Source organism: Physella acuta, unplaced genomic scaffold (assembly GCF_028476545.2).
Source record: "Physella acuta isolate Inbredline_101_S28 unplaced genomic scaffold, ASM2847654v3 ptg000058l, whole genome shotgun sequence".
NCBI lineage: Eukaryota > Metazoa > Mollusca > Gastropoda > Physidae > Physella > Physella acuta.
In genome coordinates, this window is record NW_026731578.1 from 146,604 (window position 1) to 290,782 (window position 144,179).

The following is a 144,179-nucleotide window of genomic DNA, read 5'->3' on the forward strand; positions in this document are numbered from 1 at the left end:
TTAAAATCTCTCCAATCCTCCCTGACAGCAAACATTTTATCCTGACTGCCACCAGCGTCAATGTGGATCCCGAGACAGGAACCACCCCCACCCCACCCCCACCCCCACGCCTACATCTCTCACGGATCTTCAGCCAGTAGCGGCTATCTTTGATTGGCTGGCTAGCGGCGGCCATTTTATGATCACGTGATTAAAAAAGTGGTTGCCGCAAAATGTCCGCTATTTCTAAGTTTGCTATAAATAGCCGAATCCAGTAATCTGCACCGGTGAACGTTTGTGTTGATCCGTCAGTTAGATTTCTAATTCTTTTCTTTCTTTTTTTTAGATCAGGCTGTTTGGTAGGTAACTATTGTCTGCATCCTTAATTCAACTAGTCTTAATAATTGGAACTTTTCAATATTTTAAATTAAAAAAAACGTTCATAGTTATCTTAAAATATCTTTATAGAATTATTCTCAATAGATTCAAAACATATCTTTATTGAATTACTGTCGAAATAGATTAAAAAAATATCTTCATAGATTTATTGTCTAAATAGATTCAAAAAATATCTTTATAGATTTATTGTCGAAATAGATTAAAACAATATCTTTTTAAAATTATTGTCTAAATATATTTTAAAAAATATCTTTATAGAATTATTGTCTAAATAGATTCAAATAAAAATTTTCTTTTAAAACCATCGAGCTTCAGTGAGTGTTACTGTTCTTGTAGCCTTAATTGCCAGTTTTATTGTTCTTGTAGCCTTAATTGCCAGTTTTATTGTTCTTGTAGCCTTAATTGCCAGTTTTATTGTTCTTGTAGCCTTAATTGCCATTTTTATTGTTCTTGTAGCCTTAATTGCCAGTTTTATTGTTCTTGTAGCATTAATTGCCAGTTTTATTGTTCTTGTAGCCTTAATTGCCATTTTTATTGTTCTTGTAGCCTTAATTGCCAGTTTTATTGTTCTTGTAGCCTTAATTGCCAGTTTTATTGTTCTTGTAGCCTTAATTGCCAATTTTATTGTTCTTGTAGACTTAATTGCCAGTTTTATTGTAGCCTTAATTGCCAGTTTTATTGTTCTTGTAGCCTTTGTTGCCAGTTTTATTGTTTTTGTAGCCTTAATTGCCATTTTTATTGTTCTTGTAGACTTAATTGCCATTTTTATTGTTCTTGTAGACTTAATTGCCAAATTTATTGTTCTTGTAGTCTTAATTGCCAGTTTTATTGTTCTTGTAGCCTTAATTGCCAGTTTTATTGCTCTTGTAACCTTAATTGCCGGTTTTATTGTTCTTGTAGCCTTAATTGCCAAATTTATTGTTCTTGTAGCCTTAATTGCCAATTTTATTGTTCTTGTAGCCTTAATTGCCAGTTTTTAAAATCACGAATGGATAAATTAATTTTTTGTGAATAAAAAGTTGAGAAAGTTGAAAGATTGACGCCATCTCCTACAGAAAGTGCCATCAACTTTTGGAACCCCAGAATGGCCAGTGGTACCTCTGATGTCTGGTTGTCTTCTCTTGTTCTCCTCACCTCCATCGTACTTCTGCGGGGCGCCTCAACAGGTACGTCACTACAGGGGAGTAGGGGGTAGGGGTGAGGGATCACGGTCACCTGGGCCGGTGCCACCTTGGCGCGACCCCATTCTATGACTAGAGATCTGTATTTAGAACACATAGAATTGAAATCAATTCAACATCCACTTACATCTAATAGAAGAACGAGCGTATCAATGTGTATGATGATACATTAGATGTGAGTAGATGATACTTTGTCCTAACAAACGGTAAAATAAAGTTAGTTTTAGAAGTTTGCTTTAAAAATAGTTGTATTTAAATATAACAAATAATTAACCGTGAGTGATCTGCCCTAAACTTTCTCGAATATTCTTATATGAAATAACAGGAGATGGCAACTCGGGATATAGACATGATTTTTAATCCATTTTAAATACTTACACTGTTTAAAATAGAATAAAATCTCGTAGAAAAAAGAATTGCACACCAAGTGAACGCCAAATAAAATGTGCATGATAGTTATCAGTAGTTTATAAATTCACATGCGTTTTTTTTTTTGAGAAATCGGAAATAGCGTAAATTACTACTTCCGGTAAACGAATATTACTCAAAATTTGACAAAAGACAGGGAATTAGATATTTTACTTGTACTTGACATTTCATTTATCGGCCTGAAACAGTACTCAAGTTATAGTCTTTTGAAAAATTGAAAGTAGAAAACGTTCCACTTCCGGTTATCGGAAATCGCTGAAAAGTTGATACGGATCTACAAATTTGATATAATACTTATATATAAAATTTCATCAACCTAGCTGTAACGGTACTCGAGTTATCGTGTTTACACACACACACACACACACACACACACACACACACCGACATACAGACAATATTGCAAAACTATGTTTTTCCGACTCAGGGAGGTATAAAACGTCGAGATTTGTGAAAATCTCGATTTTTTTTTTTCACGATTAGAATACTTTCTCTATACTTTGTATACGAGAAAGTAATAACAATTATAAAAGAAACGTATGCACTGAAAATAAGAAAATAAAACACAACCAGAGGCGTAGCGAGGGGGGGGGGGGGGCGGGGGGACATATGTCCCCTGGCGCCGACCTTAGGGGGGGGGGGGTCGCCAAATTGAAAGTTTGAGGGGGGTATAAATGCAAAGTTCGAGGGGGGGTGCAAATCGAAAGTTTGTCCCCGGGCGCCGGGTAGGGTCGCTACGCCTCTGAACACAACTGCTTAATAAAATTTCTGGCAGCTCATAAGATCTCCATATTTTAACAAACAACGCTTTATTTATTTTTCACTTTTACACAAATCGCACTAAATGAAGTTGCCCTAGAATACGACTAAAATATTTGCTTTAATTTTAAAACCCAATCAGTAGCTTAATAGCCCTAATAGATAATTATCTGCTCCCTTCAGAGTCCACGGTCGACTTAGCAAGAATTGAACCAGTGGTGACAGTTCACCGCCGTAAGTTAGCTGATCGATAGGTAGCTAGTATTTAATCGATCATTTAGCTGATAGAAAGATAGTATTTAATCGATCATTTAGCTGATAGAAAGATAGTATTTAATCGATCATTTAGCTGATAGAAAGATAGTATTTAATCGATCATTTAGCTGATAGAAAGATAGTATTTAATCGATCATTTAGCTGATAGAAAGATAGTATTTAATCGATCATTTAGCTGATAGAAAGATAGTATTTAATCGATCATTTAGCTGATAGAAAGATAGTATTTAATCGATAATTTAGCTGATAGAAAGATAGTATTTAATCGATCATTTAGCTGATAGAAAGATAGTATTTAATCGATGATCGATAGATAGCTAGTATTTAATCCTGTTACTTCCCATTTTTAAAATTTAGTTGTTAAATTAATCATACTGTGTGACTAGCCTAATTACTAATTAGATTACAATGTCCATATCCTTACGTTGCCGTTGGAGATGAATGTATTTGAAAAATTAGAATGAAATAACTGCATTAGAAGCGTATCAAAATTAGTTACAAAATTTACTGCAAACTACAAACAATAAATTTAAACAAGCATTGTGAAAGAAAACAAAAGCTTACGATAATATTTACAATGAAATTTGGTTCTACTCAGTTGAGGGCTATTGCATTTCGCAACTGAGCACATCGTAATTCAAATTTTAAAAAAAAATAGATTATATGTTATGTGAGTTATGTCATTGTTAATTAATAAAAAAAAACTAATAAATTTGTTTTGGCGTGCCTAATTAAGTATGGCATAGTTGGTTATTTCCTAGTTGATTTTGCCTAATCGGTTTTCCCTAGTTGGGTTTGCCTAGTTGGTTTTGCCTAGTTGGGTTTGCCTAGTTGGGTTTGCCTAGCTGGTTTTGCCTAGTTTGTGGTAGGGGCGCCGGTAACTAAACAATCGATTTAAATATGCTCGTCTATTTTATTTGAACTATCACTCAGGTAGACTGTTCAATATCACAATACAAGGAATTCAGTCATTTCATTTTAATTAAAACAATAGCTATTAAACAATAACAAAACTTGTGTTGTTTGTTGAGATCGCCTTACACCTAAAAACATAGGTACCAAAACTATAGATTTAGAGTTTTCCTCGCTTTTACTGTAGGATATTGAGCGTATAGAGTGAACTTGAAAATTATGTTTACAGCAATGTTATAATTATGTTGGCTTTTGATAATCCAGCTTTAGTTTTGACATTTTGTGGTGTTATCAATTATAAACTTTAATTGGCTATTTAATCTAGATCATCAGCACTATGTACTGCAATCTTCTTGTTAGTTTTAAAATACTCAGCTTTTGAAAATATTTGCGTTCATGTTTAGTTTTTATTTTGCGCGCGCTTTTATTAATTAAACTTCATTTCGTTATTGTCTTAGCGGTGTCGCGATTTTAGAAAAAATTATGTTTAGTTACCTCAAATATTAATAACAAAAACAAAAGTCTACATTTTTGTTCGAAGGAGAAACAAGAATGCATAGCCAGGTTTTGTGATTTCATATACTTTACTAACATTGACAAAAATTATGATAATCTTTAAACTCTGCTTTGAGATGATCCCAATAATGAAGCGATATTTGTTGACGGGAAATGTGTAAAATATAACACTGATCTCTAACGGCTGACTTTAAAAAGTTAACAGCGATGCCAATCTGACAATAAAATAGAAATACACAATTTAATCTTGTCGCTGTAACGACAGCAGCCTCTCTTCGTTAGAACTACCGTTGGGGTGGGGGAGGGTTACGCTATTAGACTTTTCATCAGTCATGAGTCATCAGTCATGAGTCATCAGTCATGAGTCATCAGTCATGAGTCATCAGTCATGAGTCATCAGTCATGAGTCATCAGTCATCAGTCATCAGTCATCAGTCATCAGTCATCAGTCATCAGTCATGTATTTTGAGTTACACGTCGTTTACAGTGTTTCTTCCAGATTTTTTTTCTCCGGGGGGGGGGGGGGGGGGGCTTGAAATTTTCTTGTGGCGGACTAAAATGTCCGGGGGGGGGGGGGGGGGCGACTACTGTTAAAGTATATATTTTCTATATAAATTCCATATCGTTCGGGGGGGGGGGGCGACTTGATTCGGGAGGTGGGGGGGAGGGGACTAGGCACCCCCACCCCCGAAGAGATGCCTGAAAGAAACTGTGGTCGTTTAGAAGGCCTAGCGACCTTAACCGTATGAAACTGACAATAGTTGGGGTGGTTATGTCAAACAATCTCTAAGGTACATCTCGTCAGCCTAGCTGCTAGAATCATTTCTTTGTTGTATTTCAAGTTAGCGACAGTTTGAATGTAGCAGCTAATCGTTTTTTTTGTGCGTAAGTTGTGTGTGCGTAAGTTGTGAGTGCGTGCGGTCAGCAGCTGATAGATAAGTCGACTGACCACTCGGTCAGTATTTTTGACTTAGGGCTCACGAGAAGCTGTGGTCAGTGTTAGTCACGTGACGTGAGCTTTCGTTAGGTCACGTGACTCGGTTGTTGTATTTTGTTGTTGTGTTAGTGAAGTTTTCCTTGTTAGGGTATTTTTAATTAGTGTTGATATTTTTATTGGTTCGACAGTACTTCAGTAATTGGAACCACATTTTAGTTTCAAGTTTTTTAGTTTTTAATTTTTAAAAGTAGCATTTTATATTGCTAGTTGGGTTTCCATAAAAATACCAGTAAATGCCAGCCGAGTTAATTATTACAAACATCTAATTTGGAAAGTAATAACACAGCTCATTTCGCAATTAATAATCGAAACAAGTCTTTACCAACATCAAATCAAATTGATGTAGAAAAGTAGGGAACAAAAAAATAAACGTCTCGGTCTAAAATACCTCAAGGACAGCAGGTTATCTAACAATAAAGACAAACTAATGAGAAATGTTCTTTTATTATTTTTACCCCCCCCCCCCCCCAATTGCTCCCATACTTTATTCTCAAGCAATTGATGATGACATTTAGTGTCTACCATCCCTTCACAACTAGATTGGTGCTCCTTATATATAATTATATATATATATTATATATATATATATATATATATATATATATATATATATATAATCCCAAAGTGACATGTGTATACTCTTGTCGTTCTGTACATGACACATATATACTACTTTAAATGACAAGTGTATAGTCCTCTAGATGTCATGCGTCTATTCCCTAAATGACAAGTGTATAGTCCTCTAGATGTCTTGCGTCTATTCCCTAAATGACAAGTGTATAGTCCTCTAGATGTCATGCGTCTATTCCCTAAATGACAAGTGTATAGTCCTCTAGATGTCATGCGTCTATTCCCTAAATGACAAGTGTATAGTCCTCTAGATGTCATGCGTCTCTTCCCCAGATGACAAGGACTGGATGTACAACATGATGACGTCACTGAACAAACAGAGGCCTGAGGCACCCAGGGACCAGTACAGTCCACTCTGGGACTACGTCATCCTGGGGGAGGAGCCAACCCGTAACACGCTCGTTGAAGACGGTAAATATGACACGCATGTTATGGTGCTTTGCCCATGTCAATATAAACCACGTTTATGATGATTTATCAGGAAAGTTCCTCTTCCAAACCTGACGGTCTATGAGGCAAGTGAATTAGTGTTCATCTGTTTCTGTGACCTCGGCATATGAAGGAATAGTGTGGTAGCACTATGCCCAGCCGCCTTTACTTTCCCTAAACTGAGTTAGGTACCCATCAGAGTTGGGTGGACTCAGGGACGGTCCACTGACTTGAACCCGGATTCGAACTCGAGACTTACGGGTCAGCAGTCCCTACTGATTGTGGTTTACACATGTAAACATGACAAAAAGCCATTCGTTTAGCACATGTACACACGACTCGTGTGTGTAGTTAGATAAGATGAGCGTTACTACCAAGACAGAGCGATGAATAACTGTGTTCTCAAGAACACAAAAGTTGAACGAATCCACTCCAGCGGAAATCCAGTTAAACGCCCTAAACCTACAATAACTACTTTACTAAACTTTCATTACAGTTAGGTTTATGGTCGATCTATACTTTTTTTCCTGAATTTTTCGTAAACCTGTAAAAAAATTACTGAATATCCCCTCTCCCCTCCCGGCGACCGGGGTAGAAAGATTCTAATAGAACATTGGCTTTGTTATTATATATGCTTATGTGAGCAGTTTCTGCTACTGGCAATGTTGGGTGAACAGTGACAACTGGTCTATTCACACATTATTTTCTTCCAGCAAATTCTGAATGCTTGGTGTGTATGTCACGTGATGGTCTCAACCTTCATGTTGATGAAGAGATCACTGAGTTGTTGTTGTTGTACTGAATTGTGTCGCGGATGGTGTGTCCGTCTCGTTCTGTACGTGTGTCTCTGTGTCTGTACGTGTGTCTCTGTGTCTGTACGTGTGTCTCTGTGTCTGTACGTGTGTCTCTGTGTCTGTACGTGTGTCTCTGTGTCTGTACGTGTGTCTCTGTGTCTGTATATGACAGATAGAAGCGCTCTAAGAAATGTTATATAAGTTGTACTGAAGTGTAATACATCGCTTCATAGTGCCGTTTAAAAAAAAAACTTGATCTATAGTGTAAACATTTCAAACTACTTGCATACCTTATTCATCTTCTTTAGTTACTTTAATGAATGTGGGGGGGGGGGGGGGGGTGGAGACGACATAAAGCTCCTTTAAATAGTCAATTGATGAACGTAAAACACTCATAGAAATGGCCAGAGAGAGAAGAGAGGTACACAAAGCTGAATGCAATGGTAAAATAGTACCACATATTCTTGTAAAATACTTACACCGGAGACCTGTACCACCCCTTTAAAAAGTTCAATAAGTTGAATGAATTTCCCTTTTTGAACCTGATCCACGGGGCAGGTGAAGTAGAATTCACCTGTTTCTGTGTCATCGGCATATGACGTGGAAAAAGGAGGGGGGGGGGAGTTTTAAATAGCCGAATGAGGAAGGCGACAATAACAGTTCTTTAAAGAGTCAAATAAAGGGCCAGTAGAATGTGTTTCAATGGTCAGGGGGGATTTTTGAAACAAGATTTTGTCGTTGACGTGTGAGGTGTCCGCTATAAAACTGAACAGCCGGCCATTTCTGAGCGCAATGGGTCAATATCACCGCGCTAAGCTGTTATCAAACAAGTATCAAAACCTTTATAATGATAAGCCTTTAAATGCACCGAAGATAAGAAAATAAAACTAATTTGCTTTTTATTATTTTTAATAAGAGTGGGGGGCGTGGTTGATTGTCGAGAAACCGCGGTAGGGATGGGGGGAGGGAGTGGGTTACCTGTGGAGCAATCGAGTTAGGGGTGGGGGAGTGGCGTCAAATCCATACTATCTCGTCTAAAATAAAAACAGCTAAAATGGCTTTAAGTCGGACATGGTAAAATCAAAGGCATCACAACATCAACAACACCACAGTCCATCATCACCACCATCCACACCAATACATCAACAACACCACACTTCATCATCACCTCCACCCACACCAACACCAAAACAGCAACAACACCACAGTCTATCATCACCACCATCCACACACAGTCCATCATCACTACCATCCACACCACAACATCAACAACAACACAGTCCATCATCACCACCATTCACACCAAAACAACAACACCACACTTCATCATCACCTCCATCCACATCAAAACATCAACAACACCGCACTTCATCATCACCTCCAACCACACCACAACATCAACAACACCACACTTCATCATCGTGTTTGTCTAAATCTTCCATCCACACACGTGACAACAACATTTGAAAAGTTTCCACTTTCAATGTGAAACTTCAAACAATGACGCGTTAAGGTCAGAGCGTGTTTTGTTTTTTGTCTCTGTCCATTTGACGACTGGATAAAAGCGTATACATTACTGATACACCGTGTAACATTAACATTTCTGATATAATGTAACATCAGAGATGAAAACGCCGACACGATATCAGAAAAAAGGTAGTTTAAAACGACTGTTGCGAATATTAAAAGACCAAACGGCATGAAATATGCATGCCATTAGCGGGCCTGGGTGTGAGTAGAGCCATACAAGATAGTCGCGTGACCACGATAATGGGTGGCTCGTATTCCCAGACTGTAGCCATTTCATGCTGGACAGTAGAGGCGGGGGGGGGGGGAGGTACCTGGGCAGTAGGGTGGGTAGGTACCCTGGGCAGTAGGGTGGGTAGGTACCCTGGGCAGTAGGGAGAGGGGTAGGTCCCCTCCACATAAAAAGGATAGCCGGAGTCTATAGTGCAACCACTTAGACGGCTCATTTACTGAATTTATAATTAGATCAAATCACGGTCAGATATTGTACTCGAATCTAAAACATTTCCACTCACTCCACCGTCACTAAAACATTCCCACCCACTCCACCGTCACTACTCCACCGTCACTAAAACATTTCCACCCACTCCACCGTCACTAAAACACTTCCACCCACTTCACTGTCACTAAAACATTTCCACCCACTCCACTGTCACTAAAACATTTCCACCCACTCCACTGTCACTAAAACATTTCCACCCACTCCACTGTCACTAAAACATTTTCACCCACTCCACTGTCACTAAAACATTTTCACCCACTCCACCGTCACTAAAACACTTCCACCCACTTCACCGTCACTAAAACACTTCCACCCACTCCACCGTCACTAAAACATTTCCACCCACTCCACCTCACTAAAAAATTTCCACCCACTCCACCGTCACTAAAACACTTCCACCCACTCCACCGTCACTAAAACATTTCCACCCACTCCACCGTCACTAAAACATTTCCACCCACTCCACCGTCACTAAAACATTTCCACCCGCTCCACCGTCACTAAAACATTTCCACCCACTCCACCGTCACTAAAAAATGTCCACCCACTCCACTGTCACTAAAACATTTCCACCCACTCCACCGTCACTAAAACATTTCCACCCACTCCACAGTTTAGATCATTCAACAATACCCAACCTTGTGGTTGCATCATTGACTTTTCCCCACCTGAGTCTAACAAATTAATTTGCTATCGGTATATATGTGTGTGTGTAAGAGAGAGGATTTTGTGAGGTTAGATATTTAATCAAAAATATTAAGTTTTGCGTTATACGTTTATAATTTCAAGAAATAAAATCGATTTTATTTTGTTCCGTTATTAGTTGAATTAATCTGTCAAGTCCAAGTTTTAAGTTATAGCCTCAGTCTGAATTACGACTTATGTGACGTCATAAACACAACTCTCTCAAATCAAATGAGCGAGTCGTTTCTAGTTACAGAACATGTAGAACTATCTGGATTAAACACACAGTATTTGTAGAATTATCTGGTCTAAACATACTGTATATGTATAACTATCTTGATTAAAGACACAGAATGTGTATAACTATCTGGATTGCACATACAGTATTTGTAGAACTATCTGGTCTAAACATACATATGTAGGACATAGCCAACAAGCTGCTTATTGAATATCATTTCAGAACAGTTGATAGGTTTTTTTAAATGAGATGAGTGCATACGATAAACTTGTAGCTGTTCTTAGTCTAGATTGTACATTACCAAATGACTGCTCTTTCTGACCAGTCTTAAAACCGATTCACTTATAGAACTAATAGGACTATCTCATATATCCGTGGCGAACCACCTATAAGTAACAATAACCCATCAGTATCTTGTAACGTATGCGTCGTTTAATGAGTTTGTACATTATTTTATTATATATATATATATATATATATATATATATATATATATATATATATATATATATATATATATATATGTGTGTGTGTGTGTGTGTGTATACATGTATAAATAAATAAATATATATATATATATATATATATATATATATATATATATATATATATATATTATATATACATTTTTTTTTAGTTTTCGATTATACTGCTTTGAAGTCTCGACCGTTGAGACTTTTTTTTTAATCTCTGATGATAGGTGGACCAAAAATATGACTATCCAAAACCCCAATGTAGACCATATACGCATTGGTTGTATTTTTATTTTTTAGTTTTTTGTGATGACAACTGATTCAAACATTAACTATTCTAGTAAAAAACAATAACTGAAAGCTATTATGATTTGTAAGAGATAATGTAGGGCTCCGTGTTGCTGCCCTCTCAGCCCTCACTTTGATCCGCCACTGACTTGTCCTCATCTCTGATATGCCGTGAGATTTTGACTAGAATTTATTGTGCCCACACGAGACGAAAGCAGAAAATTATATGTAGATTGTCGTGCTAATGATTGCCTGAAGTTGACCCTTTCCATTGCGTTTTGGTAGAAGTGTGAAATTACGCAGACGTCAAATGTACAGTTTTAATACTTACAGACGTCAAAATATGTTCTGTAAATAAATGTTTGCATTCTAGTTTTAAGTTGCATCGATCCCAGAATAGAGCACGACTGGACTCCATCTACCCAAGGATAAAACACGACTATCCCACTTAACTCAGGATAGAACGCGACTATCCCACTGAACTCAGGGTAGGACGCGACTATCCCATCTATCCCAGGATAAAACTAAACCCTTCCTTTCTCCTCCCAGCACTTAAGCGTCTGTTTCCAGCCACTGGCCAACCAGGAACTGACAGGAAAACTACAACAAAAAGATTTGGTTTTGGTGAGTTGCTCGTCAGCCCTTGTTCATTTACATCATCTACGTGTCTTAACTTCGTCATCTTTATGTCTCAACTACGTCATCTTTATGTCTCAACTGCGTCATTTTTGTCTCAGCTACGTCATCTTCACGTCTTATTTACGTCATCTTAACGTCTCAACTATTTCATATTCATATCTCAACTACGTCATCTTTATGTCTCAACTGCGTCATCTTTATGTCTCAACTGCGTCATCTTTATATCACGTCAGTCATCAAAATATCTCAGCTGATTTATTTACAGAAACTTGTTTTTGCGTAAACGACGTAAAGAATTTATGTCAGTAAAATTTCTCAATCCTTTTTGCAATTTCTTTAAAACCTTCCCCTAATATTTAAAGCTGTCATCTAAAAGATTATAAGACTAAAAAAAAATCAAGTTTTCTCATTTCCATTTTTTTTCTTTCAAAATTGATAATCGACTTAGCAGCGTATTACTGAATTTAACAGAGAACATTACACAGGCAGAGGGATACAATATAAATAGCAAGTAGGAAAAAACTGAAATAGCTTATATTTTACGAAAATTAAAAGAAATCATAAGAAAAAAATATTAAACATTTAAATCAATTCTAAAACAGAGTAGATGTGCCCTGATGACGTCATAAATTCTAGAAATGATTTTGTTCCTAAAATCATACACGGCCGTTGACCTAGAATACATTAGCCGTCAAAAAGCTGCATCCAATCGAATCGTTGCTGGCTATTAGATCAAATGGCCATTTATTTTAAAGTTTAATTAGATGTAGTTAAGTCAGGCTTTTAAAATACTTTTTTTTAGAATATCAACATAGTTGCAGCTTAATTTTTTGAAATTATTTATTTACATCGATAGATGACTAAAACCACTCACATTTTTTATATCTGTGTGAGTGTATGATAGTGCTCTTATCAATGTGTTATTAAAAAAGTGAAATCAATAGGTGTTTTTGCTACCAGACAACATAGATTATACCAGTACCTCACTAAAACTTTAAGTGCTAGAGTTTTATCATACCAGACGACATAGATTATACCAGTACCTCACTAAAACTTTAAGTGCTAGAGTTTTATCATACCAGACGACATAGATTATACCAGTACCTCACTAAAACTTTAAGTGCTAGAGTTTTATCATACCAGACGACATAGATTATACCAGTACCTCACTAAAACTTTAAGTGCTAGAGTTTTATCATACCAGACGACATAGATTATACCAGTACCTCACTAAAACTTTAAGTGCTAGAGTTTTATCATACCAGACGACATAGATTATACCAGTACCTCACTAAAACTTTAAGTGCTAGAGTTTTATCATACCAGACAACATAGATTATACCAGTACCTCACTAAAACTTTAAGTGCTAGAGTTTTATCATACCAGACGACATAGATTATACCAGTACCTAACTAAAACTTTAAGTGCTAGAGTTTTATCATACCAGACGACATAGATTATACCAGTACCTCACTAAAACTTTAAGTGCTAGAGTTTTATCATACCAGACAACATAGATTATACCAGTACCTCACTAAAACTTTAAGTGCTAGAGTTTTATCATACCAGACAACATAGATTATACCAGTACCTCACTAAAACTTTAAGTGCTAGAGTTTTATCATACCAGACGACATAGATTATACCAGTACCTCACTAAAACTTTAAGTGCTAGAGTTTTATCATACCAGACGACATAGATTATACCAGTACCTCACTAAAACTTTAAGTGCTAGAGTTTTATCATACCAGACGACATAGATTATACCAGTACCTCACTAAAACTTTAAGTGCTAGAGTTTTATCATACCAGACGACATAGATTATACCAGTACCTCACTAAAACTTTAAGTGCTAGAGTTTTATCATACCAGACGACATAGATTATACCAGTACCTCACTAAAACTTTAAGTGCTAGAGTTTTATCATACCAGACAACATAGATTATACCAGTACCTCACTAAAACTTTAAGTGCTAGAGTTTTATCATACCAGACGACATAGATTATACCAGTACCTAACTAAAACTTTAAGTGCTAGAGTTTTATCATACCAGACGACATAGATTATACCAGTACCTCACTAAAACTTTAAGTGCTAGAGTTTTATCATACCAGACAACATAGATTATACCAGTACCTCACTAAAACTTTAAGTGCTAGAGTTTTATCATACCAGACAACATAGATTATACCAGTACCTCACTAAAACTTTAAGTGCTAGAGTTTTATCATACCAGACGACATAGATTATACCAGTACCTCACTAAAACTTTAAGTGCTAGAGTTTTATCATACCAGACGACATAGATTATACCAGTACCTCACTAAAACTTTAAGTGCTAGAGTTTTATCATACCAGACGACATAGATTATACCAGTACCTCACTAAAACTTTAAGTGCTAGAGTTTTATCATACCAGACGACATAGATTATACCAGTACCTCACTAAAACTTTAAGTGCTAGAGTTTTATCATACCAGACGACATAGATTATACCAGTACCTCACTAAAACTTTAAGTGCTAGAGTTTTATCATACCAGACGACATAGATTATACCAGTACCTCACTAAAACTTTAAGTGCTAGAGTTTTATCATACCAGACAACATAGATTATACCAGTACCTCACTAAAACTTTAAGTGCTAGAGTTTTATCATACCAGACGACATAGATTATACCAGTACCTAACTAAAACTTTAAGTGCTAGAGTTTTATCATACCAGACGACATACTAGTACCTAACTAAAACTTTAAGTGCTAGAGTTTTATCATACCAGACGACATAGATTATACCAGTACCTCACTAAAACTTTAAGTGCTAGAGTTTTATCATACCAGACGACATAGATTATACCAGTACCTCACTAAAACTTTAAGTGCTAGAGTTTTATCATACCAGACAACATAGATTATACCAGTACCTCACTAAAACTTTAAGTGCTAGAGTTTTATCATACCAGACAACATAGATTATACCAGTACCTCACTAAAACTTTAAGTGCTAGAGTTTTATCATACCAGACGACATAGATTATACCAGTACCTCACTAAAACTTTAAGTGCTAGAGTTTTATCATACCAGACGACATAGATTATACCAGTACCTCACTAAAACTTTAAGTGCTAGAGTTTTATCATACCAGACGACATAGATTATACCAGTACCTCACTAAAACTTTAAGTGCTAGAGTTTTATCATACCAGACAACATAGATTATACCAGTACCTCACTAAAACTTTAAGTGCTAGAGTTTTATCATACCAGACAACATAGATTATACCAGTACCTCACTAAAACTTTAAGTGCTAGAGTTTTATCATACCAGACGACATAGATTATACCAGTACCTCACTAAAACTTTAAGTGCTAGAGTTTTATCATACCAGACAACATAGATTATACCAGTACCTCACTAAAACTTTAAGTGCTAGAGTTTTATCATACCAGACGACATAGATTATACCAGTACCTCACTAAAACTTTAAGTGCTAGAGTTTTATCATACCAGACAACATAGATTATACCAGTACCTCACTAAAACTTTAAGTGCTAGAGTTTTATCATACCAGACGACATAGATTATACCAGTACCTCACTAAAACTTTAAGTGCTAGAGTTTTATCATACCAGACGACATAGATTATACCAGTACCTCACTAAAACTTTAAGTGCTAGAGTTTTATCATACCAGACAACATAGATTATACCAGTACCTCACTAAAACTTTAAGTGCTAGAGTTTTATCATACCAGACGACATAGATTATACCAGTACCTCACTAAAACTTTAAGTGCTAGAGTTTTATCATACCAGACGACATAGATTATACCAGTACCTCACTAAAACTTTAAGTGCTAGAGTTTTATCATACCACACGACATAGATTATACCAGTACCTCACTAAAACTTTAAGTGCTAGAGTTTTATCATACCAGACAACATAGATTATACCAGTACCTCACTAAAACTTTAAGTGCTAGAGTTTTATCATACCAGACAACATAGATTATACCAGTACCTCACTAAAACTTTAAGTGCTAGAGTTTTATCATACCAGACGACATAGATTATACCAGTACCTCACTAAAACTTTAAGTGCTAGAGTTTTATCATACCAGACAACATAGATTATACCAGTACCTCACTAAAACTTTAAGTGCTAGAGTTTTATCATACCAGACAACATAGATTATACCAGTACCTCACTAAAACTTTAAGTGCTAGAGTTTTATCATACCAGACAACATAGATTATACCAGTACCTCACTAAAACTTTAAGTGCTAGAGTTTTATCATACCAGACGACATAGATTATACCAGTACCTCACTAAAACTTTAAGTGCTAGAGTTTTATCATACCAGACAACATAGATTATACCAGTACCTCACTAAAACTTTAAGTGCTAGAGTTTTATCATACCAGACAACATAGATTATACCAGTACCTCACTAAAACTTTAAGTGCTAGAGTTTTATCATACCAGACGACATAGATTATACCAGTACCTCACTAAAACTTTAAGTGCTAGAGTTTTATCATACCAGACAACATAGATTATACCAGTACCTCACTAAAACTTTAAGTGCTAGAGTTTTATCATACCAGACGACATAGATTATACCAGTACCTCACTAAAACTTTAAGTGCTAGAGTTTTATCATACCAGACAACATAGATTATACCAGTACCTCACTAAAACTTTAAGTGCTAGAGTTTTATCATACCAGACAACATAGATTATACCAGTACCTCACTAAAACTTTAAGTGCTAGAGTTTTATCATACCAGACGACATAGATTATACCAGTACCTCACTAAAACTTTAAGTGCTAGAGTTTTATCATACCAGACGACATAGATTATACCAGTACCTAACTAAAACTTTAAGTGCTAGAGTTTTATCATACCAGACGACATAGATTATACCAGTACCTAACTAAAACTTTAAGTGCTAGAGTTTTATCATACCAGACGACATACCAGTACCTAACTAAAACTTTAAGTGCTAGAGTTTTATCATACCAGACGACATACCAGTACCTAACAAAACTTTAAGTGCTAAAGTTTTATCATACCAGACGACATACTAGTACCTAACTAAAACTTTAAGTGCTAGAGTTTTATCATACCAGACGACATAGATTATACCAGTACCTAACTAAAACTTTAAGTGCTAGAGTTTTATCATACCAGACAACATACCAGTACCTAACTAATAAGTGCTAGAGTTTTATCATACCAGACGACATAGATTATACCAGTACCTAACTAAAACTTTAAGTGCTAGAGTTTTATCATACCAAACAACATACTAGTACTTCACAAACAGTGTTTCTTCCAGACTTTTTTCTCCGGGGGGGGGGGGCACTTGAAATTTTCGGGGGGGGGGGCGGTAGATTTTCTTCGGGGGAGGGGGGGCGGACACTGTTAAAAGTATATATTTTCTATATAAATTATATAAATTTCATTTTCATTTCGTTCGGGGGGGGGGGGGGTAAAAAAATATCGGGGGGGGGGGGGGGGGGGCAAAGGGATGCCTGGAAGAAACTCTGTTCACAAAAACTGCCAGACTATTCAAATATTTCATATCACTTTTACGTATGAGCCAGCAGTCTAGAACTAGTCAGTGTTTCTTCCAGACTTTTTTCTCAGGGGGGGGGGGGTGCACTTGATATTTTCGGGGGGGGGGGGGTCAACATTTTCCGGGGGGAGGGGGCGGAAACTAGTAAAACACTAGTAAAAGTATATGTTTACTATATAAATTCCATCTCGTTCGGGGGGGGGGGGGGCGGTAGACTGTCTTCGGGGGGGGGGGGGGGGGTGGGGCCTGGAAGAAACTCTGGAACTAGTCTCTAACGTATGAGCCAGTAATCTAGAACAAGGCTCTATTAGCTAGCAGTCTAGAGCTTGCAGATGATTGACTCTGATAAGATCCAAGAAATATTTTTAAACCTTGGTAATTTTAGTTGCATTACTTACGATATGACATAAAACAATTTCCACTTTTTCAAAGAATTGTCTAGAAAATGTGGAAGAACATAATATCTCCCCCAATATTTAATCCACCACTCCCCTCACACCCCCAATATTTAATCCACCACTTCCCTCTCATCATTCCCCCCCCCAATATTTAATCCACCACTTCCCTCTCATCATTCCCCCCCCCCAATATTTAATCCACCACTTCCCTCTCATCATTCCCCCCCCCAATATTTAATCCACCACTACCCTTACATCACACCACCCCCCCCCCCACCCCCAATATTTAATCCACCACGCCCCTCGCATCACACCTAATCCCCTTGTAATTTAATAACCCACGGCAGCTTAGAACAATGACTCGTTGAATTTATCCCGACAGCAGCGTAGGAGTCACGCTGATTTTTTAAAATTTTGTCTAGGATCCAAAATACTAAAATTATTCCAATCCACATTTTTTTTTTTACTGTCGCTGTCAATCGTCTGCTCCATTCATCAACCAAAGTCGTGTCATCTTTTGTTGTTGTTTTTTTTTTTATCTCATCCAACTTGTTCTGTCATCCTCCCCGCCCCACCCCACCCCTATATAACAAACTGATATATTTTCAGGTGGACTTATATGCTGCAATCACCCGCCTACGTACGTACACTAATTTTGTCTTTCTGTGTCATTTAGTTCTTAAAGCCATGTTTCATTAATAATTTGTATGGAAGTTTGCTTAGTTCTTGTTACCTGTGGCAATGTCGTTTTTCGTTCATTTCTTGTGATTTTCCCACGTTTTCTTTAACTTGCTTTCTCTGTTTGTGTGTTTGTCTTTCCAATCAAATCTTGCGATCGAAATTTCTGGCACTTCCCAGTTAGCTAGCGCGCTGAAATTTTCAGGGAAGCTTTCTTTTGGATGACCATTGAATATTCAATTGTTATTATTACTAAATTGATCAATGGAAACATTTTATTGAGCATTTTAGACCGCTATATAATCTATATATATAATTCTCCTCTGCTAGCCATTAGAAAAAAAACCAGCGACGCGTACCTCGCGCGCAGTGAAGCGAACGATCACATGTCGCCACAGGCTTAGGGGCAGAGAATTTAGCTTGAACCGAGTTTAAACTTACAGGAGGTAGGCCAGTTTGGGGGAGACGATATGGTCGAGTGGTTGGGCACACGATTGCTATCCCACTCGACACGGGTTCAAATCTATGTGTTCTAGTCAGTAACGTATTCAAACAACGAGTTTTTTACGAGTTGTCTTTTTACGAGTTGTCTTTTTACGAGTTGTCTTTTTACGAGTTGTCTTCGTTTACCCAAAAAAAATGAAAAGATAAAATCGATAGCAAGATTTTAATGCAAACAAACAGACAAAGACTAAAAAGTAGAAAATAATAATCATTAAAAAAGTTTTAAAAAACCCACGTTTTCTGATTGAACTAAAAAGTAGAAAATAAATGCTATAGGCCCTACATCACAATAATGCAAGCGATCACTCTACTATAAGCGAGCAAAAACGTGGGGCGCCGTGATTTTCTTACAGTTTCTAATACTGTTGACTCTCTACAAGCTCCCTAATAAAAGTCAATAGTATTATCTAATCAATAGTAATATAACTTTTACTTCGGCGCCCCACGTTTTTGCTCGCTTATAGTAGAGTGATCGCTTGCATTATTGTGATGTAGGGCCTATAGCATTTATTTTCTACTTTTTAGTTCAATCAGAAAACGTGGGTTTTTTAAAACTTTTTTAATGATTATTATTTGTTCTGAATTCTGTTCGGTAATGTTAATGCAAGTCCCTTTTTACTGTGACTTTTGTTCTAAAACTTTTGTTCTGTGACGTTAATTTTGTGACGTTTGTCTCCTGTGAGTTTCCCTTCTCACGCAGACATTTTGAGACTGTCAAACGTGTTAGGTTGGCTTAGGATATTATAAATAAAGGCCCGCTAAAATATTTGCAAATGGCTGCCCACCCACAATGGGATCCAGCACATAATAACCCCCACCCCATTCCCCCCGCCCGTAAACCAAGACAGAATGAAGTACAAAAACTGTGGATTTTAAAATTAATCTTGAACATCATATCGTTCTAGAGAAAACTCGTGCGTCAGACCTCTGTATCTAACACTCGTAAGGCTTTGTGGTGCGTCAGCAGATTCATCAAAACATTCTTAATTTAAAGAAAAGAAAGTAAAATCAAATGCAGTTTTTAATCACTTATCCATGTAGGCCTACCACCTCCTTACCCTTTACTGTTAGGATTATTAATGGTGTCTTTTCCGAGAATAATTATGGTTATCACGTGATGACTAGACGACAGATTAGTGAAACATCACACCCTACTGCCAGTACCCAACAAAAGACATCAGCGACACAAAGACTGCGTGAATATTTCATGAAAGATTTTTTTTACTGTCAGCTCGTCCTAATAAGGTGATAATAAGTACAGTATGGACATGAAAGATTTTTGGGTAGAAAAACGATAAAAGACAAGTTGAATAAATAATACAAGATTCATTTTAAAAAATACAAAAAACTGCTAAATATAACAAACGCAATAACCAAAATTAAACACGCATAACTATCGAAAACAAAACCTCATTGCTCAAATTTAATTCCGAGTTTCTTTCCTATCAGATTTAAAAATACAGCTTACATGTTTCTTCCCACACGAAACCTAAACCTAACCCCACACTACCCACACGAAACCTAAACCTAACACCACACTACCCACACGAAACCTAAACCTAACCCCCACACTACCCACACGAAACCTAAACCTAACACCACACTACCCACACGAAACCTAAACCTAACACCACACGAAACCTAAACCTAACCCCACACGAAACCTAAACCTAACACCACACTACCCACACGAAACCTAAACCTAACCCCCACACTACCCACACGAAACCTAAACCTAACCCCCACACTACCCACACGAAACCTAAACCTAACCCCCACACTACCCACACGAAACCTAAACCTAACCCCACACTACCCACACGAAACCTAAACCTAACACCACACTACCCACACGAAACCTAAACCTAACCACACACGAAACCTAAACCTAACCACACACGAAACCTAAACCTAACCCCACACTACCCACACGAAACCTAAACCTAACACCACACTACCCACACGAAACCTAAACCTAACCCCACACGAAACCTAACACCACACTACCCACACGAAACCTAAACCTAACCACACACGAAACCTAAACCTAACCACACACGAAACCTAAACCTAACCCCACACTACCCACACGAAACCTAAACCTAACACCACACGAAACCTAACACCACACTACCCACACGAAACCTAAACCTAACCACACACGAAACCTAAACCTAACCCCCACACTACCCACACGAAACCTAAACCTAACCCCCACACTACCCACACGAAACCTAAACCTAACACCACACGAAACCTAAACCTAACCACACACGAAACCTAAACCTAACCCCACACTACCCACACGAAACCTAAACCTAACACCACACTACCCACACGAAACCTAAACCTAACCCCACACGAAATCTAAACCTAACACCACACTACCCACACGAAACCCAAACCTAACCACACACGAAACCTAAACCTAACCCCCACACTACGTACACGAAAGCTAAACCTAACCCCAAGAATCAATTGAAATGTTTATAATTATTTTTTGAAAATATGTTGATAACCTATGTCGTGTATGTTGATAGCTTAAGTCGTGTATGTTGATTGACATATTGTATATGTTAATTGACATGTCGTGTGTGTTGATAGACTGTTGTATATGTTGACAAGTCGTATATGTTGATTGACATATTGTATATGTTAATTGACATGTGATTGTTGATATTTCATCTGACAGGAGACCACCCCAAGTGAAACAGACAAAACGTTTTGACCCTGATAGAGCAATAGGTGAGTACAACTTAGAGCAATAGGTGAGTACAACTCTATCAACGTTTTTAACTGGACACTCAAGGTCTTGCACCTGTATGTCCACGTTTTTAAGTGGACACTGGCGGGTCTTGTACCTGTGTGTCCGCGTTTTCAACTGACTTATCTTGTACCTGTATGTCTACGTTTTTAAAAGACGGGTCTTGCACTTGTGTCCATGTTTTTAACAGACGGGTCTTGTAGCTGTATGTCCACGTTTTTAACTGACGGGTCTTGTACCTGTGGGTGGACATTGACTCAAAAGTCTCCAGATGAGATCCACGACACAATTCTGTAGTAAGTACTGAGCCCATACAGGTTTGGTGGGTACCGTACGTTGGGAAAGACAACATCAATTAATAACGTCAGTGATTGGAGACATAGATCAGCTCACACTGGTCAAACGTGTCATTAATGCTGACCTCATCAACTTAATATCCTTAAGATTTTTCAACTCAGGCGTCGCCATGAATGCAAGACTTTAGATTCATGACGCGGCTGACATACACCAATGCCGTATGACGTGATAGTCAGACACGACAGCAACATGAATGTCAGACACGACAGCAACATGAATGTCAGACACGACAGCAACATGAATGTCAGACAGCAACATGACTGCCAGACAGCAACATGAATGTCAGACAGCAACATGAATGTCAGACAGCAACATGACTGCCAGACAGCAACATGAATGTCAGACACGACAGCAACATGAATGTCAGACACGACAGCAACATGAATGTCAGACAGCAACATGACTGCCAGACAGCAACATGAATGTCAGACAGCAACATGAATGTCAGACAGCAACATGACTGCCAGACAGCAACATGAATGTCAGACACGACAGCAACATGGATGTCAGACACGACAGCAACATGAATGTCAGACACGACAGCAACATGAATGTCAGACAACAACATGAATGTCAGACAGCAACATGAATGTCAGACAGCAAATTGAATGTCAGACACGACAGCAACATGAATGTCAGACACGACAGCAACATGAATGTCAGACACGACAGCAACATGAATGTAAGACAGCAACATGACTGCCAGACAGCAACATGAATGTCAGACAGCAACATGAATGTCAGACAGCAACATGACTGCCAGACAGCAACATGAATGTCAGACACGACAGCAACATGGATGTCAGACACGACAGCAACATGAATGTCAGACACGACGGCAACATGAATGTCAGACAACAACATGAATGTCAGACAGCAACATGAATGTCAGACAGCAAATTGAATGTCAGACACGACAGCAACATGAATGTCAGACACGACAGCAACATGAATGTCAGACAGCAACATGAATGTCAGACAGCAACATGAATGTCAGACAGCAACATGAATGTCAGACAGCAACATGAATGTCAGACAGCAACATGAATGTCAGACAGCAACATGAATGTCAGACAGCAACATGAATGTCAGACAGCAACATGAATGTCAGACAGCAACATGAATGTCAGACAGCAACATGAATGTCAGACACGACAGCAACATGAATGTCAGACACGACAGCACCATGAATGTCAGACAACAACATGAATGTCAGACAGCAACATGAATGTCAGACACAACAGCAACATGAATGTCAGACACGACAGCAACATGAATGTCAGACAGCAACATGAATGTCAGACACGACAGCAACATGAATGTCAGACAGCAACATGAATGTCAGACAGCAACATGAATGTCAGACACGACAGCAACGTGAATGTCAGACAGCAACATGAATGTCAGACACAACAGCAACATGAATGTCAGACAGCAACATGACTGCCAGACAGCAACATGAATGTCAGACACGACAGCAACATGAATGTCAGACAGCAACATGACTGCCAGACAGCAACATGAATGTCAGACAGCAACATGAATGTCAGACAGCAACATGAATGCCAGACAGCAACATGAATGTCAGACAGCAACATGAATGTCAGACAGCAACATGAATGTCAGACACGACAGCAACGTGAATGTCAGACAGCAACATGAATGTCAGACAGCAACATGAATGTCAGACACGACAGCAACATGAATGTCAGACACAAGAGCAACGTGAATGTCAGACACGACAGCAACATGAATGTCAGACAGCAACATGAATGTCAGACAGCAACATGAATGTCAGACACGACAGCAACATGAATGTCAGACAACAACATGAATGTCAGACAGCAACATGAATGTCAGACACGACAGCAACATGAATGTCAGACAGCAATATGAATGTCAGACAGCAACATGAATGTCAGACACGACAGCAACATGACTGCCAGACAGCAACATGAATGTCAGACAGCAACATGAATGTCAGACACGACAGCAACATGAATGTCAGACACGACAGCAACATGAATGTCAGACACGACAGCAACATGAATGTCAGACACGACAGCAACATGAATGTCAGACACGACAGCAACATGAATGTCAGACACGACAGCAACATGAATGTCAGACACGACAGCAACATGAATGTCAGACACGACAGCAACATGAATGTCAGACAGCAACATGAATGTCAGACAGCAACATGAATGTCAGACACGACAGCGCCATGAATGTCAGACACGACAGCAACATGAATGTCAGACAGCAACATGAATGTCAGACACGACAGCAACATGAATGTCAGACACGACAGCAACATGAATGTCAGACACGACAGCAACATGAATGTCAGACAGCAACATGAATGTCAGACACGACAGCAACATGAATGTCAGACACGACAGCAACATGAATGTCAGACACGACAGCACCATGAATGTCAGACACGACAGCAACATGAATGTCAGACAGCAACATGAATGTCAGACAGCAACATGAATGTCAGACAGCAACATGAATGTCAGACACGACAGCACCATGAATGTCAGACACGACAGCAACATGAATGTCAGACAGCAACATGAATGTCAGACAGCAACATGAATGTCAGACAGCAACATGAACGTCAGACAGCAACATGAATGTCAGACAACAACATAAATGTCAGACAGCAACATGAATGTTAGACAACAACATGACTGCCAGACAGCAACATGAATGTCAGACAACAACATGACTGCCAGACAGCAACATGAATGTCAGACACGACAGCAACATGAATGTCAGACAGCAACATGAATGTCAGACAGCAACATGAATGTCAGACAGCAACATGAATGTCAGACAGCAACATGAATGTCAGACAGCAACATGAATGTCAGACAGCAACATGAATGTCAGACAACAACATGAATGTCAGACAGCAACATGAATGTCAGACACGACAGCAACATGAATGTCAGACAGCCTGTCCTCCTTAGACGTCATAAACCCTTGATGTGCTCGACAGATATGACGAGACTAAAGAGCATGATCTTGTCCACCATCCTGAGATCTTTTATTGAAGAAGAATCCAACGGGAACCTAGAACCAAGGGAGTCTGAGGCCATAATCAGGTACTAACTTTAACACTTTAATCCTAATCCTTTAACACGTAGCTGTCGTTGATCCTAATCCCTTAACACGTAGCTGGCGTTAACCCTAATCCCTTAATACATAGTTGGCTTTAATCCTAACTCAACTGCCTACATTAACGCTGCTGCTCTATTTGATTCTCCACCCAACTACTGCCTGGTCTAACTTCAACACGTCTGCTCACATTAATCCAACACATCTCCCCTGTTGATATGATGGTTATTCTCATACATCTCTGTCTTTTTCTAATAATACAAGCGGGATACTTTTGTTTGATTCTTCAAACCTTACTTATTTGAACAAAATGGCTTATTTCGATTTTAAAAATTCTAGTTCGGGCCAAGAAAGTGGCGACCCAAACCTTCACGAAGAGAAGCCACTCTGGGAGGAGCCGGCAGATACCAAGGACTCGGCCATGAACAGGCGCGGGGTCAAAAGTAGGTCACCAGCTCTTTTGTTTATGTCATCAACAAACGCGTCACATTTTTGTCTGGCATAAGTAGACTAGCACGGTTGTCCAGCATCCATAGAGTATCCTGTATCCATAGAGTATCCTGTATCCATAAACTATCCATCATCCACGTAAGTTTCTGCTTCTTAACAAACGACAAGGTCCCACAAACACGGCTCTCATTTTTCCCCTGAAATAACTCAAATAATTTAAGCCCGAGGGAATATTAAATACCACATACATGATCATATCTCAATGAATTTTTAATACAGACCCGTTGTACACCACAGCCGTCGTAACTTATCCCCGTCGATGACACCTACAGACCCAACAGGTAGATCTAGCACGGAGCGACGCAGTACAACATAATGGGCCTAGTTAGTTTGTCTTGCGATAAGTTCCTGGCCTATGTCCTACGTAAAAACTTCCCAACTTGCCAGTCTGGCCTTTTTCTTGTTTGGTTTCTTAATAATACAAGGAAAATACACGACGATCTTTATGTTTCTACTGTTGGAGACGCAACAAATTATGAACATAGTCATTTATTGCTTCATCTAACGTGCGAGCCAGTAGAATGTAGACCATTACAAAAACAATCTAGAGACATACGGAGTGTCTGAACTAAACATACCACGACGTCATTCTAGCCTCTGGTGACCTGACCCACTTGTCCAAAAAATAAGATTTAGCATCACGTGACAACTTAATACAACATCGTGTCATATTCCCCTACAGTTTAAATATGTATAGGTCTAGATTCATTTCAGCTGATACAAAAAGTTGATATTTGTCAAACCATTAGCTAATTGTTTCAAGAAATATTACCAAGAGAAATTCTAGATCTGGGATGATGAAGAATTTTCATTCCTTATCTGTTAGTCTATCTGTTAACTGAGTGATAGACTAACATACAACCTGCTTGTACTTACATCAACTTACTTGTACTGTCCTTACATCAACTTACTTGTACTGTCCTTACATCAACTTACTTGTACTGTCCTTACATCAACTTAATGTGCTGTCCTTACATCAACTTGTACTGTCCTTACATCAACTTACTTGTACTGTCCTTACATCAACTTACTTGTACTGTCCTTACATCAACGTGTACTGTCCTTACATCAACTTGTACTGTCCTTACATCAAATTACTTGTACTGTCCTTACATCAAATTACTTGTACTGTCCTTACATCAAATTGTACTGTCCTTACATCAAATTACTTGTACTGTCCTTACATCAAATTACTTGTACTGTCCTTACATCAACTTAATGTGTTGTCCTTACATCAACTTGTACTGTCCTTACATCAACTTACTTGTACTTTCCTTACATCAACTTGTACTGTCCTTACATCAACTTGTACTGTCCTTACATCAAATTACTTGTACTGTCCTTACATCAACTTGTACTGTCCTTACATCAAATTACTTGTACTGTCCTTACATCAAATTGTACTGTCCTTACATCAAATTACTTGTACTGTCCTTACATCAAATTACTTGTACTGTCCTTACATCAAATTACTTGTACTGTCCTTACATCAAATTACTTGTACTGTCCTTACATCAAATTGCTTGTACTGTCCTTACATCAACTTGTACTGTCCTTACATCAACTTGTACTGTTCTTACATCAATTTGTACTGTCCTTACATCAAATTACTTGTACTGTCCTTACATCAACTTGTACTGTCCTTACGTCAACTTGTACTTTTACTATCCTTACATCAACTTACTTGTACTGTCCTTACATCAACTTACATGTACTGTCCTTACATCAACTTACTTCTACGCCTAATGTCAATTCCATAGCAAGAACCATTCTACTATATGCCCTCATGACGAACCACCAGCATAAAATACACTAGCCCCACTGCCCCCATACACAATAGCCACACTGCCCCCATACACACTAGCCACACTGTCCCCATACACACTAGCCACACTGTCCCCATACACACTAGCCCCACTGCCCCCATACACACTAGCCACACTGCCCCCATACACACTAGCCACACTGCCCCCATACACACTAGCCACACTGTCCCCATACACACTAGCCCCACTGCCCCCATACACACTAGCCACACTGTCCCCATACACACTAGCCACACTGCCCCCATACACACTAGCCCCACTGCCCCCATACACACTAGCCACACTACCCCTATACACACTAGCCCCACTGCCCCCATACACACTATCCACACTTCCCCCATACACACTAGCCACACTGTCCCCATACACAATATGTTAATAGCTGGATATTTTCCTGCAGTTGTCAGAGGTGGCATATCTGACGCCAATACGTATGTCTTTATTTCTCACAGCACTTTGCACGCGAACGCTCACACTATTTTGGCCGTCTGCATGTGTTTATCAGGTTTAGATGGGACATATTTAAGCAAACTTTCGCACTATTTTGGCCATCTGCATGTGTTCATCAGGTTTAGCTGGGACATTTTTAATTTAACTAATATTTTTCCCACGATCGTTCAGACTATATTTTTTTTTAATTTTACTTCTATCTGCTTGTGTGTTGGATATAGATTGATATGAATACATTCATGTATTTTATATTAGTTGATTTTTATTGGATGCCTCTGGATTGCACCTATACATATTTGTAGATCTATATGACCTTCCTACATGCGTTAGGTGTCATCTATAGAATACGTCACATCCCTTAAGGACAAGGGGGGGAGGGGTGTGGAGGCGTCGACAATTTTATGAGCGGGTGGGTTCTGAAAGAGTGAAACATTTGAATGTTTAAAATATATTTTTACATTGAATCTTAGCGTCACGTTCTCTTTGTTAAAGACTTTTTGTGAAATTGTATTAAAAATTAATCGATATTCTTTATCTTGATTGGCTCAGCTTACAAATGAGAAGGAAATTTCTGTCTGTATGCTCAAATAAAATGTTAGATTTTTTTAACGAGGGGTGGGGACATTGGGGTACATTATGTTTTTTGAGCAGACTACATTTAGAAAACTGTTGGGATTAAACTAACAATTGAACTTTTTGCCCCTTAGAAACTGCTTGCTGTGAATAAATTCTTATAAATCTGAAATCTTTTAATTTATCAAAACAACAACATTGGTCGCATATCAAAGGGTCAGAATAAACAGTCAGGATTTTAAAATTTAAAATATCCATTATCATTATTTGATGAATTATTTCATTTTGGAATTATTATTTTTAAAGTTAAAGTCAAAATATAAATTTTTAACATTTCACAAGTTTTTTATATTTTAAATTTGTTATTTATTTTGAGATATAATTTTAATAAATTTTAATTCGTACAAGTATTTTTAAAGACAATTAGTAACTTAAGTAGAAGCTATCAGTTTCATCCATTACAGATATGATATGCGAGGAACATTTCCATTTCTTCACAAACCCAGTTAATTGTTACTATCAAAGTTTAAACATAGCAGTAAGAAATATTGGTTTACATTTGACCACAAGTTACAGAACAACTGGTTCACTGACCAACTGAGATTAGACACATTGATCATTCAGTTTATAGTAAATTTTTTTTTTCCATTGCACTTTGCATGTTCAACATCTAGAAAATTTTCAAATAATTTTTTTTTACAAATTTTTTACAAATTTTTAATGCATGCAACTCTTTAGGCTAGTTATTTGATTCAATACTACTTTAAGATTGTTGTAGTTTAAAAAAAAAACTGTAGCCTCTATGTAATTAAATTTACTTATGTTTTAGTGTGTGTGTATATATATATATATATATATATATATATATATATATATATATATGTATATATATATATATATATGTATATATATATATATGTATATATATATATATATATATGTATATATATATATATATATGTATATATATATATGTATATATATATATATATATATATATATATATATATATATATATATATATATATATATATATATATATATATATATATATATATATATATATATATATATATATATATAATCAATGTATTCTGTGTGTGTGTGTGTCTGTCTTTTATGCATTTCATCACATCGCCGTGAAACTTTGGGAAGGTGGTAAGAATACTCGCTGCGAAAAATTTTTTTTTTTAATTCGCAGGGTGGCGCCCCGTCAGGACGCGATTTTTTTTTCTCAATATACGGTATAAAAAAATAAAAGTCGATTGCGGTTTGACACCGTACATCAGATCGCGATCAAACTTTGGGGAAGTGATTAGAACACTCCAGGGAAGGGTTCTGCAAAAAAAAAAAAAAATCTTTTTTTTTTTTAATTTCGCAAGGGCGGTGCCCCGGGAGGGTGCGATTTTTCTCTATATACGATAAATAATAAATAAAAGTCGGATGCGGTTCCAAACTGTTCATCCGTGTGCCATGAAACTTCGGGGAATTGATGAAAATACTCCCGAGAAGGTTTCTGTGAAGGGTGCGATTTACGTCAATACGCAGTTTGGCGTCCAGAGTTCCAGAGCGGCTATGTTAGCGCTTGGCATCCGTTAAGCGTGCGCCCTGCATAGCGGGTAAGGGGTACTACTTTATCAGCGTTAAGACTTCAACAGGCGCAACAGCCGGCGCCCCGTAGATTGCACGACCCGAAGCGCCCCGGGCTACCCTGCGAGCGCAATGGCGCCTACGTTCTTTTTAAACAGTGTGGTAGACAATGGATAAGATGGGCCGTTACAGTCGCTCACTAAATTGAATCAGGCGTGACTGCCGGCGCCCTGGCCTGGTAGGTGCGATTTGGCTGCGAACAAAAATTTCAGTTTCGGACCCTAAAGGCCGCTGAGAGCCCTGTAATACATTTTTTTAATAATCAGAAAAATTAACAAAGGTTAGATTATTAACTGGGTTGTTTCCCTTTGTCGGTAAAAAAAAAGAATCCAAACAATTCAAAAAGCCTACAGTTCTCGAGATAATGAAAATGTACGTAAAAAATTAAGTTTCAGAGGGCAACACAAATCAAAAATAAAAGTTACACTTCTAAAAATAACTTTGTAACGCGGTGAACTCCTTCTGTACAGTTTCGTCACTTTGCGAATGATGCAATTAGCATCTATTTTTAGACGATCCAATCAGAAATTGAAATCGAACTTCTAATAATACACCATTAGTAACGATAACAAATTGCATCAAGCACACTGATGTATATAACATGTCAAATAACAAAAATTCTACGTGTTAAAAAATCCTGTTGATTCGTGACACCTTAGCGAATGACGCAATCTGCATCATTGTTTCAGGATGCTATTTGGCGCTCTGAGTTATCCTGTGAGCACTATGGCGCCTATGTTAGTTTTAAGAGCCAGGGGCCGTATGCGGCGCCTCTGCGGTAGTTTAATCGGTGGGCTCCCGAGAGCGCCCCTCTATGTCCCTGGCACACAGGCCGTCACCGAAGTGTGTTCTACCTCATTATTTCGGTGAGTGATTAACGCACTCTCAAGGTTTTCATGCGATAATGCATAAACCCTTCTTATATATTTCGTCATACTTTCTTTAATACCCGCGGCAACGATCGGGGACGGGTACGCTAGTATAATTTATAAAATTCAATTTCAGTTATGTATGCATGTGGCGGACTGACCCATGATTACAAAGGAATGTAAGAAATAGACTTCATCGTCGTAGTATTATACATCTAAAGTGCTCATCATCTAAATTAATGATTTAAAAAATTAATATTGAAGGTGTTGTAAAACACATTCCAATTTCTAAACTTGAAAAAGTATTTGTCGGCATATCTATTGAACAAAATGAAAGAAAATGTATCACCTTTCACAAATATTCTATGTCTGAAAATTATTTACATTTTAGTCCTTTAGCACTCATTACGTCCCTTGATAAATTAGGAAAACACAATTATTTCCCTTTATAAAACCCATTACTTCGGGGAGGGGGGGGGGGGGGATTTACTTTTTATTACTTTGTTTTGGTATTGGGAAAAAAACATTTACATAATTAGCGGGGATTGATCAAGTGCAATGTTGTGGGTATTTTTAATACTGCCTTTTATTTACGTTATACACTGAACGTACTGTTGACTAAGTATCTATATATATAATTCTCTTCTGGGAGACGCTAGAAAACAAGCTGTAAGCGCGCTCCCTACCACCCCACCCCTACATGGTCTGGTGAGATGTGGTTCACGCTAAATGTTTACAATCATAGAGCAGGTTTAGTGACGGCTATTAGGGCAGATAATTTAGTTTGAAACTATTTTAAACTTAGGGGAGGTAACTAAGAGGAGGCTGCTTTCACGGGGGGGGGGGGGGTGTAGGGTAGGGGTTGGGGGAAAGGAGGGTGGGGGTAGTATCGTTCTTAACGACCCACTGATAGTGTTTTAAAGCAAATATTTTCAGTGGCAGCATTGGTACTGTCAAATTCACAAATTATGAATTACTGAAAAGTAGAAAATAAAACAACTAAATAGCGGCGTATGATATGCCGCGGGTCGGCTCGTTATTTTTAATCAAAGACAGTTGAAGTTAAAACGAAGACATCTTTATTGGGGAACGAGAGTTTCCGCAGGTTTTTATCTGTCTTTTTTTTTGCGCACGAAGGGGAATTCGTTTTTGTCTGGGGTTTTTTTTGCGAATTAAGTGGAATTCGTTTTTGTCTGTCGCACCAAACATGATGAACGTTGTCTTTTTTTTTTTACCTCACCATAGTGCGTACCTTTTTTTAAGCAGACGTTGTAACAGTACATTTACCACGTTCTCGATTGTAAAGGCAAGATCGAAGAAACAATTTCTTTTAATAGCTATGTTTATGTTTTATAGCTTCAAAGTTTCCATCAGATGACATTGCTTTGCTCCGCAATATTTTTTGAACGTCAATAATAGTTTAGAAGCCGCTCCTAAACGTCCTCTATGTTTACTTTTATATTTCCGTTTGCGGATAAGCTAAATTGAATCAGGCGCGTCCTCCGGCGCCCCAGCATGGTGCAATTTGGCGCCCCGGGCAGGACTATGAGCAGTATGCTTTCATGTTTGCATTTAAGTTTGTTTATGTTTGCGTTTATTTGCATTATTATGAGTTATTGTTTGTGTTTAGGGTTGTTTTTATTTGTATTTACTTTTTTTTGCGTTTGTTTTCTTTGTGTTTGCAGTTGGGTTTGTGTTTAGCGTTTGTATTTGTTTTTGTTTGATTTTTTTGTGTGTTTTCTTTAAGTTTGTGGTTCGGTTTGTATTCGTTTTTGTGTTCTTGTTTGTATTTGTGTTTGCGTTGTATTTGCGTTTTTGTGTGTTTGGTTGTGGTTAGGGTTAATTCGAAATGTAATATATTCCCTAAACCTGAACACCAGTGCCGGGTATATGCTGATTACTAAACACACAAGTCATGGTCCTTTACAGATAGGTTTTTCAGAGAGACCAGTGCAGGGCCTGGCCGGCTAGTATATATATATATATATATATATATATATATATATATATATATATATATATATATATATATATATATATATATATATATACATATATATATATACATATATATATATATATACATATATATATATATATACATATATATATATATATACATATATATATATATATACATATATATATATATACATATATATATACATATATATATATACATATATATATACATATATATATACATATATATATACATATATATATACATATATATATACATATATATATACATATATATATATACATATATATATACATATATATATACATATATATATACATATATATATACATATACATATATATATATACATATATAAACTTTTACATATTTTGTGTACATAATTGACTGACTTAATCAACTGACATGACTGCATGTATAATGTATGTATATGTATATTCACAAAACCAGCATTAAAATGATTTACCCTTTTCCCTGCAGTGGTTGATAAAACATTACAGGTGAGATTGTTACTGTAATTAATGTTGAGAATAAAAACATTTTATTATTAATTTTTTTTTAAAAACATTAATGTTTTAACATGACTAACTTTTATAACTTCAAAAATTTAATAATAATGTTTATTCTCTAAGATGTTTGCTAGTTCACAATTTGATTTCTATGACTACAGCTATTGCTGGCTGATATGGCTAATCATGTTTAATCTCCAGCAGGGCCCCAACAGGTTGGAGAAACTGGTGGACATTGGTCAGCAGATGTTAACAAACTCTGACCCACACTCCAAGTGAAACAGCACACAAACACACACACAGGATTAGTTGAAATAAAATTTCTCCAATAGCCTCCTTAATGTGTTGGAACTGTACTGTCATTAGTATTGTCATGTGTGCTGTGTTCACATCTCTCACTGAAACAAATGTATAACATTAGCAGATTTACGTATCACTCAGCACACCAAACTTATAACACTAGCAGATTTATACCTCACTCAGCACACCAAACGTATAACACTGGCAGCTTTATATATCACTCAGCACACCAAAGGTTAACAGATTTATACATCACTCAGCACACCAAAGGTTAACAGATTTATACATCACTCAGCACACCAAATGTATAACACAGAAACAAAAGTAGATTTATACAAATGTTCTTTATTCATCCAGTATACAAATGTTGGTTTCAAGTGGAGAATGGGGCCAGAGCTAACCACAAATGAAATATTTATCTTTTACTAAATGGATTAACTCTCTTCTTAAATGGATCAGCTTAACATTCATAATAAAGCCATGCCTAAAATATTCTTGGCAAATTAAAAAAAAATAATCACTGGAATAATTTAATATTTCTATGGACATCATACATTTTTTAAATACTAAATATGAATAACAAAACTTTGAAAAACCTAACAACTAACATAACTAGTTAGGGTACATGGCTGTATGAGGAGTGTGGCACACAAAAAACTTGGGCTAATGAGTGTGTGAAGTGTGAATACATTGCCTTTTCTTGCTCCACTTTGAAACACAACATCTTTAAACTTAATTATAGAGAATAGAGATTTGACAAGCTCATACATGATAAAACTCAGAGTAAGGCAGACATAAGATTTAGACAATGGTACGTGTGTTGGCATTGGTAGGACTGGAGTCACGTCAGTGTGACTGGAGTCACGTCAGTGTGACTGGAGTCACGTCAGTGTGACTGGAGTCACGTCAGTGTGACTGGAGTCAAGTCAGTGTGACTGGAGTCACGTTAGGATAACTTGCATGTCCCTATAAAAACCCTGGACAGTAATATTAGGATAACTTGCATGTCCCTATAAAAACCCTGGACAGTTATATTAGGATAACTTGCATGTCCCTATAAAAACCCTGGACAGTAATATTAGGATAACTTGCATGTCCCTATAAAAACCCTGGACAGTAATATTAGGATAACTTGCATGTCCCTATAAAAACCCTGGACAGTAATATTAGGATAACTTGCATGTCCCTATAAAAACCCTGGACAGTAATGTTAGGATAACTAGCATTTCCCTATAAAAACCCTGGAGACAGTCATGTTAGGATAACTAGCAGGTCCCTATAAAAATCCTGAAGACAGTTTTGTTGAATCAAACATCCTGGAGTGTCAGTGGATCAGATATTGACTGACTTAATCAACTGACATGACTGCAGTCAGCTTGAGTTATGACTGAGATCACACTAAATCAACAGTACTGAGGTGTACCAACACAGTACCATATCCAGACATGTGCTAACAAACATGACGTGATATGTGCTAACAAAAAAAAACTCTAAAAACCCCTGTATCCTGTCTACCATGTCAAGTCTCAACAATAAAATCTAGTCCCACATTGTGCTTCACAAGGCCACCATGTTCTGCTCATTAAATAACAAAATATGTTCTGGTCAGCTCTCAATATTTACAGTGCATTTAATTCTTTGTCTCCCTAACATGTATTCAAAAGTAATGTACATGAATTATTAAAACGTTTTTATGTAAATCAAGTTATAAAAATAAATATTGCTTTCCCTCAGCTTTAAGTCCTAACAGTTCAGCTCAAATCATGAGGTGACTGAACAGAGAACTTCAGCTCAAATCATGAGGTGACTGGACAGAGAAGTTCAGCTCAAATCATGATGTGACTGGACACAGAAGTTCAGCTCAAATCATGAGGTGACTGAACAGAGAAGTTCAGGTCAAGTCATGAGGTGACTGAACAGAGAAGTTCAGGTCAAATCATGAGGTGACTGAACAGAGAAGTTCAGCTCAAATCATGAGGTGACTGGACAGAGTTGTACCAGTTCAGCTAAAATCATGAGATGACTGAACAGAGAAGTTCAGCTCAAATCATGAGGTGACTGAGCTGAACATGTCATGCAATACAGTGCAGGGTCAATTAGTGCAAGAAATCAAATCATGCGTTAACTTCCATTAGGTTTAAGAGAGAGAAAAATTTTAAAGTGTACCCCAATCAAAATACATGATCATAGAAATTAGAGATTTTTTTTTTTTTAAAAAAAAGGTGTTTTTAAAAAGTGTAGTGTTAAGCATATGTTGAAAGGCCATTTAAAGAACTAGCATAAGAGCTATGAGGTTGTGATGAAAGACGAAACAGTAGCCATTACACAGTTATATCTCACCACTAGCTAGAACAGAGCCTCAATGGTATTCACAGAGAGAGGATACATCTGCATTGTTCATGGACTACTACACTCATTTACATAGTTCATACATTTATAATATATTCACTGTATATTGGATGATTAGTAATTTAGTAGGGCTAATAGTAGGATGTTACACAATAAAACTTACAGCAGGTTAATGCTGCATCACAAGTTAGGTGAAGTTACATTCATGAAGCTAGCACTCAGCCTAAACTAGTTGTATTCTTAAACATTGATAGATTCAGGCAATCTTAAATCCAACTGGCTTATAAACAGCCATGCTGTTGATAGATTCAGGCAATTTTAAATCCAACTGGCTTATAAACAGCCATGCTGTTGATAGATTCAGGCAATTTTAAATCCAACTGGCTTATAAACAGCCATGCTGTTGATAGATTCAGGCAATTTTAAATCCAACTGGCTTATAAACAGCCATGCTGTTGATAGATTCAGGCAATTTTAAATCCAACTGGCTTATAAACAGCCATGCTGTTGATAGATTCAGGCAATTTTAAATCCAACTGGCTTATAAACAGCCATGCTGTTGATAGATTCAGGCAATTTTAAATCCAACTGGCTTATAAACAGCCATGCTGTTGATAGATTCAGGCAATTTTAAATCCAACTGGCTTATAGACAGCCATGCTTAAGGCCACGCTGGATGTGTGTGGAATGTGTGAAGTGTTGGATGGAAAGAAGAAAAGCCTATCAGAAAGTCTGTACCAGCTACAGCTGTTAACAGTGCTCTAGAGAGATTGAAGCTGCTCTTGCTGTGTGAAGGAATGTTAATTCATGGCAAATCTGCTATGTGCGCTCATCTTGACTGTGTTAAGAAGCATCTGATAAGTATCAGCTCTACAAAGATATGTCTTGATTAAAGATTCAATGATATGACATGAACAAAAGGTTGCCTCCATGGCATACATTTAGCACACTTTACATCAATATTCAAAGACAATATAAAAACTCAATGCCCCCCCCCCCCCCCAATTGACAACCATTCACACTAGAAAACAGCAAAATCACATGAACTAACCATTCACACCAGAAAACAGCAAAATCACATGAATTAACCATACACACCAGAAAATAGTAAGATCACATGATTTAACCTTTAACCATTCATTCAGAAATAGCACATCAGATGACTTAAACCATTCATAACAAAAAGTGTTTACCCTTTAACACATGGCATAAAAATTCTTGATGTTACATTTTGCATTTTAAATAATTTAAAATAATCTTTTAAACAATAAAGTAACCAAATTATAAACAACTCTATAGGTCTTGATAGACAATTTTCACAACATTGAGAAAGCAAACAAATCTATAAAATAGTGTAAACTGCATAAAAGGTTTTTAAAATATTGTAAAAAGCATTAGTAAACTAAAATTTTCAAGGATTAGCATTGGTGAAGTATGATTTGAACAAGGCATCTTTAAAATGTGTAAATAAAACAAGATGACTCACAACCCAGAGAAAACCTGTACAAGAGCTCAACTATCTATTGCCTTTGTTAGCCATGTATGTACAGCATAAAGAAACTCCTAGCAGATGGAGGCAGTCTGATTCAGATCTGATTGTGAAACTCATTTCAAATATTCTCATACAAACTTTGACAGATGATAAAAACTTTTGGATAAAAATTCAAACAGATAAAAATATCGGGGTAAAAATTCTGAGGGATGATAAAACTATTATCTCTAAGATGGAGGTTTATACAATGTTAATTTAATTGGATTAGTTGGGCACAGGAGAACAAAGCTAGAATTTAATCTTGATTAAAATCAATAAGGGGAGATTAATCTCGGAAATTAAAACCTATCAAAAAGCAAGCAAAAGCTATTAAAAACTGAACAATTTATTTCTCTGAATATTTGTTCATTTAGATATGGTATACTGAACTGAGACTATAAATAGAACACAACCATTTACGTTTTTAAAAAATGAGAAGCAAGTGAAAATAGTGTCATTGAAACACCAGTTGACACCATGGTGGTGTATGAAGGGGCAGCTGACACCATTAGTGTATGAAAGGACAGCTAACACCATATGATGCTGGCGTATGAAGGGGATGTGTATGGGTAAGTATGGACTATCTTACAATGAGGAACTCTGATAAATGCATTCTGTGAGAGTCTAGTTGTCAACCACTGGACACAAGACACCTGTAGACAGGGCCTGTACAGGCAGGGACAGGCTCTAATGTGGCGCACCTGACATCTTCCACTTTTAGCTGAGTTTACTAAGAATCATTTTAAAAGCTGACTGTGCAACTATTTCATAAAGCAGGCAGTCCTGTCAGTCTTGATGCAGGATTTCTTGTTTCAACAGCTGTAAGGATGCAATCTACTGCTTCCCTCTGCCATAGATTAGCATTCTGTGAATGTTTAAGTAATGAAGTGATGTCGTCTCAATCACTTGCATTATTTGTAAACATTTCTGACATTCCCATTAACAAGCAGGCATATCATTAGTGTTCAGCCATCAAGGACTCATCTTGTTTTTACTTAAAGGATCTTACTTCACAGATCCTGTGACTCTATGGACATGTACAGTGTGTAACCCTGCCTAGCAGAGGTGATGAGGCTTACAGCTCTGTCATGAGAGTGACCTTGCGCTCGACCTTCTTGTCGGACACCATCCAGGGAGAAATGTGAGAGTTGCTTGTGTTGTGAGCGCTGTCACTCCTTGACCGGTCTATTGTGATCACATGACTGACAGCTGTCATCTTGGCAGTAGATGACGTTCTTCTTGTCACAGGTTCTGTTCTTGTGAAAGATGTTTCCTACAGGTCAAAAGTAAAAAATTGTGTTCTTGTGAAAGATGTTTCCTACAGGTCAAAAGTAAAAAATTGTGTTCTTGTGAAAGATGTTTCCTACAGGTCAAAAGTAAAAAATTGTGTTCTTGTGAAAGATGTTTCCTACAGTTACAGTTTAAAAGTAAAAAATTGTGTTCTTGTGAAAGATGTTTCCTACATGTCAAAAGTTAAAAAATGTCCTCTTGTGAAAGATGTTTCCTACAGTTCAAAAGTAAAAAATTAACATGGAGTTATTTTGGTTTAGCTCTGTTTAAGCCTGTGTTTGTGTTGCTAGTTTTAAAAGGTGTGAGACTGGTTCTAAACACACCTGATGGCTAATGTAGTAAGACTGATTTCAAATTGATACATCTAAATAAAGGAGCATGTTTTTACAGAGGGTTTGTAAAGATCACCAGACTAGCAAGCTATTGTAAGCTTTACACAAAGATGAGATCACATTTGGACAAAGCAGTTGGCAATAAGCCAGTGATCCAACTACAGACATAAACAAATAGAACATATTATCAATAAGAGAAGCAAGCATGAGCGTTCCAACTAAGAGCTTGAGTAGAACAAGAAGAAGAAACTGTAAGGCCTGATGTGTGTGATGAGAATACTGTAGAATACTGAAAGATCTTGGCCACCAGACTGGTCCTACACCACAGCCAGGTTCACATGCAACATCATGCTGTTATTGTCACCTACAACATCCACATTAGTTCTGATACTTTTAATACTAGCTATACATTACAACATCAGATTTAAGACCATTTCTCATGGCCAGCACTTCACTAGAAGTAAGAAGTTTAAAATTGTCTCCCAAAAGCAAAAACAAAAAGATAATGAATGATGAGTAAGTTTAGGTGAACAAAATTGTTTTGATGAAGCTAATCCAATAACCAAGTCTATAATAAGCCATTTTCATTTAGGTGAGAAAAACTAAGTTTAAACAAACAATTTTATAATTAAAACCTCGCTAGGGAAATTAATTGTTTGACATGAGTTGTATTTTATCCACGTGTTGATGAAACAAATGGGCTTGGTAAAAAAAAAAACAAATCTCAATATAAATGCAAGAAGAACATGGCTTAGATAAACATTAACTTATGGCTGACTTCAGCAAGGCTATGGTTACAAACTTACAGTCATTAAGATAGTCAGATAGAATGATAATCACCACAAATTATATAAATATAAATTACATTGAAAAATATTAATTCATGCAAAAAGTGAATGTGACAATAGCGATATGTATAAAACATGCATAAAAGTACAAAACTGATGTTAACATGCACAGAATTGAAGACGTGTGAAAATGTAGAGAATGTGAGAGAAAGTGTGAATGAGTTTATAATGTGTGAGTGATACAAGGGGACAACAAACTGAGAAAGTGTTAGTCTCAAGCCATTGACTGCTGTGTTATCTAGTCAATACATAAAGCATGCAGTCCCTACAAGCCAAGCATGGCTGATGCTAGTAGAAAGCACCATAGCAAAGTTACATTGATTAGTTGGAGACATTAGATGCTGGGGAACTTACTACAACGGTCACTTTACTGCTGGCCTTTTTCTCACTGGACGAGCTGCTCGCCTGACCACTCTCTTCCTTTGGTGTGGGGGAGGGCGGTGGAGGTGGTGGGCGGGACTTTTTTAAACTCAGGTAAGGTTTAGCTGGTGGTTCTGAGGGAGTTTCTGACACCTTGGGTTTTGTGTCTGTGGCAGGTGGTAAAATCCCCCCTGATGAGTAGAACCTTGGTGCAGGGGTGGGGCCCACACTCTTCCTGTTGGCCTCACCCTCAGTGCTGGGGGTCACTTCTTTACCAGCAGGTGCGGGGGTGGGGCCGGTAGTCTTGGCTTCACTCTCAAGGTTGGTAGACTTGGTCAGTTCTTTAGGAGCAGGAGGAGCATCTTCTTCTTCTTCATCATCAGACAGGAATGGGTTGAGAGATTTTCTCTTAGGTTCTGTTTCTTTGTCTGGCTTCAGAAATGGATTAGTCTGGTTTTTCTCAGCCTTGAGCCGCAGGGAGTTGGACTTGGCTGAACTGAGCGGGGGCGGGTTGGAGGGGCGCTCAGGTAAAAATGGATTCAGTGAAACCTTCACAGGGGCACTTTTACGCTCAGCTGTGTTTTCATTTTTGTCCTGTTCATTCTTGGTGTGGTCAGCCTTATGAGCCGTGCTGGAGGAGTCCGAGGGGCGGGGTGGTGGATTAGGTCGAGTCAGTGTGATAACAGGCTTGTCTGACGTCGGGCTAGTACCATCAACATTAACTTTAGATTTGCGGGACGTGGGTGGGGACGGGGCTGGGGATGGTGCAGGAGATGGCGGAGCCCCTGGAGGGGATGAAGGCTGTTGAGGAGTGTCATCCTTTGTGTGGGACAATGTACAGGGCAGAAGTGAGATGGGGAAAGAAAAGAAAAATAAAATAAGTTGGTGACTTGACACCTACAACTGTTGGATACATTTCAGTGACACAAAAACTTTAATGTTCACTAACAATAGATTTCAGAAAACTAAGAACATCATAACCAAAACATTCATTAAATTACAACGTAGAAAGCATATAATATCTACTGAAGAAAATGTGTACAAAAACAATTGATATTTTAAAATTTGGAGGAGTGGGATACATTCATAGGCAACACAGGAAAAATATTTTCATTTCAGGACAGATGTTTAGATATGGAGTCAACAATCATATAAACAGTAATACTTTTATACCTAGCCTTTATCAGGCTTTAGTTAGTCAACTATCACATAAACAGTAATACTTTTATACCTAACTTTTACTCATGTTTTAGTTATTAAACATAAACATTTGAAGATTTCAGCAAAAAATCCACCACTCCCCAGGTTAACACTTGGCCAAGTTAATTTTGTGGTAGATACTGCAGTTAAAGGGATGCAATAAAGCTAGGTAAAGTAGGGGAAGCAATTATGGGGATGATAACCAATGACATTTAGTGAGCTCAAATTGAAATGAGTACAACAGCTAAAGGCTAAGCAAAATGTGAACACATAGACTACAGAAGAATACTGCCCCAAGATTAGAGAAGCTTGAATCAAACCCAAGCAAAAATTGCTGTGGTTAGCAGTCTAAAAGGTAATATCATTGGGGATCATTTTTTAAAAGAATTCTTTATAGTGTTGAAATTAGTACTGAATGCACTTATGTTAAGTAGTTTATTGTAATTTTCTTTGATTTTTATTTCTTTATTGTATGAAAAATTGAGCATTTAGGTATTTTTAAAATATGAATCATAAAAGGGAATCATTATAAACAATTTATAAACTAGATTAAAACTTATTTCATTGACTGAGTGTAAGAGGCAGAATTTGAAGCATACTTTCTAATATTGTGGGATGCTAAGCACAGAAATATGGTTCCACATGACACTGAAGGTTTATTGCAAAGATTAGTTTCTTTCATGGCAGTTTTATCTTATAGTTGATTTGATTTTTTCCACAAGTTTATGAAAGTTTTGCAATAAACCCTGACTAAAGACGGAGAGACTGAGCTAGAGGCACCTACCTGGTGAATGGCCAGCACTTTGTTGGGGAGTGAGGGCAGAAAGACATCGCTGCTCTGACTGGAGTTCCTGTGGCGCACATCAGACACATCAAAACTCTTGTTGTGACTGACCACTGGCTGCCGGCTGGACTTCCTGTCCATACTGTTGTATTCAGGCTGGGGGGCAGGGGACTTGCGGGATGGGGGGCGCTTCTCAGGTATGTATGGCTCATCAATGGCGGTGCTTCGACCCCTCCTGTCTATACTCCCAGTCTCATTGATAGATAAGCTGACTTTACTTCCCCGACTAGATGAGTTAGCCCTCTCAGCAGTTTTCTCTGTACTGAGGGTGGAGCTAGTTTTCCTAGATAAACTGTCATACCTACACAGGTGAAATATAAAGGTAAAAGTAGAGAGGAGATGGTTTACCTAGATAAGCTGTTATAACTACATCGGTGAACATCTGAACTACATAACATTAGCAAGAGAAATAAAACTGGTGAAGACTGTCCCAACTTACCCATTGTTAACTGAATGATTAGATGTCTTTGAAGACTGTCCCAACTTACCCATTGTTAACTGAATGATTAGATGTCTTTGAAGACTGTCCCAACTTACCCATTGTTAGCTGAATGATTAGATGTCTTTGAAGACTGTCCCAACTTACCCATTGTTAACTGAATGATTAGATGTCTTTGAAGACTGTCCCAACTTACCCATTGTTAACTAAATGATTAGATGTCTTTGAAGACTGTCCCAACTTACCCATTGTTAACTGAATGATTAGATGTCTTTGAAGACTGACGTTCTTTCCTAGGCCGTATGACTTCACTAGCAACACTAGAATCAAATGGATATTTATAGACATAACATCAGCTGTTACATGTCAACATTAAAATGTCCATGAAAAGTTAGTAGAAGCAAATTATCTCTTCAGCTCAATATACAAGAAATAATGAATGACTCAAGTGTTTTTTTATACCACTATTGTAAAGTGAATGGTAATTATTTGTATAGAATTGTTAGTTTAGCTTGAAATACACAAAGATCTAAATTTCAAGCTTTCAACTTACAGCTGAATATTAATATAGATAAAATGTAATTGAAAAAAAAAAAAACTAAAATATTTGAACCAAAAAACAAACACCAGCATGCAAGAAACTATTTTTAAAAAAAAACAACCTGAAAATAAAAGCAAAACTAACATGTGATTGCCAGCTGTTTGCCAAATGTATTATTAGAACACAGCATTCAATTAAATTTACATGAGCTACCCACTTGGTGCTAACTACTTACACAGCTAGAACAGCCTTTAATTGATTAAAATATAAAACATTATAGTTATTGATCTTAAATAAAATAGTTTATTTTGTCATGCAGCATAGGGGTAATTTAAATGAAAAATACTTTCTTTAAGGATATTAAAATGTAGAGCAAACTTTGTATCAAGTAAGATCAAACACAGACAACTTTGTGAGAAACTCTAGATGCTGTTGTTTTTAAAATTTACCAGAAAAATAGGAACTGCTGAATATTTCAAGCCATGCTAATATCATATTTCAATGACCTAATATTTAATTTAAATGGTGGCCATAATTCAATAGAAATACGTATATACTTATGAAGGATGAGGGTCAATAAAGGCTTGCTACAGGTGGTGTCTGGTTGTAGGAGATAAAAGAACTACCTGTGCTACAGAAGGTGGTGTCTGGTTGTAGGAGATAAAAGAACTACCTGTGCTACAGAAGGTGGTGTCTGGTTGTAGGAGATAAAAGAACTACCTGTGCTTCAGAAGGTGGTGTCTCATTGTAGGAGATAAAAGAACTACCTGTCATTGATACTACACAAGGTGGTGTCTGGTTGTAGGAGATAAAAGAACTACCTGTGCTACAGAAGGTGGTGTCTGGTTGTAGGAGATAAAAGAACTACCTGTACTACAGAAGGTGGTGTCTGGTTGTAGGAGATAAAAGAACTACCTGTGCTACAGAAGGTGGTGTCTGGTTGTAGGAGATAACAGAACTACCTGTCATTGATGCACTACAGAAGGTGGTGTCTGGTTGTAGGAGATGAAAGATCTACCTGTGCTACAGAAGGTGGTGTCTGGTTGTAGGAGATAAAAGAACTACCTGTGCTACAGAAGGTGGTGTCTGGTTGTAGGAGATTAAAGAACTACCTGTCATTGATACCATCTGCTTGACTCTCTACAGTGACTGAGAGATCTGGGCGTAAATTCTTCTCAACACACTCACTTTCCTCCTCGCTACTACTTTGACTGCAAGCAAGTGAGCAATTAGCAGGGGTAATATAAGCAAAAATAATCAGCTCAAACTCTATATTGAATACAACCTACTTTTACAGATTTGGTTAGTCAAGATGTTTTAAATAAATACTGCTATATCAATAGCACAATAAAGAATATTTTAATAATTCACTTAGGAACATGTGATAATTCTACTAAACTCAAATTGTAAATTTTTTTACTTCAAAAATTCACCACTAATTAACAAAACATTAATTATTTTTTTATTTGTAGCGAAATACTTTGATATTTTTGAAAACCTTAGCTGGAAGTAATTTTTTTCAGACATTCCTAAGTTGCATAATAATAAAAGAAGCCAAATATAAAAACCCAAAAAAAAAGGTAAAAAAACCAAAAGTGACCACTCGTTTTAAAAAAAGGATGAAGGATTGTGGGTAATAAAGGGGAAAAAAATTATTGATGAAATAATGGTATCTATCCAGATTTTTAAAATTCTAACTATTTTTAAGTAATTGGGTTAAATTGACGATTAAAATCTTTAGTGAATGACGTTTAATATGTTTGTATGAAGTGAAACGTTTGATTGCTGAGTGAAGTAAACGTTGAAAAATTAAATTCTTTGTCGTACCTTTCTTCATGTGATCTGTCAGAATCAGAATCTGAAAAGATAAAACAACAAACTTAATGGGGTGGCAGGTGTGTTGATTTTATCTTCAGACAAGGGTCATTGGAAACAAACTAAATATTGAACGTAAATTATAGTTTTCTTCAAATGTAGGATGATGAAAAGGTTCAGGTTATTTAATTATTAAAGCCAAGTTGCATAATTTAACATGCACTGAAAATGGGGAATGTGTTCCCAACATTTGTCTAGCAACATAGGGGAATGTGTTCCCATTTATCTAGCAACATGTACCAAACAAGCAACTATCATAGGGGAATGTGTTCCTAACATTTGTCTAACAACATAGGGGAATGTGTTCCCAACATTTGTCTAGCAACATATACCAAACAAGCAACTATCATAGGGGAATGTGTTCCCATTTATCTAGCAACATATACCAAACAAGCAACTATCATAGGGGAACGTGTTCCCAACATTTGTCTAGCAACATAGGGGAATGTGTTCCCAACATTTGTCTAGCAACATAGGGGAATGTATTCCCAACATTTGTCTAGCAACATAGAGGAATGTGTTCCCAACATTTGTCTAGCAACATGTACCAAACAAGCAACTATCGTAGGGGAATGTGTTCCCAACATTTGTCTAGCAACATAGGGGACAATGTGTTCCCAATATTTGTCTAGCAACATGTACCAAACAAGTATCTATCATAGGGGAATGTGTTCCCAACATTTGTCTAGCAACATAGGGGAATGTGTTCCCAACATTTGTCTAGCAACATAGGGGAATGTATTCCCAACATTCATATAGCAACATATACCAAACAAGCAACTATCGTAGGGGAATGTGTTCCCAACATTTGTCTAGCAACATAGGGGAATGTGTTCCCAACATTTGTCTAGCAACATAGGGGAATGTATTCCCAACATTTGTCTAGCAACATAGGGGAATGTATTCCCAACATTCATATAGCAAACATGTACCAAACAAGCATCTATCATAGGAGAATCTTAGATCAGGTAGTGTGCAGCATAGGTTTGTCTAATTTGAGATGAGAAATTGGCAACTAAGTATGGCAACATTGACTTTTTCCCAGGCTACAAAATAAACTATTTCAGCCTTCTGGTTGGTTAAAATTATTTTTAGTCGAGGAAACATTAGTAAATTAAAGCTTTCTAATGTTAGCAAACCTACTGAGGATGTACTATATGACAACATTGATACCATTAATGTTAACAAAACTCTCATTGTACTACTAGTGCATGGATACTATTTGCAGAAAACAACAAACCAGAGGTAAAATATTTAGTAGCCACAGGTTTAGACAGACAGTAGACACAAGTTTGAATAGACAGGCAATGGCTACAAGGTGAGATAACAGGAAGTAGCCAGATTTTGACAAGCAATAACAACAGGTCAGGCAAAAAGAAGCCACTTAACAGAAAAGATTCACACACAAACTTGCACTGAAATTGTGTACAGTAGTAAACAGATAATGAGAATACATTTTAAAATGTAATGTTTAATGTAAAGTGTATATGTTAAGAAAAAAGAATTATTCAAAGAGTAAAGGATTGTTTGGTTACGAAGAAGAATAAAGTTTACAGTAGAAATAATTATTACAAGAATAAAATAACTGTTTACAGAAAAATAGTTTCTACAGGGAAAAAAAAGAATTGTTTACAGAACAAATAATTGTTTACAGACAAGAATTGTTTACAGACAAAAGAATAGTTACTCAGAAAGTTACTGAGAAATTAGCCGACATAAAGCTGAAAAGAAAAGTCTACAAAACGGATGTAAACAATGTTTTTGAAGACAATTTTTAACAGCGTTTAAATTTAAACAACAATCATGCAAACATTCTCCTTAGACATCCCAACAAATGTTTGGACATGCAGCATTCAAGCAAAGGTAAAAATAACTAGACCTTCTAGACATAGAAGCTTGTTTAAACTCTCTGAAATTCAACCAGAGAAAGTATTAGTCAGATAAATGTGTACCAAGCTATGACGCTATAGAGAGACATCCAGAACCTATAGAAATTTTGGATATTCTACAAATACTCTCTCAAGTTATAGCCCTCAGTGATGCTATGTAATTAGAAAGTGGCCATTAGATCTCCTATGTAATTAGACAGTAGCTCTTAGTGTTCTTATGTCATTAGAAAGTGGCCTTTAGTGATCTTATGTAATTAGACAGTAGCCTTGAAATAGGAGGTAATGGAGCATAGTAGCCCTGAAGATTAATTAAACTAGACTGGTCTAATGTTTTAAAAACAGCTAATTAATGTTTTAAAAACAGCTAATTAGTGTTTTGTGCTCATTGGAAACACCAAGAATATTGTTAGTAGTTGTTAAAGGAAAATATCAAATTTAGTTGAAAATAATGCTGTGCCCCTACATCTAGAAGCAGAGCTTTTGAGAGATTAAATATAAAAATCTAGAAGCGAGTGTCCGAGGCAGGAAAAGGAGGAATGGTAAGAGTGAACCTTTCTGCTGGTCTTCTTCCAGTTTGGCTTTGAGGATATTACATTTCATGTTTTCTGGGGGAATGCTGGTGGCACCACCTGAAAATTTCAGCTGATTGTTCTGGAAGGTGTTGACATCCTTTCTTTTCACAGGCAGAGGCACGGACTCATCCAAGTTCTTTAACTTGGCTATGGCCTTCTCACTCTCATCTTGTAGGAAAAAACAGGAAGAACAGATGGTAGAAGAGAGAATGTCATAGTTCCATCAAGCTACACTCACATGGGACACAGAACATCTTCTACATCTTGTTACATCAATTATTTCTCTCTTAGTTTCTGTATACTCAGTTTGTAATGGGAGTTAGTGACTTGTCTAAACATGATACACAAGCATGCATTGGCCATAATGTTTGGTAGTAGGATTTCTTGGATATGTAATTGACACAAGAAACAGTGGTTAAATTTGATTAAGTTTAAGACCAGGGGTTTAACAGTTAGATATTGAACAACTTAGCATGACAGTATAAGTTAAAGTAGTCCAGCTAATGCTCACCTTTCAAATTAATATTGTCAGAAGTTGAGGCTAATCTCCCATTGGATAACACAGTTGCGTCCCCTTTCTCCAGGGCAGCAGATTTGATTAAGTTGTCTAACCTTTCCATAGCTGATGCTGAAGGCACTATGGCCTCCTGTACCTCAGATGTGACAGACGTTTTGGCTGCCTTCCATGTGCCTGGTTTAGGGGGCCTAGGAGGGGGAGAGTCTGGTGTCCTGACGCTGGACCTGGTGGTAGAGTTGCTCCTGATGGACTCCCTTGTGCTGTCAGGGATGGAATCTATGGTGGTGTCTACAGAAGCCTTGTTGGCAGCAGCTACAGCCCTCCTGTTGGATACAACATGCACATTATCTAAACATGTCACAATCTATGGTGGTGTCTACAGAAGCCTTGTTGGCAGCAGCTACAGCCCTCCTGTTGGATACAACATGCACATTATCTCAAGATAAGCTACACATTAAAAAATAACCTTTTAAATGAACTGAAAAATAATTTTTTTTAAAAGAACTTGCATTCTTTAATAAAAGCATGGGTCGCTATAATGTATAAGAGAATTCATAATCTTCCAATGCTTTTATTAAAATAATAAACTGCATTGTCATCAGACAAACCTATCTGAAACAAAATCGCTGCATTATAAGTGGGTCAAAATTGAGTTATAAGCTTTGCCACAAACCCACAAAAAAAAACATATACTATGAATTTGATAAAAGCTTATTAGTAAAAGACACAAACCTTTAAAAAGTAAACAAAACAATGGATATTTGTGATTCTTTAACAATCAAGTTTTTTTAAAAACTTATAGATTTTGTATTATAGGGCAGAAGTTTTTTTCTGTTGGTTACCTCTCTCTGTCTTCCTCAGCTCTCCTCTTCATGTCTGCCTCTCTCTTCATTCTTTCCTCTCTCTCCTTCCTCTCAAAAGTTGGCCTTCTGGAGTATCTATGACTAGGCTTTCTCTCAAACTTAACACTTCTCCGTGCTCTGTTCATGGTGGCTGTTTGGTACTCTGTCCTACCACTAGATGATAAAATATGTGAAACTTTGGTTTAGTCCAACACTTAGGGGGTTTAAAAGGGGAGAATAACTATAGCAGTACCTAGGTTCAGTGATGTAGTGGAGCTTAAATGTAAGTGGGATATACAGGGGAGAACTACTACAGAGTACCTGGGTTCAGTGACGTAGGAGTAATGCAAGTATGATGATACTGAAGAAACTCTTTTTAAAAATTCACTTTTATTCAAACCTAGTTTAAAAAAGATTATCTTTTGTACCTGTATCTAAACCTTGAACCCATCCTGAAAAAGTTCTGGCGACCTGACTGCCCTTTGACTGGCCCCTTAAGACGGAAGAAGGCGTGGTGCTCAACAGCACACTTCCAGAGGTGTTTACAGGCTTTCTCAGTGGTGCATCGAAACTGGAAGGAATGGTCCTGGCTCTGGCCCTGCAAGACATGGTTTGTTGTGATATCAGCTACCTGCTACTGTGGTGTTTGATATCTGGCTACCTGCTACTGTGGTGTTTGATATCTGGCTACCTGCTACCATAGTATTTGATATCTGGCTACCTGCTGTGGTGTTTGTTGTGATATCTGGCTACCTGCTACTGTGGTGTTTGATATCTGGCTACCTGCTACTGTGGTGTTTGATATCTGGCTACCTGCTACTGTGGTGTTTGATATCTGGCTACCTGCTACTGTGGTGTTTGATATCTGGCTACCTGCTACTGTGGTGTTTGATATCTGGCTACCTGCTACTGTGGTGTTTGATATCTGGCTACCTGCTACTGTGGTGTTTGATATCTGGCTACCTGCTACTGTGGTGTTTGATATCTGGCTACCTGCTACTGTGGTGTTTGATATCTGGCTACCTGCTACTGTGGTGTTTGATATCTGGCTACCTGCTACTGTGGTGTTTGATATCTGGCTACCTGCTACCATAGTATTTGATATCTGGCTACCTGCTACCATAGTGTTTGATATCTGGCTACCTGCTACTGTGGTGTTTGATATCTGGCTACCTGCTACCGTAGTGTTTGATATCTGGCTACCTGCTACTGTGGTGTTTGTTGTGATACCTTACTACCTGATTCTGTGGGGAAATTCTATAAAAAACATCTGCTTACATTGTCATCATCTTCAACAGCAACCAACATCAACTTTTTTCCTTTAAAGTCTAGCTTTGTCATCTTTGGCCTGAAAGTCAAACATTTGGTCAATGTAAGAATAGGTCAACAACAGATCTATCACAATACATTTATTTCAACAACTAATGCTTTCATTTTCTATAATAATAATGTCATGTCTAGCTTTGTGAAGGATATTTCTTTTTAAAAAAAAAAATTTTAACATACAAGTTATCATTTCAAAAACCTTTATTTACGCAATTGATTATGTGTTAATCTTACAATGAAGTAGATTTTAATACAAGTGTGCAGCCCATGAACAAGTCAGTGTAGTGTAACAGTAGGCTAAGCATTAAGTCCAGTACCACAGGTCACTAGGAGAACTCACCAGAAGAACAAGCCAATCTTGACTGCCCCTTCAAAGACCAGTATACCTGTAGGAGTCAGTCCCAGGCTGTAGCTGTTCTGGTCTCTACCCTGATGTACATCAATGGGACATCATTATACACTAATAGGTATCAGCATTCAGTTTTATACATCACATTACAGTTACTGAACAGGCTCACATATCAACATTCTAAATGGCAATACGTACTTATCAACATTTTAAGTGACAAGACACACATATCAACATTCTAAATGGCCAGGCACACATAACATTCTAAATGGCAAGACACACATATCAACATTCTAAATGGCAAGACACACATATCAACATTCTAAATGGCCAGACACACATATCAACATTCTAAATGGCCAGACACACATATCAACATTCTAAATGGCAAGACACACATATCAACATTCTAAATAGCAAGACACACATATCAACATTCTAAATGGCAAGACACACATATCAACATTCTAAATGGCATGACACACATATCAAAATTCTAAATGGCAAGATACACATATCAACATTCTAAATGGCATGACACACATATCAAAATTCTAAATGGCATGACACACATATCAAAATTCTAAATGGCAAGACACACATATCAACATTCTAAATGGCCAGACACACATATCAACATTCTAAATGGCAAGACACACATATCAACATTCTAAATGGCATGACACACATATCAAAATTCTAAATGGCAAGACACACATATCAACATTCTAAATGGCATGACACACATATCAAAAGTCTAAATGGCAAGATACACATATCAACATTCTAAATGACAAGACACACATGACATTCTAAATGGCAAGACACACATATCAACATTCTAAATGGCAATACGTACTTATCAACATTTTAAGTGACAAGACACACATATCAACATTCTAAATGGCCAGGCACACATATCAACATTCTAAATGGCAAGACACACATAACATTCTAAATGGCAAGACACACATATCAACATTCTAAATGGCAAGACACACATATCAACATTCTAAATGGCAAGACACACATATCAACATTCTAAATGGCAAGACGTACATATCAACATTCTAAATGGCAAGACGTACATATCAACATTCTAAATGACCTGGCTCACATTAATATACTAAATAACCAGACTGACCATAACAGTGTGCATATCAACGCCATAAAGCTCCAGCCACTTGGCCTTGTGTAAGAAAGACAGTTCAGCTTGAGCAGGTGTTTGACCACTACAGAAAACATGACAGAGATGTTACATATTTCATAAGATTTAAATCATCTAACCTAGGAGCCAGCCTAACAAAACAGAACTGTTACATTTAATAATATTTGAATTGTCTAACTTAGGAACTAGCCTAACAAAACAAGTGTTACATTTAATAATATTTGAATTGTCTAACTTAGGAGCTAGCCTAACATAATGGAACTGTTACTTTTAATAAGATTTGAGTTGTCTAACTTAGAAGCTAGACTATCATAACAGAACTGTTGCACTTTAATCAACTAAACTAGGAGCTAGCCTAACAGCAATTTAAAGTATACTAAAACAGCAGGTAGTACAAAACATATGGTGCAAACTTACACACAATCTTTGTACTTTTCAAAGATGTCAAGCTCCATCTGTTCTGTTTGGTTGGGCACAAATCTAAACTCTGACACTGTGCCTGGGGAGTGAGATTCTGGTTCATAGTCCCCAAGTTCAGCTGTAGAGAGATACAACATTTTAATCATGTTCTGTTTGGTTGGGCACAAATGGTCTAACTTGTACATTTAATAAGTTATTATTAAGTTCTTTTAAATGATTATCTATTTCTTACATATTTGAACTTAGATATCACATGTCATTAAAGTATTCAAAGATGCATTTCTACAAATGTTTGAAAGAAACTGCATTATCAGAAATAGGTTTCAAGTGAGTTGCCCAAGGTCTGACCACAAACAAACAATCAGAAAAAACTTGCAAAGATCAAGTCACTACTGACTTAGTGCATTATCACAAATGACAAAAGATGTTCCTGAGGAAGCCATTCTTACATCATCAATACTCAATCAGTGTGACAGCAACCAAAGCTTCAGCACAGGATAGTTGATAAAAAAATTTGAGATAGGCAACATACATGTGAGACCAGAGTACACTTGTCAGATAAATATCACCAGCTCATTGCAGTTCACTGCAGGTGGAAAGATGTGGTAATATGTTTTTATGTTTTTCTAACAAATCAGATGGATGCTGTAACAACTAATAATTGTTACAGTACAGTGGGCTACTGTGTAGTTGACATGTGACCAACTAAGCAGGTTATGTAGTAGTTGACATGTGACCAACTAAGTTGACATGTGACCAACGAAGCAGGTTATGTAGTAGTTGACATGTGACCAACTAAGTTGACATGTGACCAACAAAGCAGGTTATGTAGTAGTTGACATGTGACCAACTAAGTTGACATGTGACCAAATAAGCAGGTTATGTAGTAGTTAACATGTGACCAACTAAGTTGACATGTGACCAACGAAGCAGGTCGTGTGCTGTACAGATTGTGTGTAAATAAACTGTCCGAGAGAGATCAACGATTTCTAGCTGCCGCTAAACAATGACGTCATTCTCTCCGATGACCCGCCATAAAAGTCCCCACGGCCGTGGCCAGCTCTTTTGTTGACGTCTCCACGATCACACGGCCGACGGGGTGGGGGGGGGGGATATTTGTCAGTCATCGCCGCGGCCATGAGCGGCCTATCAATCAGTGGGGGAGGGGCAAACAGCGGCGTCAGGCCGAGAGTAAAGAGAGAAAATGTGTTGGAGCCACACAAATAAATAAGGCAGGAGCGGATCCGTGCGCCACTGACGGATCACGAGACAGGAGCGGATCCGTGCGCCACTGACGGATCACGAGACAGGAGCGGATCCGTGCGCCACTGACGGATCACGAGACAGGAGCGGATCCGTGCGCCACTGACGGATCACGAGACATACAGGAGCGGATCCGTGCGCCACTGACAATGTCGGATCACTTGACATATGCAGTTTAGTCAATGGCTCAATGAATCATCACCAAATTTAAACTTCATCCTTAATCGGTGAATGATGCCAAAGATGGACCGCTTTTCGTATTCAATTTGTTTAAGCTGATTGATGTATAGTTAATAACCAATTCGATCGTATCGTAGACTATACAGTGGGCAGTTTAATGCTATCTACTTAAGTGACCCAATAACTAAGTAACAGATGGTAAAAAAATGACAAAGGTATCCTGCCACTTTTTCACTTCACGTCGTGTTTAAACAGTACCAAGTGGTAACGTCACTCGCTGGATACCTAGTGAACATACGCGCTTCTAGCCTTCCAGTTTGGGGCTTAGCACTATATTAAATACACACACACATGTATATATATATATATATATATATGCGTGTATGTATATATATGTGTGTAGAGCACCCACGCCATGTCACTAACGAGGTCCACTAAAGCTAGTGAGGGTGAATGAAGTAACCCACTGCAAGAAAGTTTTCACATTTGGCTGGCTTCTTTGTGCGGATGTCACATAAAAACAGCGGGTATGACTAACCGTGCAACACATTTCACTCCTGCTGTTACACATAACTGTATAGCAGTTCTAGTTGTTTCACCAGAGACAGGTCATCATAAAACCAGTCAAGCGGAACGGTGGGAGAGGTGAGACAGTTGAGCGTGTAGGAGTGGTGACACAGTAGAGAGTGTAGGAGTGGTGAGACAGCAGAGCGTGTAGGAGTGGTAAGACAGCAGAGCGTGTAGGAGCGGTGAGACAGTAGTAAGTGTAGGAGTGGTGAGACAGCAGAGCGTGTAGGAGTGGTGAGACAGCAGAGCATGTAGGAGTGGTGACACAGTAGAGAGTGTAGGAGTGGTGAGACAGCAGAGCGTGTAGGAGTGGTAAGACAGCAGAGCGTGTAGGAGCGGTGAGACAGTAGTAAGTGTAGGAGTGGTGAGACAGCAGAGCGTGTAGGAGTGGTGAGACAGCAGAGCATGTAGGAGTGGTGACACAGTAGAGAGTGTAGGAGTGGTGAGACAGCAGAGCGTGTAGGAGTGGTAAGACAGCAGAGCGTGTAGGAGCGGTGAGACAGTAGTAAGTGTAGGAGTGGTGAGACAGCAGAGCGTGTAGGAGTGGTGAGACAGCAGAGCATGTAGGAGTGGTGAGACAGCAAAGCGTGTAGGAGTGGTGAGACAGCAGAGCATGTAGGAGTGGTGAGACAGCAGAGCGTGTAGGAGTGGTGAGACAGTAGTAAGTGTAGGAGCGGTGAGACAGTAGTAAGTGTAGGAGTGGTGAGACAGCAGAGCGTGTAGGAGTGGTGAGACAGTAGTAAGTGTAGGAGTGGTAAGACAGCAGAGCGTGTAGGAGTGGTGAGACAGCAGAGCATGTAGGAGTGGTGAGACAGCAGAGCGTGTAGGAGTGGTGAGACAGCAGAGCATGTAGGAGTGGTGAGACAGCAGAGCGTGTAGGAGTGGTGAGACAGTAGTAAGTGTAGGAGTGGTAAGACAGCAGAGCGTGTAGGAGCGGTGAGACAGTAGTAAGTGTAGGAGTGGTGAGACAGCAGAGCATGTAGGAGTGGTAAGACAGCAGAGCATGTAGGAGTGGTGAGACAGCAGAGCATGTAGGAGTGGTGAGACAGCATTAAGTGTGGGAGTGGTGAGACAGTAGTAAGTGTAGGAGTGGTGAGACAGCAGAGCATGTAGGAGTGGTGAGACAGCAGAGCGTGTAGGAGTGGTGAGACAGTAGAGCGTGTAGGAGTGGTGAGACAGCATTAAGTGAAGGAGTGGTGAGACAATAGTTTGTGTAGGAGTGGTGAGACAGCAGAGCATGTAGGAGTGGTGAGACAGTAGTGAGTGTAGGAGTGGTGAGACAGCAGAGCATGTAGGAGTGGTGAGACAGCAGAGCATGTAGGAGTGGTGAGAGAGCAGAGCATGTAGGAGTGGTGAGAGAGCATTGAGTGTAGGAGTGGTGAGACAGCAGTAAGTGTAGGAGTGGTGAGACAGCAGAGCATGTAGGAGTGGTGAGACAGCAGAGAATGTAGGAGTGGTGAGACAGCATTAAGTGAAGGAGTGGTGAGACAATAGTTTGTGTAGGAGTGGTGAGACAGCAGAGCATGTAGGAGTGGTGAGACAGCATTGACTGTAGGAGTGGTGAGACAGTAGTAAGTGTAGGAGTGGTGAGACAGCAGAGCATGTAGGAGTGGTGAGACAGCAGAGCATGTAGGAGTGGTGAGACAGCATTGACTGTAGGAGTGGTGAGACAGTAGTAAGTGTAGGAGTGGTGAGACAGCAGAGCATGTAGGAGTGGTGAGACAGCAGAGCATGTAGGAGTGGTGAGACAGCATTGAGTGAAGGAATGGTGAGACAGCAGAGCATGTAGGAGTGGTGAGACAGCATTGAGTGAAGGAGTGGTGAGACAGCAGAGCATGTAGGAGTGGTGAGACAGCAGAGAATGTAGGAGTGGTGAGACAGCAGAGCGTGTAGGAGTGGTGAGACAGCAGAGCATGTAGGAGTGGTGAGACAGAAGAGCGTGAAGGAGTGGTGAGACAGCAAAGCGTGTAGGAGTGGCGAGACAGCAGAGCGTGTAGGAGTGGTGAGACAGCAGAGCATGTAGGAGTGGTGAGACAGCAGAGTGTGTAGGAGTGGTGAGACAGCATTAAGTGAAGGAGTGGTGAGACAGCAGAGTGTGTAGGAGTGGTGAGACAGCAGAGCATGTAGGAGTGGTGAGACAGCATTGAGTGAAGGAGTGGTGAGACAGCAGAGCATGTAGGATTGGTGAGACAGCAGAGAGTGTAGGAGTGGTGAGACAGTAGTGAGTGCAGGAGTGGTGAGACAGCATAGCGTGTAGGAGTGGTGAGACAGCAGAGCGTGTAGGAGCGGTGAGACAGCAGAGCATGTAGGAGTGGTGAGACAGCATTGAGTGCAGGAGTGGTGAGACAGCAGAGCATGTAGGAGTGGTGAGACAGCATTGAGTGAAGGAGTGGTGAGACAGCAGAGCATGTAGGAGTGGTGAGACAGCAGAGCATGTAGGAGTGGTGAGACAGCAGAGCATGTAGGAGTGGTGAGACAGAATTGAGTGTATGAGTGGTGAGACAGCAGAGCATGTAGGAGTGGTGAGACAGCAGAGCATGTAGGAGTGGCGAGACAGCATTGAGTGAAGGAGTGGTGAGACAGCATTGAGTGTATGAGTGGTGAGACAGCAGAGCATGTAGGAGTGGTGAGACAGCAGAGCATGTAGGAGTGGTGAGACAGCATTGAGTGAAGGAGTGGTGAGACAGCATTGAGTGTAGGAGTGGTGAGACAGTAGTGAGTGTAGGAGTGGTGAGACAGCAGAGTATGTAGGAGTGGTGAGACAGCATTGAGTGTAAGAGTGGTGAGACAGCAGAGCATGTAGGAGTGGTGAGACAGCATTGAGTGTAGGAGTGGTGAGACAGCATTGAGTGTATGAGTGGTGAGACAGCATTGAGTGTATGAGTGGTGAGACAGCAGAGCATGTAGGAGTGGTGAGACAGCAGAGCATGCAGGAGTGGTGAGACAGCATTGAGTGAAGGAGTGGTGAGACAGCATTGAGTGTATGAGTGGTGAGACAGCAGAGCCTGTAGGAGTGGTGAGACAGCAGAGCATGTAGGAGTGGTGAGACAGCATTAAGTGAAGGAGTGGTGAGACAGCATTAAGTGTAGGAGTGGTAAGACAGCATTGAGTGTAGGAGTGGTAAGACAGCATTGAGTGTAGGAGTGGTGAGACAGCATTGAGATTAGGAGTGGTGAGACAGCATTGAGTGTATGAGTGGTGAGACAGCAGAGCATGTAGGAGTGGTGAGACAGCATTAAGTGAAGGAGTGGCGAGACAGCATTGAGTGTATGAGTGGTGAGACAGCATTGAGTGAAGGAGTGGTGAGACAGCATTGAGTGTATGAGTGGTAAGACAGCAGAGCATGTAGGAGTGGTGAGACAGCATTGAGTGTAAGAGTGGTGAGACAGCAGAGCATGTAGGAGTGGTGAGACAGCATTGAGTGAAGGAGTGGTGAGACAGCATTGAGTGTATGAGTGGTGAGACAGCAGAGCATGTAGGAGTGGTGAGACAGCATTGAGTGTAAGAGTGGTGAGACAGCAGAGCATGTAGGAGTGGTGAGACAGCATTGAGTGTAGGAGTGGTGAGACAGCATTGAGTGTATGAGTGGTGAGACAGCATTGAGTGTATGAGTGGTGAGACAGCAGAGCATGTAGGAGTGGTGAGACAGCAGAGAATGTAGGAGTGGTGAGACAGCAGAGCATGTAGGAGTGGTGAGACAGCAGAGCGTGTAGGAGTGGTGAGACAGCAGAGCGTGTAGGAGTGGTGAGACAGCATTGAGTGTAGGAGTGGTGAGACAGCATTGAGTGTAGGAGTGGTGAGACAGCATTGAGTGTAGGAGTGGTGAGACAGCAGAGCATGTAAGAGTGGTGAGACAGCAGAGAATGTAGGAGTGGTGAGACAGCAGAGCATGTAGGAGTGGTGAGACAGCAGAGCATGTAGGAGTGGTGAGACAGCAGAGCGTGTAGGAGTGGTGAGACAGCATTGAGTGTAGGAGTGGTGAGACAGCTGAGCATCCAGGAGTGGTGGGACAGCAGAGTGTGTAGGAGTGGTGAGACAGCAGAGCGTGTAGGAGTGGTGAGACAGCAGAGCATGTAGGAGTGGTGAGACAGCAGAGCGTGTAGGAGTGGTGAGACAGCAGAGCATGTAGGAGTGGTGAGACAGCAGAGCGTGTAGGAGTGGTGAGACAGCAGAGCATGTAGGAGTGGTGAGACAGCAGAGCATGTAGGAGTGGTGAGACAGCAGAGCGTGTAGGAGTGGTGAGACAGCATGTTGGAGCCAATACAGAGCATATGTCAACATAAGTCTACTGTTGGAGAAAGAAAAGCATGAAGGATCTAATGAAGTAGTGGTTCCACTAAAACTAGATCACTTTGTTTTGAGTCAGCCACAGGCCAAGTATTTACACTTATGCAGGAGACTACCACAAGTCAATAATGTCAGCAACAAGCGAGGAAAGTTGGGCCAGACAAAGCCTTTACCTGTCAATATGTTGACAACAGGCTAGCTGCTAACAGGCAAAGACAAAGTGTCAACATCGTAATTACTGACTGCTCGGGACTAGAGAAAATAGCAGGACAGAACAATTTTATTTGTACTTGGTCTAATTGTTGCATACAACTTCTCTAAGCCAAATGTTGGACTAGAGACAACAATTTCTTATTTGCATTTGGTCTAATTGTTGCATACAACTGCTCTAAGTCATATGGTACTAGAGACAAAAACAATTTGTTCTTTTTACATATGGGACTAGATACTTACTTGTTGATAGTTGAGGTAGATTTAGAAAAGAATTTATGAGATTGTTAAACAGTCTTGTTTGAACTACATTTGAAGACTAAGTAAAGTTTATCCAAAATACATGTAAAAGAAAATGTATTTTTGCTTTAAACATGTTATTTTAGAAACAAAGTTGCCATCCACCTATGCTGTTAGCTACCCCAGCAATGAACTAAATCTTTACCTACAATAACTGTATCAACTACATTACAGCAACACCTGATACAGAACAGGAATGACAGTATGGATAGGGACACTGTACTTGTACAAGGTGTAGTATGTTTAGTGCACTGTTTGCCAACATGTTTTGTTTGTTGGTTATGTCCATTAAAATGTGCTAGGCATCCTCATATGATATTCCCCATAAAAATATTTTTTTTAAATGTATGATTTAGATAGTAAAAATTGGTGCATTTGCTTACATTGTTGGATCTAGTGTGGTTCTAAGGACCCATACATATCTTTATAGATGATGCCCCCACCCCCCTGCATAAAAACTTATTGACCAGGGCCCTTTGTCATACACTGTACGGATGAAGATCACTTTCAGTGGGTCAGCTTAATGGAAGAAATTTAATCAAGGCTAAGAAGCTAATGGCCATAATGATGTGATGCAATTTTAATAGAAAATAAAATCTACCTGCACATGGGAAATACAACAATAAATGGGTGAGAGTTGGAGCACAGAATAATAATTGGTATGAACAGATGTATGCACTAATGTCTGCATTGCTTCCCTGACATCAAGAAAACATTACATATCAACAGCACATAGTCAGTCTACCAGCCATCCCATTGTGTACTAGCCTTAAGAAACTAAGATAACACTGAAATAAACCTTAGACTATGCACACTTCAAAATGATACAACTAAATGGTGTCACAATAAAAACAAAAGATATACTACTAAATTCATTTAGCCTTTTAAATATGTTTTCATAAAATTTAATACAACATCTGTATAAACAAGTTTCCTCTGTTTAAGAGCATCATGTTTATCAAATCCTTTCTAGCAATGCTATAGATCAGGGGTCTCCAAACTTTACAGTCCGAGGGCGGCATTATCTATCAAATTTCAGTTCGGGAGCCAGTTAGTTCCAAACATGTCTTTGATTATTCTGGGCAAAGTTCCTCAGCCATCACCAACAAACGTTTTTTCCGTGGACAAAAAGATCTCCGCGGGCCGGATGAGAGGACCTCGCTCGCCGCATCCGGCCCGCTGGTCGTAGTTTGGAGACCCCTGGTATAGATGATCACTGATGACTTGCTTGTGTTAAAAGCATACTGTAACTGGGGCCATTTTGTTGAGGAAAGGTCAAATTGTGTAAAACAGTCCTAATTCAAACCAAAACATGACTTACATTGTAAGGCCAAAGCACAAAGCTCAGTCAAGGTCTCATATGGACATGGTAATCTGCCAGTGTAAATATCTTGCTTCAGTTGAAGGAAGAACTGATACCTGTGAAAAACAAATATGATAACCATAAAAGAATCACAGCTGTTACTGGCCATGCCATTGTATGACAGTTACTAATTGATATTTAAATAATTTTTAAGAAACCTTAATTACAATTGTGTAAGAGTTAAATTCTACACTTTAGTAAACTGTAATTAAATGACAGATCCATGCATGAATGAGATATTTTTAAAAGATTTATTTCTAAGTATGAATAACTGAGTTAGGAAGCTTGATCGAAACATGCAGATAAAATCCTCGACACCAGCAATGATGCAAAAGATACTGGGATAATTTTTTTTTTTTATTTCAGCCTCTGTTTAGCATGATAAATGTATTTAATATGATGAATAAATTAAGTTACCTAGTCAGTTCTTCATGTAAGTTATTAGGTTCTGATGAATAGAACTTTACTCGAAAGCGAAATGTGTAAGGAGGGCCAACTGCAATGATAAAAAGTTATAGTGTTAATTTAAAAGTTTAACATAACTTGATTACATTTGTAAAAGAACTTGGCAACGCAGATAAGCGTGTAGGCAGTTTACTTACTTTTAACTTGTTTTCTGACTTGCTTTGTAGGATCCAACCAGTGCTAAAATAAAAGGATTTAGGGGCCTAATAACATCAACTTTTTAAAAATTCGTTTAAATTTTAAAACTAAATAACCTAATAAATTGTGTGAATTGACATATAGATCCAGATCTAGTCTAAGAAACTTACATTAACATTGTAATGGTCTGTATACTGCAAGCCAAAATAATCTTTTTCTATTATATCCAAATGATAAAATACTTGTTCAATAAGTGTGGCTCCATTGGCTTTTTTCTGAAAAGAAAAAGAGCAATATTAGGTTACTTATTATTAATGAATAATAGGCCCTAGGCCTAGTACAAGATATCTAGATTCTAGATCTAGATTCTAGTCTAGTCAGTAGAGTCAGAACTCAGAAGAGTACTGTGTGTAATAGTGTAATTTTAAAATTTAAATTTAATGTACTATGGATTTAGCATAAGGGCCGGAGACAGTTTTTTTTTAATATGATTAGCTAAGATTGTATTTATATTAGTCTACTTACATTAACATCAACAGTAATGTCAGTACCATCCAACAACATTATGGTGCAAATAAGTGCATTTTTCTTTTTAATCGGCTGTTGTTGGCCTCCAACACCTGAAGTTGGTTGTTGAGTTCGGCGAGTGCGACGCCTACTTAAAAAGCGGATCAAAGCCGCCATTTCTTTAAATACTATAACATTAAGCAATAAGTTAAAATGTACTTGACACTAAAATATTGTACGGATATCTAATGATAATAATGACATTGCAGCTACAAGTAAATATAAATTGTCCCTCCGCCGATCTGCCTTTTGGTAGTCACTGCTAAATAAAACGATTACTTCCTGAAGTGCCTTCTAAACGGAGCTTATCGAAAATTGCCGAATCGTTTCCGAGGACGATTAAAAAATTGGATCGAGATCTTTTTCCGTATCCGTAAAATTTGAGCGTCCTAGCAACAGCAGAAGTAAGGCTATATAAAGTATATACTATCACTCACTATTCTCAGAAATGTCAATTTAGAATTTGATCAATCATTAATTTATAACAATATAAATAAATGCTTAAACTTTTCAGGAATATACAGAAACATGGCTGTTGAGAAGAGTAGTCGGATAAAAAAGACATTTGATGTTAATTCCCCTGGTAATGACTCAGTTCAGTATGAGTATCCGAGTATCGAGTGTTCTGTAGTTTTTATTCTTCTGTACTACTGTCACACTGTGAGACTGTAGAGTTTGTAGACTTACTGTTATAAATAAATAATAAATTATTAAAATTTAATAAAATTAAAATCAAATAGAAAATAAATAGGCCTACTAAAATTTAAAATAAATAAATTATAGTCTAGCCCTCGCCTCTGGCTCTGGTTAATGTTATAGATAGACTCTAGAGTCTAGAGTCTAGACTTAGTTAGACTCTATAGACCAGGGGTTCCCAACCCTGTGCCCGCGGGCGCCATGGCGCCAGCCGAATGATTCGTATGTGCCCGCCTCTCACTATTCGACAGAGTCAGAATTTTTTTCATAAACATTATTGAAAGGTTGAAGGGGATGGAAATCGAAAATTTGAGGGGGGGGGTGCAAATCAAAAGTTTGAGGGGGGGTGCAAATCAAAAGTTTGAGGGGGGGTGCAAATCGAAAGTTTGATTGGGGGGTGCAAATCGAAAGTTTTGTCCCCGGGTGACGAGAAGGGTCGCTACGCCTCTGGAAGGAGTTTGTCGATTTAAAATAGGTGGTGCCCACCATCCTACCGATATTTTAGAATGTGCTCTAGAGTAAAAAAAGGTTGGGAACCCCTGCTCTAGACTATAGCTAGACCTAGTCCTTAGAGACCTATGCAAATAGAATATAAATTATAACGTTAATTAATAAATTATAAGAATAATAATAAAAATAATGTTAGAATAATGAATAATAATGTAATATCTTTTAGCTACATTAAATTATAAAATTTAGTTTTAGATCTAGTTGCTGTGTGTCAGAAGTGACATCTGTAATCAAATAAAATTTCGCTATACTTATTCAATTGTTTGACAATTAGTGTCAATCAATAATATTCACTAAAAAAATTATAACTCTAGTTTCTTAATATTTTACAAATTATTAAAAATTATATTTCATAAAATTTAAGTTTAGTAGGCCTAAAATTGAAATTTAAGCCTTGATGTATAATTAATTAAGGATGCCCACTAAAGTATTTAATCAACACATTTTTACTTACTATCAGCTAAAATAATGTCAGTAAAAATAATAAAATCACTTTCTTTTCAGTGAATAAATATGAAGTATTAACACTTGAAAAGCACACAAGTGGCTTAAACGAGGAGCATATTTTCCTAGCATTTCAAGCACTAGATGAATTAATTCCTAACCTGGGAGTTTACTCACGGATTTTCCAGAGATTAAGACAGGATTTATTTGGTAATATTCTTCAATATATAGTTTAAGCCTCATAGAAAGCCTAAAGAGAGCTTTCTGAAGAATTCCAATCCTGAAAGGCGTATATAAATATGACACACCTTGTATATATTGGGGAGGGGGAGTTAGACTTTTGTGATGATAACATGCTTTGGTGAATGAAGGAGTTTTAACAAATATGACAGTTTATAGTTTGTATTTTATAAGGATGAAAAGACCCAATTGTTGTTAGCATTATGGTTATTTTTGGAATTGTGAGCTTTAAATTTTAAGCTAACTAGCCTTTAAAAGTAGTTCTCTAAGCCACACCATATGGTACCCATTATTATAATCATGGACCCAAATTTGATTTTGTTATGGTTAGATAATGGGGTGGCATGTCAAGCTGTACAGAAGGCCCTGCGTGATTCCATGGGCCCTAGCTTCACTTGTATATATGACTGCTTGACCAAATTTTGTAATCACAAAGAATGCCAACACTGTCTATTGCTCTTAACAGTAGTTTTGAGATTATTTTGAACAGTACTGGAAACAGGTGGACCTATAACTTTACTGTGTGCAAAAGCAAATGTGTGATCTGTCATGATTTTTACCTCCCTTTTCATTGACTACCACTATATAATCTGAATCCAAAATCTTAGGACATTAAAATTTAAGCTAAATTACTTGTATAATAAAAAGTGTTGTTAGCTCTTTTAATATATGGTTTAAAAAATATTAACTTAACACAATCAAGTTTGTGTATACGTTTGATCATGATGTTAATTTATTTTCAGAGGCTGTGTACAGTGATGAGCTCACGGGTGCTGTGGATAAGCCAGATCAGTTCATCCAAAAACTGCCATACTTCACCCTGGTAAAGCAGGTATACAATCAAAGACATGAACAGACTGACAAGTTAACAGAACAAGTGGAAATTCTGAAAAAAAGGTTCTTGATCAATTTTAAAGACACAGTCGTTATATTTTAGATGATATTTTACAAGAAGCGTTATAATTATAACCTTGGTACTGTCTTAAAAAAATATTTTAAAATCTTGAATAGATTATTTGATAAACACAAACAACTCGAAGAAGTCTTACAGAGTTTGGCAAGTAAAGATGAGGAGATTAACATGCTTAGTGCCTCCACAAAACAGTTACATTTGACGATTGATACAAAAGAGAAAGAGACAGAAGAGTAAGTCAACACACTTTTATTTTCATTAATAGAATTTACAAATCCACTTTTGCAAGGACCATACTGTTCATTAAGGAAAGTCCTAACCAAATCTGTGAAAGTAACATTAAAATTAGTTTAGTTACTTCTTAAAGAACTTTAAAGATCCACTTCAACTACAGTTTAAAGAATTTTATGACAATAAAACCCCAATTTATTTATATTTAAATATCCTTTCAAACTATTTAACGGTGGCAATCATGGCAAATAAAATAAGGTCTGATTGTTTAATTTGATTAAATGATTAATTTTGTTTCCTAAAATGACAGATTAACAAATAAACTTGAAGAGCAACTGGCAAGTGCTAAGATGAAGGAACACCAGCTGGAGTGTGATATTATTGATCTCAAAGTAAGATCAGATTTTACATCAGTTGTTGAGTATCTAAACCTAAATTACTTTAGTAATAATTGGAACGACATTTGTTTTCTGAAGTCAAGACCACAAGACCAGCTTTAATAGCTCAGTATCTAAATTACTTTAGAAATAATAATAATGATACTTTTATCTAAAGCTATGTTAGTTTAAAGGACTTTAGAAATTATAAATATTGAAAAGATTTCCTTACATTTTTCTGTCACACTAATGTGTCACTCATAAGGGATTTGATTGTTTATATGTCTGTTCACATTTTAAGAATACTGGCAACTGGTAGTTTTTTGTGTTATATGTTTGTTACTTTTTATTTTGTCAGCCAATTTGATTTCATGTGGAAAGTGCATTTTTTAAATTATATGATTTGAAACTATTCTTCATTAAACTTTCTACTATAATTAATTCACTTTTTTTATAGGAGGCACTAAATGATGCAAAGAACCAAATCAACTTTCTATCCCAATTTAAAAACAGTTATGATAATGTTTATCAAGGTAAAATATTTTTCCTAAATTAACAAAGGCATTTCTAGGTTCAAGTAACTAATCATAGTTGAAATGCTAATCTCATTGAAAAATTGTTTTAGCTTTTATAGTTGTTAAAGTTAGGAACAGATATGTATAGGGAGAATAAATAACAAGGTAAACAATAAAAAGTTTGGCCAATTTCTTTATGAAAAATAATTTAATACAATTTCAGCTTTTATGGACAAGACTGTTGTTGCTGTAAATGAGAAAGATTCCAGAAAGAAAAAAACTTCAGTCATAGCCACAAAAAGAGTTAAGTTGCACTCTCAGACTCAATTGTTTGGTAGCTTATCCTATTTTTTACTTTTTTTTTATTGAAAAATAATTTTTTTTAAATAAACATTCCATAGGCCACTTTATTGAATAGCATCCATTCTGCACATAAATTGGAGGAACAATTATTATCAGTTTTAAACATAGCTATTGAAGGTAAGTCATAGAGAAATTAATTTCTGAGTGTAATAACATTTTTAGAGCAGTTTATGGTCTCTATAATTGTCTTAAATGCTTCCATTTACATTACAGCGCAACCTTGTTCTTTTTATTGGTTGACTTTTTTGCTTTTTTATTGTTTTCGTAGCCATTGCTGAAAATGTGAAAACTATGATAAATTTTAATATCTTTGTAAAAAATTATTATTTATAAAAGCTCTTATTTTATTGTATTTAATTTAGAATATGACAAGTTTATTGATGTCCACAAATCAAATATTTGGGAAAAGTCAGTAACTGAAGAAATGACAGAGACAGAATTAGACATTCAGGAGCTAGAGATAGCTGATGCTGATCAAGAGGTAAGTATAAAAATCATTCAAAATTCAACACACTCAAAACAGCTGATCAAAAACTACACTGAATTTCCTAAACACTGACCACACAGCTATTTGTAGACTGAGATTATTACATTCTGAAGTGGTTTTATGATTCAGTTTTTAAAATATTAAAGAAGCTAATTACCTTTTTAAAGTTAATAATGTATATTCAGTGTAATCTGATAGTAATAATAATAAAGTTCCCCTTCCAAACCTGATGGGGCAAGTGAAGTAGAGTTCACCAGTTTCTCTGACCTCTGCATATGAGGGATTGTGTGGTCAGCACTATGTCCAGTCGGCTTTAATTTACCTGACTAGAGTTAGGTACCCATCAGAGCTGGGACGGTCTACTGACCCGGATTCGAACTTGAGACTTACGGGTTAGTGGTATAGAGATAGACCACTCTGTCCATGTAATCTGATACATTGGATAAAATCTGGTGCATGATACATTACAAATATCATGCACATAATTTTGTTTTAAATTTTTAGTTGTTGAATTTTTTTTCAAGTTTTTTTCTGTTGTCTGAGCATTTCTAAACCCTTTAGCAACAGCACAAGCAGATTTTCCATTTCTCTAAAGCTACAACTCTGGTCATACCCACTAACTAGACCTTATCCATTTCCCAGACATAATATCTGGCATGATTCAGTGAAAACAAAAACCTAGAAACTCCAAGCTTGATATTCATCAAATTGAAAAATAAATTATTTAATTAAAGCATTACAAATGGTTATTGATATTACTGATGATTATAGATATTTGGTAAAACATTATGTGTATAACACCCCCATGTAAATAAGAAACTACAATAAATATTACAAATCAGCCCCTCCTTGTTTTTAGTTAAGTAAAATATTGACATGGTGTTATTTGCTTCTCAGCTGGAGATTATTCAGTCCAAATTTCAAAACACAGCCAACAATTTGTTGACAGAGTTGGGTCTGCTACAGCAGCACACCAACATGCTTCAGGAACAGCTGCAGATATTGGAGGATTCCAAACCACCACCCATGTTAGTCAGAGAAGATTTTTTTTTCTGCATTTAGGTTTATTTCATAAATCTCCATTATGTATGCTGCATTTAGGTTTATTTCATATATCTCCATTATGTATGCTGCATTTAGGTTTATTTCATATATCTCCATTATGTATGCTGCATTTAGGTTTATTTCATATATCTCCATTATGTATGCTGCATTTAGGTTTATTTCATATATCTCCATTATGTATGCTGCATTTAGGTTTATTTCATATATCTCCATTATGTATGCTGCATTTAGGTTTATTTCATATATCTCCATTATGTATGCTGCATTTAGGTTTATTTCATATATCTCCATTATGTATGCTGCATTTAGGTTTATTTCATAAATCTCCACTATATATGAGATATTTAGGTTTATTTCATAAATATCCATTATATATGCTGCATTTAGCTTATTTCATAAATCTCCTTTATATTTGCAGCATTTAGGTTTATTTCATAAATCTCCATTATATATGCTGCAGTTAGATTTATTTCATAAATCTCCATTATCAAAATGACATAATATATTTGGAAAACTTGTTGAAACAGTAGCATAAAAATAAAATCACAGAGTGGGAGGAGACTGAATGAAATATTGTTTCTTTTTCTTTGTTGATTTATGTTTTAAAACAGCTATAAAGTATAAAGTTTGTGTGTTTCTTTTTTTTTTCAGAAAAAGGAAAACAGGGCATACTCATGAAAATAAAGGTAGTTATTGTTGTCTTGTTTATATCTAGTCTGCGTGCACAAAAATTATTTTAGGCAAGTTATGTAATATTAATGCACTGAACATTTTTCAACATTTTTTCAAGTCATTTCTTGAAGTCAATCACTTTTTATTGCAAATATTTTTTTTACATAAAAAGACATCAACTGAACATGATTGGAGATTGTAGTTAAGAATTAGTTAAAACATGTTTGTCCTCTGGAGACTCAGCACTTTCTGCTGGTCAGGAAAAACCTCTGAGCTTTTATTAATTAATTTGTGAAGGTTGATCAATTTTTGTTTTAAATATTTTCCAGGAGACTCCATACTTTCAGCTGGTCTAGAAGAAGGGGAAACCTCTGAGCCTTTTGCTGATCCATTCATCCCCCAAGAGCGTGTGTTTAGTAAATACGCTGCCATGTTGTACACATCCAACAACAATGGCAAGACATTTGAGGAGTTTAAAGATGCCAGCTTCTGTGCCAGCTGTGGGGAAAAGGTTGTTAAAAATTCTCATTTCATCTGACATCAAATAATTTTAGAAAAATGTAAACTTTATATGTCAGTGTTGACTGTTGAAAAGTTGTTAGTTGAGAGATAACTTTGGAATTTTTCATAAAAAATCTCTTGGAAAAATGGAATACATGTTTATTAAAAAAAACAAAATGTAGAACACAAAAAAAGATTTCAGGATTTAATTATGTCTGTTGTGTGTATACCTATCATTTCCTTTTTGTAGTGTCTCTGTGACCCAATGTTAATGAGATGCAACAACCAATAAAATTATGGTTATTAATGATAACTTTTTTTTATCTCTGATCCTTTCTTCAGACAATCATTTGTCCTCACAAGTTGAGTGGGCCAGAAAAGATTTTTATTTTGCCCCACAATTGCTCCCATGTGAAAATGACCAGGCCAAAAGTGAGAATCAACAAACCAGCCTCTATGTGAGTTGTCTTCTGCTAGTCTGGCTCTTCTCTGTAGAGGTTGCTGTGTAAATACTTCTGCCAGTTTGGCTCTTCTCTGTAGAGTTTGCTGTATAAATACTTCTGTCTGTTCCAACAGTCTTAGCTCTCTTTACATTTTCTTGTTGCACATAAGTTAGTTACCTTTCTGGCCTGATAGCCAATAGGATAGATAGAGTTCAAATATTTCTGTGACCATTGCACATGGAAGGATAGTGCCCAACTGTCTGTCCTTTCCCTAACGTGAGTCAGGTGCCCATCAGAACTGAGTAGACCTAAGACACCCTACAAGCTCAAGTCTGAGATCCAAACTCGAGACTTTCATGTTTGTTGTGAGTGCTCTACCCCCAGGCCATACATCCCATAACCTATGTTAGAAACAGTTTTTTGTTCAGGCTGCTCCACCATAACATTTTCCCTTGGATTTCTGCAGTGAAGATCCACAAAGCTCTGCTGCAGTTTATCCAGATTTGACTTCAGGCAAAGATTTGCCTTCCACCCCAGGGACTGATTTTTCTAGAGAGAGTTCTTCTTTAGGAACTGCAGAAATGTACATGGTAAGCTGCCTCGGGCAAGTTCATTAGATAACATCTTGATTGAGTTTATTACATATTAGTTCAGCCAGTTGGGCTGATTACATATTAGTTGAGTTTGTTACATCTCTGTTCAGTGTATTGCATTTTAATTCAGCCAAATACATCTTAGTTTACTAGAAAATTTACAGGAAAAAATATACCATTCTTTTTGTGTAAATGTGTAGTAAATTGTGATTGAAACTTTAGCCATGAACCAATTTGTCTAAATGTGTAGAAAATTGTGATTGAAACTTTATCCAATTTGATTAGGTCCACACAGCTCAGACATTATGGGATGACTTCAGTCAGAGGGCAAAGACTCCAAGAACATTCCCCAGAACACTGACTCTGGTATGTTAAAAACATTAACTAGTCCCAGAACCTTGACTCTGGTATGTTAAAAACATTAACTAGTCCCAGAACCTTGACTCTGGTATGTTAAAAACATTAACTAGTCCCAGAACCTTGACTCTGGTATGTTAAAAACATTAACTAGTCCCAGAACCTTGACTCTGGTATGTTAAAAACATTAACTAGTCCCAGAACCTTGACTCTGGTATGTTAAAAACATTAACTAGTCCCAGAACCTTGACTCTGGAATGTTAAAAACATTAACTAGTCCCAGAACCTTGACTCTGGTATGTTAAAAACATTAACTAGTCCCAGAACCTTGACTCTGGTATGTTAAAACCTTAACTCACATGTGTAAAGCAGTTTGCTGTGGTAATTAATATATTTTATTAATTTATCATTTTATTCTTAATAAACGCAATAAATGAGAAGAAAATAATTTTCATTCTAGGAGAGAACTAAGTCGGTGATGGAGCAGTTTTTGGGTTTTCTACTCTGGACAGATGAATATCTGACTGACCAGCAGGCCAGCGGTTCCATTCTGGTAATTAGAGCCATGAGCTTAAGGCACAATAATATTGTAGACTAGTGGTAATTAGAGCCATGAGCTTAAGGCACAATAATATTGTAGACTAGTGGTAATTAGAGCCATGAGCTTAAGGCACAATAATATTGTGACATTATTGCATTAAATAGAGGACAGCTCTAAATTGTAGACTAGTGGTAATTAGAGCCATGAGCTTAAGGCATAATAATATTGTGACATTATTCCATTAAATAGAGGACAGCACTAAATTGTAGACTAGTGGTAATTAGAGCCATGAGCTTAAGGTATAATAATATTGCTCCATTATTGCATTAAATAGAGGACAGCACTAAATTGTAGACTAGTGGTAATTAGAGCCATGAGCTTAAGGCATATTAATATTGTGACATTATTGCATTAAATAGAGGACAGCACTAAATTGCAGATTAGTGATGCCAATGAGTCATTAAGAAAATGTTGTATGCTGTTGTCAGGATCTTTTGTACGGGTACATGTTTGAGCGGTCATTAAGAAAATGTTGTATGCTGTTGTCAGGATCTGTTGTACGGGTACATGTTTGAGCGGTCATTAAGAAAATGTTGTATGCTGTTGTCAGGATCTGTTGTACGGGTACATGTTTGAGCGGTCATTAAGAAAATGTTGTATGCTGTTGTCAGGATCTGTTGTACGGGTATATGTTTGAGCGGTACACTGTGGAAGATGCTGTGTATATGGCAGCTCATGACTTCCTGTCTGCAGTTGTTCAACACGGAGCAGAAGATAAGGTTAATTATCATTTAATTACATTTATAATAATTTAAAACAATATTAATGACAATAATAATAGAAAAATTCTTGTAGATGTAAATTTTCTGTTTAATGAAATAAGGTTTGAAAAACAAATAGCTTATATAAAAAGCTAAATTAAAATTTTGCTTTTGAATTTGTTTAGATGCTACAGTTATTTAGCAATGTGTTAATTGGCAACTTGGATGCATCCTGTCTCCGCTATGTTCTTTTGGTCTGTGATTTTATTTCTGCTGTGGAGTGGAGAGAAGTTGAAGACTTCCGGACATTTGCCTCTGCCATCTACCCTTTCCTCAATGTAAGTTTTTGTTTTACTACATTTTCGTTGCCGTAATTTTAATTTTCTTACACAAATTCAAGGTCTTTTTTTAAGCATGACTAATTTCCAAGTAAAAAATTTGAGGTGTGTGTAGCTTAATTTAAGCAATCGTAAGCTTTTGCTTGCCACCAGATGTCACTTGTTTTCAATGATAAATGTGTTTTAAGGAAGGTGACTTTGTAAGACTACAATATAGTTAAATGTGTTTTAAGGAAGATGACTTTGTGAGACTACAATATAGTTAAATGTGTTTTAAGGAAGATGACTTTGAGAGTTTACAAATGAGCTACACATCGTACAGTGAGAACAAGATATCTAAGGGACATGTGGCCTCCTTTATAATTCACATCATTCTCAAGTACAGAGAGCCAAGGTTCCATGATGTGAGTTTCTGCTAGCTTACAATCAGGTCAGGTCTAGGTCATGTAGAGTTAATGCAGATTACGCCATTTTTAAAAGGTAGCTTTATTTGGCAACTAACTTGCTTTATACATTTATAGTAATCAAAAAAAAAGATTAAAAAAATGGAAATTTGTTTCTGCCAGTGAACATTTTTGTAACACTCATGTTTCCTGTTGGACACTGTAGCTAGAAAACAAACTGGTTGCCTACCAAGTAAGTGAAAACGGCCAGCTCAACGAGGCAGAGTTTAAAGAGGCTGTAGACAACCTGATGCCCTTGTCCAATGAGCGCCTGAGACAGAGGTTGTATCTGCAAGCAGAGAAAGCTGTTGAATCTGATGGCATCATTAAAGCTGTCCCCATCATGAAGTTAGCTCGTATCCTAAACCTACCAGATTTTTAGAATACATTGTTTAGAATTTTTGGTTATACTATGTAAATAATTTATGTTCAGATTGAAGCACTTTTTTTAGCTAAGGATCCTAATAAACATGAAGATTCATAGTCCTTAGGTATAAATCAATGATTTTATCAACATATTTCCTATATGGAAAGAAATTTCTGGCTACTTGGCTCTTCAGCAAGTGACCTCAGTGGTGAAGGAAAATGTAGCTTTAAAGATGGGTGAAGCAAGGAGCGCAACTAACAACACAGGCAAGTAAAACACATCATTGGTTTATGTCAGATACCTATTTGATGTGCCTTACAGCCAGTAATTTCTTTATTGCTTTTTAAAAAATAACTAGCTTATGAACTACCAATTGGTGTAGAAAATGTTCACTTTCTTCAGTCAGCTGTAAATAATTCATCCAATCATTTTCTAGCATGGTCTGAACATTCTGAAATGTCAGCTGTAAATAATTCATCCAATCATTTTCTAGCACGGTCTGAACATTCTGAAATGTCAGCTGTAAATAATTCATCCAATCATTTTCTAGCACGGTCTGAACATTCTGAAATGTCAGCTGTAAATAATTCATCCAATCATTTTCTAGCACGATCTGAACATTCTGAAATGTCAACTGACCAGGAGAAGACAGAAACTCTTCTTACCATGGAGTTTGTCAAACAGATGGCCTTCAACATAAACAGGTGGGGGCATATAGTTTTCATCCACATTTCTACAAGTGGGGGGCATGTTGTTTTCATCCACATTTCTACAGGTGAGGGCATAAAGTTTTCATCCACATTTCTGGGGGCCTTTAGTTATCAACAGCATAAGCAGGTGGGGAGGTTATGGTTTTTATCGTTTCCACATAAACAGGTGGGGGGGAGGTTACATAATTTTCACTATAACAAAATATTGGTGGAAAAATAAGTCATTTTGACATCCTTATATAAACTTTTACTTGTTTATCTTTAACTAAGGCATCCAACTTGAAACTTAAATTCTATTTTGTAGACAAGCGAAGCACCGTGCAGAGAGGAGAGGCTATTCTGGAAACAGCAATTCTGAGTGGTAGACAGTACATGCTGATATCTTTTTGTATGTCCAGTATAGCGGTAAAGAGTCTATGCTGAAATTTTTTTGTATGTGCAGTATAGTGGTTAATGACAGGATTTGCTGGATTCTTTTTGTATGTCCAGTATAGTGGTTAATGACAGGATTTGATGGATTCTTTTTGTATGTCCAGTATAGTTGTCAATGACAGTAAATGCTGAAATCTTTTTTATGTCCAGTATAGTGGTAATGTCAGTCTATGGTGAAATCTTTTTTTATGTGCAGTATAGTGGTTAATGACAGGATTTGCTGGATTCTTTTTGAAAAGCTAAAATCTTATTGTGTGTACAGTATTGAAAATGTGTTTGCTGTAAAGTTTCTTGTAAAATATATGCATATTAAAAATTAATAAATGTATATCAAAGCAAACACAACCCAAATTGTCTCACATTTTATTTATGACCAAACTCCAAAATGAATATGTATTAAAAGAAATGATGACACAAAGTTACTTTTAATTTGGGAGAGTTCTCAAGTCACCTTCCAGCCATTACCATATGCACAATATCTCATGCTAATATAGTCTAGAGCTTTTCTATTAGGTTATTTTGACCATACCCAAATGTTGAATGACTACTGATTTGTAAGCTTGAGCAACCCTCCACTGTAACAGCAACTAGAATTCATCTAATAAAACATCTCACAGTTTGCATATAGAAACCTTTTGGAACTATAATTTGTTGGAACAAAAAAAAAACACTACAGTAATTTAACAGAGAGCCTATTTTCAGTTTAACCAACTGGCCATGTTTCCTCGTTGTTGTTGTTTACCCACATTTCAGTCGACTAAACTTTGGACCACACTTTTATGGCATTAAATGTCACATTTACTAAAGCCAGTGTTAATTGGGAGTAAACATAAGATATTACATAGATAGCATTTGTATCTATATAAAACTTGTGATCTAGAACAACTGAGGCAGTTACTGAGTTAGGAAAGTTAAAGCTTACAGTGTGTATTACCCACACATAAACATCATTTCCACACATTTTTAAAAATGGTGAAGCAACAATTTTATCAACAAAACTATTTTATACATTTTCATATCACTAAAATTAAAACAGAACTTGAATACTGATTCTGTGGGTAAAAAATGAAGGAGGCCATCACTCCGAAAAAACTAAGTTAAACATTATGAAAGAGAAGTCCTTGAAAAACACCCAAAAAATATAACAATAAAATTGTGCTATTATGAATTATATAATATGCTAATTTCATGCTCACATAAGTGTGTTGCAACTACATAAAAAAATTATGATGAACTAGCACAGAGGTCAATTTATTTTCAAAAAACTCACTCTTAATTCATCATTAAAACATGCTAACAGTTTCCAACCCAATTGATCAGACATGTTTGAAACATAAGTGATGGAGCAAAGGATTTCATACACAGTAAAATAGAAAAGCTTGCACATGTAGCCAACAAGAGGATGAAAAAAATGTACTAAGACAAGGAGAGAGGAACCAGAGGTCAAATCAAATCTACTCTCAACTATATACAAACATCTAACCTCAAACAAAATGAACTTTATACATACACAGATGCAATAGACACCAAGATCACTGTGGTCTACTATTGGAAGAAAACATTTGAAATACTCAAAGTTTATCAACTAACAAAGTACGCTCAATGCATTGTCGATTATTTTAAAATACTTTTTAGGAAGGGCAACTTCATCACCAAAATTATGCAGTAATATTTTTTTTCTTTCAAATTTGAATGAACTATTCCCATCACCATCAAAAGAATGTAGTCACACCAATGTGGTTAAAAGTAAACAAAGGACTGGACATCTCCAGATAAACTTGCTAGCCCACTGGGAGGGGAAGGTGTGAGACAGATACTTCAAACAATAGAATATGTTAAAACCACCACACTCGTTCTCAAATACTTTGCTTAAAACAAAGAAAGAGAGTAAAATTATAAGATCAATGACTTCTAAATTATAGGAAAATTTTAAAACAAGCACCCATAGTTAAGCATACCTAAAAACTCTAGTTCTACAGTAATAAGAGAACAATTTTTTGATTGATTACAATGTGGTTTAAAAGATACAGTAAAATTTTTTCAATCCATAATTACATTTTAACAAAGGACGGACACTCCATCTTGTTTAATCACTTATGGTTTCTGTGTCATCATATTCCACTAACCTTCCACTAGCTCTTTAGCTATATAGATTTTTTTTAAAAAGGGAATTTCCTTGTCTAACAATTGCTTGAATCTGGTATAACACCAATTAAAACATTGTGGTTAGTTACCAAACATTTTTATTTTAGATTCACTTAAAAGGTTGACTTTGCATAAATTGAGAAATATTTTCTAGGTCAATGAATGGCAAACTTTTGCCAGCAGGATTTAAACTTGCTAGAATACTTTGGTGACCTCATATAACTGACACAACACCCCCAGTGGTTAGACTGGGGTTAACAAACACTCCCAAAACAAAAATGCCCTTGAGCTTCATTCCAAGAAATGGTCAGTCAGTCTTGTACACTTGGCTGTCACTCATGAACTTTTGACCTTACCACCATCACCTTCTGACACAAAACGCTTGCGGCCCCTGGAAATAGACAATTATGAGCTAACATCAAAATACAATTTACAGAAAATGCTCTCATTTAGGATGGTTTGAAAACCACCATTGGACTAGTTATTAACCCTTTTACCAGGCATTTACTGATCATTCACTTAAAAAAACAACTGGGCAAATGTATGTAGCAAAAGGGTTAATTTGACTACAGATTTTCAGTAGAAAAACAATGTAAATAAGATATTTTTTGAAGTAATGACCAACCTCTGAGGAACATCGTTAAGAATATCAATGCCAATGATACCATCTCTATGGCAGATTGTAGCAAATTTGTCAAGCAAAGTATAGGCATTTGGAACATCCAAGCAAATGTCAGACACATTCTCAAAGATTCGACGAAAGCCCTGAGGAAAATAAAAACTTCCATTCAATAACTATTTTTACACAGATAAACACACACAGATGTTTATGTTAAAACTGAACCATCCTTTCTTTTATTTCTGTTTGCAGCTCTCTGCTGTTGAGGCTTGCATTTGAGCAGAGACACAAGGGTATCTATAGTGATGAAAACATACAACTTGCTCTAAAGGTGGTTAGAGGTCTTGGTGAAAACATACCTGGTTGAGCTGGTCAGGTGTTATGATAATAGCTTCAGCAAGGGATTTTAAAAGTGGTTAGAGGTCTTGGTGAAAACATACCTGGTTGAGCTGGTCAGGTGTTATGATAATAGCTTCAGCAAGGGATTTTAAAAGTCTGGCCATCATCTCAGCTGCCCTGTCCGTTGATTTTTCCAACACCATATTTACTGCCTGGATAGTGAAAAACAACAGTAAAACACCATATTTACTGCCTGTATAGTGAAAAACAACAGTAAAACACCATATTTACTGCCTGGATAGTGAAAAAAAAACTATATTTACTGCCTGGATAGTGAAAAAAAACAGTAAAACACAGTATTTACTGATTGGGTAGTGAACAAAAAACAGTAAAACACCATATTTACTGCCTGTATAGTGAAAAAAAACAGTAAAACACCATATTTACTGCCTGTATAGTGAAAAAAAAACAGTAAAACACCGTATTTACTGCCTGTATAGTGAAAAAAAAACAGTAAAACACCATATTTACTGCCTGTATAGTGAAAAAAAAACAGTAAAACACCATATTTACTGCTTGTATAGTGAAAAAAAAACAGTAAAACACCATATTTACTGCCTGTATAGTGAAAAAAAAAAGTAAAACACCATATTTACTGCCTGTATAGTGAAAAAAAAACAGTAAAACACCATATTTACTGCCTGGATAGTGAAAAAAATAGTAAAACACCATATTTACTGCCTGGATAGTGAAAAAAAAAGTAAAACACCATATTTACTGCCTGTATAGTGAAAAAAACAGAAAAACACTGTATTTACTGCCTGTATGGTGAAAAAAACAGTAAAACACAGTATTTACTTCCTGTATAGTGAAAAAAAAACCAGTAAAACACCATATTTACTGCCTGTATAGTGAAAAAAAACAGTAAAACACCATATTTACTGCCTGTATAGTGAAAAAACAGTAAAACACCGTATTTACTGCCTGTATAGTGAAACAAGTTAATTAAAAAAGTCTAGTGACATTTATGCGCAATTTCCTTATGTTATCTAAAAATAGCTCTGACGTATATTGCTGGGGTGCGTTCTAGCTAGAAGAACGATCGGTTTGTAGGTGTTTATGTAATTTTAAAATTTGTGACCGAACGAGAGGATATTTTTGAAAACTTTCTTCGGCAATATTGTTCTAAATTATGGCAGGAATCGATTGGTACATGTTTCAAGTCGCTAAGTGGTCTGGTTGCCGAGATATGGGCCAAAAACTGACTTTTTTTCGAAGTTTTTTGGCTTTTCAGGGAAATACATGAAAGAAACCCGGAATTTTTATGGCCTATGCTCATTCTCGTAACTTGCTTAACATAATTGCTTTTGGAACTAGTCATCGTTATTGCTTCGTTGAGGAGGAGATACGACTTAAAGCCCGGACACACATTCATCCATACATTCATTCATCCATCCATTCCCAGAAATGACGAGTTAATAAACGCAATTCTCCAGAATGGAAATTGCGCTAAAAAACAGTAAAACACAGTATTTACTGCCTGTATAGTGAAAAAAACAGTAAAACACCAAATTTACTGCCTGTATAGTGAAAAAAACAGTAAAACACCATATTTACTGCCTGTATAGTGAAAAAAACCGTAAAACACCGTATTTACTGCTTGGATAGTGAACAAAAAACCGTAAAACACCATATTTACTGCCTGTATAGTGAAAAAAAAACGTAAAACACCGTATTTACTGCTTGGATAGTGAACAAAAAACCGTAAAACACCGTATTTACTGCCTGTATAGTGAAAAAAAACCGTAAAACACCGTATTTACTGCTTGGATAGTGAACAAAAAACAGTAAAACACCATATTTACCGTCTTGATAGTGAAAAAAACCTAGTAAAACACCATATTTACTGCCTGTATAAATAAACCGGGAGTGATCTCCCCTAAACTTTCTCGAATATTCTTATATAAAACAACAGGGGATGGGAACTCGGGCTATAGACATGATTTTTAATCTATTTTAAATACTTAAAGTTTTAAAAATAGAATAAAGTCTCGTAGACAAAAGAGTTGCACTCCAAGTGAACGCTAAATAAAAAAGTGCATAATAGTGCGCAATATTATTAGTACTTTAAAAATTTACATTAGTTTTTTGAGAAATCGGAAGTAGCGTAAATTACTACTTCCGGTCAACGGAAATTACTCAAAATTTAACAGAAGGTAGAGAATTAGATCTTTTACTTACATGTGAAATTTCATTTATCTATCTGAAATAGTACTCAAGTTATAGGCTTTTGAAAAATTCAAAGTAGAAAAAGTACCACTTCCGGTTGTCGGAAATCGCTCAAAAGTTGATACGGATCTACGATTTTGATATAATACTTATATATGAAATTTCATCAACCTAGCTGTAACGGTACTCAAGTTATCGTGTTTACACACAGACAGACACACAGACACACACACAGACATACGGACAAGATTGCAAAATTATGTTTTTCCGTATCAGTGAGGTGTAAAACGTCGAGATTTGTAAAAATCTCGATTTTTTTTTTTGCACGATTACAATACTTTCTCTATACTACGTATATACGAGAAAGTAAAAATGAACAGTAAAATAAATACAAATCTTGTTTATTTCACCCAAATATTCCAGACTTGACAGAAACTTACCTCATACACAAGCTCATGATGGAAGTGGGGAACATCTAATTCAGTCAAACACCTAGTGGCTTCATCTATGTCCCCAGATGACAGATACTCTTTCAGAAGCATCACCATCTACACACACAAAATATAGGAGGAATTAAGGACGTGGTAGGATTTTATGATTGACAAAAACAGCTGGTTTAACCAATATTTAAGCAGAAAGATTTATTAGTGTGCATGAAAGCTATTTCAAAACAAAGATGGATAAATAAAACATTAAGACTGAAAAACATATATAATGCATGTAGCTGATCACCCAAAGAATTTCTCCAATACCCTTATGGTGCATATTTTTTGGGGTTGAAATTTCAAAATGATAATTTTCATACTACACAACCTTCAGCACAAGCTTACAATAAAATAATTATACAGCCTTTAGTATTTATGAGGTGTCACATAGTTGTAAGTTTCTCTTTAATTTATATTACCTTTGTCATAAATTAATGTAACATCTAACTATACATCAATAACTTAGAATGTGTCAACCCTAAGTCAATCTAGTAACTTAAGCTAAAACAAATAAGCACAACCATCTGTAGCCATAAAATTATATATTTATTAAATCTTTGAGACCAGAGTAACTCATTAGTGCTTTCAATCAGCCTGCCTGCATTACCCAACAACTCGTCTAGCCTTTAATATTTTCTCAATTTAATTCTTTGTTTTGCTGAATCTAATATTTAAATCGCATAGCTAATTAATATTATCACTTATTTTTTTAGTTGTTTTTACTTTTTCTAGTTTTCTCATATTTTCATAGAAACTTTCATTAAATCGGTCCCAAAGCAAATTATCTGCAGTGTCTAAACAGTTACATCAGCACATTAAATAACCAAAATTAAAGTATTTATTGGAATACAAATCCAATTCATAATTTTAATAGAAAAATGACTGTACTTTAATTATCAATGAATAAGAAATAAATAGATTATAACTTTAATTCTTACGTGTGCAGGACTTTCAAGTATGGTTAGCTTATGTCAATAATGCGTGGGTTTTAAATCAATTTCTCATTAGATGTCATTATGCTTTAGGAAAAAATAATTCTGGTTTTTAAAGATTTTAAATTGTAGCACCTGTAAAATGTAGTAGATACATAGGCAAATAACTGATAAAAATTCAGCTTTTGTAAAAGAACTTTAAAAAATAAAAGGGTGGAGTTTTTTAACTGAATATAATCTGGAGTGACATTTTCCCCATAGAAAATTTGTGTTGGATTAAAGAAGTTTTTTTTAATTTGAAAAAGGTGCATGTGAAATCATGAAAATACCTGTTTGACAAGATATTTAACAGGACGTAATCCACCACCAGTGCCCCAGATGTTATCAAGTCTGACAATGCCATGTTTCTGTGTAAGCAGTGTATCAGCTTTCAACAATGCTTCTCTAAAAACAATATAACTACTGTTAAACAATCAAGCAATGGAAAAAAAGCATGAAAAATACATTTCACAATACATCATAGAAGCTGATTAGATGAAAATAATCAGAGTAATAAACAATATAATGCGAGCACTTACTGGCTTGTTTTGCAGTCTACTTTTCCTTTGTGTGACTGGATGTATCTAGGGGGCAAGCAATCATCCGCAACAGCTCTTGCCAAAAACTTTCCAACAACCTGAGGATGAATATACGGGGCCCCTCTGATAAATCATACATTAGGTACCCCAGCTAATGACACTAAACTTGTTACATGAGAAAGACAAAGTTGTAATACTTTAAGAATTACCACCAAAACTGATTCTAGGGTTAACTATCACCCCCATCCAGTCATGCAAGTTAACTCCAGTATATGGATTGATAGAAATACTTACTACATTATTACTGAACCAAACCAGTTATAGTTATGTGATTGATTCTAAAAATAAAATACTATTAAGAGTGCAAAACCAACCTCTGGTGCATGAGGAGCATCTAAAACAAGATCTGAAAGTTTGTCAAGAATGTCATTAAAGCCTTCAATAATGTGTTCGTGTTGCAGCACACGGCCATAGAGATCTGACAGCAGAACAGATGTCATCTCACATTGTGCAGGCTTGTGATCTATTGCTTTGCTTATCATATACTCTACTATTCTTGGCTTCTTTTCACCAATATTTAGGTCTGTCAATGAACTCTGAAAATTTTAATCAACAAGATTAGAAAACTAAGTCAAGTCAGGAAAATTTATTTCAACTAACAACTTTATAAATTAATTAAATCTTTTAACTTTAAAAAAAAAAAAAATTAATAAAATAATGAGCAAAACATGTAAATGAAACATCATTTCAGGTACAAACACACGGCTAACAAACTCTAATTAACTTGATATAAATTACTAGGACTTACAATGAATTCTGTTGAGTTGTTACTTTCATAATATTCTAATATTGCAGGCTCTAAAACTTTTTCTAACTCTTCTAGTGTAACCTCAGGGTCTATTTCTTCTATCAAATACTCCTCCTGAAAATGTGAAGGAAAATATTATACATCCATGAGATGACAGTCACTGATACTGTTGCTAAATTAATGTAAATACTCTAATGGTAAATTTAATGGTACTCAGCTAACAAAAGAAATCACCAGCTGCTCACCTCGCTTTCAGAATCATAATTTGGATCATGTGAATCTTGGCAGTGGCCATCTTCTTGGACTTCCTCTCCAGGCTTCCCCCACACCCCTTTTCCTCCAGCTCCACCTACAGTAAGTACAAATTTGTTATGAATAAAATGTTATTACGTCTGGTCCATTGTCTAATTGAATTATTATTTTTTATGTCACACATTGTTATGGGTCGGGGTTTTATAGGTGCATTTTGTAAATAAAAGACCCTTGATTTATAGATTATTTGGGAACCTATTTACAAAGTAATATATTATTTTTTTTAGTAGTACAATCATAATAAAATGTATAAAATAAAGACCAAGCATAAATTCTTGAAACAAGAATTTAGTTTGGTAGTCCTATGTGTTGTTAAGGTAAGATCTATTTCTAGAGTACTACTAGTAGTATCGTCATCTAATTAATTCCTATTCTTATTGACTGTGTTAAGCCTAAAACAAACAACATCAAGAATAGTCTTAAAACAAGTAAACAAGCTCATTATTTTTTTTTAAATTGTGTGTGGCGTATAAAAAACATTTTTGTGAGGTTTTTGTCACTTATACTAAAGATTGGGTAGCCTATAGGCCTAATTGATGATTTTAGTAGCTTGGGTAACTAAACAAAATTTAAAAGAACCTCAAACAAATTGCTTTTATTTATTTATATCACCAAAATTGCAAATAAACACTGCATATCTAAGTTACGTGGTTCAAAAAAATATAATGAACTTCACCAAGTTGACAAGAATCATTAGGCCTACATCATATTTATGACATGGACAAAAATTGTGCTTTTTTTAAAGATTTAGTCATCAAAACAGATGTTTAAATTTTTTTTTAAATGCTTAAGCATGAAAATAATTCAGAAATTTTATGTTTTTAGAATCAAAGTTATAAAAGTTGCAAATCCAGAGAACTTGAAAATAATTTTTTGAGTTTATGGCTATTTATTGCCATTTAATAAATACTTTAGGCTATTGGCTACATTTCTATTTATTAAAGACTTGGATCACTTTCTTATTTTTGCAGTCTATGCCTAGACATAGTCTGTATAATATAATTTAGAACCTACTCCCTAATTTTTATTATTAGCCTATAGGCCTATTTAATATTTAAATATATTTAGGCAATATAACAAATAATGAATGGGTCTACTCTCTCTTTTTTACTGATACTTGTCTGATATGGGGCCCTGGGGAGGCCCTATTAATTTAATTGTTTTTCTAGCTAGGCTTAACATAAATGATAAGGTTTTTTTTATTAAAAAATGACAAAATATTTCAATATCAATATCTGTAATAAAAGGGGGCTAGGTCAAATGTTGGTAGCTTTGACTCTTAAAGAAACTTGTAGATCTAATTTGATTTCAATATTGAGAGTCTAGATTAGAGCTTAAAGCAAACGTAAAAAGCACGTGACGATAAACCTTTCTTCGGGAGACCTCGGCCTCTTCCGTCTCGAGATTTCCTACTATTTTTAGCGAGAGGCAATGCCTTCTTAGCCAAAGCAGCTGCTCCTTCTGGTCCTACTTCTTTACCGGGACTAAGTCTCCCCAATTGTCTTTTAGCTTTCCTAATGGGACGTGATGACAAATCTTTAGATAATTCACGAAGTCCGTCAATGCTTTCATCGTCAATACCATTTACCATGTCCACTGAAACGCCATCTTGAAGAGATTCTGATACCACTTCCATTTCTGCAGACATTTTTTGCAGATAATACGAATCCCTTGCACTAAATTATAAAGTCAAATTAAAAATAGTATATCCAAAAAGTATGTGCACTGGTCAACAAAATCTATAAGCTTTTCAAACAAAAAATGTAACAGATTGTGCTAGTCGCTTGGTTAGACCTGGAACGTGTTTACAATCTTCAGTACGAGTTGCATCTGATTGGTCGCTTTCTAGATTGTCTCGCGTGTAGCGACGTAAACACTATAGTCATGTGACACGGAAATTATTTCTGTTTACTAACAAATAACAGATTTTTCTGCACAACTGATAGAAATTAAAGCGATAAAATACAAGTACTTTAATTATTTGAGTTAAAATAAATTAATTTAAAAAAATAAATGGTATTTAAAATGTCTTTTAAGTTCAATGTAAATACGTCCCATAATTTCAAGGTCACCTAATCGCTCATGTCATTTTTGTAACGCTTTTGTTCTAAGACTAAAATACCAAAACAGTGTGAGAAATAAATGCAGATTTAGGCAAAATCTAACTAGATCTACAAGTTATTACATGACGAAATAAAAAAAATTAACTAGGCACAATTACGTTTTTTTAAAAAAAATAAAATGTTCTAATAGGCAAAATATTACACGGTACTTTATTAGGAATAATAATAATAAAAAGTGCATCGCCAAGCAAAAGATGTGTTCACTATTATTAAGCCTAGTTAAGTTAATTGAGTAGTACCCCCCCCCCCTAGAGATGCTTAAAGTAAACTGTCAACTGCTCATGTGAGATTAGCCGGTGCGGGTGCAGGTAGATGTGTGGGCAGGTGGTGTGGTGATCCTAGGCAAGTGTGGGTGTAGGTGAAGTGGTGATCGTAGGTAAGTGTGGGTGTGTGGACAGGTGGAGTGGTGATCGTAGGTAAGTGTGGGTGTGTGGGCAGGTGGTGTGGTGATCGCTAGGTAAGTTTGGGTGTGTGGACAGGTGGAGTGGTGATCGTAGGTAAGTGTGGGTGTGTGGACAGGTGGAGTGGTGATCGTAGGTAAGTGTGGGTGTAGGTGAAGTGGTGATCGTAGGTAAGTGTGGGTGTAGGTGAAGTGGTGATCGTAGGTAAGTGTGGGTGTGTGGACAGGTGGAGTGGTGATCGTAGGTAAGTGTGGGTGTAGGTGAAGTGGTGATCGTAGGTAAGTGTGGGTGTGTGGACAGGTGGTATGGTGATCGTAGGTAAGTGTGGGTGTGTGGGCAGGTGGTGTGGTGATTGTAGGTAAGTGTGGGTGGAGGTGGAGTGGTGATCGTAGGTAAGTGTGGGTGCAGGTGTGTGTGGGGGCAGGTGGTGGGGTAGAAGGTAAGTGTGGGTGTGTGGGCAGGTGGTGTGGTGATCGTAGGTAAGTGTGGGTGCAGGTGTGTGGGGGGGGGGGGCAGGTTGTGGGGTCGAAGTAATTGTGGATGTTGGTGTAAGGTTGCCGCGGTACGTTCATGTAGTGATATTTTAAAATGGACAAGTGTGAAGCAGGCAGTCATCGGTTACTTGCCGTATGAACCTAGTCACACATATGGTATTGTCATCTCTAAGGTCGTGATGTATAACAAAAATATGACACCTGGACCCACCTTTCCCCTTGCAACAGTATGTAAGAAAAACATGCACCACCAACCTGGGTTCACGACAAAATGCCCCAAAGACACATACATTATATTTTAGACTTTTTACATTGCACTCTTACTTTGTCAGTTACCGCTAGCAAAGCAAAAAAGAGGGCGGTCTATTTTTTTTTTCATTTTATACACGAATTTTGTTCCTTAAAAGTTTACTTTTGGGCAGACGTTCTTCGGTCAGTACCCACCACCCACATCCCTAGAGAGGCGTATATAACGGTTCTATGACTTGACACGGCCTCCCCCTACCCCTCCTTTTTTAATCAAGTAGGTAACATAGTACAAAAAGAATAGGATTAAAAAAAAATATCTGAATCTCGTGGCACAAACCAACCACACATGAAACAACAGTGCAAAAGTCACGCAAATCCAACTCTTATTGTTTTACATGTGAAAAGAACTCAAGGGAGATGACTGATAAAAACGCTACTAACAAATTCGAATTCTCTATTACCTCTCTTCATAAAAATTGGCCCTTTTTCAGAAATTAAGTATACGAGCCGACCCGCGGCGTATCATACGCCGCTATTTAGTTGTTTTATTTTCTACTTTTCAGTAATTCATAATTTGTGAATTCGACAGTACCAACGCTGCCACTGAAAATATTTGCTTTAAAACACTATCAGTAGTTCGTTAAGGACGATAACCCCCTCCTTTCCCCCAACCCCTACCCCACACCCCCTCCCCCCCCCCCCCCGTGAAAGTAAACTTCTCTTAGTTACCTCCCCTAAGTTTAAAATTGTTTCAAACTAAATTATCTGCCCCTAATAGTCGTCACTAAACACGACTCTACGATTGTAAACATTTAGCGTGAACCACAGCTCACCAGACCATGTAGGGGTGGGGTGGTAGGGAGCGCGCTTACAGCTTGGTGTTGTCTATCGTCTCCAAGAAGAGAATTATATATATAGATAGATATGTGTTATCAGACCACTAAGTTACTGTTTGAAATACAAGTGTTTTAAGGCTAATTAAAAGTATTGATGACAGACAGAAACAAAGACGGGCATGAAGTCAGACAGACAGGCAGACGGACGGACGGACGGACAGACGGACAGATGGATAGACGGACAGACAGACAGAGAGACAGACGGACGGACGGACCGGTAGGCAGACAGGCAGGCAAACAAACATACAGACAGACATGCAGACAGACAGACGGACAGGCAGGCAGACAGACAGACAGGCAGACAGGCAGTAACATAAGCAATATCATAAACAGTTATAAACAGCGTTTCTCCCAGGCATCTCTTATCTTCGACGGGAGGGGGGAGGGGGGGGGCAGAGAAGAAAGTCTACTGCCCCCCCCCCCCCGAACGAAATGGAATTTATTATATAGTAAACATATACTTTTTAACAGTGTCCGCCCCACCCACCCACCCCAACACTAAAATTTCAAGGTCCCCCCCCCCCCCGGAGAAAAAAGTCTGGAAGAAACACTGGTTATAAACACCTAACACAGTGTTTGATGTATGTTTTGATGACTACCCCATTTTTTAAATATAATATTTGTTATGACTACACCACATTTTTAATATAATATTTGTTATGAATACACATTTTAGATGAGATCAAGGATGTTTTGAGGTAGTTCCCCCACCTTGTGATAGCACGCAGTTGTGATGTTTTGAAGTTGACATGTCATTGAGAAAAGCGCAGGCCACTAAAACAGCAGGTCAAGAGCCGGAAAAGGAAATAAACATGGTACGGCGTGGCCTAGCGATAGAGCGCTAGACTGCTAACCCGAGAGTCTCGAGGTTCAAATCCGGGTCTAGTCAGTAAAACAAGTCTGTCGCCGAGTCTACCCGACTCTGGTGAGTAACTTACTCACCTTACGGAACGTAAAGGAGGCTGGGCATAGTTCTGACCCTATGGGCCTTCAGCTTCGAAAAGGGAATTAAAAGAAATAAGAGAAAATTAGATAAGTGCAGAAATAACACTTGGATTTGCAAGATTAATATTTAACTCAGTTTTTCACTAAATACAATGGCAAAGTTTAGTATAACAGAAATAAATTGCAATAAATTTGTACTTTCTCGTATACAAAGTATAGAGGAATTGTTGTAATCATGCACACACACACAAAGTTGGAAATCTCTGCTTTTTACACTTCCCTGAGTCGGAAAAAAACATAATTTAGCAAATTTATGCCTGTCGGACTGTGTGTTTTTGATAATTTGAGTGCCATTTCAGTTATGTTAAAGTAATTTTATGTATGAATATTATTTCACTTATTGTGTAGATCTGTATCTAGTTTATAGCGATTCCCTATAACCGGAAGTTGTACTTACTATACCTCCATTACCCAAAAGCCGATAACTTCAGTACCGCTTAAGTTAGGTGGACGAAATTTCTTCTATAACTAAGTGAACTAATTATTTCAATTAAACATCAGAATTTATTTATCTTGGAAAGTATAGGGGAATCCTCTCCGGCTTTATTTTCATTATTTGAAGCTATTAAACATAATTTTATTCTTGGTACTCTCAAATTAGAGAGCCTACAATAGTCATACAGAGATACAGACAGAAATACAGAGTGACAGACAGATAGACAGAGTGACAGACGGGCGGGCGGACGGACGGACAGACAACGAAATCAACAATAACATTAACACTTACAAAAATCTTACAAAATGTAGCAAACAAAACCAACAAAAACCAAGATGGCCGCCTCATTAAGAAACTGACACGAGCTGGCACACTACACACTTGACGTGTAAGTAGAGCGGCACCACCCCGTTGATGCGCGCGCTTGTCTCAAAGATCGGTTTCCGCTCGAGCTACTCCACTGGGCCTGGCTTAGTGCTCCAACATCAGTGTCACGTGTCCTACATCATCATACAAAGTTGTACACGACACATCAACCAAGCCATACACCACACGTAAACGTCGCTCTACATAACACATCATCACACCGAGGCCGATAGGACACATGGACAAAAATCCTACAAGTTCTAAAATCTAAACAGTAGAAACTTAGTTATAAACACTGACTTTTTTTTTTGCAGTTGAGTCAACTACGAAAATATTTGTTTCAGAATTGTTACAGTTTTCATGGAATATAAATCCATGAAGGTATAGAACTGAGGATCTTCAGGTGGGTTGACTGGTAGAAATCAAATTCGTTACTTCATATACCCCAAGTATATCTGTAACACGACATTAGAAGGCTAACTTTAAACGTTGTACCGCCGCTGTACCGCCGCTGTACCCCCACTGTACCGCCGCTGTACCGCCGCTGTACCCCCACTGTACCGCCGCTGTACCGCCGCTGTACCCCCACTGTACCGCCGCTGTACCACCGCTGTACCGCTGCATGTATCCAGGCCTGACCAATCTGAACCACCATGCTATGTTGTAGTGTGGAGTAGTGTACACATTGGCTGGTGTTTGCTGCAGTTACTGGTGTACTAAAGTGTACTTGGTTACCATGTTATGTTGTAGTGTGGAGTAGTTTTGCTGCAGTTACTGGTGTACTAAATTGTACTTGGTTACCATGTTATGTTGTAGTGTGGAGTGGTGTACACAATGGCTGGTGTTTGCTGCAGTTACTGGTGTACTAAAGTGTACTTGGTTACCATGTTATGTTGTAGTGTGGAGTAGTTTTGCTGCAGTTACTGGTGTACTAAAGTGTACTTGGTTACCATGTTATGTTGTAGTGTGGAGTGGTGTACACAATGGCTGGTGTTTGCTGCAGTTACTGGTGTACTAAAGTGTATTTGGTTACCATGTTATGTTGTAGTGTGGAGTAGTGTACACAATGGCTGGTGTTTGCTGCAGTTACTGGTGTACTAAAGTGTACTTGGTTACCATGTTATGTTGTAGTGTGGAGTAGTGTACACAATGGCTGGTGTTTGCTGCAGTTACTGGTGTACTAAAGTGTACTTGGTTACCATGTTATGTTGTAGTGTGGAGTAGTGTACACAATGGCTGGTGTTTGCTGCAGTTACTGGTGTACTAAAGTGTACTTGGTTACCATGTTATGTTGTAGTGTGGAGTAGTGTACACAATGGCGGGTGTTTGCTGCAGTTACTGGTGTACTAAAGTGTACTTGGTTACCATGTTATGTTGTAGTGTGGAGTAGTGTACACAATGGCTGGTGTTTGCTGCAGTTACTGGTGTACTAAAGTGTACTTGGTTACCATGTTATGTTGTAGTGTGGAGTAGTGTACACATTGGCTGGTGTTTGCTGCTGTTACTGGTATACTAAAGTGTACTTGGTTACCATGTTATGTTGTAGTGTGGAATAGTGGACACAATGGCTGGCGTATGCTGCAGTTACTGGTGTAGTTACTTTTGTTATTTTACATTACTGGGGTCGCTTATGCTAATGTTTTAGTTGTTTACTTTTCGTTGAACAGCTGAATGTAAGGATGGTTAAGTTAAAACAAAACATCGCATGTCGGTGACCCCCCCCCCCTCCCCTTCTCTAGGAGACAACAGGACCCGCCTCTGACGCTCATCACTTAAGTGTCTGTCAAAATGGAGCACACGCTACAAAAATAGGCCCGTGATTTTAAATCTCATGTCAACAACTGAGTGGTTGAGTGAGCCACACGTGAGTGGATGATCCACACGTGAGTGGATGAGCCACACATGGTATAGTGTACTCACACACGATCAGTCCTGACACAGTTGATAGTTTCTGCTTCTAGTCGCTCGTCTTCCCTTTGTTAACTTCTTGTGGCTGTCAGCGTCATGTTCAGTGTCAGATCAACGTTGGTAAGTTAACACATTTTTATTTCGTTACAGTTTAAAGAGGGTGTTAGGGGGTTAAGGGGGAGGTTAAGGGGGAGGGTGTTGGGAAGGTGTTGGGGAGGGTATTGGGGAAGGGTCAAAGGTGATGGTGAGTTGGTAAGAAAAATAACATGAAATTATAAACAACAAAACAAGACATGGTTTTGGTTGAGGTGATATTTAATATGAACGTGCCTTGTAAGATGTGAATATACGTTTGCTGTTGATTGTGAAGTTTTTCCCCATGACATTCATGTACAACATGCTGATAGTAATGATCCATCAAATTTGTGATGTACTAAAAACATTTTCTCTGACATTTTCACCCACAGCGGATATTTCTCAATTGTTTGGTCTTGGTCTGCGCATGCGCCCAGCAAATCCAGTGCCCGGCAATGTGCATTTGTACAGGTCGCAGGGCCTTGTGTGATCACGTGATCGAGTACGACTCCATCTTAGGTCCGTTTCCAGACACGGTGGTGGAGGTGAAGATATCCAACAGCTACGTCAAAACCCTGGGGCCCAGCATCACGGGACGGAACGTGGAGACGATCTTGGTCGATCAGTGTTCCTTCACCGTCGTCACCACCAACACTTTCACCGACCTCAGCAAACTCAGGTCTCTGCACATCATCAACTCTGAGATAGGCCATGTCAACTATCTGGCTTTCAGAAACATCTCTAGCCGAGCTGATATTCTCATTAACAACACAAGTATCGAGTCAGTTCATGAACGCGCCTTCAACAACTGTTCTAATCTTCAACAACTCAAATTCGAACATGTTTTTTTGAATTATATGAACACTAAAGCCATCAGCAACGTTCAAGTAAACAACATCATCTTTGATAATGTAGATATAGATTTTTTAAAAAGAAATTTCTTGAGCGATATTCCTGAGGTGAAAGGACTGACGATCAAAGGCTCGACCTTCAGGACCATAGAGGCAGACGCCTTTAGCGGTCTGGTTGCCGTGGAGCGAGTGCTCATCAACAACAGCAGCTTCGTGGATGTCCAGGGCGCCGCTCTCATGTACCTACACCACGTCAGCCGGCTCTCGTTTCTCTTTCAGAGCTCCAACGTCAGCTGCAGCTGTAGGAGCCGGGACCTGTTTGTGTACGTCCACTTCTTCCCCGGCTCCGTGGCTCCCAGTGTCCAGTGCAAGTCAGAACAAAGCAGGGACTTCGAGGGGCCGCTTAACCAAATCGACTTCCGGAGACTGTGTTCGATTTCCGGCAATATTTCCATGCCATCTTTTGCAACGCCTAAACCTTCACAGGTAAATTGTTATAGTTTTCTCTCAATTGATTCACATATAGATAATCGAAATGACACATATAAGCAACGATCTAATCCTGTGCCTTTTGTCAAATTTTGAGTAATTTCCGTTGACCGGAAGTAGTAATTTACGCTTTTTTAATTAAAAAAAAACTAATATCATCAAGTACTAATATTCCGCACTATTATACAGACATTTTTTGCCGTTCACTTGTTACGCAATCTTTTTTTTTCCTACGACATTCTATTCTATTTTTAAAAATGGACTAAAACTCATGACTATATCCCGAGTTGCCATCCCCCGTTATATAACAGTATGATTGACCCTTATTTTGAGTGAGAAGTCCGGGGGTATAGGGGTGGGATGGGCAAAGTGGGAATTAATATTGTGTTACAACAGTGTAACAATGGCCGTTTTCCAACTGGGTATGAAAAAAAACCAATGTACCAAACCTTACAAACGGTGGAATATTGAGAGACCAACTACTCGAAAAGTCAAATAGTGGCGCCTGCCAACAACAGTTGCGTCGCTATCAAACCTGACACAGCCCAATAGACATCGCATGTTGTTTTTGGACGCTGTCGCTTTGTCGCAACATCGCAATAAGGGGTCATCCATTTATGACGTCCACATTTTTTTGGGGATTTTGTACCTCCCCCCCCCCCCCTCGTCCACAAAATCCACTTTTTTTTCCTTATAAAAGTCCATATGCGTCCACAAAAGTCAGTTTTTTTCGGTGATCATCTGGTGCGTATTTTTTTCCTAGTCGATTCTATTCTGTACTAGCCGTCCCGGCCAGGCCCTGCTCTGGCTTCTGTGAAAAACCTTTCTGTTAAAGACCATCACTTGTGTGTTTAGTAATCGTCATAAACCCGGCTTTGCCCACCCAAACCACAACCAACCAAAACCAAAACAACAAAACGCAAACATAACGCTAACACAATTACAAATACAAACGAAAACAAAAACCTAACAACAAACCCAACCACAACCACAAACACCAATACAAACACAAAGAAAAAACAAACAAAAAAGCAAACGAAAACAAAAACCTAACAACAAACACAACCACAAACACCAATACCAACCAATAACAACGCACAAAAAAAAAAACGAAAAAGCAAACTAAAACAAACCAAATCTAAACGCAAAACCAACCAAAAACACAAATACAAACCCAAAGAAAAAAAAACAAAAACGAAAAAAGAAAGAACAAAAACGAACCAAATCAAACCGCAACCACTAACGCAAACCCAACGGAATCGCCTGTTTTAGCTTAATAAACGACTATAGTACCCCAACTTATTCATAGTCTTTTGCACTCACTTAAACGAACGCGCCTGTTTCAATTTAATGAACAATTTTAATACTCCGAGCTTATCCATAAAATACCTACAACATTTGCACTTGATCAATCCCCGCTAATTATGTAATTATTTTTTTTCCCAACACCAAAACAAAGTAATAAAAAGTAAATTCTTTTCCACTAATGCAATGGTTTTATAAAGGGAAGTAATTGTGTTTTCCTAATTTATCAAAGGGAAGTAAGTGCTATAGGACTATTTAAAGACATAATTAGAATTTTTGTTAAAGATGATATTTTTTTTAAACTTGTGTTTAATGAACATGCCGACAATTGTTACTATCAGTTTGAAAAATGAAAATTATTTCCCAACACTTTCAATAGTAATTTTTTAACTCATAAATTTAGACGAATGCGCACGATAATAGTCTAACACTTTAATCCATTGAAGTATGTCAATGACAAACATATTTATTTTTACATACAGAATTGAGCTTTATATATTAGATTTAAAAACGTAAATATTAAAAAATAAATACACAGCAGACAAATTCACTCACAACTTAGGGTTAACTCAAGCACACCACAGCTACAGCTCACTAATCACGGGAAGCGGGTCAACAATCTTTAACACATCAAACAAGTTCAACATAACAGACACGCACGCCGACTCTGAGGGAAAATTAGCAATAGTTACAATCGAGGGACAAGAGGGAAAACTAAGCATAGTCAATGTACACGGACCACATAGACCAAAAGACAGTAAATTTTATGAAAACCTGGAACATTTATTAACTAACAGATACAACCAACATGACATCATTTTGGCCGGGGACTTTAATTTCGTGGAAGACAGATTAGACATTTTAGGACCAAAAGACATAATTCGAAACCGTTTAACCGCAGACAAACCACACGCCAACTCAATCAACAACATTAAAACATATTTCAATTTAGTCGACACATACAGAGCGCAATATCCACACACCATACAAACCACCCACGGAAGTAACACATCTGGGAATAGATTCCGTTTAGACAGAATTTACGCCCCATCGAACATGAAAATCAACAAAGTAGAACACCTATTCTCAACACTACAGTTTAGCGACCATACAGCAGTTCTGACAACTTTAAAAAACGAACAAACACAAAACAAACCAAAACACAACACTTATTGGAAATTCAATAATACACTCTTACTAGACGAGCGCTACATTAACACTATAAAAGACTTAATAAAATTTTACACGCAATCATCACCAAAATTTAACAAAATCCAACATTGGGAAGATTTAAAACAAGACATTAAGCGGGTGTCTATCCAATATGCATGTAGCATTAATAGCGTAAGGGCCCACATAGAAACTAAATTAGAAAAACAACTAAGTATACTGAAAGGAATCAATAATAACAAAGAACAAATAGATGCAACAGAAACAGAACTTTCCAAAATACAAGAGCACAAATATCGAGGCGCGCAAATTAGAAGTAGAATCGAACAAATAGGCTCGGAAAATCCCACACACCACACTTTAATTTTAGAACAAAGCTTTCAGAGGGCAAAACAAATCACACATCTCATAGACAACAATAACCAAGAGACGACTGACCCTGGAAAAATTCAATCAATATTTAGAGACTATTATACGCAACTGTATAAGTTCGAAGAGACAAACACAGACATACAAGACAAATACCTTAAGTTTATTAAACCATTACATGACAGCGACAAAATTAATATTGACACCCCCTTTCAGCCAGTCGACATAACCAAAGCCATACTGAAATTAAATTCAAATAAATCGCCAGGGCCGGACGGCCTGACAAGCGAATTTTTTAAAGCCTTTTCAACCGACCTAATTTCACTCCTTTTAGCTACCTTTAGAGAAATGTTTCTGCTAGAACAATGCCACGAAAATTTCAACAGATCATACATAACATTAATACGCAAACCCAAAACCGATCCTAAACAAACCCAAAACTATAGACCTATTTCTCTCCTAAACACTGATTACAAAATCCTATCCAAAGCTCTAGTCTCCAAAATTGAACCGCACTTGCATAAAATTATAAATGTAGACCAACAATGCAACATCACAGGTAGGAACATACGAAATCACAATCACTTAATTAGAGACATCATCCACTACACACACGAGAAAAACACACAAGCATGCATACTCAGTTTAGATCAAGAAAAAGCCTTCGACCGGGTAGCTCACAAATACCTTCACAAAATCTTAGAAGCAAACAATTTAGGACAATACTTTACGACATGGATAAAAATAATCTATTTTAATGCACATAGTCACTTACTGATAAACCATAATATTTCCCAAACACTTTAGAATAAAGAAATCAGTCAGACAAGGCTGTCCCCTATCTCCAATCCTTTATATACTAACACTCGAACCCCTTTTAGAATGCATTAGAAACACTAGAGACATCAGAGGAATCGACATCCCAAATCAATTAAACAAAAAAATTCTAGCGTACGCTGATGATACAGCTTTTATGCTCCAAACCGAAAAATCTATCATACTAATAACAGACATGTTCCTTGACTTTGGGCTGGGTAGCGGGTCAAAAATTAACCTAATGAAAACCAAAATTATGGGACTTGGACGGTGGATCAACAAACCCAATTACCCACTAAACATGCTAGGTACCAACAAACTAAAACTTTACGGCATAACCCACTATAGTAACCCACACACCAACAACGATGATGAATGGAAACAAGTCTTAAGAAAAATCCAAAACACCATAGCACTTTATAAATTTAGCTCAACAACAATTTTTGCTAGGTCATCTATAATTAATAGGTATGTCATCCCAAAAATCACCTATATAGCCACGGCTAAAACAATCCCAAAGCCAACAATTAAACATCTGAATAAAATCATTAGAGAGTACATATTTCAGACCACAATTTCAAACATTAGCCACAACACTTTAGTACAAAACAAACTTCATGGAGGAATAAACCTGCACGATATACAGACCAAAATCAATACATTCAGACTAACACACATTAGCAGAATAATTAGCCAACCAAACTTTCACCCTCTAGCTCACTACTATATAGGCATTCAGCTAAACAAACTTACAAAAATCAATAATACAACTCCACATTACATAGGAGGAAAACTCAGTCCCTTTTACACAGAATGTTTACAAATATTAAAAAACAAGGAAAAACTTGTCCACAAAAAGTCACAAAACATTTACAAAAAGTTAGTGCAAAAGCTCTCAACTCCACTATACAACAGAATCCAATGGTGTAGGAAATACGCTCTAACAGACACAATGGACACCTTCAGAAACCTACACCTCAAAACCATCACACCCAAAGCCAGGGAAATAACTTACAGACTCATCTACAATTCAACACCCCTAGCAAAACAACAGAAACCATTTTGCCCACTATGCAGACAAAACACACCCGAAACCGAAACGCACATCTATTTAGAATGCCCCACCATACAAAACATGAAAAAGACGCTAGAAAACAAAATAATAAAAAACGAGACCTACAATATAGATATAGTCATAACTCTAAACAAAATCCCAATACAAAGAGATAGGACGGACCTAGAGCAAAAAGCAAGGACGGTAGCTATATATAGACAGACTATTTGGAACAGCAGAATAAAAGCAAAACACGACAAGGTACAGTTTACGGGACACGTACTAGACTTGATTTATCGTAGACGACTCGACAATGACAGCACTCAAACACATATACCATAATTAACAACACCAAAACGTAAAGAACATATTACACTGCTTGTGCCACCTGGAACGCCTAATCGAACTGACACATCCCCCTTTCATCACACCCTCTCCGCCCCCCCCCCCCCCCCGCCCCTAAACCTCATGATCCCAAAAATCAAATTTCCCCTCAAAACTGCATCCCCTCGTCCCCATCACCACCACCCCTGTGATGAAGTACTATGTTAAACAGTGACAATGATGTATTATCCAAATACATTTCTAACAACATCAATGTAACTCCCACCCCTCAACCCCCATGTCCCCACTCTGTGTCGCTTCATTTATCATTTGGCATTTCATTTTCCTATTGTTGCTTTTTGTGTATTGTTTAATTTATAAAGCTTACAAACATTGTAAAGCTTTCATTTGTTACTATATTACTATTATCATATATGTAAGGTACTGTGGTTCACAACGTACAAATGACCCCAATGACCCGTACTCCTTTTGTATTCATTGTATTATCACCAAATTAACACTTACAGTTGTTTCGTTAACTTTACTAATCTAACTCTTTTATGTGAACACCAATTTTTTTGATCTATAAAACTCCACTGTGTCCCTACACGTGATAGCTACACGCCTACCCACCCCTAACCTGTCGGTACTTAACATCCATCTAAACACAAACACCGACTTGAACATACCAACCTTTCACCCTCCCACTAATTCGCTCACACAGCAATCTGTTCGTCAAACCCTCCCCCCCCCCCCACCCACACACACTACAAATGGTAACACATCAGCAGTCAGATAACACAGCACAAAATTTGACGCTTGGCTTGCCTTAAAACACGCAGTCACCCTCTCCACGCCTCGTCAGACACAGCTACCCACTCCCCCCTCCCCCTCTATCCACTTACCCTCAGACATGAAAACACCACTTTCCCTTTAACTGTTCCAACGACCCCACCACCCACCCCAACATCAATTTCGAATATCTATTCATTTACTTTTTAAAGTTCTAAATCTTGTTTCTTTCCCCTCATTTTTTACACAGCAACCTTTTGAAAACTCAATGCGACCAGTACATAAATAAACACTCTTTTAACCAGTCAACTTAATTTGCTTCCCTACATTGAAAATGCTCCACTGGCCCTTTGTCATTCTCAAAAAAAATACCCTTTCCACTCCCCACCCAGACTTCTGACACGTTTATTTGACCTTCACCCCTTTTACTGCCATCTTTTGTAATTTTTGTTATAATCATATACATGACATCACGCAAATATTCATTATGTACATGTTCAAAACCCTTCTTTTTCATTTGAAACTATGTAAAAAAAAATGTGATGTTGATGTACTTGTTTTAATTGCAAATAAAAGTAATAAAAAAAAAAAATTTAAAAACGTAAATATTACAAAGAAAATTGTATAAAAACCGTTTTAATAGCAAGCTTTTATATAATAGTGCAGTAAAAAGGAGAAAATAAATGATTTCCTTTAAATATATTTTACTACAATACTATTTAGAATACTATAAATAGCGTAGGTCACTATATTTTCTATTGGATACCTTTATTAATATTTGGAAGAAACCCACGCTTTTCTTTGATTTAAATAGTAGTGCAGTATTACATATTTAAAGAAAATCCTTTATTTTCTACATCTTAGTGCATTATTTTGTTATTAAAACGTTTTCTATGCAATTTTTACTTTCTGGTATACGAAGTAGGGCCTATAGAGGAGGTATTGTAATTGTGCAAAAAATCGTAATTGAGATTTTCATAAATCTCGACGTTTTACACCTCCCTGAGTCGGAAAAACATAGTTTTGCAATTTTACCGCATGTCTGTGTTTGTGTGTGTATGTGTGTGTATGTGTGTGTGTGTCTGTTCACAGATCGTTAACCGGAAATAAAACTTATTTTCGGTTTTTCAAAAGCCTATAATTTGAGTACTGCTTGACATAGATAAACGAAATTTCACATAGATTTATAGGTAAAAGATCTATTTCTCTGCCTTCTGTCAAATTCGAGTCATTCTGTAGACTTGAAGTAGTACTTTACGCTACTTATTAATGTAAGAAATGTAATTAATAATCTGTATAACAATTACAAGAGTTGTGGTTTACTATTCACCTATAAACGTGTCTTATTGGAATGCACGGAGCTGATTCCGATGCCGCCTAGCTCTGAACTGAAGCTTTAGCTAGTCTCGTTTAGCTTCAAGATGTACCCAAAGAGCTCCATTACAATCAGTATTGTTCTGTTTTGTCTTGCGTTTTGTGTTTTGTTTTTTTCTTCTATATTTTTTACAATGTGTTCTCCCCCCCCCCCTCCAATGGGCCCCCCCCCTACTGATCATTTACGCCACTGGGTACAATTAGCTTTACAATGCTCATAGGAAAGCATCCGTCATACGAACCATGCTTTATCTCATTAACATTCATTTACTATCCTAATTATTTAATTACATGCAGCATTTGAGTGTATCTCATAAAACAATTTCAACAAAAAAAACCCGAGATCTTGAATGTCCTCTATGTCTCCTGCACAATTTAATGTCGCTGTTGTCTCCTGCACAATTTAATGTCCGCTCTCGTCCACTGCACAATTTAATGTCGCTGTTGTCCACTGCACAATTTAATGTCGCTGTTGTCTCCTGCACAATTTAATGTCCGCTCTCGTCCACTGCACAATTTAATGTCGCTGTTGTCCACTGCACAATTTAATGTCGCTGTTGTCCACTGCACAATTTAATGTCGCTCTTGTCCACTGCACAATTTAATGTCGCTCTTGTCCACTGCACAATTTAATGTCCGCTCTTGTCCACTGCACAATTTAATGTCCGCTCTTGTCCACTGCACAATTTAATGTCGCTCTTGTCCACTGCACAATTTAATGTCCGCTCTTGTCCACTGCACAATTTAATGTCGCTGTTGTCTCCTGCACAATTTAATGTCGCTCTTGTCCACTGCACAATTTAATGTCGCTGTTGTCTCCTGCACAATTTAATGTCGCTCTTGTCCACTGCACAATTTAATGTCGCTGTTGTCCACTGCACAATTTAATGTCGCTGTTGTCTCCTGCACAATTTAATGTCCGCTCTCGTCCACTGCACAATTTAATGTCGCTGTTGTCCACTGCACAATTTAATGTCGCTGTTGTCCACTGCACAATTTAATGTCGCTGTTGTCCACTGCACAATTTAATGTCGCTCTTGTCCACTGCACAATTTAATGTCGCTCTTGTCCACTGCACAATTTAATGTCCGCTCTTGTCCACTGCACAATTTAATGTCCGCTCTTGTCCACTGCACAATTTAATGTCCGCTCTTGTCCACTGCACAATTTAATGTCCGCTCTTGTCCACTGCACAATTTAATGTCCGCTCTTGTCCACTGCACAATTTAATGTCGCTGTTGTCCACTGCACAATTTAATGTCGCTGTTGTCTCCTGCACAATTTAATGTCGCTCTTGTCCACTGCACAATTTAATGTCCGCTCTTGTCCACTGCACAATTTAATGTCGCTGTTGTCTCCTGCACAATTTAATGTCGCTCTTGTCCACTGCACAATTTAATGTCCGCTCTTGTCCACTGCACAATTTAATGTCGCTGTTGTCCACTGCACAATTTAATGTCGCTGTTGTCCACTGCACAATTTAATGTCCGCTCTTGTCCACTGCACAATTTAATGTCGCTGTTGTCTCCTGCACAATTTAATGTCGCTGTTGTCTCCTGCACAATTTAATGTCCGCTCTTGTCCACTGCACAATTTAATGTCCGCTCTTGTCCACTGCACAATTTAATGTCGCTGTTGTCTCCTGCACAATTTAATGTCGCTCTTGTCCACTGCACAATTTAATGTCCGCTCTTGTCCACTGCACAATTTAATGTCCGCTCTTGTCCACTGCACAATTTAATGTCGCTCTTGTCCACTGCACAATTTAATGTCGCTGTTGTCCACTGCACAATTTAATGTCGCTGTTGTCTCCTGCACAATTTAATGTCGCTGTTGTCCACTGCACAATTTAATGTCCGCTCTTGTCCACTGCACAATTTAATGTCGCTCTTGTCCACTGCACAATTTAATGTCCGCTCTTGTCCACTGCACAATTTAATGTCGCTGTTGTCCACTGCACAATTTAATGTCCGCTCTTGTCCACTGCACAATTTAATGTCCGCTCTTGTCCACTGCACAATTTAATGTCGCTGTTGTCCACTGCACAATTTAATGTCCGCTCTTGTCCACTGCACAATTTAATGTCCGCTCTTGTCCACTGCACAATTTAATGTCGCTGTTGTCTCCTGCACAATTTAATGTCGCTGTTGTCCACTGCACAATTTAATGTCGCTGTTGTCTCCTGCACAATTTAATGTCGCTGTTGTCCACTGCACAATTTAATGTCGCTGTTGTCTCCTGCACAATTTAATGTCCGCTCTTGTCCACTGCACAATTTAATGTCGCTGTTGTCCACTGCACAATTTAATGTCGCTGTTGTCTCCTGCACAATTTAATGTCGCTGTTGTCTCCTGCACAATTTAATGTCCGCTCTTGTCCACTGCACAATTTAATGTCGCTGTTGTCCACTGCACAATTTAATGTCGCTGTTGTCCACTGCACAATTTAATGTCGCTCTTGTCCACTGCACAATTTAATGTCCGCTCTTGTCCACTGCACAATTTAATGTCCGCTCTTGTCCACTGCACAATTTAATGTCCGCTCTTGTCCACTGCACAATTTAATGTCGCTGTTGTCCACTGCACAATTTAATGTCGCTCTTGTCCACTGCACAATTTAATGTCCGCTCTTGTCCACTGCACAATTTAATGTCCGCTCTTGTCCACTGCACAATTTAATGTCCGCTCTTGTCCACTGCACAATTTAATGTCCGCTCTTGTCCACTGCACAATTTAATGTCCGCTCTTGTCCACTGCACAATTTAATGTCGCTGTTGTCCACTGCACAATTTAATGTCCGCTCTTGTCCACTGCACAATTTAATGTCGCTGTTGTCCACTGCACAATTTAATGTCCGCTCTTGTCCACTGCACAATTTAATGTCGCTGTTGTCCACTGCACAATTTAATGTCCGCTCTTGTCCACTGCACAATTTAATGTCCGCTCTTGTCCACTGCACAATTTAATGTCCGCTCTTGTCCACTGCACAATTTAATGTCGCTGTTGTCACAATTTAATGTCCCCTCTTGTCTCCCCCCAGATAACACCAGGCCAAGTGGCTGCCACCACTAGACCGTCACCCACCCGCCCATCTTGTCCGGCCGTCTGCCGCTGCTGCCGAGTGTAGCCATGGCAACACTAATCTGTCCGGACCCCTGCCGGACGGCATCATCAACGTTACCATCTCCGACATGTATTTGTCCTCCCTGGGCCCGGACATTCTTGGCGCCAACACGGAAAATGTCCGCCTGATTAAATGCGAGATTAAAGAAATTTCATCCTCGGCTTTCAGCGGTTCTAAAAAATTGAAAACGATTCACATATCTGAGGTGAGAATTCACAACATCAAGTCGTGCGCTTTCCAAAATATATTCAGCGCAGCTTCCGTCACCATAACCAAAACAAAAATAGACGTCATCCATTCCGGAGCCTTTTCCAACTTACATAACCTCCGAAGTTTTGAGCTCAGCCAATCAGAGATCACCAACATCGAGTCCTACGCTTTCTCGTCAGTGCAAGGCGGGAACCTCAGTTTCTACGACATGGACATTTCCTCCCTCGCCCCCGCCTCGTTCTACTCCCTCCACGACATTGATTTCCTCAGCCTCTACAGACTGACCCTCCACAACATCAGCACAGGCGCGTTCATGAACAGCTCAAAACTGAACAGGGTCTCGCTGGACATGATCCGCATTCACAAAATGTCGTGTCTGGCTGTGATGGAGCTACGTCTGGCCACCCCCGGGTCGCACGACAGCTTCATCATGACCAACACCAACATCACCTGCGACTGCTCCAACGTTGACCTGATCAAGTACGTCCACGACCACCCCAACTCAGCCTCGGACTCCGTGTTCTGCTACTCTAACGAGACCTACAAGTTTGACCGGCCCATCAGAGAGATCAACTATCAGGGTCTGTGTTTCCAGAGTTCCGCCCCCAAGTGTGACGCGAACCTCCCAGAGGTCCCAAACTGTCACGCTTCTGACCAGCAACTCAATGCTAGCCAGCCGTCTGCTATCTTGGACCTGATCGTCTGCTTGATGTCGGCGATGGCCTACCATTTAGCCAGATTAGCATCTTGACTGACTAGCCAGTGAAGAGGCTAAACTTAGCGCTAATTCTAAAAGACTAGCCAGTGAAGAGGCTAAACTTAGCGCTAATTCTAAAAATAGATAGCTCTCGCTGTACAAAACTGAGTTCACGGTGGCTTATGGTGAGTCACTGGTGGAAAACTTCTCGCATGGGACAAAGGCCATTCATGATGGACGTAAGCCACGAACATACCACCCAGCTGACTAAGTGTATCACCCGGTTGACTTAGTGTATCACCCAGTTGACTTAGATTACCACGCAGTTGACTTAGTGTATCACCCAGTTGACTTAGATTACCACGCAGTTGACTTAGTGTATCACCCAGTTGACTTAGATTACCACGCAGTTGACTTAGTGTATCACCCAGTTGACTTAGTGTATGTCACAGCTTACGATGTGCGCCCTAGCAACATATCAGCTACAGTCAAACTAAAGTACTTAAAGAACAAGTGTTGGTGAAATGTACAAGATGAAATACCTGGCTTGGAATTAAGTCAGACATCATAAGATTATGTTATCTGCGCAGTGTGGCAAAACTCAGTGTGGCATGACGTCGGTGTGACAGATGGCGTCAGTGTGACAGATGGCGTCAGTCCTCCCCGTGTCCTCCCCGTGTCCTCCCCGTGTCCTCCCCGTGTCCTCCCCGTGTCCTCCCCTGTCCTCCCCCTGTCCTCCCCCTGTCCTCCCCCGTGTCCTCCCCGTGTCCTCCCCGTGTCCTCCCCGTGTCCTCCCCGTGTCCTCCCCGTGTCCTCCCCGTGTCCTCCCCCGTGTCCTCCCCGTGTCCTCCCCGTGTCCTCCCCGTGTCCTCCCCGTGTCCTCCCCGTGTCCTCCCCGTGTCCTCCCCGTGTCCTCCCCGTGTCCTCCCCGTGTCCTCCCCGTGTCCTCCCCGTGTCCTCCCCGTGTCCTCCCCGTGTCCTCCCCGTGTCCTCCCCGTGTCCTCCCCGTGTCCTCCCCGTGTCCTCCCCGTGTCCTCCCCGTGTCCTCCCCGTGTCCTCCCCGTGTCCTCCCCGTGTCCTCCCCGTGTCCTCCCCGTGTCCTCCCTATGTCCTCGCCGTGTCCTCGCTGTGTCCTTGCCGTGTTCTCTCTGTATCACGAACATTGTGTTGATTTCTCCATGTGTAATAAACATGTAGAACAGTTTTCTTTGTATGTGAGTAAAACACACATGTCATAGGGTGTGTATGGTGTGTGGCACACCGAAATTGCTTACAGTGTGGTTGTTTGTTTGTTTGTTGGTTTGTTTGTTAAAGAAGGTGGCATCCACTTAGCTCCACTTGACTGACTTGCAGTGTGTCAACTCACAGTTGTTAGATAAAGTAAGACAACACTCGTAAGGTAAAGTAAGACAACACTCGTAAGATAAAGTAAGACAACACTCGTAAGTTGAAGGAAACTATGAATAAAGCCATGGATCAAGAGAACTAAGAAGCAACGGAGATGGGGAGCTATGGGGCCATGAAGCCATAGAGCTAGGAAACAGAAATAATAAGAAAACATTATCTGACACAAGTATACAACTTTTTTTGTTTTTTTGTTAGCAGTTCAATGAAAAGTCTTGAGAAGATTGGGGCCACGTATCACTCACAGGCCTATTGTTGTTAGAAATAGTTTAGACCCTCTGCGGCGGAGTTGATGAGTTGTGTTTACCTCCGTGTTGTTGTATTACTTCCCCTTCTATCGCCCGTGGGTAAGGGGTTGGCGTGGTCGAATCGGTTAAGATCGTGGATGATAAAGGTCCCAAATTCTAACCCCAGGGCAGATGCGGCTTGATAGCTGGGGTCCAGCAACCCACCTAGGCGAGAAAATCAAACCACCATACCTTGTAGTTTGTTCTTGGATGGGCACATGTTATGGAAGCAAATTCAGAAAGAAAAGAAGGCTGAACTCGAGTCAATAGCCGGTAACCACATGAGAACCAAGTGCTCAAAACATTGCGTAGTGTGTTGCTTGCACTAACATCAACCCTATCATTGGGGAGGAGGGTTGGGGGTGGAAAAGGGGGTGGGGTAGAGGGATAATTTGCCATGACGAAGAACTGTGATTACATTTCAGGATTGTTCATTCCATGTAAGTAAATGAAATCGCCCTAGTATTTTTATTCCACTTAACAACTGGTTTTGTGAAGTTTTTACAAGAGGTGTCAAAATGTGAACTAATTAAAGACATTTTTGTGAATAGTTTACATCTAAAGAAAGTTGAGTTTTTTAAAAATAATATCGCAAATTTCACTTTCATTGTTAGTTTAAAATTTCCTATTAAAACTGTCTAAATATTATAGACAATATTTGATTGTTTATTAAACTGTTATTTGTTTTTCCAAAGAAAAATTTTAAAAAAAGCCTTTCATTTATTTATTTGGCAATGCTGGTGCAACATTGTCGCTGGACAGTTGTTTTTATACAGGCAGTTTCTACATCTAATCTAGACTGTTGAGAGAAAGAGTGGGCCTCCACAGTGGCCCTCCACAGAGGGCCTCCACAGTGGGCCTCTAGTGTGGGCCTCTAGTGTGGGCCACCAATGTGGGCCTCTAGAACAACAATCTGCTGCTGGGAGTTGATCAAAGTTTTCTATTTCTGTCCGGCGTCTATATTCATCTTGTGAGCGTTTTGTGAGACGGCGGAGTTACCGGACTTGGTCTTTTTAAAGTGTATCATAACTACTGAAATACTTGCAATGTGAATTCCCTAGAGAATATTTTTATTACATTAATTCAAGAGCGAAAGCCGTATAGTAAAAAGATTTTAAAATTAACGCTTGTCATTTAAAAACCTAGATATAAATGGATGAACAGGATTGCCATAGGAGGAACGGAACTACGTCACTTATTGATTCCATACAGCAGTAGAGAGGAGCTTCCGGTTGAAGTGCTAAAAATAGCTGATATTTCGTTGTTGTGTTTCTCGTCCCACACAGCGTGGGAATGTGTGTGTTTACCTGGAGCGTGGGAATGTGGGAAACATCTACATCTCACCGGGGGGGGGGGGGTGGCTGGTGTCCACGTCATTTTAATTCTGATGTCACATGATTCAAATATAGCCTGAAACTCATTGTATCACAGACAACATGACAGACAGCGTCAAAAGACATCGTCACTGACACATGGACATGAGCTGAGCCATCCTACATCACTGACACCTTCAATGACACTATCAGTGACACAATCAGTGACACAATCAGTGACACAATCAGTGACACAATCAGTGAAACACTAACACCATCATTGACATCATCACTAGCAAAATCTATGACACCATCAATAACACCGTCACTAACACAATCAATGACACCATCAATGACACCGTCACTAACACCATCATTTGGCTCCATTTCTGGTACCAGCACTTCACATTGTCTGGCCCGTTCATCTGATTATCTGTACCGATTGAGGCACGAACCATCCAACAAGCGTTCTAGTACATTCTAGAAAAAAAGTACTATTCTAGTACATTCTAGAAACACACTACTATTCTAGTACATTCTAGAAACACAGTACTATTTTAGTACATTCGAGAAAACACATAACTATTCTAGTACATTCTAGAAGCACAGTACTATTCTAGTACATTCTAGAAACACAGTACTATTCTAGTACATTCTAGAAACACAGTACTATTCTAGTACATTCTAGAAGCACAGTACTATTCTAGTACATTCTAGTCATACAGTACTCTTCTAGTACATTCTAGAAACACAGTACTATTCTAGTACATTCTAGTAATACAGTACTATTCTATTACATTCTAGAAGCACAGTACTATTCTAGTACATTCTAGTAATACAGTACTATTCTAGTACATTCTAGAAGCACAGTACTATTCTAGTACATTCTAGTAATACAGTACTATTCTAGTACATTCTAGAAACACATTACTATTCTAGTACATTCTAGAAACACAGTAATATTCTAGTACATTCTAGAAACACAGTACTCTTCTAGTACATTCTAGAAACACAGTACTATTCTAGTACATTCTAGAAGCACAGTACTATTCTAGTACATTCTAGTCATACAGTACTCTTCTAGTACATTCTAGAAGCAAAGTACTATTCTAGTACATTCTAGTAATACAGTACTATTCTAGTACATTCTAGAAGCACAGTACTATTCTAGTACATTCTAGTAATACAGTACTATTCTAGTACATTCTAGAAGCACAGTACTATTCTAGACTGCCACTTTGTACCTGCTGAATACAGACATTTTATTTTACTGCCACATTAGATCGCTTAATTAAATAAATGGAAAAATAATGATTCAAGAAACAACAAAACTCGCGATTAGCGTGTGATATTTTACTGCCCAAAGGAACCAATGGAAGCGCACGATGAGCCGGAAGTTGTGATTAAACAAACTCACTAAAATCCGTCATACGTTTGGCCACTTCCGGTTTGGTGAAGGTCACGGTGACATACGAGTGTCCCAGGCTGGAGCTGATGATCTCTTTTTTTATCATGACGTCACACATGAGCCTGAGCAGCTGCTGTTGGACGTTCTGTGACGTCATCCTGCTAAAGTACGGGCCGACGTCACACCACATGAGCTTGGGGGCGGCGGGGGGCCTGTGCTTCAGGCACTTGAAGTCCCGCCTCAGCCGACCCAGGAACAGCGGATACCCCTCGACCCTCTGGGTGGGCGGCGGCCGGAGATGGGTGAGCAGGGGGTCCTGTAGGACACACTCTGCGCAGTCGCAGTCGTACAGGTAGTCCTCCAGCTGTTCCGACACCGTCGGCCTGGGCGTGATAGGGGCGGGGGTGGTCAACCGATCACCTTTAGGTGTGGACGCTTTCCTGGACACGGTGGGTTTGATGTCGCGGATTTGGGGGGATTCCCGTGTACTGACGGAGGCCCCTGCCGCGGTGGTACTCGTGGAGTAGGAGGACACGTCGAACTCTGTCTTACTCGCGTTGCTGGTTCTGTTGGCCGTGTCGTCCAGCATGTTTTTGTTGGACGTTTCGTCCAGCAAGTTTTTGTTGGCCTTATCATCCAGCAAATTTTTGTTGGCTGTGTCGTCCAGCATCGGGTAGCTGGAGTTAAACGTTGTGTCAGACACATCTTTGACGGAATCGGTCCTTTGATGTTTGACACACTTGGTTTTCTGGGGCAGATCAAGTTTTGGCTTGGCACCACTGGTCTTGTTCGTTAGCTTGGACAAAGCCTCTGCCGTGAAGGGCTTTGGGAAGCTGTTGACCGATCCTGGGTGACCACTGGTGTTTGCCGTGTCCCCTGGGTGACCACTGGTGTTCGCCGTGTCCCCTGTGTGCTGTTGCATGTGACGCTGGTTCCTAGTCTCTCTGATCATTCTATCAATGATTCTCTTCTCATCGGCCGGGTCGCGCCGTGAGTTAGTCAGGTAGTACTGGTTCTGTAGACGTGCCACGGAGAAATCAGATAACTGTCGGCTGCGCAGACGGACGCCGGTGTCGACGTTTTGGCGCCACGTGGTCAAGAGGTCCAGCAGCTGGGAGTAGCTATCGTCTTCATCGTCTGCGTCAGACGCGCGGCTGTTCATGGACTTGTTGAGCACGGAGTAGCTGGGCAGGTTTCTGACTCTCCTCATGTTGGTGTACATCAAGCCGTACGGGTGGGTGTCCAGACTCTCCATCGTCATTTCCTGGCAACTGCTCACATTTTGATTCCGCTTTCTCTGGTTTGTGTTGTTATTCTCTGAGGTAAAAGCGTTTTGACTTCGGTTGGGTTTTCCCGGCTTGGCCCCCTTCACCTCCTGTTTCGGCTCCTCTACTTTTGGCATCAGAACCAGCAACCTGAGCCTCTCTTGGATCCCTTCCTCTAGAGGATTCTTCAGGGCGATTTCCATCTCACAGTTGTGCCTGTCCCTCAGGTACGGGTCCCACGTGCTCTCCCTGGCGGACCCCCGAGGCAACGACTCAGTTTTCTGGACTCGGCTCGGGACCCGCGGCGCCATCGATTTTCTTCGGATCATTTCTTTCTTCACGGCCAGACTTTTAAAACTGCAGCTCAAATCAATTCCTGATTTAGATTTTAAATTATCTAAAATATCATCATACATTTTTGAACGTCGTTTTTTCCTGCACTGCAGTTTCTCCTTGGTTGAGATTCTGTTCTCGTCACGTGGTTCATACAGACCTGTGACGTACAACTCGTTTCTCGTCAGGTTCAGCGTCTTGTACACAGGGAGGTTCGCCTCGGAGCTCTGAAAGTCGGCGGTCACCACCACACTGAAGGAATCGGTCGAAGTCGACGGTATGTTGAGCTCGTTCTCAGCTTCTTCGATTCCTGGCATGATGGTTGTGGAGGGGAGGAGAGTGGTAGGGTCGCTGGTAAAAAGAGCCAGGTGCCCCGGCAGTTCCTGGTCGATTGTGGATTTGACGACTTTATCCTCACTTTTGGCGGGCTTGGATTTGGTGTCCGTTGAAACCAGAGTGGGGGACTCAGCGATCAAGTCCACGGTCTCAGTGTACACCTCGACTGGCGCCGCTTTCTTGGATGGGTCGCTAAACCTCGGGTTGTCTTTCTCTTTGGCTGGCGGCTTCTCGTTCACCGGCTTGGGCACTTCCGCCGGAACATTTAGTCTGCGCATGATGGAACGCTGGAGCTCCTGCTTAGTCAGTTCTTGCTTGTTGCTTTGCCCCTCCCCGTCCACAAGTCGCACGTGATTGACGCAGTGCTGGGTGTGAGCATACGGGATCTGGGAGATCTCTCTACGTACTGGGGTCACTCTAGGGGTCGCGTAGGGTTCGGTTTCTTCCAGAATCTGGAGTGGAATATTGGAGCTGTCTGCCTTGTCGTAGAACACAATCCGCACCACTATCTTCTCGTAGCGCCACCCCTGGGGACGTAGGCACTTTGTTAACAACTCACACAACAGCCACCCCTGGGGTGGGGAACTAGACGCAGCCCCACAACAAACAGTGGCTATCAGACACAACTTTACTCAGTTTTTCCCCCTCAGTTGAACCATGTGGGGCCATGTGTGGCCATGTCCAACTAGACCCAGATTATTGAGCTAAATTTAAGCTGATGAGTCGACAAATTGTTAAAGTTCAGACTAAGACCCAGTGGTGGCACAAGGCGTGTACAGTCAAAACAATGGTTTAGTCACCAAACTAAAAATACAAAATTGTGGGACGGAGGGTGGAGTGACACACTGAGTGACACCACACCGGGTGACACATGACACCGTGACGTCACTGTTAAGACGAGCATGCTAGCAGAACAAGTGAAATTAAATCTTGGACGAGTGAGTTCACAGGATTCGATAGTTTTAGCATTTTAAGTGTAAGGGACCACATCTGTAAGACCACATCTGTAAGACCACATCTGTGAGACCACATCTGTAAGACCACATCTGTAAGACCACATCTGTAAGCTATCTGTAAGACCACAACTGTAAGACATCTGTAAGACATCTGTAAGACCACATCTGTAAGACCACATCTGTAAGACCACATCTGTAAGACATCTGTAAGACCACATCTGTAAGACCACATCTGTAAGACCACATCTGTAAGACCACATCTGTAAGAGCACATCTGTAAGACCACATCTGTAAGACCACATCTGTAAGACCACATCTGTAAGACCACATCTGTAAGACCACATCTGTAAGATATCTGTAAGACCACAACTGTAAGACCACATCTGTAAGACCACATCTGTAAGACCACATCTGTAAGACCACATCTGTAAGACCCCATCTGTAAGACCACATCTGTAAGACCACATCTGTAAGAGCACATCTGTAAGAGCACATCTGTAAGACCACATCTGTAAGACATCTGTAAGACCCCATCTGTAAGACCACATCTGTAAGACCACAACTGTAAGACCACATCTGTAAGACCACATCTGTAAGACATCTGTAAGACCACATCTGTAAGACCACATCTGTAAGACCACAACTGTAAGACATCTGTAAGACCACATCTGTAAGACCACATCTGTATGACCACATCTGTAAGACCACAACTGTAAGACCACATTTGTTAGACCACAACTGTAAGACCACATCTGTAAGACCACATCTGTAAGACCACATCTGTAAGAGCACATCTGTAAGACCACATCTGTAAGACCACATCTGTAAGACCACATCTGTAAGACCACATCTGTAAGACCACATCTGTAAGATATCTGTAAGACCACAACTGTAAGACCACATCTGTAAGACCACATCTGTAAGACATCTGTAAGACCCCATCTGTAAGACCACATCTGTAAGACCACATCTGTAAGAGCACATCTGTAAGAGCACATCTGTAAGACCACATCTGTAAGACATCTGTAAGACCCCATCTGTAAGACCACATCTGTAAGACCACAACTGTAAGACCACATCTGTAAGACCACATCTGTAAGACATCTGTAAGACCACATCTGTAAGACCACATCTGTAAGACCACAACTGTAAGACATCTGTAAGACCACATCTGTAAGACCACATCTGTATGACCACATCTGTAAGACCACAACTGTAAGACCACATTTGTTAGACCACAACTGTAAGACCACAACTGTGAGACCACAACAACGAGACACCAAGTCAGGCACGACCACCACCAGACCAGCCCCGCCCTACCTTCGCCCCTTCCTTCTGTCTGTTGTTGAGGTTGGCGTGCAGGACATGGGCGTTGATCAGGAAGGTGCTCTCCATCTCATGCAGGGCCTGTATCAGCAGCAGCAGCAGCTCGCCGCCTATGACCCTGTAGGAAGACTTCCCTTCCCACTTGTCACAAGAGATCCGCTTGAAAAACTCGGCTGTACAAACAGATGGTTTACAGCACGATAACAGCTGTACACGGAATGACAAACAGATGGTTTACAGCACGATAACAGCTGTACAGGAAGGACAAACAGATGGTTTACAGCACGATAACAGCTGTACAGGAAGGACAAACAGATGGTTTACAGCACGATAACAGCTGTACAGGAAGGACAAACAGATGGCTTACAGCACGATAACAGCTGTACAGGAAGGAAAAACAGATGGTTTACAGCACGATAACAGCTGTACAGGAAGGACAAACAGATGGTTTACAGCACGATAACAGCTGTACAGGAAGGACAAACAGATGGTTTACAGCACGATAACAGCTGTACAGGAAAATATACTCCCGCAGCGTATCATACGCCGCTATTTAGTTGTTTTATTTTCTACTTTTCAGTAATTCATAATTTGTGAATTCGACAGTACCAATGCTGCCACTGAAAATAAGAGTTTCTTCCAGGCATCTCTTCGGAGGGGGGGGGGGGGCTTTGCCCCCCCGAAAAATTTTTACCGCCCCCCCGAACGAAATGAAATTTATATAATTTATATAGAAAATATATACTTTTAACAGTGTCCGCCCCCCGAAGAAAGTCTACCGCCCCCCCCCCCCCCCGAAACTTTCAAGTGCCCCCCCCCCCCCGGAGAAAAAAGTCTAGAAGAAACACTGCTGAAAATAGTTGCTTTAAAACACTATCAGTAGCTCGTTAAGGACGATAACCCCCCCCCCCCCCCCCAACTCCTTCCCCCAAGCCCTACACTACCCCCCCCCCGGTGAAAGCAGCCTCCTCTTAGTTACCTCCCCTAAGTTTAAAATTGTTTCAAACTAAATAATCTGCCCCTAATAGTCGTCACTAAACCCGGCTCTACGATTGTAAACATTTAGCGTGAACCACAGCTCACCAGACCATGTGGGGGTGGGGGGTGGTAGGGAAATGCTTAGAGAGGAAGAGAGGGTGCTGCTAGGCGCGCTTACAGCTTGGTGTTTTCTAGGGTATCCAAGAAGAGAATTATATATATAGGTATGTCTGAGTCTGCGATTTGCTAAATCTAAATGATATAACCAATGAAACGAATAGAAACTATGTTATACATTCTAAATAAAAAACGATATATGCTTAAATCTAAAACTCATCATTAAATTTTGTTATGAAAATGATGTGATAAAATATAAGTTCTTAAATTTAAAAGCACACTAAAATTTTTTGCAAAAGATATTGAGCAATTTGGAAGACTTATAAACACACATTTCAAATCATATGTATAATGGCCTATATTTTCGAAATGCGTAAAGAAACTAAATTAGAAATTGTATTACGCTAAACAATCACATAATATGTTGTAGGAAAATTGTAACAATGGCAAATCCTATATTACGATTAATTATTAAACGTAAGCCACTACATTTTCTACAAGAGAATAAGGGAATAGTGTGTGTAAGGGAGGGGGGGGGGGGGGTGGAGAGTCTAATCTTCTTAATGGAGCAGGATTCTTATTTTGAGAAATCTAGATACAATAGTAGGGTAAAATTAAAAATATATTCAGGCATTATTTGATTAATGAAGTGAGCTTTAATTGGGTTTAGGTAATTGTGTTTGCAATTAAAAAAGCATTGTCTAAACCAGTTTACATATCAGTTTCTACAAATTAACAAAGGCGTTAAGCCTTGTGACGTACACGGTGATAGATACATGGGCGGGTCCTCTAGGACTGACTCCGGGGGTCTGGTGAAGTCCTCCAGTATGACGGGGGACAGCTCGGGGTCCGGCAGCTTGATGTCTAGCCTGGGCTCCCGCAGGTTGATGTGGCTGTGGGCCAGGTGCTCACGTCGGTCCAGCACATCCAGGGTGGCACTGGTCACGGATGACTGGCCAAGCTGGGGACAACATGGCACTAATCACCAGTCGTAAGGGGGGGGGGGGGGGGGGTCAAGCAGGTGGGTGGGGGTGGGGGCCAGGTGCTCACGTCGGTCCAGCACATCCAGGGTGGCACTGGTCACAGAGGACTGACCCAGCTGGGGACAACATGGGGGGGTCAAGCAGGTGGGTGGGGGTGTGGGCCAGGTGCTCACGTCGGTCCAGCACATCCAGGGTGGCACTGGTCACGGATGACTGGCCAAGCTGGGGACAACATGGGGGGGTCAAGCAGGTGGGTGGGGGTGTGGGCCAGGTGCTCACGTCGATCCAGCACATCCAGGGTGGCACTGGTCACGGATGACTGACCCAGCTGGGGACAACATGGGGGGGGGTCAAGCAGGTGGGTGGGGGTGTGGGCCAGGTGCTCACGTCGGTCAAGCACATCCAGGGTGGCACTGGTCACGGATGACTGGCCAAGCTGGGGACAACATGGGGGGGTCAAGCAGGTGGGTGGGGGTGTGGGCCAGGTGCTCACGTCGGTCCAGCACATCCAGGGTGGCACTGGTCACGGATGACTGACCCAGCTGGGGACAACATGGGGGGGGGTCAAGCAGGTGGGTGGGGGTGTGGGCCAGGTGCTCACGTCGGTCAAGCACATCCAGGGTGGCACTGGTCACAGATGACTGGCCCAGCTGGGGACAGTGTGGTACTCGTCACCAGTCGTAAGGGGGGGGGGGGGGGGTCAAGCAGGTGGGTGGGGCTGCGGGCCAGGTGCTCACGTCGGTCCAGCACATCCAGGGTGGCACTGGTCACGGATGACTGGCCAAGCTGGGGACAATGTGGCACTCGTCACCAGTCGTAGGGGGGGGTCAAGCAGGTGGGTGGGGGTGTAAGGTACATTACAGGTAGGTGGTGGTGTAATTTGTATTATAGGTGGGTAGAGGTGTAACTTACATTACAGGTGGGTGGAGGTGTAAGGTTCATTACAGGTAGGTGGAGGTGTAACGCAGGTGGGTGGAGGTGTAAGGTACATTACAGGTGGGTGGCGGTGTAAATTACATTACAGGTGGGTGGAGGTGTAACTTACAGGTGGGTAGAGGTGTAACTTGTATTACAGGTGGGTGGAGGTGTAACTCACCTGACAGGTGGTTGTAGGTGTAACTCACCTGACAGGTGTAACTCATCTGACAGGTGGCTGTAACTCACCTGACATAAGGCTGTAGGTGTAACTCACCTGACAGGTGGCTGTAGATGTAACTCACCTGACAGGTGTAACTCACCTGACAGGTGGCTGTAGGTGTAACTCACCTGACAGGTGTAACTCACCTGACAGGTGGCTGTAGATGTAACTCACCTGACAGGTGTAACTCACCTGACAGGTGGCTGTAGATGTAACTCACCTGACAGGTGTAACTCACCTGACAGGTGGCTGTAGGTGTAACTCACCTGACAGGTGTAACTCACCTGACAGGTGGCTGTAGATGTAACTCACCTGACAGGTGTAACTCACCTGACAGGTGGCTGTAGGTGTAACTCACCTGACATGAGGCTGTAGGTGTAACTCACCTGACAGGTGGCTGTAGGTGTAACTCACCTGACAGGTGGCTGTAGATGTAACTCACCTAACGGGTGGCTGTAACTCACCTGACAGGTGGCTGTAGGTGTAACTCACCTGACAGGTGGCTGTAACTCACCTGACACGTGGCTGTAGGTGTAACTCACCTGACAGGTGGCTGTAACTCACCTGACAGGTGGCTGTAACTCACCTGACAGGTGGCTGTAGGTGTAACTCACCTGACAGGTGTAACTCATCTGACAGGTGGCTGTAACTCACCTGACATAAGGCTGTAGGTGTAACTCACCTGACAGGTGGCTGTAGGTGTAACTCACCTGACAGGTGTAACTCACCTGACAGGTGGCTGTAGGTGTAACTCACCTGACAGGTGGCTGTAACTCACCTGACAGGTGGCTGTAACTCACCTGACAGGTGGCTGTAGGTGTAACTCACCTGACAGGTGGCTGTAGGTGTAACTCACCTGACAGGTGGCTGTAACTCACCTGACAGGTGGCTGTAACTCACCTGACAGGTGGCTGTAACTCACCTGACAGGTGGCTGTAGGTGTAACTCACCTGACAGGTGGCTGTAACTCACCTGACAGGTGGCTGTAACTCACCTGACAGGTGGCTGTAACTCACCTGACAGGTGGCTGTAACTCACCTGACAGGTGGCTGTAACTCACCTGACAGGTGGCTGTAGGTGTAACTCACCTGACAGATGTAACTCACCCCGCGACATGACAAGGCGCCCAGGTGGCTGTAGATGTGAGACTTGGTGTTGAGACTCTTGTTCAGGCAGCCAGAACGGAAACTTGAGCGCCAGTGTGGAGCCGACCTGGTCGAGTTCTCGAAACACGGCTGTTGGGGATTCATCCTAGCTGCTGTCTGCTGTCTGCTGTCCGACAGCACGGAGAGATCAGAATTAGAGACAGGTAATGTGTGCTGTTTCATACATTTAAATACTGCAGTTTTTCTTAAAATTAAAGAAGGCGTTAAAGCCACTTACTGTAAAGATGTATAAAGCCTACCAACTGTAAACATATAAATCCACTTACTGTAAAGAGGATAGATCTACCACCGCTAGTTTTATAGCATATTTCCTGGTGTTTGTCTAGCTGACATTTGAGCTTGGTGCGACCACAATTGCTGCGCCAAAAAGTGCCAAAGGGTGCGCATGCAATATTTGACTCCAATCGACAAACTCATGGATGTTTGTTTAAATAAAGTTTTAACTAAGTTAATACATCAACAATGAAAAACATCCTTTAGAACATTACAACGCAAATCTTTTAATTCTAAGTCAACAATCTCGTCTTAAAACAGAACAAACTGCTTTGGATACAAATGTACTGAGTATGTTAATTTAATAAAACAAACACCGATTTTCTCCCCCCAGAAGGGCACACGTCTTTTATTTGATTGTAGGAAAAAAAGTCACAGGGGAAAATAAACCGGGAGTGATCTCCCCTAAACTTTCTCGAATATTCCTATATAACTTGAAATATAGACATGATTTTTAATTATTACTTTTTAAAATAGAATAGAATCTCATAGAAAAAAAGAATTGCACACCAAGCGAACGCCAAAACAAAATGTGCATAATAGTGCGCAATATTATTAGTACTTTATAAATTTACATGCGTTTTTTGAGAAATCGAAAATAGCGTAAATTAGTACTTCCGGTCAACGGAAATTACTCAAAATTTGACAAAAGGTAGAGAATTAGATTTTTTACTTACATGTGAAATTTCATTTATCTATCTGAAATAGTACTCAAGTTATAGGCTTTTGAAAAATTCAAAGTAGAAAAAGTACCACTTCCGGTTATCGGAGATCGCTCAAAAGTTGATCAGTATCTACGATTTTGATAAAATACTTATGTATGAAATATCATCAACCTAGCTGTAACGGTACTCAAGTTATTTTATACGGAGTGGTCTAGCGGTAGAGAGCCCGGACTGCTAACCCGTTAGTCTCGAGTTCGAATCCGATTTCAAGTCAGTAGACCGTCCCTGAGTTCACCCAACTCTGATGGGTACCTAACTCCTGTTAGGGAAAGTAAAGGCGGCTGGGCATAGTGCTGACCACACTATCTCTTCCTATGCCGAGGTCACAGAAACAAGTGAACTCTACTTCACTTGCCCCATAGACCGTCAGGTTTGAAAGGGAAACTTTTCACTTGGTGTGCAATTCTTTTTTTTTTCCGAGATTCTATTCTATTATAAAAGGTTTAAGTAATTAAAAATGGAGAAGAATATTGTCTATGTCCTGAGATGCCATCCCTCGTAATTTTATATTAGAATATTCGAGAAAGTTTAGGGGAGATCACTCCCGGTTTATTTCCGTTCACATGGGGGAGGGGGGGAGGCTACATACTATAATACCAGGGGTGGGGGTGACTGTGTGGGTGACCACCGAAGCACCGTCAGACGGAAATATTAGCACGAGCTTAATGCTAATCCGTGTTTCGTGTCTATGAAAACTGTCCCTGGTCGGTTAGAAGCAGAGTTTCTTTCAGACACTTGTCTCTCTGTCCCTGGTCGGTTAGAAGCAGAGTTTCTTTCAGACACTTGTCTGTCCCTGGTCGGTTAGAAGCAGAGTTTCTTTCAGACACTTGTCTGTCTGTCCCTGGTCGGTTAGAAGCAGAGTTTCTTTCAGACACTCGAAGGGGGTGGGGTGGAAGAAAAGGGTTGGGGGCACTTGTAAACTTTCGGCAAGTAAGAACTGACACTGATTTAAGTATGTATTTCTATTTAAATTTTTTTTCTACTTCGTGCGGGATGGGGAACTGGGGCGGGGAACTACCGTTCTTCAGAAAGAGTCCCGAAAGAAACACAACATTGAATAGAAGAATGTTTTGAAACAATCTGGACAAAAATATGACATTCATATTATTGAAAAGGTTCACCATTAAACGACTATCTTCATTGGTTCACCATTAAACGACTATCTTCATTGTGACAGTCATAAATTATGCATGTATAAAATTATACAGAAAGTTTTAAAAAAGAATTTTGACCTTCATCAGCGATCACAACAAAGTTAAACTCCTGCGTGGCTAATAAAAGATCATATTTCTGGTTGGTTCCAGTTTTTTCAGTGGATCTTTTCAAACATTCAAACACAGCAAATTTTGAAAAGAAAAGACAAAAGAACGTTGACGTCATAGTCTACGTCACACATACCTAATCACACAACCTACGTCACACATACCTAATCACACAGTCTACGTCACACATACCTAATCACACAGCCTACGTCACACATACCTAATCACACAGCCTACGTCACACATAACTAATCACACAGCTTACGTCACACATACCTAATCACACAGCCTACGTCACACATAACTAATCACACAGCCTACGTCACACATAACTAATCACACAGCCTACGTCACACATACCTAATCACACAGCCTACGTCACACATACCTAATCACACAGCCTACGTCACACATACCTAATCACACAGCCTACGTCACACATACCTAATCACACAGCCTACGTAACACATACCTAATCACACAGCCTACGTCACACATAACTAATCACACAGCCTACGTCACACATACCTAATCACACAGCCTACGTCACACATACCTAATCACACAGCCTACGTCACACATACCTAATCACACAGCCTACGTCACACATAACTAATCACACAGCCTACGTCACACATACCTAATCACACAGCCTACGTCACACATACCTAATCACACAGCCTACGTCACACATACCTAATCACACAGCCTACGTCACACATACCTAATCACACAGCCTACGTCACACATACCTAATCACACAGCCTACGTAACACATACCTAATCACACAGCCTACGTCACACATAACTAATCACACAGCCTACGTCACACATACCTAATCACACAGCCTACGTCACACATACCTAATCACACAGCCTACGTCACACATACCTAATCACACAGCCTACGTCACACATAACTAATCACACAGCCTACGTCACACATACCTAATCACACAGCCTACGTCACACATACCTAATCACACAGCTTACGTCACACATACCTAATCACACAGCCTACGTCACACATAACATAACACGGGTTGATTTTGGGAGGAGGGGGGGGGGTCATTTTTTTGTGACTTTCTGTTACAAGCCAAAGTTGGAGGTGTTGGGGTAAAAAAAATGTAACGTATATTTGCGATTTAAAAATCTAGCTTAGTGACAACTGTATAATACAATAGAGCAATATTTGTCTTTACAAATCCTAGTTAATGCAGACAATATTTTTATTTAAAAACCTAATTAATGTAGGCATATTTGTCTTTAAAAACCTAGTTAATGTGGACATATTTTTATTTAAAAACCTAGTTAATGCAAACATATGTGTCTTTAATAACCTAGTTAATGTGGACATATTTTTATTTAAAAACCTAGTTCATGCAGACATATTTGTCTTTAAGAACCTACTTAATGTAGACTTATTTGTCTACAAAAACCCAGCTAATGTAGACATATTTTTATTTAAAAACCTAGTAAACGCCGACACATTTATCTGGCTATTGCCTAGGTAGTCATCATTCAATGGAACAAACTAAAAATTGATCGCCATTAAAAAGTCCGAGGAAGAAGACTGGTTGATGAATTAATTAGCAGGTATTGTTTCTGGTAAGTAAATGTGGCTACAGTTTCCTTGGACAGTGAGAGTAGAGTATCCTGGGAGGTGGTGAAGATGGGGAGAGGGATATCTGAGAGTGGGCTTAAAGTGGATGGGGGAGGGGGGGGGGGTGGAGGGTGTCTGTGGGGGTGGGGGTGTGACTTGCCATAAGATAAAACTGGGTTGAATGATCTCGTCCGTCTTCCCGGATACAACTTTAATACGGCCGTCTTTATTGAGGGAGAAAGACCAGATTACAGTGAACATATTTTGTTACTGAAAAAATAATTGTGCAAATACTTCAATGATACAGACACAATTATTGTTAACTAGTTCCGTATTACTGAGATGATTATTGTGCAAATACTTCTGTCTGCGATGTTTGAAACAAAGTTAACCACAGCAGACGAGGAGACCCAAACGACAGACCGAGCCAGATAAAACCCACCCTCTACCAGCAGAAGATAAGAACCAGTTCCCGCCATACACCAGGAACAAAAATGATGTTCCCATCCAGGAATAATAAAACCTGGACTTTATTGTGTCTTCTGCCTAGTTTATGACCTTTTATTCCTTCCTTATAAATGGGAAAAAAATCTAATCCTTAAGACAGAGATAACATGTCTGTATTTTATCCCCCCTCCCACCTGTGGAGTTTTATCTCAGCATGTTGTCTGCATCAAACATCCACCCTCCACGTATTGACATCAATAATTTAAACGATTTAGCCTCATAGATAGATGTATATGTAGGTAAGTGTTAAGCAAACTTCATTGCCTTGATTACATAGCTCACCATGTCATAGACGCCATTTACGTGGATTATTTCCCCTGCCGGCCAAACCATTCAACCTGCCAATCAGAGCTGGTCTTACTTCCCTTGATTCATGGAATAATTTCAACCAGCCAATCGACATTGTCCTTACATTTCAATATGCACAGTTACCTCCACTCAAACTTCACCAACTAGCAGAAGAAAACAATTGGCTAAAGGTAAAATGTAGCGATCTGTTGGAGTGTGGGGGCTTTTTCATTGGATTAAATTACTAGCAGAATACCGGTGCTTCGCTACGGTTTAGACAATATAAAAAATGCGGTTTTTTTTGTCAGCAGAAAAGAACAAACAAAACCAAGCAAAACAGAACAGAACAATGGTGATTTTACAGAAGACAACAATAAAATGAGAGCAGAACAAAACATAACAAAATGGAACAAAAATAGAATAGCTGTTTGTCTATAGCTGGGGAACTTAATGGTATAGAACAGGGGTCTCCAAACTTTTCAACCCGAGGGCCGCATTAACTATCAAATATCTGTTCAGGGGCCAGAGTTTCTTTAAGGCATCTCTTCAGGGTCGTGGCGCCCCCCCCCCCCTTCCGAAGAACGTCTACCGCCCTCCCCCCCCCCCCCCAAATACGAAATATAATTTATATAGAAATATATACACATTTCAAGTGTCCACCCCCCCCCCCCTCCCCGCACCCGAGGTCCACGTTTGCTCTCAAATTGTTCTTCACGTATTTCATTCCTGAAAATGTTTGCTCACACAGGTATTTTGTTCGAAAATTTGAAAGGTACTTTGATGCAAAAGTTTTAATGTTAGGAAAGTCTTCCTTGTGCAAAAACGTATGAAAACCCATCTGCCCTTCTTTGAACATGTCTCCAAGGAAGTCATTTTCTTGCAATTCAATTACCTCCAGCTGCAGTTCATCTTTGCAACTGGGCACATTTGCTTCAAATGGGCTTTGAAACAGTCTCACTTTTTCTGCCCATGAATCCAAGTCAGAAAACCGCTACTGAAACTGCAGCTGGAGGTCTTTAATGATCTCGTATGTAAATGACGTGGGGAACTAAGTGGTTGTTTCAACCGTAAAGACCTTGCACTGCTGAAAGTGTATCAAGTTGTTAGCCTGTAAGGGGTCGGCGTGGTCGAGTCGGTAAAGCTCATGGTTGCTAAACCGAAAAGTCTCGAGTTCGAACATGACAAGTTTGTATCTAGAGGCCTTTATGTGGGTGTATAGATCAGAAACTAGATTTCACTCTGTTGCCGTTTTAGGTTCAGAAAATTTAAATGACTAGTTATGTCTGCAGCAGAGGCCAATTTCTATACCCACTCTTCATCAGACAAAAATGGCTGTGATTTGCCTTTACAATCAGGAAGTCACCGATTTCTTTTCTTAGATACTCTGCTCAGAATTTTGTGTTTGTCTCTGAACTATCTACGGTTAGATATCCTCTCTGGTAACAGTGTCATACATTTTTTTTAGGGAAGCCAGCTCTTGTGTTATGTTCAGGTCTTCACCCACACCTCTAATGAACACACGAAGTTGAGAGGTGGAACAGCTACCCAGCGACTCATCCATTGCAATTGAAAAATGGCTGAACTCCTTGAATTTTTCGCTATTAGAGTCACTATGTTTTCACCAATGTCTGCAACAAGGCGAGTAATTGTATTTGCACACAAAGCTACATTTCAAATAGTTTTGAATTTTCTGTCCAAAGCTCCTCAGCCACCTCCAACAAACATTTATTCAGTTGACAAAAAGGTCGTCGCGGGCCTGATAAAATGACCTCGCGGGCCGCATACGGCCCGCGGGCCGTAGTTTGGAGACCCCTGGTATAGAATATATATATATATATATATATATATATATATATATATATATATATATATATATATATATATATATATATATATGACTTTTACTAAGAACACACCATTTTGTACGGAGAAATATCTTACTACGAGGTTATTAAAAAACTGGAGTAGAACTTGCTTTACAAAAAGAAATATTTAAAAAAATTGATGTCAAAGTTTTCACGACAATTAATTGTTTTTATCACACCCCCCCCCCCCCCCCCCCCCCCGTCTGGAATCGAACGACTTCACAAAAGGACCCTCCAGTTTTTGCAATCCGGTATTCCTTTTACTATTAAAAAAGAAACATCTAAAAAATTAGTATTAGAAACCCTCTTTTTAGCCAACTTAATTACTTCAAGAAGGGTGTAGCGCAGATTGTAAAATTAAAATTTAGTTGATAATTATAATTTAAAACAAACAATTTAACGTTCAACACATTACCATTAGCCCAGATTTGGCTAATGACAGACAAAATTATGAAAAGGAAAATAGCCCATTAAACATATCACAAATCATGCATAACAAATCTACAAAAACTAGATAAAGTAAATATTGTTCTACTTGTGTGACCCACCCCCTCCTCGCACAAACATACACTTATGCATACACACACATACATGTACACACACCTCCACACAAGGAGGCTGCAGTATACTTATATGCTTGATGATGAAATTAACATAAATTACTTAGCAGTTACGTCCAAGCATCGAAGGTTATGCTAACATGCAAATTTCAAATGTATGTCGTGCTGATATGTTTGAGAATACATTTTTTGTTCTGTTATAGTTGCAATGGACATTAGAAAGTTGCAATGGACATTAGAAAGTTGCAATGGACATTAGAAAGTTGCAATGGACATTAGAAAGTTGCAATGGACATTAGAAAGTTGCCATGGATATTAGAATGTTGCAATTGACATTAGAAAGTTGCAATGGACATTAGAAAGTTGCAATGGACATTAGAAAGTTGCAATGGACATTAGAAAGTTGCCATGGAATTAGAAAGTTGCAATGGACATTAGAAAGTTGCAATGGACATTAGAAAGTTGCAATGGACATTAGAAAGTTGCCATGGAATTAGAAAGTTGCAATGGACATTAGAAAGTTGCAATGGACATTAGAAAGTTGCAATGGACATTAGAAAGTTGCCATGGAATTAGAAAGTTGCAATGGACATTAGAAAGTTGCAATGGACATTAGAATGTTGCAATGGACATTAGAAAGTTGCAATGGACATTAGAAAGTTGCAATGGACATTAGAAAGTTGCAATGGACATTAGAAAGTTGCCATGGAATTAGAAAGTTGCAATGGACATTAGAAAGTTGCAATGGACATTAGAATGTTGCAATGGACATTAGAAAGTTGCAATGGACATTAGAAAGTTGCAATGGACATTAGAAAGTTGCAATGGACATGACCAGGTTGACGAGAATCCTTCCATTACATTATTGACAAGGATAAAAAAAATTATTTTTTTTAAAGAATTTGCAGTCCAGGCAACCGTAAAAAATATGAAACATCAAAACTTAAACCTGAAAATAATTCAGAAATTAAATCTTTTTAGAATCAATGTTATAAGAGTTGCACATCCAGAGAACTTGAAAATAATTGTTTGCGTTTAAAGCTATATATCTATTTGTTTTCATCAAGCCTAAGTTATAACCCGATGTTTCACTTTAGTAAGACAAACTTTGATTGGCTGTACCGGAACTCCATGATCGATTTTCTGACAGCCCCTACATATCATAGTTATTTGTTTTAAAAACTTTGCCAATAAAGTTTTTAAATAATATTATGCTCTTTTAAACCAGATTACCTAACTCTGCCATTTTTTTTTTACATTTTGTATGATAGCCTATCAAATAGCAGGATGTCTTCGTTTATGTCGCCATTACAATAAAAAAGCCAAATTGGGGTTGCCTCTATTTTTTCAAATTATGCTTCATTACCGAAAATACTAAAATGTCAAATAGATTGACTTTTTTAAAGTCCGACAAAAACCAAACAGTCAGGATTTTATATAACAATACCATTTTAAACACCGCGCATGATTTTAAAATATTTAATGAATAACACTTTTTTTCTCTGCAAATTGTGCAGTTTTCAGTTGGTGTAGCCACTACCCCCCTCTCCCCGTTAATACAATTGGATGCAGCATTTTTTTTCTTGGTAGTTAGCAAATCTTTGTCACGGTGTCACACCCCACCCCCACCTCCCTCCCTCTTGACGGGATTTGTTAATTATAAGACCATTTTACAGTAAATAGTGACTAACTAAACTAGAGCCTTTTCATTCTATAAATGTTGTGTTTTACATTAGTGTCACCCCATATATGGTGTCAAATTTTAAAAAAGCTAGAAGAAATCAAATAAAAAATAAATTTTAAAAACCCGACCAAAACAAAACAGAATTATGGCTGTTCTGCAGATGTGCACACACATTTAGCGTACCTATAACGACGCCCCCAGCACAAATATCTCCTTTTTAAATATTTTATGTAATAGACAAATGTCAGTATGAGAAAGTGCTCTACTTTTCTTTGACACGAACTCTACTTCACCTGCCTTATTGTCCATCAGGTTCGACTTCCGTTGTCGGTGCAAGCGGAAACGACTGCCGTACCTGGCGCAAAACAAAAAGTCTGGATCTTCATGGACACAGGAAGTGGATATATTCATCATTAATCTGACAATAATTAGACTTGACACATTGATGTCAAATTTCGCGTGGTCGCGAAGTGTGTGCCTGGGGAATTCGCGTGGCGTGGTATCGGTGGCAACCAATCCAGGTGTCGCTAGCAGTCGCAGCCTGTTATAAATACAGCAGACGCCACCAGAACAGGAACCAGGTCTGGCACCAAGAACTGTGTGGAGCAGCTACAAGACTGTGGTAGTTCTGTCGTCATTGGTCGATTGGGGTACGCTGTCAGCCAATCAAATCTCATCCTAATTAATTGCTAGTCATTAGTCAAGGCTTTACTAATTTTGAGTTTTCTTCCATAAACTAGTTGAAGACTTATCTAGTGTCAATAGTGTCGATATATCTGTTTGCTGGAGATTTAGCTCATCTAAGTGTCCAGACTTCTACTTTAGCTGAATACTAAGCTCATCTAAGGGTCAAGACATCGAGCTTAGCTCAGAGTTGAGCTCATCCTGTGGTCAGTAGAGCTAAAATTAGCCAGAAGCCTGTGCGTGTCCGGGGTCAAATTGCTGTCATTAGGGTCCGAGTGGGCCGCGTTGCTCCAGGTTGTTCCGGCCAGATTAGCGCGGCATCCCGCAAATTGAGCGCGGTACGCAGGAAGTGTGCGGGCGTCTGGAAGATTTCTCATCCATGTTTTTGTCGGTACAGCTGCCATAGCTGTTCTTTTCACTTTTGAGTACTGGACATGGAATTATGATCCAATTACTTTTCTAAAATGTAATTGATCGGAAACTTTCCAAGTGATTTAAATATAATCATTATTATTGCAAACTTAAACTGTGTAAAATTGGCGTCAGCCAATAATAAAATTATTCTGTGTATTTCAGCGGTTCCCTCCAAACAAACAAAAGCTGTTTTTCCCTGAAACTACCCACACCACAGGATTTGTTTAATCACGTGATCACAATGTTGTCACTCGGGTAAGTTATAAACTTCCTTTCTGTATCTTGCTTTTACTTAGTTCATAACGTCCGAATGTGGGATTGCAACCAGAGTTTCTTCCAGGCATCTCTTCGGGGGGCGAAGCCCCCCCCCCCCCCGAAAAGTTTTTACCGCCCCCCCCCCCCCGAACGAAATGAAATTTATATAATTTATATAGAAAATATATACTTTTAACAGTGTCCGCCCCCCACACCCCCCCCCCCCTCGAAGAAAGTCTACCGCCCCCACGAAAATTCCAAGTGCCCCCCCCCCCCCGGAGAAAAAAGTCTGGAAGAAACACTGATTGCAACAACTCTTGTATCCAAATTGTACCCACCTCTAATGCAGCGATTCCGTTTTAACTTTCCTGACGCATTTGTATTCGATGACATTGCAAAAATATCAATTTTTAAAAATTTAATTAGTTTAAATTTATTTTTAAATTAAATTATTAAAGGGGAGAGAACAAAATGAAATACTAACTAGCGATCGCTTGGTTGTATGGTCGTGGTGGGTGAAATGTTTATCACGGTTGGCTGATTTCTTAGCAGAGCATCGAACACCAACTAGGCAGGGGCAGATAATTCTCTTTTATAGCTGGTGGCCGGGTTTCAACGACAATATTTTAGTCGTAGCCCGTGTAGTGTCAATTAATTTATCATTAGTCATTAAAAATTAAGTATACGGACGTCTGCTTTCACGCATTTAAACGGCCATTGGCGTTAATACTGATTGTGTTTTAAAGCAAGTATTTGTAGTCGCAGAGGCGTAGCTAGGGGGGGGGGGACATTAGGGGGGGGGCCGACGTTAGGGGGGGCGCCAAATTGAAAGTTTGAGGGGGGGTGCAAATCGAAAGTTTGAGGGGGGTGCAAATGAAAAGTTCGAGGGGGGGTGCAAATCGAAAGTTTGTCCCCGGGCGCCGGGAGGGGTCGCTACGCCTCTGTGTCTTCGTAGCCCATGTAGTGTCGACTGCATAAATAATAAATTCTAATCTAACCTACAACTGACCCGCAACAGAGATTTCATGAGCGACCGATTTTATTGAAGAAACGAAACTGTTTAATTTTCCAATTTTCAAAGCATTAAAAAGCTTGTGATTACAAATGTTTTTAGTTTGTTACATTCTCTGTAGGTCAATGGGTTGGTTGTCGAATCTTGTCATTTTATTTTGTCACATTTCTAACGCTTGAATTCCTTACTCACTTTTAAAATAAGTTCATTTCTAGACGATAACGCCAGAATATTGTAGGCCTACTTTTAGTATAATTAACTATTTGATCGGGTCTAATACTAATGGTTTGGGACGTTAGGAAGTCGATTTAAGATCAATTGACTCGGAAAGAATAAGGATTTACTTATTGTTATAAAACTTAAATGTCTACCGATCTGTTTTACAATATCTAGCTCCTAGATACTAACATTTAAATGTCTACTTTATCTAGATCCTAGATACTGAAATTAATAAAAAAGAACAAAATGTATTAATAATATTCATAAAGCAAACACGGTTATTACCACTCTCGATTAATTAAGACCGATATGACCACTGTATTTAATATCACTATGAATTTCGGCGTAAGAAATTATCTTTACTGCATCAAAAAGCTTCTTACGAAGTTTTATTTTTATTTTAAGTCACTTGACGTGATTCCAAAGTGAACAATAGACGTGTATGCCATAAAAGTGTTCTATCATATGCATGTTGATGTGTTTAAATGTGATAGATATCTCATTTAATAATATCTGCATTCTCCCGTTAAGCCCGGGCCCTAACCGAGTCGTTACCTCCACCCTCCCTCTAACTGTGAAACCAAATCAATGATACGATTAAACTGACATGTGCTTATAAACCTTCGGAGGAGGGGAGGGGGGGGGGGAGGGGTGGAGAAACCGCTGGGAATTTTTCGTTGGAGGGGGAGGGGGGGGGGGTTATTGTTAAAAAATATTTTCAAATATTTTCTATGTAAAGTATATAGTATATACGGGAGGCTTAGGGAGGGTGGACGTACCAGGTCCTTATATTCGGCTGTAGAATAGATGTGGTCGGCCATCGTCCAGTGTGTCAATATGTAGACCTGTAGATTCGTGTGTCCGGCACTTTTAGCCAGAGCCATTCAGTGCTGGCACCAAAGCTCCGACCAGAGTTACCGGCCATTGATGATCACATCCATATGGATAACTTCACATCCAAAGGGACCTATTTGCATATCCATAGTGATATCTTAGCCTCAGTAGGGAGCTCTCAGTTTTCAGTTTGTTTTTCTGCCTGACGAGTGAATGAATTATAAATAAAAACCTGTCCACACCCCCCCCCCAAATTTCCTGACTGATGAATACAACTTTAAGCGCCCCCCCCCCCCCCCATCTAATACAGCCACTAAACAAATGAAAGCTTTGGATCTCTGACAGAATACAAACACACGACATAATCCTTTCACTAAACTCACAAGTCCACAAAATGTATACATCTTCACATGTATTATCCCTCCTCCTCCTCCCCCCTCCCAGCCTCCCCTATCTGATCTGTCTCAGCCCCCAAGGTAGGTGACGTCATCACCGATGACCAACTAGACCGTAGAAGTTAATACACAATCATTGGGGTCCTGGGCTAATTGTGTGATTGTAGCGCATGCGCACTAGCTCGTGGTGGTCCAGAAGTTGAAACCACGCATCGCTTTTGCTGCCGTGTGCAAAGTTGGCCGAAATATTTGTCCAAGACATTCGCCAATTATTTATTTTTTTGTACCACACACTTTTATGTGGCGAAAACTAAATTTAATCAGTGACGCCACATTAGCAGGTTGTTTTAGGTAGTACCGAAAAATTAAATTTGAAGAATTAAATTGATTTTAAGATGGCAAATTTTGTTTTTGAATTTGTTTTAATTTTATTGCAAAGTTTTAGTTATCTCAAAATAAATTTTTATTTCTCCGTCTAACGAAACCAGTTTGTGTTATTATAGGCAAGTTGTACTTTAATTTTGCAACTAGGTTTAGCCTTTGATGAATGAAGCCTAGGTTAATATAGTACACATCCGTGTAGTCTAAAGATGTGTAGCCTAAAGATGTGTGGCCTAAAGATGTGTAGCCTAAAGATGTGTAGCCTAAAGATGTGTGGCCTAAAGATGTGTAGCCTAAAGATGTGTAGCCTAAAGATGTGTAACCTACAGATGTGTAGCCTAAAGATGTGTAGCCTAAAGATGTGTAGCCTAGGTGGTCATGTTGATTCAGATGTCATGTCGATTTAAAGACAAAGTTTATACAATGGCCACGAATATCAGGACATGAGTCTCAGAAAAACATGAATATCGTTTACAACAGCCAACAAAATAAATGAATTATTCATGTAGAAAATATCGAATGATTGGAGTGAGCAAAAACTGATTCATCTGCAGAGTGTGAGTTTCTTTTGTTGGTGTCTGTTGTTGGTGTCTGTTGTTGGTGTGTCTTGTGTGCTGTTGGTGTATGCTGTTGCTGTCTGATGTTGCTGTCTGTTGTTGCTGTCTGTTGTTGGTTTCTGTAAGATGATTTTGTTGAGAAATTTGTATTTTACAATAATATGGATGATTTTCTACACAAATTCTTATTTTACAATAATATGAATGATTTTTTCAAGAGCAATTTGTATTATACATAAGTGTAGATAATGATCTAGAATTAATAATATGATCATCTGGAAAAAAAAATTCATTTCTCATGTGACATGTAAATTGTCACAAAATTGTTGAACCTCATGATCAGGCACATACAGCCTACGGACATATTTCTCGCGCTCAACTAGATGACGTGAGGTCAGCCTCGTTCTCAACTAGATGACGTTCTGATGGCTAGGCCAAACACTTAAGACGTCTGCTATTTCCTCTCCATTCCCAGTCTATTTTTAGCCGAGAAGTCCGTTTATTATTTGTTTGGATCCACATACCATTTGTATTTGTCTAATGGTGGAGTAAGTTGGGCTATAGGTCTAGTAAGTTGGGCTACAGGTCTAGTAAGTTGGGCTACACGTCTAGTAATTTGGGCTACACGTCTAGTAAGTTGGGCTACAAGTCTAGTAAGTTGGGCTACAAGTCTAGTAAGTTGGGCTACAAGTCTAGTAAGTTGGGCTACAAGTCTAGTAATTTTTGGCTACAAGTCTAGTAAGTTGGGCTACAGGTCTAGTAAGTTGGGCTACAAGTCTAAAGCTAAAGAAAATAGAATATTTCTGATTACTTGCACGAGTGGCGATTGAGGGCTGGGGTGAAGTTGGGTCTCTTCTACTTCTGTCCAAAAGAGAAAAATGAGGGGAAAAACAGTAACAGGTCTAACCACTGGCTGAGTGTTCTGGTAAACAAACCAGAGGCGTGGCTGGGGGAGGGAGGTCAGTCCAGGCGTCGGGGGGGGGGGGGGCGACAACATGGGTGGAAAAAAGGGAATCTCATTTTGAGCGGCATTACTGGATTCTCCAGTCAAAGAAAATAGACTGCTACAGATCGTTAAAAAATGATTTAACGGTTTACAATGGTTTGTGTCAAAGAAAATAAATACGTTGAGACAGAGGCGTAGCGACCCGTCCCTGCGCCCTGGGACAAACTTTCGATTTGCACCCCCCCCCCCTCCTCAAACTTTCGATTTGCACCCCCCCCCCCCTCAAACTTTCGATTTGCAATCCCCTCCTCAAACTTTTAATTTGTTTTTCCAACCCATTTTGGCGCCCCCCCCCCCCTGAGGTCGGCGCCCGGGGACATATGTTCTCCCCCCCCCCCTCGCAAAGCCTCTGCGTTGAGACATTGACCGTTAAAACACCCAAAAGCTACCCCCAACATGGTGCTCAGATAGTTTGCCCGAATGTCAATGTGTGTCGCTGTGGTTAACGTAGAATATCTTCTGTCCACAGAAACTTGTCGGTGACGAAAAGTCTTCTGCTAGCGTTAGTCATGTGCCTCTCCGTCAACAGTTTCCCTCAAATGTCTGGGGGGTTTGGTGCAGCCTACACACAAAATGATGACGTCAGCCAACGCTCCAAGCGCTATGGTTACATTTCCTGCCACTGCTGTTCCAACTCTTTCAATAGCAATTGTTGTTTCCAGTGCATGAAAAGGTGAGCTAGTGAACTTAGGTTACAGAAGTAAGCTGTATATATATATATATATATATATATATATATATATATATATATATATATATATATATATATATATACATATATATATATATATATATATATATATATATATATATATATATATATATATATATATATATGTATATGTATATATATATATATATATATATATATATATATATATATATATATATATATATGTATATGTATATGTATGTATATATATATATATATATATATATATATATATATATATATATATGTTCCCCCGCAACAAATTATGTACAGTTCACTGGTAACAGCAACCAGAAATTGGTGATGCACAACTTCACCGTCTAGTCTGACTTAGAGGGCCGGTCTCTACATCAGACTTTAAATATTTTTAAAAAAAAATCATCTCCCCAATTGCCAAAACATGTGTGGGGAAAAACATGTGTGAGGAAAAAACATGTGTGGGGAAAAAATATGTTTGTGCAAGCTTTTTAAATAATTAAATGTTTGTATTCGTTGTCATCCTTATTGTATTTAACAAAGCAAGATTAGAATGAACACTATAATTAATTCAGTTCTTTGTGGTGATGAAGATACTAAGAAACTGCATCTTATTATAATTAATTTGTTTTTCAAGAGTGATAAAATGTCAAAGTTAATTAATATTGGTTTTCAAATGTAAACAGAAATATTGCCTTAAAGTACAAATATTTTTTTTAAGTTCTATGCAATTTCTAAAAGAAATATTAAAATTCTTAAAATATTAAATATTAATTTGTTTTCCTTTCAAATATTAAAAAATTAGTGTAAGGCTACACAAAAAAAGTTTGTCATCCACATCAACAATAGTTGATAGGTGCCCCTCATGACAAAATCCCTTGAAATTGTATTCTTAAGTTTCTGTTTTAGTTTCGTTCCGTGCGAACCAAATTATCTTTATAAGTCTTTCGTCTACACATTTTCGAAGTCAATTTATAAACCATCGTATTAACAATGTTTTAAATTAATTCATGAAATTAATTTTAATTAGTTAATTAGGCCTAATGAAATTTTCAAATGTTTTCAGTCTTGGTCTAGCCAAACGATCAGCACCCAATGACGTCATGACGCCGTGGGAACAGCCCAGAGCCTCATTCGATTGGATGGACGCTGACCTTGACCCAGATTTTATGGAAGATCAGCTGCAATAGCCAACTTACACAAGCAGAAACAACAACAGAATATTTAAATAAAAGTTTGAAAATGTTGATTTTGGTCCAAATGTTACTTCATTAAAAACTATCGCCTCAAAAATTTTTAGAAGTATCATTAAAAAAAATATTGCCTAAAAATAGATTGGGGTTTTCCTACAAAATGTTTCTAAAAACAATCCAAATAAATTAATTTTTCTGACAAATTATCATTTTCTGTATTTTTTTTTTCAAATTTAAATTGTACCATAAAAATTCATAATGAAACTTTGTTTTTGTCTACTTGTCATTAAGTGACTTAATTAACATTACAAGTGTATCAAAATGTGACATTTACGACATGCAGCTGAGGTTCGAACCCACGCTCTTGACAGCACCATGCGATTGAAACCCTAAAGAGAACCAGTGGTTTTCTTCCATCTTTAATCAGAAGGTCTAAGGACGCTGCCAGCTAATGCCGTGTGTGACAGGTTCGAATCCAGTCTTCCCAGCAAGACAAGATATCTGCTTCAGATGTCATGCTGACCTCTGATCGACCTATCAGACCTGTGATGTCATGTTGATCTACCACAAGTTTCATATACCATTGTTTGATGCCAGTTGATTCCATTAAAAACAAAGAACGATAACTTGAGATCATGGGACGTTCAAGTCACGTGATAAAAGTTGTTGTGTTTTTTTTTTAGATGACAGCCGTAAGAGATAAACATCTTCACTGGGGGGGGGGGGGGAGTGAGGTTGGGTTAGGTGGGGTGGGGGTGGTGGGGAGGAGTGGGGCCTCTGGCAGCGTGGATTGGATAGAACAGGGTTTATGATGTCATAAACTAATTAGTCCTCTGTCTCGTCCTGTTGTCTGACGGTAATTACACCTGCTAATCAGATAATAATAACGGTGTACTCAATAACAGATAATAATAAAAGTGTACTCAACAACAGATAATAATAACAGTGTACTCAACAACAGATAATAATAACAGTGTACTCAATAACAGATAATAATAACTGTGTACTCAATAACAGATAATAACTTTCTATAACAGTGTTGTTTGTATCCTAACTCATCCGTTCTAATCCAAACAGATAATTTACACTATAAAATGTTAATCTCAAGTTAATGATAAATAATTCACATTTGTACTTCTTAATTAAGCAGCCAAATTAATAAAAGAAAGCCAACGATAATTAATTTATTTCTAAAGAGTAAAAGTCATGCATATATTGATTGGATTACGATAAACTTCATGCTAGAGAACTCGCCCATTCCTATGTCAACAATAAACGCATGATTCTCCAATGACAAATTTCTAACTGTGAAGTGAGTGATGTCCCAGAGGATTTTTGAACAAGTTGAGACGGCTCAGACGACAAGTGGCAAATATTTTTTTATTGACAGTCTTGAAACCGAAACGTCAAAACACAAAGCAGTTTTTTAATATTGCAGATACCCCGTCTTAATCTACTTTAATCTTGCAGGTGTGCTAAACCTCGTCTTAATCTACTTTAATCTTACAGTTAATCTGTCCAAAGCTTCTCGACATTGAGACAGAAATTCCGGTAAGATTCAGAGAAATGAATTCACGCCTTGCAAATTTTAAACAGTGATGGTGTTTTCTTTGCTATAACCCTATTTTGTTATTATTATTTTTTTAAAACAAAAATCTAAAACAGTAATTTTAACAACACATTATTTAAATACTAAGAGCGATAATTCATGGCTTCTTGGACAACACACATATTTATATGTTATCCCCCTTTAATTATAGTGTGTTCTGTATGACAGACGTAATCTTATGAATTATAGTCACATTAGTATTCATGACTTTTGCAAAAGCACAAAAAGATGTGTGACTTACTGGATTATAAAGCGAATTAATATAAAATATTTACTGTTTTCGAACCCCAGAAGCATATCTTCTTCATATATGTTCAACCCCCCCCCCCCCCCCCCCCCCTCTCAACTTGTCTACCCCGCCTTAAGTTGTCTTTATTCCTTGAAAGGTTGAGATAAACGAAGAAATAATCCTCAATTAATCCGCATTCGATGATATAAATTAGTCTTAACTCGATGCTTAATCTGTCTTATTTTGTGGAATCTCACCAAGGCTTTAAGAAATATTGAGCTCTGAGCTTAGTGTAGCTCTCTAGGCCCAGCTAGACAGGCGATTATCGGTCTGATTTAATTGACAACGTCTCCGCTTAGTTAAAGGCAAAAACAAGAGTAACAAATGCTGAATTGCATTACATATTTAAGCGGGCAAACAGATACACCAATTGTATGTCTTAAATTCTTAAAGCCAGCTAAGATTCTAAAAGCAAGTTTAGATTCTAAAAGCAAGCTAAGATTCTAAAAGCGAGTTTAGAATCTAAACAAGTTAATAAAAAGTCTAGTGACAATTTAAGCGCAATTTCCTTAATTAATTTTTTGTGACCGAACGAAAGGATATTTTTGAAAACTTTCTTCGGCAATATTGTTCTAAATTATGGCTGGAATCGATTGGTAAATGTTTCAAGTCGCTAATTGGTTTGGTTGTCGAGATATGGGCAAAAAACTGCATTTTTTTCGAGGTTTTTCGGCTTTTCCGGGAAATCCAGGAAGGAATTCCGGGATTTTTTTTGGCCCACAATCATCCTCGGAACTTGCTTAACATATTTGCTTTGGAACTAGTTCTCGATATTGCTTCGTTGAGGAGGAGATACGACTTAAAGCTGCGTACACACATCGGACACACATCCATCCTTGACGAGTTAATAATCGCAATTGTCAGTATGGAAATTGCGCTAAAAAGCGAGTTAAGATTCTAAGAGCCAATTCAGACTTTAAAAGACTCGAGAGGATATAAAGTCATCAAGGAACCCCAGAGCTAGGTCATTGACCCAAGGTGTAGTAGATTTGATGAATATAGGACACACACGCTCGCTACAGAACAGATTACTACATTTAAAGTTGGAAATCTCGTATGCTGGAAATTTCTTGTTTTTAACGCACCTGAGCTTACCCAGTTTCATTCAGTACCGTGCATTAACCCGCTGTAGGTTCCAAATAGTAAAATTGCATCGTGTACTCAAGTATTTTTAAAACGGCAACCATACGCATGTATTAGTACAAATAATAAATGCTATACACCTTTATAAGTGCTTGCAAAAGTTGGGGTAGAGGTGGATGCAGGAGGCGTAGAGTTGACCTGGAGAAGACAGAACAAACCTTGTCCAGCTGTCCTTTAAAAAAAACTTGCTGTCCGAGATAAAGATTATATGGGACTCAAACTTTCGACTTTAAAAAAAATACTTTTAAAAACAGGTTTCTATATATATAATTCTCTTCTGGGAGACGCTAGAAAACAAGCTGTAAGCGCGCTCCCTACCACCCCACTCCTACATGGTCTGGTGAGCTGTGGTTCACGTTAAATGTTTACATTCGTAGAGCCGGGTTTAGTGACGGCTATGAGGGGCAGATAATTTAGTTTGAAACGATTTTAAACTTAGGGGAGGTAACTAAGAGGAGGCTGCTTTCACGGGGGGGGGGGGGGGGGTGTAGCGTAGGGGTTGGGGGAAAGGAGGATGGGGGTAGGGGTTGGGGGAAAGGAGGGTGGGGGTAGTATCGTTTTTAACTACCTACTGATAGAGATAGTGTTTTAAAGCAAATATTTTCAGTGGCAGCATTGGTACTGTCGAATCCACAAATTATGAATTACTGAAAAGTAGAAAATGAAACAACTAAATAGCGGCATATATGAAATGCATACATTTTATTTTAAATCAGTTTTAAGCTGTTATTTTATTTTTATTTTCTGTGGCTCAACAGCACCAAGGCACATGACGTCACTTTGATACATTGATTAATTCAAACTAATTAGATTTTTTGTTCACTGTAACACATGGGCTGACGCTGTCAAATATTCACACAAAATCGTGTGTGTGCATGTGTGTATGTGCGTGTCTGTGTGTGTGTCTGGGGGGGGGGGGCACATGGAACAGTATAAATTTACTGCTTCAAATCTTACGGCTAGAAATAGATTTTTGGATTAAAGTTTGAAACGTTGAAGTTGGGAACTTTTGCAATTAAAATCAACAAAGAACTCAGCTCGACAACTGCGCGACAGATGTTAGTAGTGTTTCTATTTTGAGAGAAATTGTGTTTGTATGGGGTGGAGGCGGCTACAAACTTCAGATAAACCCACACGTATTTTTATGTATGGTATGGGATGGATGTATTTCAACCAATTAAGCGGACACACATTCCTCCATTTATGATAATCAACAACGGGGGCGATAAATACACTTTTGACAGATTTTCTTTTTCTACGTGGGGAGGATGTGTATGGGGGGGGGGGGGGGGGTGTAACATGGAATAAATTGAAAAAATGTGTGGGTATAGAGGCGGAAACTGAACAAGTTACACAACACATGTGGTATTGTACTAGGGTAGTGTGGTATGGTACTGTGGTAGTGTGGTAGTGTGGTATGGTACTGTGGTAGTGTGGTATGGTACTGTGGTAGTGTGGTAGTGTGGTGGTGTGGTAGTGTGGTATGGTACTGTGGTAGTGTAGTATGGTACTGTGGTAGTGTGGTAGCGTGGTAGTGTGGTATGGTACTGTGGTAGTGTGGTAGCGTGGTAGTGTGGTATGGTACTGTGGTAGTGTGGTATGGTACTGTGGTAGTGTGGTATGGTACTGTGGTAGTGTGGTATGGTACTGTGGTAGTGTGGTATGGTAATGTGGTAGTGTGGTATGGTACTGTGGTAGTGTAGTATGGAACTGTGGTAGTGTGGTATGGTACTCAGGGAGTGTGGTATGGTACTGAGGGAGCGTGGTATGGTACTGTGGTAGTGTGGTATGGTACTGTGGTAGTGTGGTATGGTACTGTGGTAGTGTGGTATGGTACTGTGGTAGTGTGGTATGGTACTGTGGTACTGTGGTAGTGTGGTATAATACTGTGGTAGTGTGGTACTGTGATGGTGTAGTATGCTACTGTGGTAGTATGGTACTGTGGTAGTGTGGTATGGTACTGTGGTAGTGTGGTATGGTACTGTGGTAGTGTGGTATGGTACTGTGGTAGTGTGGTATGGTACTGTGGTAGTGTGGTATGGTACTGTGTTAGTGTGGTATGGTACTGTGGTAGTGTGGTAGTGTGGTATGGTACTGTGGTAGTGTGGTACTGTGGTAGTGTGGTATGGTACTGTGGTAGTGTGGTACTGTGGTAGTGTGGTATGGTACTGTGGTAGTGTGGTATGGTACTGTGGTAGTGTGGTATGGTACTGTGGTAGTGTGGTATGGTACTGTGGTAGTGTGGTATGGTACTGTGGAAGTGTGGTATGGTACTGTGGTAGTGTGGTATGGTACTGTGGTAGTGTGGTATGGTACTGTGGTAGTGTGGTAGTGTGGTATGGTACTGTGGTAGTGTGGTATGGTACTGTGATGGTGTGGTATGGTACTGTGGTAGTGTGCTATGGTACTGTGGTTGTGTGGTACTGTGGTAGTGTGGTATGGTACTGTGGTAGTGTGGTGGTGTGGTGGTGTGGTAGTGTGGTATGGTACTGTGGTAGTGTGGTATGGTACTGTGGTACTGTGGTACTGTGGTAGTGTGGTATGGTACTGTGGTAGTGTGGTATGGTACTGTGGTGGTGTGGTATGGTACTGTGGTATGGTACTGTGGTAGTGTGGTATGGTACTGTGGTAGTGTGGTAGTGTGGTAGTGTGGTATGGTACTGTGGTAGTGTGGTATGGTACTGTGGTAGTGTGGTAGTGTGGTAGTGTGGTATGATACTGTGGTAGTGTGGTATGGTACTGTGGTAGTGTGGTATGATACTGTGGTAGTGTGGTATGATACTGTGGTAGTGTGGTATGGTACTGTGGTAGTGTGGTATGGTACTGTGGTAGTGTGGTAGTGTGGTAGTGTGGTATGATACTGTGGTAGTGTGGTATGGTACTGTGGTAGTGTGGTATGGTACTGTGGTAGTGTGGTATGATACTGTGGTAGTGTGGTATGATACTGTGGTAGTGTGGTATGGTACTGTGGTAGTGTGGTATGGTACTGTGGTAGTGTGGTATGGTACTGTGGTAGTGTGGTATGGTACTGTGGTAGTGTGGTATGGTACTGTGGTAGTGTGGTATGGTACTGTGGTAGTGTGGTATGATACTGTGGTAGTGTGGTATGATACTGTGGTAGTGTGGTATGGTACTGTGGTAGTGTGGTATGGTACTGTGGTAGTGTGGTATGGTACTGTGGTAGTGTGGTATAATACTGTGGTGGTGTGGTATGGTACTGTGGTAGTGTGGTATGGTACTGTGGTAGTGTGGTATGGTACTGTGGTAGTGTGGTACTGTGGTAGTGTGGTAGTGTGGTATGATACTGTGGTAGTGTGGTATGGTACTGTGGAAGTGTGGTATGTTACTGTGGTGGTGTGGTATGATACTGTGGTAGTGTGGTATGTTACTGTGGTAGTGTGGTATGGTACTGTGGTACTGTGGTAGTGTGGTATGGAACTGTGGTAGTGTGGTATGGTACTGTGGTAGTGTGGTATGGTACTGTGGTAGTGTGGTATGGTACTGTGGTAGTGTGGTATGGTACTGTGGTAGTGTGGTATGGTACTGTGGTAGTGTGGTAGTGTGGTATGGTACTGTGGTAGTGTGGTAGTGTGGTATGGTACTGTGGTAGTGTGGTATGGTACTGTGGTAGTGTGGTAGTTCGGTGTGGTACTGTGGTACTGTGGTAGTGTGGTGGTGTGGTATGGTACTGTGGTAGTGTGGTATGGTACTGTGGTGGTGTGGTATGGTACTGTGGTACTGTGGTAGTGTGGTGTGGTACTGTGGTAGTGTGGTGGTGTGGTATGGTACTGTGGTAGTGTGGTATGGTACTGTGGTGGTGTGGTATGGTAATGTGGTAGTGTGGTATGGTACTGTGGTAGTGTGGTATGGTACTGTGGTAGTGTAGTATGGTACTGTGGTAGTGTGGTATGGTACTGTGGTGGTGTGGTATGGTAATGTGGTAGTGTGGTATGGTACTGTGGTAGTGTGGTATGGTACTGTGGTAGTGTGGTAGTTCGGTGTGGTACTGTGGTACTGTGGTAGTGTGGTGGTGTGGTATGGTACTGTGGTAGTGTGGTATGGTACTGTGGTGGTGTGGTATGGTACTGTGGTACTGTGGTAGTGTGGTGTGGTACTGTGGTAGTGTGGTGGTGTGGTATGGTACTGTGGTAGTGTGGTATGGTACTGTGGTGGTGTGGTATGGTAATGTGGTAGTGTGGTATGGTACTGTGGTAGTGTGGTATGGTACTGTGGTAGTGTAGTATGGTACTGTGGTAGTGTGGTATGGTACTGTGGTGGTGTGGTATGGTAATGTGGTAGTGTGGTATGGTACTGTGGTAGTGTGGTATGGTACTGTGGTAGTGTGGTATGGTACTGTGGTAGTGTGGTATGGTACTGTGGTAGTGTGGTATGGTACTGTGGTAGTGTGGTATAATACTGTGGTGGTGTGGTATGATACTGTGGTAGTGTGGTATGTTACTGTGGTAGTGTGGTATGGTACGGTGGTACTGTGGTAGTGTGGTATGGAACTGTGGTAGTGTGGTATGGTACTGTGGAAGTGTGGTATGGTACTGTGGTAGTGTGGTATGGTACTGTGGTAGTGTGGTATGGTACTGTTGTAGTGTGGTATGGTACTGTGGTAGTGTGGTAGTGTGGTATGGTACTGTGGTAGTGTGGTATGGTACTGTGGTAGTGTGGTAGTGTGGTGTGGTACTGTGGTACTGTGGTAGTGTGGTGGTGTTGTATGGTACTGTGGTAGTGTGGTATGGTACTGTGGTGGTGTGGTATGGTACTGTGGTAGTGTGGTATGGTACTGTGGTGGTGTGGTATGGTACTGTGGTACTGTGGTAGTGTGGTATGGTACTGTGGTAGTGTGGTATGGTACTGTGGTACTGTGGTAGTGTGGTGGTGTGGTATGGTACTGTGGTAGTGTGGTATGGTACTGTGGTGGTGTGGTATGGTAATGTGGTAGTGTGGTATGGTACTGTGGTAGTGTGGTATGGTACTGTGGTAGTGTGGTATGGTACTGTGGTACTGTGGTAGTGTGGTGGTGTGGTATGGTACTGTGGTAGTGTGGGATGGTACTGTGGTGGTGTGGTATGGTAATGTGGTAGTGTGGTATGGTACTGTGGTAGTGTGGTATGGTACTGTGGTAGTGTGGTATGGTACTGTGGTAGTGTGGTATGGTACTGTGGTAGTGTGGTAGTGTGGTAGTGTGGTACTGTGGTAGTGTGGTATGATACTGTGGTAGTGTGGTATGGTACTGTGGAAGTGTGGTATGTTACTGTGGTGGTGTGGTATGATACTGTGGTAGTGTGGTATGTTACTGTGGTAGTGTGGTATGGTACTGTGGTACTGTGGTAGTGTGGTATGGAACTGTGGTAGTGTGGTATGGTACTGTGGTAGTGTGGTATGGTACTGTGGTAGTGTGGTATGGTACTGTGGTAGTGTGGTAGTGTGGTATGGTACTGTGGTAGTGTGGTATGGTACTGTGGTAGTGTGGTAGTGTGGTGTGGTACTGTGGTACTGTGGTAGTGTGGTGGTGTGGTATGGTACTGTGGTGGTGTGGTATGGTACTGTGGTACTGTGGTAGTGTGGTGTGGTACTGTGGTAGTGTGGTGGTGTGGTATGGTACTGTGGTAGTGTGGTATGGTACTGTGGTGGTGTGGTATGGTAATGTGGTAGTGTGGTATGGTACTGTGGTGGTGTGGTATGGTACTGTGGTAGTGTGGTATGGTACTGTGGTAGTGTGGTATGGTACTGTGGTAGTGTGGTATGGTACTGTGGTAGTGTGGTATGGTACTGTGGTAGTGTGGTATGGTACTGTGGTAGTGTGGTATGGTACTGTGGTAGTGTGGTGGTGTGGAGTCTAGAAATATTAAGTACCGTGCATGCAGCAATACTTGAGTACATGTGTGTGGGGGAGGGGGGGGCAGATAGCATAATGACAGAATACATGAGTTAATTTCAAGGCGAATAACTGCTAATCTGCTGAGTAAGCGCTTTCCCAAATTCAATAAATATTTAATTAGATCTAGACTGAGACAACACACAGACACATTTTCAAGAGGCTTATTATAGAATAGCTGATTATAGAATGGCTGATTATAGAATAGCTGATTATAGAATAGCTGATTATAGAATAGCTGATTATAAAGTAGCTGATTATAGAATAGCTGATTATAGAATGGCTGATTATAGATTAGCAAATTATAGAATAGCTGATTATAGAATAGCTGATCATAGAATAGCTGATTATAGAATAGCTGATTATAAAATAGCTGACCATAGAATAGCTGATTATAGAATAGCTGATTATAGAATAGCTGATTATAGAATAGCTGATTATAGAATGGCTGATTATAGAATAGCTGATTATAGAATAGCTTATTATAGAATGGCTGATTATAGAATAGCTGATTATAGAATAGCTGATTATAGAATGGCTGATTATAGAATAGCTGATTATAGAATGGCTGATTATAGAATAGCTGATTATAGAATAGCTGATCATAGAAATCTGATTATAGAATAGCTGATTAAAGAATAGCTGATTATAGAATGGCTGATTATAGAATGGCTGATAATAAAAGTTTTAAGTCCTGGTGTTTTAACCTGCCACAAGTTGAGCAGCATTGTGAAGAAACAACATCGTTACGCCAGCAACATTTAGCAGCGCAGCACCTGTATCTGGCATCAACTTTGGCACGATAAGAATTTATTCCTAACATTCTTCATTTCTTTTTTTTGTCCATTACGACATTCTCTTATAATTAGAAAATCTTTGGTACGACCTCCCCACCCTACCCCTCACATTGCTGTCTTCAAACAACCAAACTACAGTCACTTCTATAGCAGCGAGGCCGAGGTTTTGTGGTCTAAAGTTGCAAGTAATACAGTCGTAAACCTGTCGTCCTGAGGCCGATGTTTTGTGGTCTAAAGTTGCAAGTAATACAGTCGTAAGTCTGTCGTCACATATTGCAGTGAGGCCGAGGTTTTGCCGTCTAAAGTTGCAGGTAATACAGTCGTAAGCCTGTCGTCCTGAGGCCGAGGTTTTGTGGTCTAAAGTTGCAGGTAATACAGTCGTTAGTCTGTCGTCCCACATGGACTTAATCTGCTGACTAATCGCACTCAGGCAGCTCTGTACAGCTGCTGATGTCGCTTGATTGGGTAGACGTCAATGTGTTGCGTAACATGTTCAGTTTCCGCCTCTATACCCACACATTTTTTTCAATTTACTCCATGTTACCCCCCCCCCCCTCCCCCCCCCCACACACACACACAAACACACTCCCCATGAAGAAAAAAAAATCTGTCAGAAGTGTGTTTATCGCCCCCGTTGTTGACTTATCAAAAAATTAAAATATCGATACAAAATTAAAATATCGATACAAATATTCGAATCGTCTGGAAAACAGCTCAGTCGGCATAAATTTAAACCACCAGCATGCGACAGCTGTCCTGGCGCTTACGATTGGTGGTAAATAATTTTTAGTTTATTACAATATGCACACAATATAGTGGTAAATAATTTGTAGCTTACTTCAATATGCACACAATATAGTGGTAAATAATTTTTAGCTTGCTTTGAGGGGCACTAAATATAGTGGCAAATAACTTTTAGCTAGTTCCGATAGTGGCATTATAATTTTTTGTTACCATATAGTGGTAAATAATATTAGTTTGCTTCGATAGGCACACAATATGGTAGCAAATGACTTTCAGCAAATCACTCCAATAGTAGCACCATAAAGTGGTAAATATTTTTTTCAGCATGCTCCGATAGTGGCACAGTATGGTGGTAAATAATTTTGTTAATTCTATAGTGACACTTACAGTACGATTGTAAATAAACAGGCCCTACTAAATCATAACATCATATAGACGTGATTATCCACGCCCTACTGATGTGGACGTAATAAGCCACGCCCTACTAAATCATAACATCATGTAGACGTCATTAGCCACGCCCCACTTAAGCTATACATGATATTGACGTAATTAGCCACGCCCTACTAAAGCTATACACGATGTGGACGTCATTAACCCCGCCCCCTAAAGCTATACATGATGTGGACGTCATTAGCCACGCCCCACTAAAGCTATACATGATGTGGACGTCATTAGCCACGCCCCGCTAAAGCTATACATGATGTGGACGTCATTAGCCACGCCTTACTAAAGCTATTCACGATGTGGACGTCATTAGCCACGCCCCACTAAAGCTATACATGATGTGGACGTCATTAGCCACGCCCCAACTAAAGCTATACATGATGTGGACGTCATTAGCCACGCCCCGCTAAAGCTATACATGATGTGGACGTCATTAGCCACGCCCTACTGAAGCTATACATGATGTGGACGTCATTAGCCACGCCCCACTAAAGCTATACATGATGTGGACGTCATTAGCCACGCCCCAACTAAAGCTATACATGATGTGGACGTCATTAGCCACGCCCCGCTAAAGCTATACATGATGTGGACGTCATTAGCCACGCCCCAACTAAAGCTATACATGATGTGGACGTCATTAGCCACGCCCCGCTAAAGCTATACATGATGTGGACGTCATTAGCCACGGCCCACTAAAGCTATACAAGATATAGACGTCATTAGCCACGCCCCAACTAAAGCTATACATGATGTGGACGTCATTAGCCACGCCCCGCTAAAGCTATACATGATGTGGACGTCATTAGCCACGCCCTACTGAAGCTATACATGATGTGGACGTCATTAGCCACGCCCCACTGAAGCTATATACATGATGTAGACGTCATTAGCCACGCCCCACTAAAGCTATACATGATGTAGACGTCATTAGCCTCGTCCCTTAAAGGTATACATGACGTGGATGCCAGTTGCCTTAAGGATAACCTACTTAAGTATATCAAGCGTGCTATTGCGTGTTGCAGTATTTACATTTGTTTATCTTTAATCCATCACATTAGCATTTCAGATTTGTCAAACCTTAAAAATGGCACGCATGTT

At 39.0% G+C, this 144,179-nt stretch overlaps 7 protein-coding genes across 23 annotated transcripts; 4 read left to right on the forward strand and 3 right to left on the reverse strand.

Annotated features, from left to right (window-relative positions):
* The first annotated feature begins 206 nt into the window (after positions 1-206).
* Positions 207-33,777, forward strand: LOC131947818 (uncharacterized). Of its 6 annotated transcripts, none has more exons than XM_059309197.1 (11): positions 236-338; positions 1,434-1,544; positions 6,352-6,489; positions 11,563-11,637; positions 18,249-18,279; positions 21,514-21,566; positions 24,953-25,058; positions 25,411-25,514; positions 27,808-27,838; positions 33,414-33,433; positions 33,644-33,777. In XM_059309197.1, exons 2-10 carry the CDS (start codon positions 1,463-1,465, stop codon positions 33,418-33,420), a joined length of 627 nt encoding a protein of 208 aa, XP_059165180.1. In that variant the 5' UTR covers positions 236-338; positions 1,434-1,462; the 3' UTR covers positions 33,421-33,433; positions 33,644-33,777. The 6 variants fall into 6 exon arrangements, with proteins under 6 accessions (XP_059165154.1, XP_059165180.1, XP_059165171.1 ...); XM_059309188.1 differs by having other exon boundaries at positions 33,647-33,777; XM_059309171.1 differs by lacking the exon at positions 27,808-27,838 and having other exon boundaries at positions 207-286.
* LOC131947774 (band 4.1-like protein 5) lies at positions 33,767-62,053 on the reverse strand. 9 transcript variants are annotated; one of them, XM_059309129.1, is made up of 19 exons: positions 61,733-62,053; positions 61,378-61,482; positions 61,207-61,249; positions 61,022-61,100; positions 60,563-60,660; positions 52,432-52,552; positions 51,991-52,078; positions 50,838-50,926; positions 50,450-50,519; positions 49,600-49,769; positions 49,172-49,345; positions 48,324-48,652; positions 47,792-47,980; positions 45,304-45,334; positions 44,589-44,687; positions 43,181-43,255; positions 42,437-42,797; positions 40,447-41,271; positions 33,767-33,840 (listed from the first exon to the last, which is right to left on the reverse strand). In XM_059309129.1, the coding sequence occupies exons 1-19, from the start codon at positions 61,889-61,891 to the stop codon at positions 33,838-33,840; spliced, it is 3,108 nt and encodes a 1,035-aa protein (XP_059165112.1). In that variant the 5' UTR covers positions 61,892-62,053; the 3' UTR covers positions 33,767-33,837. The 9 variants fall into 9 exon arrangements, with proteins under 9 accessions (XP_059165112.1, XP_059165069.1, XP_059165061.1 ...); XM_059309086.1 differs by lacking the exon at positions 33,767-33,840 and adding an exon at positions 35,729-38,895 and having other exon boundaries at positions 47,870-47,980; XM_059309078.1 differs by lacking the exon at positions 33,767-33,840 and adding an exon at positions 35,729-38,895.
* An 87-nt stretch (positions 62,054-62,140) lies between these two features.
* On the forward strand, positions 62,141-74,092 carry LOC131947844 (uncharacterized). Of its 3 annotated transcripts, XM_059309220.1 has the most exons (25): positions 62,141-62,178; positions 62,289-62,357; positions 63,485-63,634; positions 64,408-64,561; positions 64,676-64,810; positions 65,119-65,200; positions 65,643-65,718; positions 65,924-66,003; positions 66,102-66,180; positions 66,426-66,544; positions 67,448-67,578; positions 68,267-68,301; positions 68,617-68,798; positions 69,131-69,246; positions 69,698-69,821; positions 70,110-70,190; positions 70,642-70,734; positions 71,394-71,501; positions 71,669-71,821; positions 72,100-72,225; positions 72,431-72,620; positions 72,799-72,897; positions 73,239-73,335; positions 73,646-73,717; positions 73,948-74,092. In XM_059309220.1, the coding sequence occupies exons 2-24, from the start codon at positions 62,303-62,305 to the stop codon at positions 73,704-73,706; spliced, it is 2,526 nt and encodes an 841-aa protein (XP_059165203.1). In that variant the 5' UTR covers positions 62,141-62,178; positions 62,289-62,302; the 3' UTR covers positions 73,707-73,717; positions 73,948-74,092. The 3 variants fall into 3 exon arrangements, with proteins under 3 accessions (XP_059165203.1, XP_059165194.1, XP_059165212.1); XM_059309211.1 differs by having other exon boundaries at positions 73,646-74,072; XM_059309229.1 differs by lacking the exon at positions 70,110-70,190 and having other exon boundaries at positions 73,646-74,072.
* A 30-nt stretch (positions 74,093-74,122) lies between these two features.
* LOC131947861 (programmed cell death protein 4) lies at positions 74,123-84,071 on the reverse strand. Of its 2 annotated transcripts, none has more exons than XM_059309240.1 (10): positions 83,589-84,071; positions 82,154-82,257; positions 81,909-82,022; positions 81,475-81,696; positions 81,101-81,198; positions 80,852-80,966; positions 79,546-79,653; positions 76,978-77,088; positions 76,544-76,683; positions 74,123-76,309 (listed from the first exon to the last, which is right to left on the reverse strand). In XM_059309240.1, exons 1-10 carry the CDS (start codon positions 83,866-83,868, stop codon positions 76,255-76,257), a joined length of 1,347 nt encoding a protein of 448 aa, XP_059165223.1. In that variant the 5' UTR covers positions 83,869-84,071; the 3' UTR covers positions 74,123-76,254. The 2 variants fall into 2 exon arrangements, with proteins under 2 accessions (XP_059165223.1, XP_059165232.1); XM_059309249.1 differs by having other exon boundaries at positions 74,123-76,330.
* Positions 84,072-90,049: 5,978 nt separating this feature from the next.
* On the forward strand, positions 90,050-101,843 carry LOC131947706 (slit homolog 1 protein). Its single transcript, XM_059308985.1, has 3 exons — positions 90,050-90,218; positions 90,566-91,510; positions 101,757-101,843. The coding sequence occupies exons 1-3, from the start codon at positions 90,195-90,197 to the stop codon at positions 101,841-101,843; spliced, it is 1,056 nt and encodes a 351-aa protein (XP_059164968.1). The 5' UTR covers positions 90,050-90,194.
* Positions 101,844-107,097: 5,254 nt separating this feature from the next.
* LOC131947713 (uncharacterized) lies at positions 107,098-113,747 on the reverse strand. The gene is made up of 4 exons (XM_059308998.1): positions 113,733-113,747; positions 113,233-113,431; positions 111,370-111,548; positions 107,098-109,620 (listed from the first exon to the last, which is right to left on the reverse strand). Exons 1-4 carry the CDS (start codon positions 113,745-113,747, stop codon positions 107,155-107,157), a joined length of 2,859 nt encoding a protein of 952 aa, XP_059164981.1. The 3' UTR covers positions 107,098-107,154.
* An 11,343-nt stretch (positions 113,748-125,090) lies between these two features.
* On the forward strand, positions 125,091-132,368 carry LOC131948292 (uncharacterized). Its single transcript, XM_059309848.1, has 4 exons — positions 125,091-125,174; positions 125,785-125,877; positions 130,751-130,954; positions 132,036-132,368. The coding sequence occupies exons 2-4, from the start codon at positions 125,864-125,866 to the stop codon at positions 132,157-132,159; spliced, it is 342 nt and encodes a 113-aa protein (XP_059165831.1). The 5' UTR covers positions 125,091-125,174; positions 125,785-125,863; the 3' UTR covers positions 132,160-132,368.
* The last annotated feature ends 11,811 nt before the right edge of the window (positions 132,369-144,179 follow it).

Excerpts from the sequence above, each read along its gene's own strand:
- LOC131947774 (XM_059309078.1), bottom strand. The coding sequence starts at position 61,891 with ATGGCGGCTTTGATCCGCTTTTTAAGTAGGCGTCGCACTCGCCGAACT. Across the intron at positions 61,101-61,206 it reads AGTCAGAAAACAAGTTAAAA|TTGGCCCTCCTTACACATTT; the intron begins GTAAGTAAACTG and ends TTATCATTGCAG. Across the intron at positions 43,256-44,588 it reads GCAGATGGTATCAATGACAG|TGTTGCTAGTGAAGTCATAC; the intron begins GTAGTTCTTTAA and ends ATTTGATTCTAG.
- LOC131947861 (XM_059309240.1), bottom strand. The coding sequence starts at position 83,868 with ATGTCTGCAGAAATGGAAGTGGTATCAGAATCTCTTCAAGATGGCGTT. Across the intron at positions 82,258-83,588 it reads CCGAGGTCTCCCGAAGAAAG|GTGGAGCTGGAGGAAAAGGG; the intron begins GTTTATCGTCAC and ends TACTTACTGTAG. Across the intron at positions 76,310-76,543 it reads CTTAACGATGTTCCTCAGAG|GGGCCGCAAGCGTTTTGTGT; the intron begins GTTGGTCATTAC and ends GTCTATTTCCAG.
- LOC131947844 (XM_059309220.1), top strand. The coding sequence starts at position 62,303 with ATGGCTGTTGAGAAGAGTAGTCGGATAAAAAAGACATTTGATGTTAAT. Across the intron at positions 62,358-63,484 it reads ATTTGATGTTAATTCCCCTG|TGAATAAATATGAAGTATTA; the intron begins GTAATGACTCAG and ends CTTTCTTTTCAG. Across the intron at positions 69,247-69,697 it reads ATCAACAAACCAGCCTCTAT|TGAAGATCCACAAAGCTCTG; the intron begins GTGAGTTGTCTT and ends GGATTTCTGCAG.
- LOC131947713 (XM_059308998.1), bottom strand. Across the intron at positions 111,549-113,232 it reads GCCCATGTATCTATCACCGT|CCGAGTTTTTCAAGCGGATC; the intron begins GTACGTCACAAG and ends CTGTTTGTACAG. Across the intron at positions 109,621-111,369 it reads GACAGAAGGAAGGGGCGAAG|GGGTGGCGCTACGAGAAGAT; the intron begins GTAGGGCGGGGC and ends CTACGTCCCCAG.
- LOC131948292 (XM_059309848.1), top strand. Across the intron at positions 130,955-132,035 it reads TGTTTCCAGTGCATGAAAAG|TCTTGGTCTAGCCAAACGAT; the intron begins GTGAGCTAGTGA and ends AAATGTTTTCAG.
- LOC131947818 (XM_059309171.1), top strand. The coding sequence starts at position 1,463 with ATGGCCAGTGGTACCTCTGATGTCTGGTTGTCTTCTCTTGTTCTCCTC. Across the intron at positions 11,638-18,248 it reads AACAAAAAGATTTGGTTTTG|GTGGACTTATATGCTGCAAT; the intron begins GTGAGTTGCTCG and ends ATATATTTTCAG. Across the intron at positions 25,059-25,410 it reads GAGTCTGAGGCCATAATCAG|TTCGGGCCAAGAAAGTGGCG; the intron begins GTACTAACTTTA and ends TAAAAATTCTAG.
- LOC131947706 (XM_059308985.1), top strand. The coding sequence starts at position 90,195 with ATGTTCAGTGTCAGATCAACGTTG. Across the intron at positions 90,219-90,565 it reads TCAGTGTCAGATCAACGTTG|CGGATATTTCTCAATTGTTT; the intron begins GTAAGTTAACAC and ends TTTCACCCACAG. Across the intron at positions 91,511-101,756 it reads CAACGCCTAAACCTTCACAG|ATAACACCAGGCCAAGTGGC; the intron begins GTAAATTGTTAT and ends GTCTCCCCCCAG.